Consider the following 144,179-nt stretch of genomic DNA (forward strand, 5'->3'; position numbering starts at 1 on the left):
AACTTCAGTGGGTGAGGTAGCTTTTGTGGCAGTCAAGGTGGTGGTGGATATGGTGGAAGTAGGGATGGCTATAATGGATTTGGTGACGATGGCAGCAACTTGGAAATGGCGGAACCTATAATAATTTTGGCAATTACAACAAACACACTTCAGATTTTGGACCCATGAAAGGAGGAAATTTTTGAAAGCTCTGGCCCCTAAGGTGGTGGAGCCCAAAACTTTGCCAAACCATGAAACTAAGGTTGGTATGGTGGTTCCAGCAGCATTGGTAGCAATGGTGGTGGCAGAAGGTTTTAATGACTGCCAGAAGACCAAACTTAGCAGGCGAGGAGAGCCAGAGAAGTGACAGGGAAGCTACAGGTTACAAAAGATTTGTGAACTCAGCCAAGCAGGGTTGGCTTTAGTTGTGGTGGCAGGGCCTAACTGCTACAAAGAAGACATGTTTTAGACAATTCTCATGTGTATGGGCAAAAAAACTCAAGGATTGTATTTGTAACTAATTGTATATTTTAGTTTCTGTTCTGTGGAAAGTATAAAGCATTCCAACAAGGGGTTTTAATGTAGATTTTTTTTTTTTTTGCACCCATGCTGTTGATTGCTAAATGTAATAGTCTGACACTGAATAAATGTCTTTTCTTAAATCAACTTGCATTTCTATATACCAGCAGTAAAAAATTAGAATCCAAAAGTTAAAAACAGTACCATTTATAACAGCTCTTCATAAATGAAATAATAGGTATAATAATAGTAGGATATGCAGGATCTATATTTTGAAAATTAAAAAATCCAAATGAAAGAAATTAGAGAAGACCTAAATAAATGGTGAGACATATCCTTTTCATGGACTGGAAGATTCAACATTGTTGAGATGTCACTTTTCCCTAAACTGATATAAAGACTTAATGCAATACCAATTAAAATTCTAGCAGAATTCTTTGCAGATATAGACAAGCTAATTCTGAAATTCTTTTTTTTTTTAAATTTTTTTTTTTCGGCGTTTATTTATTTTTGGGACAGAGAGAGACAGAGCATGAACGGGGGAGGGGCAGAGAGAGAGGGAGACACAGAATCGGAAACAGGCTCCAGGCTCTGAGCCATCAGCCCAGAGCCTGACGCGGGACTCGAACTCACGGACCGCGAGATCGTGACCTGGTTGAAGTCGGACGCTTAACCGACTGCGCCACCCAGGCGCCCCTAATTCTGAAATTCTTATGGAAATGCAAATAAACTAAAGTAGCCAAAACAACTTTGTAAAACAAGAACAAAGTTGAAGGAACACATTACATGCTTTTAAGACCTACCATCAAGCTACAGAAGAGAAGACCATGTGTTATCGGTGAAAGAAAAGACACTTGTATCAGTGGGACAGAACAGACTGCAGATATAGACCTTAATAAATTTAATCATTTTAAAAAATGAAAGTACAAGGGCAATTCAATGGAGAAAAGACAGTCTTTTTAACCAATGGCCCTAGAAAAAGTAGACATCTAGACACAAAAAGTGAACACTGACCTATATCTGACACCATACGCAAAATTAATTCAAAATGGACGGTAGACCTAAGTGTAAAATATAAAACCATAATACTCTTAGAAGAAAATATAGGAGAAAATCTTCATGACCTTGAGTAGGGCAAAGATTTCTTGGCTATAAAACCAAAAGCATGATCCATAAAAGAACAATTTAATAAATCCAACTTTGTCAAAATTTAAAGCTTCTCCTCAAAAAACATTAAGAGAATTAAAAGACAAGCTATGGGTCAGATAAAAAGTTTACTAATCATATATCTCACAAAGAACTTCTACCTAGAATATATAAAAAAACTCTTAAAATTGAAAAAAAAAACACCCCAATTTAAAAAAAAAGTAGGCAAAAGATTTGGACAGATATGTCACCAAAGAAGACATATGGATAGCAAAACCCACGAATGAACTCATTAGTCATTGGGGGAAATGAAAATTAAAACCAAATGGGAAACGATTACATGCCTATTAGAATGGCGAAAATGAAAAATACTGACAATATCCAGTGCAGGTAAGGATCTAGAACAACTGGATCTCTCATACATTGCTGGTGAGAATGCAAAATGGAGCAGTCATTCTGGGAATCAATTTGGTAGGTTTATATTATATAAAGTTAAACACCAACCACATGACCCAGAAATCCTGCTTCTACATACTTAGTCTAGAAAAATGAAAACAGGGCCATACAAAAACTTGTACATGAAGGTTCATAGTTGTATTACTCATAACTGCTCAAAACTAAAAATAACCCAAAATATTCTTTCACATTTGAATGGATAAACAGTGTGATGTATCCACACAAGGGAATGCTACTCAGCAGTAAGAATGAATGAACTATTAATACTTAAACAACACAGATGAACCTGAAATGCATTATACTAAGTGAAAGAAGCCAGGTTCAAAAGCCAGTATATTTCCATTTATGTGACATTCTGGAAAAGATAAAACTATAGGGATGATGAACAGATCAATTGTTTCTAAGGGTTAGAGATGGAGTGAGAGACTGACGAAGGAGTGTTAGAGTTGTTCTGTATCCTGTTTGTAGTGGTGGTTATAACAATCTATGCAGTAAGACTCATAGAACAGTAAACCAAAAAAAAAAAAAAAAAAACCAAACAAACAAACAAAAAAACCCAACCCACATGAATTTGCCATATGTAAATTTTAAAACAATAAATTAGTTGAAATATATTAGAGGTTGGACTCATCTTGGGTCAAACTGAAGGTCCACACAGCCCACAATTCTATGTCTCTTAGTGCCATAAAATAGGATGGTTGCTATTTATCCTTTCTGGTCTTATATATACAAGCATTTTTTAATGGTTATCTGTCATTCTATTAGGTATAATGGACTCATTCTTGCGCTGAAAACACATTTACCTTTTTAAACCACACACCAAAGGTCACAGTAACATTTAGTAACATTTTCTTATAAGGGGAAATTTCAAAAGTCCAAAAGAATCAACTGAGTAACTATTTGTACTAAAAACAGAGTTCAATAAAGAAGCAAAACATAAGATTAACATACACAAACAATGTCTTTCCTATATGCCAATTAAAAAAAGTAATAGAATACAGGAGCCCATTAACAATAGCAAGAAAAACTAAACATTTCCTAAATAAGAAAGTAATATGCAAGACTTATATGAGGAAAACAATAAAACCTGACTGAAAGACCTAAAATATGACTTGGATAAATACCTTGTTCCCAGATAGAGTACTTTAGTGTTGTAAAGATTATTAAGTTTCCCAGCCTTCCAACATTAATTGGTAATGTCAAGGCAATTTAAATAACTCCAGTTGCATTTTTTATGGACCTTGACAAGTTGATTCTCAAATTTATTTTCAATACTGGAAAAGAAAATGTATAAAAAATTAAAAGGAACACAAAAATTGAAAAGAAATAAAGCAAACTAAAACATTATAATGACTGAAATGGTGTGATATTGCTGTAGACAGAGATGGCCGCATATTATATAAAGGAATTTAGTTTGTAGTAAAGATGATATTTGAAATCCTTGGAGAAAAGGATGAATTATCAATTATTACCTATTTAGGGAAAAAGTTAAAGTTAGGTCCTGACTTTCTAACGTGTTGAAAAATAAATTCCAGAGATAAATGTAAAAACAAACTAGAGAAATACTAGGAGAAAATACAGGGAAATATAATCTGAGAGAAAAGGGAGGCCTTTTAACTAAGAACAGTAAGGGAAAAGTTTTACACATGGAAATTCAAAACTTCTGTACACAAATAATACTAAATAAGGGATACAGAAAAACTACAAGTAGGAAAACATATTGCAACGTTTTAAACAAAAGATTAAAATAAAAAAAATTTTTTTAATGTTTATTTTTGAGAGACAGAGCATGAGCGGGGGAGGGGCAGAGAGAGAAGGAGACGCGGAATCGGAAGCAGGCTCCAGGCTCCGAGCTGTCAGCACTAACTGTGAGATCATGACCTGAGCCGAAGTTGGACACTTAACCGACTGAGCCACCCAGGTGCCCCTTCAAAAGATTAAAATTTAAAATGTGGGAAGAGCTTCCACACAACTGTAAGAAAAAAAGGCCAGTGTGCCTGAGTGGCTCAGTGGTTAAGTGCCTGACTTCAGCTCAGGTCATGATCTCTCAGTTTGGGAGTTTGAACCCTGTGTCAGGCTCTTTCTGTCAGCACAGAGCCTGCTTCAGATACTCTGTCTCCCTGTCTCTGTCTCTCAAGAATAAATGTTTTTAAAAAAAGAAAAAGACAGGGGCGCCTGGGTGGCTCAGTCGGTTGAGCGTCTGACTTTGGCTCAGGTCATGATCTCACAGCTCGTGAGTTCGAGCTCAGCGTCAGGCTCTGTGCTTTTGCTTCTGTGTCTCCCTCTCTCCCTGCCCCTAACTCACTCGCATCCTGTCTCTGCCTGTCTCAAAAATAAATAAACATTAAAAAAAAAAAATGAAAGGAAAAAGACAATATAATAGAAAAATAAAGGATATAAATAAGCCATTCAAGAAAGAAGAGATTAAAAATGGCCAATTAGTTTATGAAATAATCTTCAATCAGATGTGTAACCAGAAATTTAGGCAATGAGATAGCTGTTTTCCTCATCAGGTTGGGAGCCAGTACATTTAAAGCTTTGGCTCATGTACTAGATTACCTCATATCCACTTGCATTGCAGTGGTCAAAGCAAATTATACAGACTCAGCCTATTGGCAGGCACTAACGTCAAATGGATAAGGACATAGATGTCTAATCATTTTATAGGATGTCGATAGTCACATATAGGGAGAAAGGAAACAGTTGGGAACAGTAGGAGAGTCTACCGAAGCTGGCTGTCCACGTCCGCACCATTGAGTAGAGAGGCCACACTGTGTGTATGTGTGTGTTCTGTTTACTTTCAGAACCTGTATCTGTGGGCCACACTAATGAGAAAAACACAATGGAACATTTTTTGGTGGATTCCTCAAGCAAATGAGGTTATGATGGGACCTCAACAATGAGGGACAATTCCCAATTTCTTTGATTCTCCATTGGTGAGATGTAGATACTTCAGCGATCACCAGGCTAATTCCTAACTTAAGTTTTTTGGTCCTTCACAATACCCTGGAGATTCAAATTTGTGTTTAGTTCCTTGTAAAAATTATTTCGTTTACTTTTCACAACATCATGGGGTAGTTGTTATTATCCTCATTATAAATTATTCTGTATCATAGACCTTGCAGAAGCACTCTCTGTTAAAACTGTGATTATGAAGTTTTTTTTACATGCCAATTTTGAGCAGTTTTGGGGGCTAGAAGTGGGAGAACTCCCTTGCATCAAAGTTCTAACAGTGCTTCAGGAATACAGATAGGTGTGCTCATTTTTTAAACCTGAGACCCAGGCTTTATGTAGTCAGGGTGAGAAGAAAAGCTAGTAAAAACAAGATAAAAGGGTCCAGCCAGATGCCAGAGGCTGGATACTTCCCTGCCTACTTTTGGCTTCTGTAATCTTGTTTGCCTCCTGTCCACCAACTGCCCGGATAGCACCATTGATAAGGGCCCCTCCCCTTTTTCTTTTATCTCTCAACCCCCTATAGTCCCAGCCATAAAAGGAGGCTGAGGCCAAGGTTCCAGGCTCAGCCTTTGGAGATGATTCCGCTGGGCCGACACCAGTACGCACAATAAACAGTCTTTTCTGGTTCCCCGAGTGCATGTGGCTTGTCTCTTCCTGGGCACCAAGTATTTGCTGTAACAAGGGCATAGGATAGCTTTGGGCTCTGGTCAACCAGAGCAGGAGAGAATTCTTAGGATTGTAGCCTCTGGTAGCAAGATTACACCATTGAAAGATATTTTAATTGTAGGCCGAGTCATGAGTAACATTTTGGCTTCACAGTTATTATGGAGACTTCTTTTCCTTCTGTGGAAATATGTCAACCAGTTAAATTCCAGAGTTGGGAAACTCAAAAGCTTTCTGTGATTAGCTGTGTGGATTGTAGAATTCTACTGATGGATGAGGAACACTGTGAAACTCCATGTGATTAATTTAAAAAAATGTTGTTACATTTTTATTATTTTTTTTATTTTAGAGAGAGAGAGAGAGAAAGAAAGAGAGAGAGCATATATGAGTGGGGGAGGGGGCAGAGGGAGAGAGAGATCCCATGACCCTGGGTTCAGGAGAGACACTCAATCTACTGAGTCACACAAGTGCCCTGCATGTAATTAATTTGATGGCGAGGCTTGGCAGTCAAAAGGCATTAAAATAAAAAGGGGAAAAAGAACCCCACAGCACTGTAAACCAAAATACCCGTGGACAAATTTTGACCTGGGGCCAGTTTACAACCTCTGTACTTTGTCTTCAGAGATTTACCTGATAATATTCCAGTGCTTTGCTAATACTGTATTCTTAATATGCTAACCACGTTTATTTCCTTTGTAACCGTTGAGATTAAAGAGCAGTCAATTTTCTAAAGTGGCTGGGCAAGAGTCCTGTAAACCAGATTTACCTAGTTGATATACTTAAATGTGTACTCTCTCTAGTACCTTTCCTCTGATTTTCTGGGTTTTAAATTTATTATATGTTATTTGATGCAAAAGATGTATAATAATATCAGGAATCTCCTTTCTTGGGAAAAAGAAAACTCTTCCCTTTCATCCCAGTAGAATGATTTTTCCACTTGAGGGCCATCACCTAAGCCTAACGTGAACCCAAAGATCTAAGTCCGTATACTTAAGAAGAGGTCTGTATGAATTTTCCTCCACGTGACAGCTTTTATTCAGGCTCCATGACTGATTCACTGGATGCTGCCAGTGGGTATCCTGCTGTTACCCAACAGGGACATAGGGACAACAAACAACTTGTTTGCTAACCTGTGCTTGATCCTGCTTGTTTTTGTAGAGGGAGCAGATACTAAGGCCTATCACAGGCATGATCTGGTTACCACTAATCTCCCTGAGTTGCTATTGCAAGAGGATTTATCATCTCTGTGGAATAATAAAACAAAGAATTAATATGAAACCATGATTATGTAACCTGAGCAATAAAGGAGTTGAGTTGGATTTTATTATGGCAGTTAGCATTGTCTTACTAAAAGATATTGGACCAAGTTGCCTAAACTTTTCTGTGCCTTAGTTTGCCCATCTGGGAAATGTCTTCTGTGTGCCTCGTGTTTATAACAATCATGGGTCCTGAACTTTAGAACTGTTCTATAGGCAACCCATTTAAACATTCAGCAATACTTGCTGAGTGCATACATGTGCCAGGCACTGTTCTAGGTACAAATTCAACATATCCTTTCTTTTTAGGGAGAGAGACAGAGAGTGCATGTGGGTGAGCAAGGGAGGGGCAGAGGGAGAAGGAAAGAGAATCTTAAGCAGGATCCATGTCCAACATGGAGCCCGACACGGGGCTCCATCTCACAACTGCGAAATCACAACCTGAGCTGAAATCAAGAGTCAGACACTTAACAGACTGAGCCACCCAAGCACCCCCAAATTCAACATATCCTAAAAGTGAAATCGTTATCATCCCTTCCTCAAATTAGCTGCTATTTCCTGTGTTCTCTGTCTCAGTGCTGGCATCAACATCCATCCAGTTTTCCAAGGCAGAAGCCCCCAGAGTCAATGTCAACATTTCTTTCTTCCTCAGTGCTATATCCAATCAAGGACCGAGTCCCCTCAAGTGTACCCTCATCAATCTAAAGAATCTTTAGATTCTTTGCTAATCCTGCCTCCGTGCCTTTTCCTTGTGGTTTCTGTCTTGAACACTCTTCTTCCTGACTCAGACAGCTGGCTTCTCATCATTCAGATCTTAGCTCAAATGCCATCCGCTTGGTGACCTGCTCTTTAATCCACCCTATTCACAGCTGCTTCTCAGCCCTATTCTTAATCTCATTACCGTTTTGCTATCTTGTTAGCACCAATACTACCTGATAACTTACTTATACCCTCCCCCCTTTTTGTCTTTCTCCATCATTAGAATTTAGGCTCCATGTGTACAGAGACTTTTTTCCGCCTTGTTCACCCCTGTTACAGACACTGCAGATATGGCCAGTATAATCATTGTCTATTCTCATTTAGCAAAAATCCAACCTTGGTAAAATCCAGTTCTCTAACTATTCCCCACCTGCACTCAACACACACTGGTTGACCACACCATGCTGGCTGGTCTCAGGACCATCAGCCTTGCTGCTGCTTGGCAATGCTCCATATTTCTGCAGTCAATTCACTATCCCACTTCCCAGACAACTATTTCACACATTTTCCTCTTGAAACCTCCCAAATCTCCTTCCCCTTCTTTAAGCTTGTCTGATGACCTTGTTTCTTATTGCACTTAAATAACAGAAACAATCACAAGAGACCTTGCACATACTTTTCCCCACCAGACCTGTGTACTGTGCCTTTGTGTGTTCCGGCACACGAACTGTCTGTGCTAATCCAGGTCGGCGCCTCCACTGTGCACTGGTTCCCACCTCCTCTCCCTCAAGGACATCACTCCTGCAAGATCAGTTTTTCTCTCTACTGGATCATTCCCATCAGTATTCGACATGTTCTAATATCACCCATCTGAAAACAAAACAACCCTCCCCTGGGCCCCATATCTCCTTTCAGTTACTGCTCCCGTTTTTCTGGGAAAACCCTCTTACAGCAAAACTAGTTGAAAGAGATGTGTGACATTCTGTCTCCGTTTTCCTTCCTCGTCTTCTCTTTTCGAAACCCACTCCAATCAGGCTTTTGGCTTCATAATATATAGAAATCATTCCTGGCAGGGCATCTGGGTGGCTCAGTCAGTTGGGTGTCCTTCTTTGGCTCAGGTCATGATCTGACGGTTCATGAGTTTGGGCCCCGCGTCGGGCTCTGCACTGACAGTGAGGAGCCCGCCTGGGATTCTCTCTCTCTCCCTCTGTCTGCCCCTTCTGTACTCTCTTTCAAAATAAAAAAATACAGGGGCGCCTGGGTGGCGCAGTCGGTTAAGCGTCCGACTTCAGCCAGGTCACGATCTCGCGGTCCGTGAGTTCGAGCCCCGCGTCGGGCTCTGGGCTGATGGCTCAGAGCCTGGAGCTTGTTTCCGATTCTGTGTCTCCCTCTCTTTCTGCCCCTCGCCCGTTCATGCTCTGTCTCTCTCTGTCCCAAAAATAAATAAAAACGTTGAAAAATAAATAAATAAATAAATACAAAAACTTAAAAAAAAAAAAATCATTCTTGGCAAGGTCATTGATGACCACCATCTTGCCCAACCCAGTGTTTCTTTCTCTATGCTATCTTTATCCTACCTCTCAGCTGCATTTGACACAGATAATCACTTCCTTTTTCTTGAAATTCCTCTTTATTTGACCTCAGGGATACCATGCTTTTAGTTCTCCCATTATCTCATGGGCTGCTGCTTTCAGGCTCCTCTGCTGGTTCCTGCTCCTCTTCTCAACTTCTCAATATTAGTTATCCAAGGCTAAGTTTCTTTTATAATTCCAATCATCCTCTAAGAGGTCCCAACTATACCAAGGTTTAAGATCCATCTGAAGGGGCGCCTGGGTGGCTCAGTCGGTTGAGCGTCAGGCTTCGGCTCAGGTCATGATCTCACGGTCTGGGAGTTCAAGCTCCGCATCGGGCTCTGTGCTGACAGCTCAGAGCCTGGAGCCTGTTTCAGATTCTGTGTCTTCCTCTCTCTCTGCTCCTCCCCTGTTCGTGCTCAGTCTCTGTCTCTCAGAAATAAATAAATAAACATTAAAAAAAAAAAAGATCCATCTGAAAATGATGACTTCTGTATTAACACATTCAGTTCTATCCTCTCCTGTGAACTCCAGACTAATCTACCTGATTATTCAAAATCTCTACTTGGATATATCTCAGAGAAGTTCCATGCTACTGTGTCCAAAAATGAATTATTTTTTTTAAATCGAAGTATAGTTGACATTAAAAAATGAATTCTTCTTGTTGCTCAAAGCTCCTCACTCTGTCTTACTCCCTCCATAAGTGGAAACTCCATTCTACCATTTGCTCAGGCCAAATTCCTGAAATCATCCTTTATTCCTGGACTTTTCTCAGATGCTCAATCTGTGTACTTATGGACTCTACCTTTTCAATATATCTAGTATCTGACCATTACTCACCACTCCATTGCCACCACGCTGGTCCAACAGTTATTATCTCTTGTCTCGAAATGGTCTCCTAACTGGTCTCCCTACTTCCACTCTGCCCCCTTCTATAGACCCCCTTTCATAGACCATCTAGAGTAAAACTTTTATAGGTGTCATCTTACTAGCTGACGTGGAGTTTCTCAGCTACCTTTCTTAGCTGTATTTTAGATGTCAGACTCAATCTACCAACAGAAATTTTAGCTTATAGCTAGGACCCTATTGCTGGTACTATGCTAAAACAAATGTATTTTAAGTTAAGAATAATAAATCTCTTTTGTTTGAGTGGCAGGTGGTTGATATTGCTGCTTTAGTGGATAAGTCTCCCCACAGAACCTGGAGCAGAGGAAAAAAGTCAAACATAGAGATTAGAATGTGAAAAATCACTCATAAGCAACCACAAGGGGGCAGAAGCCCCTCCAGAGAAGCCAGGAAAGGATACAAATCTAAGTATGGTTTTGAGAAAACATCAAGTAGGAAATCAGTGTAGCACCATTATGTGACTCTCTTTCATCTTAACATTGATAACTACCTGATTTTTATTTGCTTATTGTCTGTCTCTTCCTTTTAAAATATACACTTAATTTAAAATATAAGTTTAAAATGTTTTACTTAAACGTTCTGCAGGTGAGATTAGTGACCTCTATCTCCAGTGCCAAGAGTGCTTGACACATGGTAGGTGCTCAATCAGTATTAGAGAATGACTCCACACAAAAGTTGCTACACATAACAGTGCTTTGGGTTTTTATGAATAAATCAACCCGAAGTCATCTCTTTTGTGGCTCAGAACTAATTTCTCCCTTTTATTTTAAGGGTGGGTGATATGGGGGAGGGAGCGCAACTTTGATCTGAGTTTACAGAAGATAGAAGCACCAAGGTTAGCCTAAATGGGACTAATTTGGGACTAATGGTAGCCTAATGACATTACCCAGAGAATAATGTGGTTCCTATTTAAGATTTCCTCATCTAAAGTGGGAACAATTCTAGTGCCTATTTATAGGGTTACCGAAAGGGTTAAATGAGAAACTAAATACTTGTAAAACCTTGAGGGCAGCACCTCTAACTGCATCATTAACTGCAGTTATTTGGTTATTATACTTTTGTATCGAGGGTACACTTTTTTTTTAAAACACAGATGAAGACTTAGTTTTATTTTTTTAATGTTTATTTATTTTTGGGAGAGACAGCATGCTAGTGGGTTAGGGTCAGAGAGAGAGGGAGACACAGAATCCGAAGGAGGCTTCAGGCTCTGTCAGCACAGAGACCGAGGAGGGGTTCGAACTCATGAACTGTGAGATCATGACCTGAGCCGAAGTCGGATGCTCAACCGACTGAGCCACCCAGGCGCCCTTAGGGGGTACACTTTTAATTATAAATTACGACATCACAAATCCACTCAAAGCTGATGTTGTCATGGTGACCCCTAATCTAACACGTTGCTTCAATTTGCTTCCCATAATTCACTTGAGAAATGGTAATGGTAATGACAATTTTCATGATTTTAATTTCCTACAGAGTTTCCTAACTTTGATCGACAGCCAACATGGAAGATTAAAAGGATTTCAGGGCTCAAACTAATTTATCCCTGGTGCAAACTGAAATGAGCACATTATCCTTTACATTCTTGCTGTGAGTCGCTGGAGGGCGAGGACCATGTAGTATTGAATTCTGTAATCCCAGAGCCCAGCAGTTATGCATGTACCTGGCGCAGAGTCAATGTTGATAATAAAAGAATGCTGAGGGGCGCCTGGGTGGCTCAGTCGGTTAAGGGTCCGACTTCAGCTCAGGTCACGATCTCGCAGTCCGTGAGTTCGAGCCCCACGTGGGGCTCTGGGCTGATGGCTCAGAGCCTGGAGCCTGCTTCTGATTCTGTGTCTCCCTCTCTCTCTGCCCCTCCCCCGTTCATGCTCTGTCTCTCTCTGTCTCAAAAAAAAAAAAAAAGAAAAAGAAAAGAATGGTGAGCACTGTCTGAGCTTCCCACCAGTCAAGAGCATGCAGAGCACAACCGGAACAGGCAGAACTGAGCCTGAAGGTTAACTCCGAGCACTGCTCTGGCCACAACTCAGCGCAGGACGCGCCCTCTGGCGGCCGCTGCCCGCCGGGGTGGGGTGGTGAGCGTTGGGAAGGATGCGCGCGCGCCGTAGGGCGGAGCCTCTCTGGGCTGGATTGAGCGTGCGGGCGCGGGGCGCGGGGCGCGGGGCGGACCCTCTTGGGCGGGATGGAGCGTGCAGCAGCGGGGACGTGCAGTGGCCATATGCCCGGGTTCCTACTGGCCCTTCAGACCCGGAGCCGAGCTGAGGCGGCGCGGGCTCGGGTGCAGGAGCAGGACCTAAGGCAGTGGGGCCTGACAGGTCAGTGGCGCCGGGCCGACTTCCTCCGGGGCTTGCCAGCTCGTTGGGACTCGCCTCTGCCGGGCCGGGGACTCTGCGCCCGAGTGGACCTGCGGCTCCGCGGGTGGGCGGTCCTGTGGGTTCTTTACCTGCTTCCCTTCCCGCCTGAAGTGGGCTGGGCACAGAGGAACCCGGCCTGGGGCCAGGCGGCCATTGCCCCCGCCTGCGCAGCCGAGGGTCGGCGGGCGGGCTCGGCGAATGAATGGGATTCCGTGCGGGGAAGTGAGGCCTGCCTGCCGCCCTGAGGCACTGGCCCCGGGGAGGAGGAACTCGATGAGACCCCTGCCCCGAAGGTAAGACCTTTCTTTCTGAAGAAGCCGAGGCCGTCCTGGCGCACCAAGCATGTGGGTTTAAAGTTTCTGTTCTGGTGGGTTTGGAGGCCTGTCCTGATGAATTTCATTAGTTGCTCCTGTAAAACTCCCAGAATTGGTTTCCTTGCTACAGCTTTCTTTTTCGTTTACAGTGTCCCTGCAGTTCTTTGATAATTCTCCGTTGGCCAGTTCTCCCCCAATGCTCTGTTTTAAAATATGCAGCTCAACAAAGTTTAGCTCTTTACCTCAATAATTGTATTTTATTGATACTAATCCTTCCCTAGAATCTTTGAAGCTCGAAACTTGTCTACAGACAGCGAGGGTGACGCCATCTCCTGTGGATGGAAAGACCCAGTCCCTAATTTTCCAGCCTGGCTACGCTTGACTCAACACCTAACCTCTCCAGTCCTCATTTTTAAAAATTATAAAATGGGGAACACAGTGCCTGCTTTTTAACTGTATTATAGAAACTTGGATTAATAATAACAGTGGTGTAGTCGTTCAATCATTTATTGAGTGCTACTGAGAGCCACATACTGTGAAGTGTTAGGTACAGAGATGAGCAGAACAAATACAAGGGCCCTCCCCTTCTAGAGTTTCTACACTGGGGACTGTGAGTGCTTCCAAAAGTACAAAAGAGTATTTATTGAACTCTTATTATGTACTAAATGCCAAGGAAGTGTGAGGTTTTGTTCGTTCTCCGAGTGAAACAGAACATGGCAGTTCAATGTGCAGCTTAGAAGAGAGGTGGGTAGAAGATGAATGGGTAGGATACAGACAGGAAAGAGAAAAGACCCCTCCTTTCCTGAGTCTCTAAGAATGTGTATCTCTGTGTCTATAAGGAGTATGTATCCAACCTAAGTAGGAATTTATGGACTGGTGTTAACATGGGTATTCTGACTGAAATTTACATGTTTGTGTATGTCTGTTTCCATGTTTTTTTAAGGTAGGATGCTTTGATAACATTTGTGGGAGAAAGCTAGATTAAGTATGCACATTGATACTGAAGAAATGTCTACATGGATGTGTACTATTTTAGTAAAAACGAGAAGATAAGTGGTTGCACCTTTGCTTAGATGAGTTGGTGAATGAGGAAGGAAATAGGTGGAAACTTAGTGGTGGCAATGGATAAATTGGTAGTGGAGGGGAAGAAAATGATAGAAAACAGGTATAGTCACAAGAATAATCATTAAATATTTTAACTTGAATTTCCCATTTTCTTTTTTTTTAAAGTGTGTATGTGTGTGTGTTTAAAGTTGATTTATTTTGAGAGAAAGCAAAGACATGAACGAGGGCTGGGCAGAGAATCCCAAGCAGGCTGTGCCGCTGTCACCACAGGGGCTTGATCCCACCATCGGTGAGATCCCGTGAGATACCGTGAGATCGTCACCTGAGCCGAGATCAAGAGTTGGACACCTAACCCGCTGAGCCATCCAGGCGCCCCTTAAAACTCCTATTTCTATTTACTAGAATTTTTATTCTACGAAATGATTTTTTGTGAGTTGGTTAAAAATCCTTAGTGATTTTTTCTTCTGATTACAGAAGTAGTACATATTCTCTATAAAACATTTAGAGTAATATTCTTTGCATAAAGAAAAAAAATTAATTGCCATAGCCTCATTACTGTTGATATGTTACTGATTTTCCTGCCAGTCCCTTGATCTGTGTATGTATGTATTTTTTCTCCTTTTCTGAGTCAGGGTGTGGAGCAAGGGAGAGGAGCAAAAATGGGGTTTCATGTGCATGTTTTTTGGAAACAACTTTTTTATTATCATTTAGTGTTTTTAGTCATTTGTCTTCTTCAATATCATATTTAGTGGGTACAGATCTTCCAGTGAATGGATGGATGTGCCATAGTTTAGCCAGATAATATGTAGGTATTTAGGTTCTTACTTTTTTTGCTGTTATAAATACTAATAAATGTCTTTGTAACCAAGTATTTATTATGCTCCAATATTTTTAATTCTTCTGAGGCAGCATTTCTAGGCCAAAGAGTATGCAAAATTATTGCTCATTTTCCCACATTCTTACCAACACTGATATTTTCTGATTTGAGAAGTTAAAAATGGTGTTTTGTTGTTTAATGTTTGTTTCCTAATATTGATGGATACTTGGATATTTGTCTTCTTTTTGTTCCTTGTCTGTTTATGCTCCTTGCCCATTTTTTAACTGTTTGTCTTTTGCTTTGTTGGATCTTTCTTGCATTAATATTAAATATTTGCCATATGTATTGGAAATATGTTTTCTAGCTTGTTATTTGTCCTTTGATTTTGAAGTGTGTGTGTGTGTATATGTGTGTGTGTTTCATTGGTGAAGTTTACAAATTCTTTGTAGTCAAATCTTTCGGCTTTTTTCTTTTTTTTTTTTTTAATTTTTTTTCAACGTTTTTATTTTTATTTTTGAGACAGAGAGAGACGGAGCATGAACGGGGGAGGGGCAGAGAGAGAGGGAGACACAGAATCGGAAACAGGCTCCAGGCTCTGAGCCATCCGCCCAGAGCCCGACGCGGGGCTCGAACTCACGGACCGCGAGATCGTGACCTGGCTGAAGTCGGACGCTTAACCGACTGCGCCACCCAGGCGCCCCTCGGCCTTTTTCTAAATGATTTTTGTCTTTAGTGTTTTGCTTAGACGGGGCTTTACTACTATGAATTTATCGTTGTTGGCTTAATATTTTTATTCTAGTACAGTTGTGATTTCTTTATATTTAAATTTTTATTTCCCCAGAAATTTATTAGGAAGGAACTTGACTATCTTTTTTTTTTCCTTAAAATACAGAATTAATCACCCACTTTGTGAAAACTGATGAAACAAATATTTTGTTCAGCAGCATTCTTCCCAGTGAGACATTTTTAGTTTATCTTCTTCCCCTGAATAGTGTGACAGATGTATCCCATACATTTCAGTGAATTTTGGAAACCCGAAATACATTGGATCATGAATGTTAGGACAACTTTGTTTTTGGAATATGCAGACCTATTCTTGCTTTTTTTCCCCCTGCTTTTCCACTACAGACACACCTGAGAGATACTGCAGGTTCATTTGGTTCCAGACCACTGCAATAAAGTGAATATTGCAATAAAACCAATCAAGTGAATTTTTTTGTTTCCTAGTGCATATACATGTTATGTTTATACTACACTGTAGTCTATTAAGTGTGTAATGACATGTAAAAAAAAAAATCCCCAAATGTACATACCTTAATTAAAAAATACTTTATTGCTGAAAAATGCTAACCATCATCTGAGCTTTCAAGTAAGTTGTAATCACTGATCACCTCACCATAACCAATACAATAATAACGAGAAAGTTTGAAATATTGTCAAATTACCAAAATGTGACACAGAGACACAAAGTGAGCAAATCCTGTTGGAACAATGGTGCTTATAGACTTGCTTGACTCAGGGTTGCCACAGACCTTTAATTTATAAAAAATAAACAAACCAACTATAGCATCTGTGAAGGGCAGTAAAGTGAAGCACAATAAAACAAGGTATGCCTCCTGAGAGGTGGGAAGAGAATTCAAACAACTCTGTGATGGATATAGCTGATGGGCATTTCTTCAATCCGAAGCCTGCCTTACCACGTCCTGGAGGCTATAAAGCAAAAGACTACATTTCTCAGACTTTGTAGTTCTATTGTGCATGATGACTGTGGAGAGATTTGGAAAGGGGATAGGAGAGAAGCCACGGCCTGGGAGGGATTTGGGTTTTCAACATTTCTCTTGGAGCCTCGTCCTAACTTTAGGATAGATTGTGGCCGAGGTGGGTAGGGTCCTGGAGCTGACAGTTGGAGTAATGGTCTTGTGAGATAATGGAAAATACATTTTTGTCTCTGCCCCCTGATTCCCAGAAGAGGGCTCCTGAAACTCTTGGGTGATAGGATTATCTTTTTTTCTAATGAAGTGACTCTGTATAGGTTTCTGGATGGCTCTTGGGTGGGGACTGGTCACAAGAAAGGCCAAGCCATAATTAGAAGCTTGGAATTGCCAGCTCCATCCCCCATTCTCTTGGGAAGGGAAAACGGCTGAAAATGAAGTTAATGATTGATGATGCATGCATGATGAAGCTTCCATTAAAAATCCCAAAAGTACAGGCTGGGAGTGGATAAAATAGAATTGTTTTTTTAATTTCTCCGATAGTTTGTTATAAGTGTATAGAAATGCAACAGATTTCTGTGTGTTGATTTTGTATCCTACAACTGTACTGAATTAATTTATTTTAATAGTTTTTTGGTGGCATCTTTAGGGTTTTCCGTCTAGAATATCATGTTATCTGCAAATAGTGACACTTCTACTTCTTCCTTTCTGATTTGGATGCCTTTTTTTTCTTGCCTAATTATTGTGGCTAGGGCTTCCAATACTGTGTTGAATAAAAGTGACAAGAGTCACTTTGTCTTTGTCTTGTTCCTGATCTTAGAGGAAAAGCTTTTAGCTTTTCACCATTGAATATGTTTGCTGTGGGCTTGTCATATATGGCCTTTCTTATGTTGAGGTATATTCCCTCTATACCCACTTTGTGTAGGGTTTTTATCATAATTGGGTGTTGATTTTTGCCAAATGTTTTTCTGCCTCTAGGAGATGATCCTTCATTTATCCTTCATTTTTTTTAACGTTTATTTATTTTTTTATCCTTCATTTTTTAAAATGTTTATTTATTTTGAGAGAGCGAGAGAGAGCGAGAGAGCGAGCAATCATGAGCAGGGGAGGGGCAGAGAGAGAGAGAGGGAGACAGAATCTGAAGCAGGCTCCAGGCTCTGAGCTGTCAGCACAGAGCCTGAGGCGGGGCTCGAACTCACGAGCCGTGAGATCATGACTTGAACCAAAGTCAGATGCTCAACTGACTGAGCCACCCAGGCACCCCTATCCTTCATTTTCTTAATGTGGTGTATCAAATTGATTAATTTGTGGGTGTTTATCCTTTTATCCCTGGAATAAATCCCACTTGATCATGGTGTATGATCCTTTTAATACATTGTTGAATTCAGTTTTCTAATACTTTGTTGAGGTTTTTGCAGCTACGCTCGTCAGGGACATTGACCTATAATTTTCTTGTGGTGTGCTTGTCTGGTTTTGGTATCAGGGTAATATTGAACTGGTAAAAACAGTTTGAGAGTGTTACCCCCTTTTCTTTTTTTTGGAGACTTTGAAAAGAATTGGTATTAATTCTTCTTTGAAAGTTTAGTAAAATTTACCAGTGAAGCCATTTGGTCCTGGACTTTTTTTTGGGAGGGACAGGTTTTTGATTACTGATTCAGTCTCCTCATTAGTAATTGCTTACTCGTCTATTCAGATTTTCTGTTTCTTCATGATTCATTCTTGGAGGGTCATTTCTAAAAATGTTGATTTCTTTTAGTTTGTCCAGTTTATTGGTGTATAATTGTTGACAGTAGTCTCTTATGCTCATTTGTGTTTCTGGGGAATCAGTTGTAATGTCTCCTCTTTTCATTTCTGATTGTATTTATTTGAATCCCTTTTTTCCCTTGGTGGGTCTAGCTTAAGGGTTGCCAATATTGTTTATCTCTTCAGAGAACCAGCTCTTAGTTTCATTGATCTGTTTCTATTGTCTTTTTAGTCTGTATTTCATTTATTTCTGCTCTGATCTTTGTTACTTCCTTCCTTCTACTAACTTGAGCTTCATTTGTTCCTGTTTTTCTTGTTCCTTGAGGTGAGATGTTAGGTTGTGTGAGATTTTTCTTGTTTCTTGAATTAGACATTTATCTCTATGAACTTCCCTCTTAGAACCACTCTTGCTGAATCTCGTAAGTTTTTATATGTTGTATTTTTACATTTTCATCTGTCTAAAGGTGTTTCTTCACTTTGCTTTTGATTTTTTTTCATTGACTCGTTATTCAGTAGCATGTTGTTTAATCACATTTGTGAATTTTCCAATTTTCTTCTTGTAATTGATTTCTAGTTTCATACCATTGTCATCAGAAGAGATGATATGGGGCGCCTGGGTGGCTCAGTTGGGTAAGCGTCCGACTTCAGCTCAGGTCATGATCTCACAGTCCGTGAGTTCGAGCCCCGCGTCGGGCTCTGTGCTGACAGTTCAGAGCCTGGAGCCTGTTTCGGATTCTGTGTCTCCCTCTCTCTCTGACCCTCCCCCATTCATGCTCTGTCTCTCTCTCTCTCTCTCTCTCTCTCTCTCTCTCTCAAAAATAAACGTTACAAAACAAAATCCACTTTAAAAAAAAGAAAAGATGATATGACTTCAATCTTAATTTGAGACTTGTATTGTGGCCTAACATTTGATTTATAATGGAGAATGTTCCATGTGCACTTGAGAAGACTGTGCATTCTGTTGCTTTTGGATGGACTGTTCTATATACATCTGTTAAGTCCATCTGATATAATGTGTCATTTAAAGCTTACTAATTTTTTGTCTGGATGACCTAACCATTAATGTAAATAGGGTTATTAGAATCTCTTACTGATACTGTATTAGTGTCTTTTACTGTTATTGTATTTCTAACTACTATTACATTCTCCTTTTAGGCCTGTTAACATTTACTTTATATATGTAGGTATTCCTATTATGGGTACATAAATATTTACAAATGGCCTATCTTGTTGGATTGACCCCTTTATCATTAGGTAATACCCTTCTCTGTCTATTATTACAGATTTTGTTTCAAAGTCTATTTTGTCTGATATAAGTATAGCTGCCCTCCATTTCTTTTGATTTCCATTTGCATGGAATATCTTTTTCCATCCCTTTACTTTCAGTTTGTTTATATCCTTCGGTCTGATGTGAGTCTCTTGTAGGCAGAATATAGATTGGTCTTGTTTTTTAAATCCATTTAGCCACTCTGTCTTTTGAGTGGAGAATTTAGTCTTTTAACATCTAAAGTGATTATTGGGGCTCCAGGGTGGCTCAGTTGGTTAAGTGTCCTGACTTTGGCTCAGGTCGTGATCTCATGGTTTGTGGGTCTGAGCCCCACATCAGGCTCTGTGCTGACAATGGGGAGCCTGCTCTGGCTCCTCTGTCTCCCTGTCTCTCTGCCTGTCCTCTACGTGTGCACATGTGCACTCTCTCTCAAAAATAAACGTTAAAAAATGTTTATTAATTATTGATAGGTATGTGCTTATCTCAATTTTGTTAATTGTCTTCTGGTGGTTTTGTAGTTCCTTTGTTCCCTCCTCTCTCTTGTTCTTCCTTTGTGGTTTGATGACTTTCTGTAGCAGTATGCTTGGGTTCCTTTTTTATTATCTGCTGTGTATCTATTACAGGTTTTTGTTTTGTGGTTACCATGAGGCTTACATATAACAATATATATTTATAACTGTGTTTTAAGCTGATAACAACTTAATTTTGAACTCATTGTAAAACTCTACATATTTATTCTTCCTGCACCAGTGTGTTTTATGCTTTTCATGTCACATTTTACAACTTTTTATCTTTTGGGTAACTTAATTGTAGTTACATTTATTTTTACTATTTTTGTCTTTTAACCTTCCTACTATTGTTATAAGTGATTAATCCTCTCCCTTTAGCATATATTTACCTTTACCAGTGAGATTTATACATTTATATGTTTTCTTGTTACTAATTAGTGCCTTTCTTTTCAACCCAAAGAAGGCCCTTTAACATTTCTTGTAAGGCTGGTTTAGAGGTGATGAACTCCTTTGGCTTTGGTTGCCTGGAAAATTCTGTTTTTCTTCAATTCTGAGTGATAACCTTGCTGGGTAGAGTACTCTTGTTTGGAAATTTTTTTTCTTTCAGCACTTTGAATATATTGTGCTACTCCCTTCTGGCCTGCAAAGTTTCTACTGATAAATCTGCTGATTGTCTTATGAGAGTTCCTGCATACATACCAAATTTTTTTCTCTTGCTGTCTTTAATATTTTCTTTTTGTCTTTAGCTCTTGACATTTTAATTATAACGTATTTGTTGTGGGTCTCTTTGGATTCATATTATTTGGAACAATTTGGACTTCCATATTGGAAGTTTGTTTTGGATGTTTGTTTGTTTGTTTTTTTCCTTCCCTAGGTTAGGGAAGTTTCCGGCCATTATCCCTTCAAATGAGTTTTCTCCCTCCTTTTCTCATCTCCTTCGGGGACTTCTATCATGTGAATGTTAGTGTGCTTTATGTTGTCCCAGAGGTCCCTTTAAGCTATCTTCATTTTTAAAACATTTTTTGTGCTATTCTGTTTGGGTCAGTTCCTCTATTCTGTCTTTAGGTTCACAGATCTTTTCTTTGCTTCATCTAGTCTGCCGTTGAACTCTGTTGTTGGGTTTGTTTTGTTTTCTGTGGTTTTTTTTTTTTTTTTCTTTCAGTTATTGTGTTCTTCAGCTCTCTGAGTTTTGTTTGGAACTCGTATTTTCTGTTTCTTTGTTGAAGTTCTCATGTAGTTCATCCACTCTTCTCCTGAATTTGATGAGTGCCTTTATGGTGGTTACTTTGAACTCTTTGTCAGGTAAATTACTTAACTCAATTTCCTTGAAATTTTTCCCCAAGGTTTATCTGTTGTTTGTTTGGAACATATTCATCCTCATTGTGCTTTTGACTCTCACTCTGTATTGGTTTCTTTTTTTGTTGTTTATTTACTTTTTAGAGAGAGAGAGCACGAGAGCACGCAAGTGTACCCACACAAGCGGGAGAGGGGCTTAGAGAGGGAGACACAGAATCCAAAGCAGCCCCAGGCTCAGAGCTGTCGGCACAGAGCCTGATGTGGTGCTCGAATTCACGAACCATGAGATCATGACCTGAGCCGATCGGATGCTTAACCCACTGAGCCACCCAGGAACCCAGGTTTCTATGTGTATGATGAAACAAACACCTCTCCCAGTCTTGAAGGGTTGGTTTTGTGTAGGTGATAACGTAGGTGATAAAACTGACTTTCAACCCTGTTAAGCTCTTGGTTATCTCTTAGATCTTTGTGATTACCCAAGCAGCCTATTTTATTTTTAATAGTTCCCATTAGTGGAGGGTGTGCCGAGACCAGTCAGTTTCCCAAAGGTGAGGATCTTAAGCATTTAGATTCAGGCTGATCGGAAGCCAGGCCCTTACAGCTTTTAAAGGATGCAAATAAATATATATAGTCGCATGGGACTGCAAGCAAAAGCCTCACTGCCTCTAAAGCCAGGCAATTGTAAGGTGACCCCTTAAAAAGTTGGTCAGTAGTGACAAAATTGGGGTTCCAGACAAGTGTATAAGCACCTTTCTGGGAGACACGGGCAAGCTGTGAGAGTGAGGCAGAGTGAGAGTGCAAAGCTGGCACCCTCTGGCCTACGTTCCCTGAGAACACCTCCGTAGCCTCTAGATCGTGAGAAAGCTGAAGCCTGCCTTAAGGCTGACGTTCCCAGACAGGTGTTTCAGTCTGGAGTCTGTTTGGTTCTCTGAGGGTGGCAGCATGCCGAGAACCATCTCTCTGGTTGTTACAGACCTGTGGGACCCAGGAACGCAGGCCCCCCTAGCCACCAGAGCCAGGCAGTCACGGGTATCAATCACAAAAACCAGGGCACCAGATGTAACAAGCGGGCACCAGACATGGAAGAGCTCCCCTGCAGAGATTCTGGCACTCTGGAGTGTGGCAGAGGGACAGTGTGAAGATGGTGCCCTCCCTCCAAGGTCTCAGGAAAGGCTTATAATTAGCTCTTAGATGTGTGTTTAATTAGAAGCTAATAAGCCTCATTTATAGAAAGATTGAGCTCTTGGGTCTCTTGGCTCTTGCTGTGCCCTGGGGGTGGTAGCTGTTTAAGAACTCTTTCTTCATTTGTTAACGTCCTGTAAAGCCATGACTATAAGCCCTGCTGGTCACCAGAGCTAGGCAGTGTAGAGGTGTGCCCTGGCAGCAGCTGCAAAACTCAGGGCTCACCAGGGAAGGGTGTAATCTCCTTTCTGGAAGATACTGGTGAATTGGAATGAGGCTGAGGGAAAGTGCAAAGATGGCGTCCACCATCTTCCATTCCCGGAGAGTACCTCCGTAGGCCCCTGTGCGTGTACCAAACCAGAAGTTTGCCATTCAGGCCAAAGCTCATGGAGAAGCAAATAGGCCTCTTTCTCAGAAAGACTGGGGGTGTGTTTTGTCTGCTATCTGTTCAGTGCCCTGGGTGTGGTAGTCTGCCAAGAACAGAATTTCCCAATTGCTACTGTCTCATGGGACCCAGCAACACAAGCCCTCCTCACCTCCAGAGGCAGCAATCAAGGAGCATCCCCTGGGTAGCATTTATAGAAACCAGGGCACCAGAGGTTAAAAACTAGGGCATCAAGTGTTTGTAGAAGCTCCCATCTGGGAGATACCGGTGTTCTGGAGCACACAGAGGGATAGTGTGAAGATGACACCCACTGAAGAAAGAAAAAAAGGGGGGGGGGTGGGAGGGGAAAAGGAAAAAGGGAAATGAAAAGAGAAAAAGAGATGGCATAGCAAGGCAGAGAGAGCGCAAGAAGATGGCGCCACCGGCTTCCACCCCTGGAGAGTGCCCAGCAGGCCCCAGCCCCCACACCAGTGCTTTACAGTTTGGAAGGGAGTCTTTTTCACATAAAGTCCGCACTTTTCAGAGGGTTGCTTCTGTGTAGGTGAGTCTGTGTGTGGGTCCTTTTAGAGTTGTTCCTCAGTTTACTACAACCCTATGGATTTTTGTGGATGCCAGCCCCATTGGTTTTCAAAGCTACATGTTTTGGGTGCTTGTCTCTCAGGTGCTGGTATTGAGAGTTGGGTGCCCACTGTGGGCACCCCTTGGCCCTCTCCCGATTGTGGGTCCTGTCTTGGGGTGGGGTTTATGGTGAGATTGTGTCTCAGTTTTTCCTGCCCTCTGCAGTGTGGTTTCCCTCTCTTGCCCAAGGTGGAGAGGTCACTGCCAGTTTTTAAGTTTTTTTTAGAGGAAATGGTTCCATATATGGCTGTAGATTTGGTATATCCATGGGAGGAAGTGAGTTCAGGATCTTCCTACATTGCTGTATTTTTAAAACTTTTATTTTATTTTATTTTATCTTATTTTATTTTATCTTGTCTCTAATTTTGTTTATTTTTAATTTGAGTATAGTTGACATGCAATGTTACGTTAGTTTCAGGTGTACGACATAGCAATTCAGCATCTATATGTTATGCTATGCTCACCACAAATGTAGCCACTGTCTGTTACCACTTAATGCTATTAAAATATCATTGACTGTATTCCTATATTGTCTACAGCTGGAAGCCTGTATATCCCACTCCCCTTCACCCATTTTGCCCATCCCTTCACCACCACCCCCACATTGCCATCTTGAACTGGAACCTCAGTTATCTGAATTTGCTAGCCTACAAATGGGGATAATACCTAGTGCATGACATTGTGGTAGATATTAAATGAGACAGTTTATGTAAAGTGTTCACTGCTCTTCCTGGTATTTAGGAAGTGCTTAATAAAAATAGCTTGTTCATTTTTTTTTAATGTTCTGCAATTATTATGTACCATCTACTTTATTTTTAGAGGTTATTAGTTCAAACCAGAAAGTTATGTTCTTGTTAATAGTATGTTTGGGGTCTTCCCTTTCCCCTAGATATGGTTATTGTCTGAAATTGGATTTTTTTTTTCTTAAAGGAGAGAGAAATGTGGCTCCATGTGCATTTCAGATATCTTCTGCTGTCCTTGTGCACTGTTAAACATTCTGTATGCAACATCATTTCAGTTCTTAAGTGCTCCTCCTCTGTTGAAACAAAATTTAATCCTGTCCTGTCTTGAGTTTTCCCTTTAGCACAGATAGCAAATTTAAATGGTTGCAATTAAGCAGACAGACACATGTACCCTCCATGTGTTGTTGTTTGTAGTTATGTTGCATTAGTAATGCCTCTTTCCTAGAATGGACACTGGCATGAGAGCTAGGCACCATACAGGCCAGCTCCCAGGTTGACTTCCTCATCTGTCAAGTGCATCCCGTGACAGTGACAGGCTGTTTAGGTCTTCAAATGGAACAGTGACTGAGTCTGCTCAAAAAGCCATTTGGGGGGAAAGAAAGTCATTTGGAAGTCAGCAAATGTTTATATTTCTATGACTTCTGAGCAAAGGATATAGCTATGGTGTTGTTTAGTTGAAGTCTTTAGGAGATAGCTTAGCTTGTGTGTGTGCTGAAATGTCTGCTCTTCAGACTTGCTGTATTTTTTATTTCTAGGGATTCATCTACGTTCTTATCAACTGGAGGGGGTCAACTGGCTAGCCCAGTGCTTCCATTGTCAGAATGGCTGCATCCTGGGAGATGAGATGGGCCTGGGTAAGACCTGCCAGGTATGTTACTGTGAGCGACCAGTGTTCATCTCCACTAAGATACCTCCTCACATCATTATTGGTAGCTGGTAGCTGCTAGCTACCAGTAAGTGTTTTTATATTAGGAGGTGAAATGCCTGAACCTTTGTTAAGAGATCATGTCCTTGGTATTGACTTTTCTAGTTACGAGGATGGTTTTGAACTGTCACTATGCTTATCTAAACTTGACATTGGATTGCAATTAATGGGCAAGGTTTTTTCTATGTAAATCAAATATACCTGTCCCAGGTATCAAATTGACTCTGCCCTCCTTTGTAGTAAATACTTCTGTCTAGTTAACGGGATTACTTCTAACATTTCTCTCTTTTCCTTAACGGGTGGTAGAGCTACTTCTCATTTCTGTGCCATGCTAGGGAAGTTCAGAGGAAGTATCCTGTCTTCCAGAATGCCTGGGCTATCTAGTGGTAGGACCTAGTTTAGAGACCTGGAGAATGAGATGTGGCCTCCTTGTGCATTGATAAGCAGACGGTGTGTTGAGATGAATTATTCTGGTAGGGTGATCACCAGCACAGCCCTGTGTTGACAGATGTCAGTGGTAGGGTTGGATTGATTGAAAGTTCAGATACGGACATCCCTTCGGTTAGTCACACAAGGTTTACTCATCTATAGAATACCAAAGAAAGTCAGTGCAGTCAGGATATACAGCAGAGGCCACTTGATCAGAAACTATGGAAGTGTAAGTTTCCCCATACCAAAAAGGTTTTTGCCAGTAAACACACAGAATGAGTGAAGGTCTCATTGTCCTTTTAGAAGCTCAACTGGCCCCTGCAAGCCTGACCCTCCATACATAAACAGTCCAGTTGGAGCAGTTCGGCACATAGCCCTGCGCATTGTGTGTGACTGTGTGTGGGAGACTACTTTATCTAAGCCAGGTGTAGCTCATTGATCTTGGCGCTCTTCAGAATACAAAATGACCTGTGAGTATGATACCCTCAAGGACGTCATTTGTCACTCTCAGGTTTCTCAGGCAAATAAATTGGGTTCTAGGGCATTCCTGAACTGAGAGCTGTAGAACTAGAACAAAGGTAAGTTTTCTGGATGTCTCTGGGAGCCAGTCTTCTGAAGAGACACTTGGGTCATGGGGCGTCTGGGTGGAATAGTCAGGCGGCAGACTTTGGCTCAGGTCATGATCTCATGGTCTGTGGGTTCAAGCCCCGCGTTGGGCTCTGTCATCTCAGCCTGGAGCCTGCTTCTGATTCTGTGTCTCCCTCTCTCTCTGCCCCTTCCCTGCTTGCTCTCTGTCTCTCTGTCTCTCTCTCAAATAATAAACATTAAAAAAAAAATAAAAAAAAAAAAGAGAGACACTTGGGTCATGTACAGAGCCCCCCACCTGCAGTCTCCTTTGCTTCCCGCACTGAACCCCCTGACTTCATTCAGAGCCAGCAAATTCCACTTGTCCTTTGCCTTTCTCCAGAGTGTTCATATAGCTGTACTTGAAGTGCCCTAAAAACATTCTATCATCTTGCTAAAATTTTGTTTAGAATTTTCACATTTATGTTCATGAAGGATATTTGTCTCTAGTTTCCTTTTCTTATGACGTCTTTGGTTTTAGCGTTGTGGTAAAAAAGATGGGCTCATAGAATGAACTGAGAAATATTCTGTCCTCTTGAGTTTTCTAAAAGAATTTGTGTAGAATTGGTATTGTTTCTTCTTTAAATGTTTGGTAGAATTCACTAATGAATCCAAATTTTGTAGATATATCTGGTTTATGGTAACAAAAGATAAGTTTTCTCTCAATAGTAACCTCCGTGAAAGCTGAACAGAATGATTTTCTTCTAGTAAGTACTTAATTTGGTGATTGCTCTGGCACAGTCTGGGCTGCGAAGCAATGGATAGTTAAAAAAGGAAATGATTTCCATTGTAAAATTAATGTTACTTAAGTTAAAAAGTAATTGCCACCCTCTAACCACAACACTCTAACCATAACCGTGGGCAGCAAGGTATCTGAAATGGCTGACATTATAGTGAGCATATCATTTGTTTGCTTGTTTGTTTTAAGTAGGCTCCACGCTGGTCATGGAGCCCAGTGCAGGGCCTGAAGTCATGACCCTGAGATCAAGACCTGAGCTGAGATCAAGAGTCTGACACTTAACTGACTGAGCCACCCAGCAGCCCCTATAGTTTGTATTTTATTAATCTAACATTGTCATTGTAGTTACCCATTTGATTATATTCTTCACAGTCATTTTCTGCTGGCTACATAATACTTCATCAAGAGAATTCATAATTTACTTAAATATTCTGCAGATGAGGAATGACCAGTTCCCCTCCTTTTGTGCTACTTAAATTAACCTTACTGTGAACATCCTTGGGCATATAACCTTTTCAGGATTTTGGATTGTATCTTTAGGATAGATTTTCACAGAAATGGTTCAGCATTTGGGAATGGGCTCCTTAAACATTTTGCTTTATAAAAGCAAAAATGTATTTTCTCTGTATATCACAGCAGACATTTATTTATTTATTTATTTATTTATTTATTTATTTATTGATTTATTATTTTTTTTAATAAACTTTTTTTTTAATTTTATTTTTTATTTTTTAAAATTTACATCCAAATTAGTTAGCATATAGTGCAACAATGATTTCAGGAGTGGATTCCTTAGTGCCCCTTACCCATTCAACCCATCCCCTCTCCCACAAACCCTCCAGTAACCCTCAGTTTGTTCTCCATATTCATGAGTCTCTTATGTTTTGTCCCCCTCCATTTTTATACTATTTTTGCTTCCCTTCCCTTATGTTCACCTGTTTTGTATCTTAAAGTCCTCATATGAGTGAAGTCATATGATTTTTGTCTTTCTCTGACTAATTTCACTTAGCATAATACCCTCCACATAGTTGCAAATGGCAAGATTTCATTCTTTTTGATTGCCAAGTAATACTCAATTGTATATATATACCACATCTTCTTTATCCATTCATCCATCGATGGACATTTGGGCTCTTTCCATACTTTGGCTATTGTTAGTGCTGCTGTGTCCCTTCGAAACAGCACACCTGTATCCCATGGATTAATGCCTAGTAGTGCAATTGCTGGGTTGTAGGGTAGTTCTATTTTTAGTTTTTTGAGGAACCTCCATACCGTTTTCCAGAGTGGCTGCACCAGCTTGCATTCCCATAAAAGTTTTTTAAAAAATATTTATTTATTTTTGAGAGAGAGCGAGAGAGAGTGCAAGTTGGGGAGGGCCAGAGAGAGAGGGAGACACAGAATTTGAAGCAGGCTCCAGGCTTTGAGCTGTCAGCACAGAGCCCAACCCAGGGCTCAAACCCATGAACCTTGAGATCATGACCTGAGCCGAAGTTGGATGCTTAACCGACTAAGCCACCCAGGTGCCCCTATAGTAACCTTTTAAAGAAACTTTTAAAGGCTGTGTGTACAGCCTTATCCTAAAATGTGCCTATTTGGCTTTACAAAGATTTTTGTTTTTTAGGCCTACTTAAGCTTATGAATTATTTATTGTTTGTTTTCCTCAGTAGAACATATGTTCCAAGAGAGCTAGGAGTTTTGTCTGTTTGGTTCAGTGTTATATTCTAGAACTTAAAACAGTGCTAGCAAATAGAAGGTGCTCTATAAATGCACATGGAAGGACGGCAAACATTAGGGAAAGGAGGGAGGGAGTTAGGAAGGAAGGCATCCTCCCTCAGGAGAGTGTGGCAAGCAGCGGAGGCCACCTCGTGGTAGGCCATCTTTAGTCACATCTTGGAAGTCCTTGCCTTAGGTTTTTGGAGTGTTCTTGATCTTGTGCATTATTTGTATTTTTTCATTTATTTCTGTTTGTCTTTCCTGATTTTTTCCCTTTGCATTGCAGGGTTAATTACATAAATACTGAGCTTCATTGCTTGTTAACTATTGATGTAATTGAGTACCATGAATTTCTTTGGCAATTATATTTACGCTTAAAGGATTTCACTCTAGGATTGGATGACTCTCCCATTGTGTGGAAGATTGTACATTATTGTTTTGTACACCAAGTCTTCTGTAAGAGTTTGTGTTCCCTACAAGGTTGTGGGAACTTTGTGGTTGTTTCTCACGGAAAAGTAATAAATGTTATAAAAATTGCCTTCTTTTTGTGTATTCCAGACTATTGCTCTCTTCATTTACTTGGCAGGAAGATTAAATGATGAAGGACCATTTCTGATTCTTTGCCCCTTGTCTGTTTTGAGCAACTGGACAGAAGAGATGGAGAGGTACAGAGTAGATGTAGCTGAAATTTTGTTTTTTTACATTGAGTATGATTTTTTTTTTCTGGTGATAGTGAAATGTGATAAAGCAACATATTGTCCTAAGCAGTGATTTTATTTCTTCCAGAATACTCTGACCTGAGCAATAAAGGTAGAGACAGAATCTGATGGGGGGAGGATTAAGTGGGTGTTATTGTTACTCAGTAACAACACAGAACGGTACTCAGTAAATTTTGCTGAACTAAAGGAGAAACTATCTTTTTCACAGTGACATAGGAAGTAACCAACATGGAAAAAAATAGTTTTCTCTTTAGAATTAGCACAAGGCCCTTGTAGATGTTCATCTGATCCTTCCGTCTGTTCACACAGAAACTTACCTATAGGTTTACCTGTTACCATAGATGAGATTTCAGAGTTCAGGACTCTTTCTGGTTGCAGGACATCTTGAAGTCTGCATGTCAGTAATCCTTCCATGAAATGTAATTTTCTAGATATGCACACCCTTCCCTTTGGCTGTACATTGGTGTTCATCTACCTCTTTTCTTGGATCCAGATTTGCTCCAGGGCTTTCCTGTGTAACATATGCAGGTGACAAGGAGGAGAGAGCCCACCTACAGCAAGACCTGAAACAAGAGTCACGTTTTCATGTGCTGCTAACTACCTATGAGGTTTGAATTTATTTCTATCAAGAACTCTTAACCGTGGGACCGTAGAGGTTGGAGAATCTATTGGAATTAATTTTTTGGAGAGCATGCATTTTTCTGGGAGAGAAGTCTACTTTCATTAGATTGTCAGAGAGGGATTGTGACCAAAGGAAGTGAAGGACTACTGTGTTCCAAATTCGCTGAATGTCTCTTCTTTCCTGGTGCGGCAAGAGCAAAGGTGCCCCGGTGAAGGGGGTGGCATTTGAGCTGCCTGTTGGCCAGTGAATAGGAGGAAGGAGGAGGCAGGCAGGGGGGAGGGTTTTGTGGGCTGAGGGGTTGCCTGTTACTGCAGGACAAGAGTAGAGGGTACTCAGTTCCAGTCTCATTTGAAGTTTTAGTCTTAAAGTGAAGGCAAGACCTTCCACTTACTCCTGCCTAGGTTTTGTTTTTCTTCAAGATAGTGCTACTTAGAAGTTATGCTCACAACTTTTTTTTACTTAGTGAATGATTAAGACTTAACTCTCCTAAAGTATAAGATTTAGCTAACAAGAAACTAGTTTATTAATATCAGTTGTATTAATACTAGCCTTTATAATGTGTCTTTTTCCTTAATTTTTCAGATTTGCTTGAAAGATTCATCATTTCTAAAATCGTGAGTATGTTGCGGTACTTCAGAAACTGTTGAATATATCATGAGAGTCACGTCTTTCCTTTACGTTTTAGTACTTTATCTTTCATGTCATGTCTGGCACATCTTCCTGGTATGTCTTCCATGAGTGTTACTTACAGATTGGTGTGGCATAGAGTAGTCCTGCAGTCTAGCCCTTACTCATTAGCTGTGTGTCCCTGGGTTACTTAACCTTAGTGAACCTCAGCTTCTTTGTTGGTAAAAGGAGGATAATCTCTACTTTGGATGGCTGTTGTGAGGATTAAATAAGGTGTCTGTGATGGGTGGTTAATAAATACTAGATTCTTTGCAGATTGCGCAGATACCTTTTAGGACTGCTATTTAGAGATTTTACTGCAATATAGGAGGTGAATTATTTGAGCCTTTTCCTGGAAGTATCTTAAAGTAGCAGTCAGTGCTATGAAATTAACTTTTTAGGAAGGGAGTTTTAAATATACTTTTAATTAGTTCGCTTTCAGGCTTTCACATCAGCTCATGATGCATAGGAAGCTTAGATTTAATTCTTCCATACCACCTAATACCATGGGTGATATGTTGCAGTATAGGGTTGAGACTACAGTTACAATGTAAATTCAACACTAGCTAGACTTTAGGTACATAAGAAAAGGTACATTGACACGGTTTCATTCTCCAAAGCATGCGTAGTTTTGATGTGGTTAGGTGGGGAGAAACTTCTGTTTTCAAAGTGCTTCAATATTTTATTTTTATTTATTTATTTATTTTTTAACGTTTTATTTATTTTTGAGACAGAGAGAGACAAAGCATGAACGGGGGAGGGGCAGAGAGAGAGGGAGACACAGAATCTGAAGCAGGCTCCAGGCTCCGAGCCATCAGCACAGAGCCCGACGCGGGGCTCGAACTCACAGACTGTGAGATCGTGACCTGAGCCGAAGTCGGACGCTCAACCGACTGAGCCACCCAGGCGCCCCAAAGTGCTTCAATATTTTAAATGTTCTCATCTAGCTTCTTCTGAGTTGGATTTCTGTTTTCATCTTATTTTGAGATACTGAAGGCCCAGTCATAGATTTCATGACTTCCAACCCATAAGTTTCCTTTAAGTAAGCATGTTATCTTACTCTTCTTAAGAAGAAAATAGGCTTGGGGTGCCTGAGTGGCTTAGTCGGTTGAGCGTCCAACTCTTGATTTCAGCTCAGGTCATGATCTCAAGGTTCGTGATTTCGAGCTCCGCATCAGACTCTATGCTGACGGTGCGGAGTCTGCTTGGGATTCTCTCTCTCTCCCCTCCTCTCTCTCTCCTTCCCCTGCACGCTCTCTCTCTAAATAAATAAACTTTTTTTTCTTTTTTAAAGAAGAAAATAGGCTTCCCTCTCTTTTTCTTTTTTCTATAATTAGTATCTAACGTAATATTTGTTGAAGATCTCTTCTCTGGAAAGACACTGTTTGGGAGTTACCAGCAGTGCCAGGAAAGTAAACTGTAGAGCTCCCTAAGAGGACATAGACTCCAGTAGAGGGAGAGGCACTATACAGATATTCATAGTACAAGGCAGGATGTGGGAAGTCTCAAAAGGCGAGAAAATTGGGACATAAATGGTTTTTTTTTTTTTAAGTTCATTCATTTTTGAGAGAGAGACAGAGTGTGAGCAGGGGAGGGGCAGAGAGAGAAGGGAGACACAGAATCTGAAGCAGGCTCCAGGCTCTAAGCTGTCAGCACAGAGCCCGACGCGGGGTTTGAACTCATGAACTGAGATCATGACCTGAGCTGAAGTCAGACACTTAATCAACTGAACCACCCAGGTACCTTGTTACATATATGTTTTTGATTACTTAAAGTATCCTAGGTGACCTTCATGAAAAGCCTAGTAGGCAAGTATAGATCTTCTAAATGAAGAAAGCAAGAGATTAGGTAACTCAGCTGAGGCCACATTGCTAATAATGGCAAAGAGACATCCAAATGTACCACTTGGTGTTGTGGAGACTTTTTCTTTTAATTTTTTTTTTTTAATGTTTATTTTTGAGAGAGCGTGAGTGGAGGAGGGGCAGAGAGAAAGAGGGAGACACAGAATCCGAAGCAGGCTCCAGCCTTTGAGCTGTGAGCACAGAGCCCAATGCAGGACTCAAACCCACGATCCATGATACCATGATCTGAGCCGAAGTCCGATGCTTAACTGACTGAGCCACCCAGGCGCCCCTCTTTAAAAAATTTTATTTATTTTGAGACAGAGAGAGTGGGGGAGGGATAGAGAGAGAGAATCAGAAGTAGGCTCTGTGTGCTGTCAGCATGGAGCCTAATATTGAGTTCAGTTTCATGAACCATGAGATCATGACCTGAGCTGAAATCAGGAGTCCAACACTAAACCAACTGGGCCACTTAGGTGCCCCATGTGGAGACTTTTGAAGAGCATCTCAAAAAAAATAAACATCTTGGGGCGCCTGGGTGGCTCAGTCAGTTAATCCTCTGACTCTTGATTTTGGCTCAGGTCTTGAGAAATTGTTGTTGTAATTTACTATGCTACAAAATGTGCTTTGGAAGTAGCCACCAAAGACCTCCATACTAGTATATCCAACAGATGTATCTTCCTGGACGTCTGTAACATTTGATCTTATTCACTGCTTCCCCATTTTTTTAAATTACGCTTTTTAAGCTACTGTGACACCAATTTCTCATAATTTTTCTTCTGGGTTTAAATCTCAGCTCCACTGCATTCTAGCTTTATGACCTTGACCTAGTTACCTAATCTTTCTGAGCTTTAGTCTCCTTGTTGCTAAAATGAGCACAATAATGTCTACTCACCATATTCCTTTGGATTAAATAACAGACATAAAGCTCCAAGCACAGTGTCTGGCACATAGTTGGTGGTCATAAATGTTTCCTTTTGCTTTCTGTCTCCAGCTCCTTCTTTTCTGCCTTTATGCACAGGTCTTTCCTGTCTTGGGAAAAAAATTCCCTTAAATTTACTGCCTTATCCAGATGTTGTCTCATGTACATGGCAGGCTTTCAGATAAGAAAGAAACTTGAGTGTGTTTCTAATAGAATGGGCTTAATATTAGTCTTGCCAACAATAGTTATTTTTATGGTAAGACTTTTTGGCTACAAGATATATGTTGGAGTTTTTACACAAAACTGAAAGCTTGGATTTTTCTCTCACAGCTTCCCTTGGAGTGTTCTTGTTGTGGATGAAGCTCACAGGTTGAAAAACCAAAGCTCCTTGCTGCATAAGACACTTTCAGAGGTAAACTCACAGGATAGTCTTAGTTTTTGTATAATCTCCTTTTGAAAAATACTATTTTAGGCCTGTGTAGAGTTAGTTAAGCTGAAACATTTTTTTTTTCAGTCCCGATTTCTCTAGGGCTAAATAAACATTTCATGAGTGACAGAGGTAGTACTTATATGGCCTCACTGCTCCTTCCTCTCATCTTTTACACAGGAAATAACGTGTACTGAAATCTGGTTATCAGGTAATAAGATGCTATCCCAGTAAAATACATTGTAGTTTTAGAAATGTTTCAGCTCTCTTTTGATCTTCTTCAAAGGGGTAGTTCTTTAAAATTAATCTTATTATAACTCTTCTGTCTGCAATGGCAGTTATATCTGACATATTGTACCCTTCCCCCCATTTACCATCTTAAAAAATTTGACAGTTCACATGGAGTCATAAAGAGACCATTGCATGCCATTGACTATTAGCTGCAGTCTCTCTTGTCTTTGTCATACTTTTGAGTGTGACACCCTTGATCTCCTTCCCTTCTCTTGATCTTTGCCATCGTTCTGGCACAGTGAGAAACGAGAAATGTCAGTGTAGCTCTAGCCTTGCCCTCTTTTCTGAGGAGCCAGTGGAACAGCTTGTGAGTAAGAAGTGCCTTTCTGTTTGCTGACCTCATAAAGGCTTATTCATGAGACCACATGTGTGAATTCCTGTGACCATCACTGAAGTTTGGTCCCTGTCCTATAACCAATCAGATAATAAGATTAGAGGTGACTTAGAGGAAAGTCTTAGGTCTGAATTCTGTATTTAATGGCTAAAAGTTGGAGTTTTTGATATTTTGATGAAGATATGGTCACTGTTATTGGTCCAGTCTCAGAGATTGCTATCCCCTGGTGGGGCTGACTCTGCTCTGTGTTTGCCTTCATTTTGGGACTCTTAACAGTATCTTTTTCCCAAAGGATTGTCATATTCTGGCACCTCACTCTATAAGACACTGCGTCATAAACTACCATGCCAGTTTACTAAAATATAATGGGAGAGGAGAAGCAGGTGTAGTAAAGGAACCCCAGGTTTGGAGTGGGGAAACTAAGTTCTATTGCTGGCCCCAGAGCCTTTCCTTGTTCATAAGGAAACTAAGGCTCAGAGATTATGTGAGGAAATTTTGTGTGTCATCTAAGCATTCCTTTTTAGGTGAGGTTTGAATCGCAGACGACTTGTTGGTTGGAGAGAAATGCATTTATTGATAGGGCTGAGAGGTGGGCTAATACTGTTTTCAGCTTGTTTGTGAAAGTTGGAAGCAGTTTGTATTGAAACATAGGGAGTTGGTTCTACAATTTATGCTACGCCTCGTTTACGTTTACAAAGTACATTCACAAAGTAAGTACGGTACCTTGACAGAGTAAGGCTGCTGTGGAAGATTATGTAGAAAAGTTTATAAAATACTGTATACATCGAGATCAGCTCCGGATTTTTTTCACCCAGTGATAAAATGGACACTACTTTGAATAAGTACGTGAGCTCATGTGACAGTCTAAGTTGACTGTAGTGACCGGCAGCCCTCATCTTTTTCAGTCACCCCAGCTCTTTGCTTGGTGAACACATATAAAAATTTGAGTTGGTTATTGGAAGCATTTATTTCTGACCAGTTCCCATACTTGAAGTACTATGAAAACATTGTCCTACAAGCAGAGCAGGCATGAGTGGATGGACATTGATTAGACAATTTAAAAAGAAAAAAAATAAAAGAGATTGCAAAAAAAAAATAGTAATGACATTCTCAAATCAGTTTTAATTGCATTTCATTTGTTACCTTACTACAAAGCTGTATCATCTTATGACGCTTTCCCAAATCTAAATACAGAAACACAAGAATAAAAATAAAAGCCATTAGGGGCGCCTGGGTGGCTCAGTCAGTTGGGTGTGCTTATAGCTCAGAGCCTGGAGCCTGCTTCAGATTCTGTGTCTCCCTCTCTCTCTGCCCCTCCCCTGCTCATGCTCTGTCTCTCTCTATCTCAAAAATAAATAAAAAAACATTAAAAAATAAATAAAAGCCACTAATAATTTACTCCCCTGCATACATTAACATTTGACATATCTGCTTCCATATCCTTTGCTGTGCATATGAACACCTAAACGTATAAGTATGCATATTGTTATTCTAGAAATCAAAATATACTGTATTTTTGTATTTAATAAGTATGTCTATATACATAAGGGTATGTATGTACATATACATACACTGTATTTCATTTTTTTAAATGAAATATATAAGATATGGCTTTTCAGTTTTGCTTCATTATTTAACTCAAATGGTATAAGTTCTTATAAATGTGAATTTAGAGCTTGTCTTTTGCTTAACCTAGTATCTGTTACTGTTTTTCCTAACCTTTTATTTCATTATTCTCTTACTCTTGGTGTTCTCATCACCTGCTCAAAATTTAAAGACTTTCTTTCATTTATGCTGTATGAGGCTCAGAAACATCCAGAAGTCTTGATGTTTTGGATGTGATACACTTACGTTTTATAAAAGGACATTCTTTTAGTCTAGATCTTTTTGCTTCCTGCTTGTAGTGGTGGGCCTGATGCTATAGCTTTTTCAAACTCTTGAGTATATACCATGTGCTTCTGAAGTCTCAATAGACTCACCATGTGGGTAGTAACATACTGCTTGAATTCTCACAAAGATTGAACAATAATAATCATATTGAATATTCATGTAGTACTTCAGAGTTCACATAGTGATTTTACTCACCTCCTTGTAACAGTTTCTCCTTCCCAGGATTATTATCCCCTTCTTACAGTTGAAACTGAAGAAGTATTATTCCTACCATCAAACAGCTGGCATACAACTTGAACCTGAGTCCTCTGATTTCATGTCTTCATTGTCACCCCATTAAATCATGCCTCTCTCTGTAAAGGTTTTCATGGGTAACTCAGTCTTGCTTTCCGAGGTTATGGATTTTTAATTTTTATTTTATGTATTTGAGTTCTCAGTAGTCTTCAGTCTCCTGTTGACCGGAACTCCCATCCAGAATAGCCTCCAAGAGCTCTACTCCCTCCTCAGTTTTGTGGAGCCTGATGTCTTTCCCAAGGAGCAGGTGGGAGATTTTGTTCAGCGTTACCAGGATATCGAGAAAGAGTCCAAGTCAGGCAAGTTCCCTTCCTACAAATCATGCCAAGAGGTCTGGGCCCAGAAATTGGCCTGGTGCATAATAGACACTGGTTATAGATAGAAAAGAAAGAGAATTGATAACCAGACGACACCTTCTAGGGAGAAAGAGCCACCCAAAACTAAGGTGGTGCTAGATCCCCTCATGTCGTTCCCAGTTGTCTGCTATTCATGATTCTTATTTGCTTGTTACGTGATTCTACAGCGGGGCTTCATGGGTCATTTTTGGAAGAAATGGAAAGTGTCTGCTGGTTTGCAGACTTTTTTTTCCCCTCACCTGTCATTTCTATAATTTTGTAATCTGTTAACTTTCTATGCTATTTCCTGAGGCAGAAAAGTATATGGGGTGCCAGAGTCCCGAACTACTCTTCAGCATTCCACAGCACTGGTGTTTCTGTTCGCTGTGCACCAAAATCAGAAGTCTGGGATGGATGCATGGTGGGAGTGAAGCAGGAAGCATCCTCGTTTGTACAGCTGCCAGTTGAGGTCTTCCTCTTGCACCCTTGCCCCTCTGCCTCGTAGAATTCTCTGTCCCTGTAGTATTATCCCGGGACGAGTGTTCAACACCAATGCTAGGCAAGCCTGCCAGTGGGTGTGCATGTCCTGGGTGAGTAGGAGTTGGAAGGGCTTCTCACACCTTGCCCATCCTGCAAGCTGAAGATTGCCCATCCTGCAAGCCTGCTCTCATTGCCCCCATGTTTAGGGTCCAGATAAAACACACGACAGCCCGTCAAATATTACATGGGACATACTCCTATTAAAAAAGTGTCTGCTGTTTATGTGGAGTTTATATTTCACTGCATTCTTGTATCTTGTTTGCTGAACCTGGCAACCCAACATGGAGCAGAATGCCAGCTCAGGCCAGTTTTTGAAGTTCATGACCCCTGGGGAAGGAGCAGGGGCGTTGAAGTGAAAGGAACTAAGTTTGAATGCAACATTAACATCCAGCTGTGTGACTTTGGATAAGTGTGCTTAATTTCGCAGAGCCTTGCTTAACGTAGCTATAAAAATGGGGACAATAGTTCTTGTCCTACACTTACTTCTAAACCCTTATGCTAGTCAATCAAATTAAGTGCAGAAGTATCCTGGAAACAGTACAACTCCATGCAAATGAGATTATTAATAAAAATCAAGTTCTTTGCGTGTTCCTAGTTCTTGAGTTGAGAGCCAGGAATAGTTTCAGAAGGAAATGGGAAAAGGAACCCGGTGAAGAAAGAAACACAGTTGATCCTTCAGTACAGGGATAGGGTGCTGACTGCCCTCTCCCACGGTTGAAAATCTGCTATAACTTTTTGACTTCCCAAATTTAACTGCCAATAGCCTGCCATTGACTGGATGCCTTACCGATAATGTAAACAGTTAAGACATATTTTGTGCATTACATGTATTGTATGTTGTATTCGTACAATCAAGTGAGCCAGAGGAAAGAAATGTTAAGAAAATCTTAAGGAAGAGAAAATACATTTACAGTACCATAGTGTATTTGTTGGGGGAAAAAAAAAATCTGCACTTAAGTCAACCTGTGTAGTTCAAACCCACGTTGTTCAAGGCTCACCTATATTATGAAAAATGACAAGACTGGTCTAGCATGTGGAATTGGTATGAAAATTTTGTCCTACACTTCTTGTGTTGTTGGTTTCTTTCCTTACACAGCAAATGAACTACACAAGCTCTTGCAGCCATTTCTGCTGAGGCGAGTGAAAGCCGAGGTAGCTACAGAGCTTCCCAAGAAGACAGAGGTGGTGATATACCATGGCCTGTCAGCATTGCAGAAAAAATACTACAAGGCCATTCTGATGAAAGACCTAGGTAATCAGAGGGCACTTGACTGCTCAGAAACTCAGGATGTGATTTTCATGGAGGGGAATATTTTATTATCACGCATGCTTCGTATAGCAATATGGGATGGGATTTTGTATTCTGAATATCGTTCAGTCAGCTGCAGTGAAACTGTGCAGGGTATCTTTACTGGAACGCAGACTTTACTGGTTGTTGCACTGGTGAAATTTCCTTTTCTTCCCCCACCCAGTTGTCCATACTGTGTAGCAGTTAGTTAAGCAAACATTCTAGGTAGGCCGGTCACACCTTTCATCTTTCCACCCTGTCACATATTTAACATATTGCACACCTTTTTTGTTGAATAAGACTCACTGGGAGGAGTTGGGAGTGGAAACGGAGTCTGTCGCTTTGCATTTTTTTTAGAGAGAGCATGCACGCGTTGGGGAGAGGGACAGAGGGGGAGGGAGAGAAAATCTTAAGCAGGCCCCATGGTCAGTGTACAGCCTGATGTAGGCTCGAGCCAATGACCCTGGGATCATGACATGAGCTGAAATCAAGAGTTGGATATTCAACTGACTGAGCCACTCAGGTGCCCCAATATGCTGCTAATTCTTAATGCAATTCAGTGAAATTTAGGAGGTTATTATAGGTTTGAGAGATATATACCGAAATAAATGAGGTTATATATGGAAACGTAGAGTTTTTGAGTTTTTTGTTTTTGTTCAAAAGTCCATTTCTCCCTGTGTCTCTGTTTACAGCTGCATTTGAAAATGAGACCGCAAAGAAAGTTAAACTTCAGAATGTCTTGTCCCAGCTTCGGAAGTGTGTGGATCACCCGTATTTGTTTGATGGTGAGACAGTGCCCTTTTTTCTCACATTGCTTTTCATGAATATTTCTGTGGCCAACATCATAGCAAAATTCTTGAAAAGAATTTTCCATATTTACTGTCTAGTGTTCTCCCCATTTTCTTTCTAATTTTTCTATGTTGATGTAATTTAGTATACTGTTCATATTCAACTTTCTTCATTTGTCCCCTTAATGTCTTCCCCATGGCTTTGATTTTTCTTTTCAAATTCAAGATCCAGCCACAGATCCTGAATTATATTTGGCTGTCTCCTTTGCTTTTTTTTTTTTTTTTTTTTTTTTTTGCCTTTTTTGGTCTTTCATGAAATTACAGTTTTGAAGAATCAAGGCCAGTTGTTTTATGGGTTGTCTCATCTGGATTTAGGGATCATGTCTTCGTGTTTAGATGTCCCATTGTCTTAAACCCACTCCATGGCCAGCCTTTCATCATCGCCATTGAACTTTGCAAGTTTACCAGTGATACCTTCAATGGTTGTCCGTTCACATTTTAATTAACCTCTTAAAACCTTTGACACAGTTGATCACTTCTTTCTTGAAACACTTTCTTCCTTTGGCTTTTGGAATGCTTTCTATTACTTCTCCATTTGCCTGTATCCACTTCTTCTCAGCCTCCTTCGCTGCTTTCTCTGTACCTTAGAGATGTCTGCAAATTTCCCTGTAAATGCTGTTTTAGCTGCACACCGCACATCTCAATATGTAGTGTTTTCATTTTCATTCAGACTAGGGCTTTTTTGAGTCATTCTGACAGGTAGCCTTTGGGACGCTTCCAGGACTTTTGCGGCCTTGGGAGGACTAGAATGGGTAGGACCAATGTGGAGGGTTTGCTGCAGTTCTTTTAAGGGAGTGTTTGCCAGGTAGTACTATGAATTGTAGAGTCTTAATCAGGTGCATTTCAGAATCTTTTTTTAAGGAAGGGGGGGATTGGGAACTTGTAGATTTTGAAAGAAGCTCTCTAGGTTATTCTGACTGCCATCCCCCAGCTTAAGAGTTACTAGTTTATACATCTAAGCTGTATTTCTTGATTTGTTTTCTCAAGCGAGAGTCTCAAATTTTCAATTCTCTGGACTTTAGCATGTCCCTGTGCCTCCTTTTCCTAAAGAGTGGGCTTGTTCCTTGAATGGACATTTTTTGTCATATTGGGGGTATTGGCTCTGTGACTGATGTTAAGCAGCACTGAGATTATCATGCAAACACATAATTATAAATGCCTCAAAGAGAGATGAGACTTGGGCCCATTATCAGAAGGAGCTTGGCTTCTTGCTGTGGCCTTGCCTTTGGCTTCTTCTACTCAAGGAGTCTGCCCTGACTGGGGACACATTTTTCAGGTGTGGAACCAGAGCCTTTTGAAATTGGAGACCACCTGATCGAGGCCAGTGGGAAACTTCATCTACTGGATAAGCTCCTGGCATTCCTGTATTCCAGGTAGGTGGTTGGTTCACATTTTCTGCTCTGAGCTGGTGATTTTTGAAACCAGAATAATGAACAACTCATTGATTTCTTGAGACTAATTCCAGTTTCCCTTTTTTTTAAGACCCCGATTCTGGTTCCATCTTCTTGCCAACTACACCCACAGCCATCCCCATCCCACCCCATCCCCTCCATAATCATCCTTCCTTTTCCCGAATTCCTATAGCACCTAGGATCCTAATCTAGCACTTGGCAATGCACTGCCTTAATCTGTTGTCTGGTTAATTGGTATTAATCTTATCACTCCAGCTGTATTGTTTAGTTCCACAAAGAGATAACATCAAGCATTTCTTTTTTAATTACTTGCTGGTACCTTGCATTAATTGGCACCTAATGAAGGCTTTGTAAATCTTCACTTTGGTTAACCTGTGGCATTTGGTTCAGGGCGAACTTGGGGGATTCTTTCCCAGAGACATGAATTGGGTAGCAGAAGACTAAGTCACTTCTGGAGCTTTAAAATGTTCAGCTAAGTGTTCAGTAGGCTGGTGGCCAGCCTTTACCTGATCCTTCTGGTCCCCAGTAGGACAGAGGAGTCTAGAAAAAGCCCAGCTTCCCAAGGGTTTCTAAGTTGTCCCTATGGGACAACTGCCCCAAGTGGGCCTGAACTAACCTCAAAACCTCAGATTTGGCGAAATCACCCAACATTAGGAATGTGCAAATCAAATAATTGCATGTCTTACTGTATTTTATTGGCTGTGATATATCTACTATAAGTGTGTTTGAGGTACAGGAGGACCCATAAACATCTTCTGTCCAACCTTTTCATTTCACAGGTGATAAAACAGGCCCAGAGTGGTCATGACTTGTCTAAAGTCACACAGCCAGCAAATGACAGAGATGGGATTAGAATTGAGGCCCTTGGCTTCAAGTTCAATGTCCTTTCCAAGTATTTGAGGCTACAGTCTTGAAAGGGTTCTTCATAATTGTTCCTTTATGTGCATCGCAAGCTCAGATTAAATTAGTTTTCCTAATGAGACTCTTGTTTTGATAGTGCCGTATTTCTTTATGAAAACTTAAATAATACCTGATAACATAGGACTGTAGGCTCATCTTCATTCTTGACTTAATTCATTTTTCCTTTTCCTTTCCTCTCTTCTCCCTGTACATAAATAAGTTTTTTTAATGTATTGTAGGGGATATGAGATGCCACCTGCCCCTTGCTTCTCTAAAGTGATACTTTGCAGACTTTTCAACTAATATAGCTGGAGATGAGAGGCTAGTGATTTTATACTCCCCAAGTAGAGAATGGCTATGGATGGCTGACCCCAAGTTCTTTGGGGTTTCTGACTTGGGCTTTTGTGCATTTGAATTTTGCATTTTATTCTTCCTATATCTTTCTTTATTTTTCTGTTAAAAAGAAAGTGTATTTTTCTCTCCGTTAGTAAATTGACATTCTAGAAAGAGGTTTCTTGGTTGTACTAGGACTTTCTATAGCCTCTAGTGCATTGACATTTGCTCCTGGGAATATCCCCACTCCAGTTTGAGAACTTGTGCTCTGCAGGATATGACTACATGTGGAGCTATTTATGTGGAACATTTAGCATGTCTGAGGAAGTCTCTGTAAATGATTATGATATTTATATTTCCCCTTTGGTAATTTTATTCTTTGGTAGGTTTCACCTGAGGGAAACTCACCTTAAATACCTAGAGTTGGCAGCCTTTCCTTTTCTCTTTCTTGCCAGGGGCCATCGAGTTTTACTTTTCTCCCAAATGACCCAGATGTTGGATATTCTCCAAGACTACATGGACTACAGAGGTGACATCCCTTGGCCATTATGTTGCTTAAGCCTTTTTAGCAGTCCATCAGGTCCATAAAGAGTAATCTGGGGTGTGGGGATATTACAGAGGAAAGTAGTGAAAGAACATTAGCCTGAACCAAAGGAAGATTGAAAGTAAGGAGAGATGTGTGTCACACAAGGATTGACAGCTGGGTAGAGACACATGGGCAGAAATAAACACACACATTCCCACTGGCGATGTGATTTAAAATTATGGGTACTGGAAGAAATGTGAGTTGCAGAAATGTTGAGTGATTTGAAAATGCTTGCTAAAAAAGAACTTTCAGTGTCTTGTAACATTCAACTCAACATTTGAGCATTTGTTCAGGAGCAGTAGAGAAGATGATATTATAGAGATACCACATATCAGCTAAGCGAAAGGAATTTTTTTTTTGTATAAACAATAGGGAATTGTTGCGACCAGCGCAACAAACACCGAGATCAGGGTCCTGAGGGTAGGGGAATGTAAGAAAGAAAAGAGAAGCCAGTTTGGGAACAGGAGGGTCCCCTGGGCTGATGGCCCAAGTGACGGCTTTATTGTTGCTGTACACAATCTTTTATATCAAGACTCTTATGGGTCAGGCCATTCTAAGAATAAACAGGTTTCGCGTGATCACTGCCAGCCAAAACATTTAGTTTCGTGTATATTGTGAACTTTCTAAACGGGTCATGGCAAGGTCCTGTTGATAAATTGCTAGCAAAACACAGTTCCCATGTTTGTTTCTATTTGACCCGGGGTAGAAAGGGGGGTAACATTACTCCCAACACCCACAGACCACAGGCTTCAGGAATTAGCTTTCTCAGCCTTGACAAGGCTTTCGTATGCCTTTGCAAGTGGGGGAATGGGAGGGGGAACCACCGGGTTGGCTGAGTCAACAGGGAGCCGTTGCTCAACCCGGTCTCAGCCTGGCACCGGGGTCCAGCCTCCCACAGGGAATGTAAGTTATTACCTGGGTATCTTGTTTAACATATAATAAAATTATTGTGGAGGGCTTCTGAATGACTTAGTTAAGTGTCTGGCTCTTGATCTTGACTTAGGTCATTATCTCACAGTTTGTGTGTTCAAGCCCTGTGTCCGACTCTGCACTGATAGAGCCTGCTTGGGATTCTCTCTCTTCCTCTCTCTCTGCCCCTCCCCCACTTGCATGCTTGTGCTCACTCCAGCATTCTCTCTCTCTCTCTCTCTCTCTCTCTCTCTCTCTCTCTCAGGATAAATAAACTTTGAAAGAAATGTGGGATGATGGGAAAAGGCTGTAACATTGATTGTTCATGAGATCAGTGGTGAAAGAGTATCAGCTTCAGACCGTACGAATTTAAAACATGAATTTAGAGTAGGTCTCTCAGAGCCACTTGATGCCCTCCAAGTACTGTAGTATACCTGGTCCATTGGACACTTGGCAGGAAATGCCATAGGCATGTTGAGGAATCTCTAGATTCACAAACAGCGCTTGAGAGTAGGATTCCCCTTCTTGACAGGGTTCTGTGGTGATGGGTGGAGAATCTGTAGCTTCATTGAAGGGTAGCTGCTGGGCCATTGGGCAGGCTCACTGACCAGCTCCCAAGTGCTTGTCTTACTGCTTGCATAAGTTAAGAACTCTGTCGAGGCACAATTGGAAACTGCCATGCAGCATGGTTCACAGTGTGCTTCAGGGTTGGTTGGGATAGTCAGAATTGACTGTTAACTCCACAACTATCAGATACATCAACTGCATGTATTTCAAAAACCCAGAGAGCTATGTTATGTTGAGTTCTTTTGTTTTTAAATGTTTTATTTTTTTGAGAGAGAGACAGAGCATGAGCAGGAGAGGGGCAGAGAAAGAGTGAGACACAGAATCCGAAGCAGGCTCCAGGCTCTGAGCTGGCAGCACAGAGCCCACCGCGGGGCTCGAACTCACCGACTGTGAGATCATGACCTGAGCCAAAGTCAGATGCTTAACCGACTGAGCCATCCAGGCACCCCTATGTTGAATTCTTTTGTAAAACAATGAAATGTCCCCTAAATTTAGATTTTTCCCATGGGATTTGCTTGAAGTAGAGGTATACCTGTATACAGAAAGGGATAAAATTAGCATTTGCTTCTGAGCTGACAATGTTTTATTCCCCAAAGAATATGTGAAAAGGGTTTATATTTCTGTTTTCTTTTTCTCTGTGAAGGGTACAGCTATGAGCGCGTGGATGGTTCTGTGAGAGGAGAAGAGAGACACCTGGCCATTAAGAACTTTGGACGGCAGCCTATTTTTATTTTTCTCCTGAGTACCAGGGCAGGTAGGCCACATAACCATTGACAAAAGCAGACAAATAAGGGGAGATATAGTACTTTTACATCCTGGCCATTAGCATGTTTTTCCTTAATTCTCTGAAAGGTGAGGTCATTAAGGAGGAGCGTAAAACAGGGGAATTGAGGGATTTGTTGTAAGTGTATCGAAGTACTGGGCTCCTAGCATGGGGTTCTTTTCCTGTCCAAGTTTTCTAAGCTGCCAAGTAAGGCTGAAACCAGGGGTTGTTGGAAAGTAATTTTAACCTGCTTTGACCACTGAGCTGGGTTGTCCTGTAAGATGTCTGTAATTCACATTCAGTAGAGACCACTCTCTTTCCCAGCTATGAATTTGGGAAGTGAGATAACAACCTGTCTGCTAGTTATCCCTCCTCCTTACGTAGTCTGGAATAGTGCTGTCAAAGCTTAATCAAGTCTAGCTTTTTAAAAAGTTGTGATCCTAATGAAATTGCCACCTCTTTGGAATTATTATTTTTTTTTTTTTTAATTTTTTTTTTTTTCAACGTTTATTTATTTTTGGGACAGAGAGAGACAGAGCATGAACGGGGGAGGGGCAGAGAGAGAGGGAGACACAGAATCGGAAACAGGCTCCAGGCTCTGAGCCATCAGCCCAGAGCCTGACGCGGGGCTTGAACTCACGGACCACGAGATCGTGACCTGGCTGAAGTCGGACGCTTAACCGACTGCGCCACCCAGGCGCCCCGTCTTTGGAATTATTATTTTTTTTTAATTTAATTTTTTTTTTCAACGTTTATTTATTTGTGGGACAGAGAGAGACAGAGCGTGAACGGGGGAGGGGCAGAGAGAGAAGGAGACACAGAATTGGAAACAGGCTCCAGGCTCTGAGCCATCAGCCCAGAGCCCGACGCGGGGCTCGAACTCACGGACCGCGAGATCGTGACCTGGCTGAAGTCGGACGCTTAACCGACTGCGCCACCCAGGCTCCCCTGGAATTATTTTTAATGTGACTTAAGTCATAAATATTTTTATATGACATTTGTAGTGCTTTTATACACTCTTCAGTTGTTTGAAATCTGTTCATGGAGATGAAATTATTATTATGTCATGGAGCAAGCAGACCTTAGTGTTGAACTTCTAGAATCTTAGTTTCATTATCTTAGTTTTTGTAGACCTGAATCTTAATGGAATGGATGCAAGAACATTAGGGGGATGTGTGTCCTCTATTAAAGAGAGATCAACATCTTTCTAAAGAGAGAGTTCTATCTTAAAAAGTATTTAAGTGTCTAGTACGGTGAGGGTGCATAAAAGACGTGTTAAATAGAATCCCTGACCATAAGGAGATTTTCTCACCTGTGTGTGTCTCATCTCTGTCCTACAAAGATATAATCTGATTCGTTTGGCTTCACTTGCTTCCAGTGTCATAGACTGCACCCTGCATCAGCCATTTATTCATGTCCTCAGTTGTCTCTAAGGTGGTCTTAGGAGAAGCTGGAAGGATCAGGGCAAATGCATCTTCAGTGTTGGGAAAACAGCTCTCCTTCTGCTTTAATGATTTTGTCATCTTCATATTGCGAGAGTGGCATCACGTTTGAAGGTCTAAAATTAGGAAGAAAGAGTAAGCTCCTGGGAGTACTAGAATGAGTCAAAACAGAGTAATCTTTTAAGAACGGAAGCAATCCTGGACATGAGCCTTTTCCAAACAATGATGATCACATTTGCTATCACTTTTTAGCTGTAAATTAGCAGGGTTATTTATTTAACAGGTTTCCCTCCAACTTTCAAATAGTTCTGTGATTGAATCATGTTGCCACCGGGTGGCAGTGGTAGCTCGTGAGATGTTCCAAACAAGAATGGAGAATAGCTTATTTGTAAAACATCACCCCTTAATTTAATGAGGAAGCGCTGAACTCAGATGTTAACCCAAGAAGAAGAAAACTTTTATGTCTCATGCTGTGATGAAATAAGTGCCAGGGAGATTCTCTGGCATAGTGGGTGAAAGCGAAGGCTCTGGAGCCAGACTGTGTGGGACTGACTCCTGCCTCTCTCACTTCCTGGCTGTGTGATCTCTGCTGAGTCCCTGGACTTCTCTGCTCTTCTGTCTATAAAATGAGGGTAATAATAGTAAACTACTCATAGGGGTGTTGTGAGGATTGAAGGAGTCAGTATACATAAAGCGCTTAGAACATTGCTTGGCACGTAGTAAGCACAGCACAAACGTAGCTGGCATTATTATAAGGTCTAATTTAGCATCTCTCAGTAATCAGTCTTTATTATGTCTTTATTCCAGCTTTAATTTTATATGAAGGCTTTAATTAGAATGTTCCTGCCTGACTTGTCTTGAGAGCCAGCTTACAGTCGGTAGCCCATCTCAAAAGTTAGTCCTTAATTCAAGCTGTTGGAACAAGCCCTTTCAGGCTTGCTTGTCTCCGCAATGAGCTGTAACGACCCTGGCAAGAGGGAGTCCCTTTTGTACTTGTTTCCACATTAATCAAAGACAAAGCTGTAATTTGCTTTCATGGTTCTCTTAATTAATTCTCATCATCCAAGAAGCCTCCTCAGCCCTTTTCCTACAATGCTGAAGAAAGATCAGAAAGTTGTCCCGTGGAGTGTCCTTATCCTGTGACTGGTTTTGTTACCCACTCTTTGATTAATGTGGAAACAAATACAGAAAAGACTTTCTAAAGTTTTCTCCAGTCAGAGGGAGGTAGTTTCCTGCTCTGCTGAGGAGTGTAATAAATAAATGTCATCCCCTGCTCTCATTAGCTTGCATCAGGGATCTTGCTACCTTAGCTATAACCTACAGTGGATATTAACTCCTCTCTTAGCAGTGTCCACAGCAGAAGACCCCTTGCATATTTAAAACTGTTTTCTTTTGAAAGAGTGTGTGTCCTCTTTCACAGACTAAACAGACCAAGATTTTTAAACGGAAGAGATGTAAATTGGCTTCCTGGGACTAACTTCACTATGCACTTTTACTGTTTGCCCCTGCTCCCCTCATTCTGTTACTTTCAATACTTAAGGTTTCCCAAGTCAGGCAATAGGCAGCAGTGTTAACCACTGCAAGGTCCTGGAGTTAGGGATGGGTGTTAGTTTGAAAGGTGAGGCCAATTGTTTTGTCTGATCTTAATTTACCATTCGTCCCCGTAGCCTTGCACCTTTATGGTCTAGCCCGTAGCCAGCTTGCTGCTGATCACATTCCTTTTGCATTGTTTTCAGGTGGAGTGGGCATGAACTTAACAGCTGCAGATACTGTTATTTTTGTTGACAGTGATTTCAATCCGCAGAACGACTTACAGGCAGCTGCCAGAGCTCACCGGATCGGCCAGAACAAGTGAGAGATTTCAGCATCAGTGTTTTTCCACATCCCTGGCTCCTCAGCTGTTCTCGGTTGGGGAGGGAGGTGAACGACCTGGTGGGCCCAGTGACATCCCAACTGGAGGGTGAGAGAGCACTGGGTTTTAGCCCAGCTTTGCTGCTGACTCGTTGAAGACTGCTGGCCAGCACACATTCTTCTTGCACACATGATTTGTTAAAAACCACAGTCAAGCCATGAAATAGAAGCCATGAACTTCTAAAGACGAGAAGGAACCTTTAGAAGTTATTTAACTCTTTTTTACCTGAGTTAAGGTCTGATTCAGTTTAAAAATGAAGTTCTGGTGTTGTAGAGTTAGGCTACAAAGATCATGGAGATCTGCCTGAGGTTTTCCTTCACTGTTCCCATCAGGAACCTCAGTTATGGCCTCTCCTCATCCCTTGACTCTCTTGGAAATCTTCAGTGAGTACCTCTGGGAGGCCAGATCTCTCTAACAGATGCTCATGTCCACAGTACAGTCTCCCTTTAGCTGTACCCTGAGCATGGCATTTGGGGTTTGTTTCCCTTTAGGTGTATTGACCTTGCATGCTGTGTTCATCTGTGCGGACCCTCACGGCACATTTGTCTCCTTTGACCCTGTACAGGTCTGTTAAAGTTATTCGGCTGATCAGCCGAGACACTGTGGAGGAAATAGTCTGTAGGAAAGCGGCCTCCAAACTCCAGCTCACCAGCACAGTCATAGAGGGAGGCCATTTTACTTTGGGGGCCCGGAAACCTGCAGCCGATGCTGACCTCCAGGTATAAGATCTTATTCTTCCTTTAAGAATGTGTCCTGTTGTCAGTATTTTCTTGTGGGTGAGAAAGCAGATGCAAAGAACTAGCTTTAAAACCCATTGTCCCCAGCTACACATTTGTTCCCAGGTCTGTTCCACATGTACCTGCCATACTGTCTACTGCATGCAAGCAAGGAGCTAAAAATGATTGTGATGAATAAAGGTAGCAGAATATGGAGTGACAGGGATGGGTTTTAGACCCCTGACTTGGATTCACATCCAAGCCTTGACACTTACTGGCTGTGTGGCTTTGAGCAGATAGCTTGACCTCTCAGATCTACTTCTATTTGCATTTTCAAAAAATGAGAATATTGCAAGTTACCTCAGAGGAGTGTTCAAAAAAAAAAATTAGATAAAATAGAGAACTCGGCATAATAAATGATGGTTAATCTCATACCTTGTCTTAACCCCAGAGCTTTTGATCAGTGAGTGATCTTCATAGTCAGAGGATGGTAAATGAGATCAGGAATTCAGAATTGTTCCATAGGAAAAAATGGATGAAAGATGAGAGTTAATTGCTTGAGGAAGGGAATATTGGATAGGAAACAAATGCTGACTTACAGATTTTCTCTTCTGGAATGGGGCTTCGAGTTACTCTACAGCAGCCCCTGGGTTAAAATTAGAACTCATGATATATCCTAGATTCTTCCATTTTGCCCAAAGGGATCATATTCACTGAAACAGTTGGAGAGACGCACTTCCGATAGTACTTAGCACAAAGTAAGCATTCAGTAAATGTTCACTGCATCTGTCTCACTGTAGAATAATGAAACTGCTTTCCCTCTTTCAGGACTTCAGAACTCTATACATTTTAGATTTAATAAACCACAACCACATCTTTTATTACTAGGTTCTTTGTATTTTAAAACAAACAACGAAGAAACTGCTTTCATCTGAGACCAGGTCACTGGGTTGTTACCTTCGTTTTTGGCAACCAAAGAGATAACTAGTAGAGTCTGAATGAGAAAGAGAGAAATCAGACATTAGAACCCGAATGTAACCTTCTGGTTTCCTGGAGCTGAGCAAGAATCCCAACAGAGCCCTGTCAAACAGCCAGTGTTGGGAACAGTTTACATTCCTACCAGTATTTGGCCTAATATTTACTAGACTGACCCAGTCTAAAAGGATAAGATACGAACTAGAAGTCAAGATGTGAATCTACGTTGATTTGGAATCTAAGAGTGCTTAAGGAGGTGCAAAGTTGGAAGTAGGTATTTAAAGCCAGGGAAGTGATCTGAACTGTTTGGATGGTTCTTGTGACCCTAGGGAATGGGTAGGCTCAATAGGTACCTTTGAGATAAGGGAAGAGAGGCAGAATAATGCAATTGTCAGAGGAGTATTGAAGAAGATTAGAATTGAGAAATGGCCTTCAGGTCTAGCCATCAGTTGTTACTGGTCTTCGTGAAGGTGAGTCCCATGGAGCGCTGTGGTAGGAAACCAGATTGCCAGAGGAGAGAAGTCAGTTGATGGTGGAGGGAAGGTACCCAGCATAGCCTTCTTCCAAGTTTGTCAGTGGGAGAGAAGCTCACTGGGCCTCTGACTTCTCGCGTGGCTGCTGGAAGTGCCTGTGGCCTGTGAGAAAGACTCCTGAGAACTGCCATAGATAACGCAGGATATTACTGTTCTTGAGAAAAAAAGAGGCTAATTTTTTTTTTGTCCTCGAGAGTTGTCAGAGTCATCGTCACTGATCAGTATTTATCACCTCTCTGCTTGGCCATCATCCAACCACTAAATGGCCCTGTTGGTATCATCGTCGTGGGGAGAGTAGAACAGCCGGCCAGCAGGGAAGGAGCCTGCCCTGTGTCAGCAAGCCATTTAGCAAAACACTGACGTCCCAATGCCTGTTTTCATGAGAACCAACTGGACTTTTTCATTTTCTCCATTCAAGTTGAGTGAGATACTCAAATTTGGTTTGGATAAACTGCTGTCATCTGAGGGGAGTACTGTGGATGAGATAGACCTGGAGATGATCCTGGGAGAAACAAAGAATGGCCAGTGGATCTCTGACACCTTGCCTACAGCAGAAGAAGGAATCCAGGAGCAGGAGGAAGGCAGTAAGTGGGGGGTGAAAGTAGAGCAAATGGCACAGCTGCCTGATTTAGACGTGAGTGAGATAGGTCCTGATAGGAAGTCCTGGAGAGTGCTCCCTGGGGCATCTTTTCCTACCCAGCCCTATTCTCATTGTGGGCACACAGTTGAAGTCTTCCTTGGTCTAAGAATTCTTCCTAGACTGACTAGCAATTGCCTGTTCCCTTGTAGCTGAACTTTGAACCCACTCAATGATATTAATGCTCGTGGTAGTATCTCAAGGATTTTAATTTGTACTTTTTCCTGCCTTCGTTGCAAGCGTCTTCTCTTTTATTAATAAATCCCACTGTCCTTATTATGGTTGCCCTCTCATGGTGAGTCCTCTTCTGAATAGTAGAATGATTTGGTTTTTACATGGTCGTTAATACTGGTTGAGCATTTATTCTGTGCTCAATCAGAAGTGTGTACCGTGTCCTGTGCTTAATACCTGTTTTCTCGTTTAATCTTCACCATACTTTAAGGTGTAGGTACTGCTATTTTTTTACTGAAACAGTACATGTAAATCATGAGATAATTTTTGTCTTTCCTGAATTTGGTCAACATTTGTCTTTTTTGTCCATTTCGGTTCTGAGTATTTGAAATTCTGACTTGAAGCGTTTTTTTACATAGGAGCTTTGTAAAGATATTCCCCGCTGTCTTACAGTCATTTTATTGTCTTGTACCAGTGGCAGCAAGAATTCAGTGTGGACGGGGGTGAGGTTTGAGAGTCTTACTCTAGACTTAATTCAAGAATACCTTAATTCAAGAGAGCTGTAGTTTCTTTACTAGATGATGCCTCCCTTTTTGGTAGGGAGTGAGATTGGCAGGGACTTTGGTAGGGACTTCTGGCTTTGTGATTCTCTTGTTTCTGTAGGATCCCCACTTTTCATCACTTGCTTCCTTTCTTTGCCATAGAACTGCCAGGGGATGTCTCTCTCTCCCCTAGAAGCAGTGCCTTCCCAGATTGCTGACTGCATGCACTTTCTAGTCCCTTCCTTTTAGTTTCTTGGTAGCCAGTGCTCTGACCTGAGTCTGAGACGTGTTCTTACTGTTTTTCTATTTAGGTTGTGGCACTGTGTTCAGGGGGCTGTGTCTGACACTGCCTGTCTTCTGCGTCACTCTCAAGTCTGGTGTGGGCTCTGGAACTGGCTCCATTGGCGTTTGAATGTTCATTTCTCTACTTATCTGCAGATTGAAGTTTGTAATATTCTCAGACTCCCTAGTTTTATAGAAGCCATGGATTAGTGGTGGTTTTACAGGGTATACGGAGAGATTGGGATTTAGGCAACTAGCTTCATTCTACCGGATACAGCTCTTTGACTTTTCTCATTTTGTCTTTTAAATTTCTTAATATTAGTATCCCATTTTTATTCTTCAGATACTCTTTCTTGTTCTCTGTTTTACTTGTATCTTGTTCTCATTTCACAGATGTAATGTCCTCTCTTGAGATGTTTATCATAGCTTTTGAAAAGTATTCTTTTTCTTTCTTTCCTCTCATTGCTGCCATTGCTGTTTTCAAAATTTGTTTTGGAACATCTTGTTTTTGTTTTGAGTTTTCCTGAAATAGCTGGTGTCCTCTGGCTGTCTGAAAAACATGTGCCGGTGAAGGGCCGAAGCTGACAGGCAGCCCCAAGCCGAGCAGGTGTATCTTGATCCTTATTCCATCATTACTGGTTGGTGACCTGGCTTCTGTATTTGAAGTCTTTTCATTGGGCAACTTAGTTTCCCCAGATGAATCCTTTAGTATCTTTCTTGGGTTGGAATAAACCTGTTTGCTCAAATTGAAGAGACCACGGGAGTCCAAGGTTAACGGTGCTCCTGTTACTTGGTATACAGAACTTCTCTCAGATCCCGTACTGTCCAGCACTCTGTCCTTATACATCCTAACCTTCGGAGGATTGACAGGGTCTCTAGTCTCATAATCACCTCTTGACTAGGCACCTGTGTTTGGCTTTCACGGTTTTTCTTAATCCGATCTGATTGCTTCAGCCACTTTCCGTTTTCCAAGAATTACTGAACTTTTCATTCACTGTTGTCTCCTGGCTTTTCAAAATCCCTTCACTGCTATTTAGTGGTTTTAGGTGGGAGGCAAAATGGATGCATGTGACCTGATTTTGAAGTTCTGTTTGGATTACATTAGTGAAGCTTGCACCCATTTCTGCGCTCATTCTAGATTAATTTGAGATTACTTTCCTCATGTTACTAGGACAAAATAAAATTTTGTTGTTTTCCAGGAAGACTTCTATTCTTTAGTCAGTCCAGCTGCCAGAAAAGATTTTCCACTTGTATTAAAATTTGGAATCTTCTCTTTGATCAGTGAGTACAGTTTCTGTGGTAGATGGTGCCACTGACAGGACACAGATGAGGGCCTAGGCCTGTGGTCTCCAACCCCCTCTTGGCTGAAGAGTGAAGACAGGGAGCACGATTAAAAATAATATAAATGAATATGAAAGACCAGTAGTTAAAGCAGCTCCAATCAAAAATAAATAAAAAATAGGGTTGCTTTATCTGGAATGCTAGGGTTTTTTTAAAAAACATATTTATAGGTTGAGAATTGCATGCAATATGAAGCTACATATGTTGATCATATTTGACACTTCTCAGCTCTTTATTTTTTTCCCACTTGTTGATAGAGCACCTCATTGAAAGCACCCTGCTGATTTAATTAGCAAATGCCAATTAGAATTACAGCTGGTTGGATTTGGGTACAAGTGTGAAGCAGTTGATCTCTTGAGAATGAAAATGTTTTGCTTTCATACTCTCTAGAGAAAACATACTTCTAGCTGATTTCATAATGCTGTGAAAATACATTCTTTGGTAATATGTGCTATTAAATACGTTTCACTTTAGAATCATTATCTCATCTCTCTGTGGTTTACTGGTCTTGGCTGGTCATGACCTCTCTTTATCACTGATTCATGATCTTGGCATATCACCCAACCTCTTTCAGCCTTTGTGTCCTCATCTGTAAAATGGTGCTGTTAGTGTCTGCTTTACCCTTTTAAATAGTTGAAGAATCAAATGTGATAATAGATGTGAAAGTGCTCTGACAGTACAAAATGCTATTCAAGATTACACTGTTGTCATTATTGTTATTACTGTAACCAGTATTTGCTGACTTGTTCACTCCATCCTTCCGCAGACACAGTAATGCACTGAAAAGAGCATGTTGGCTCTTGAGTCAAAATCCTGCCTTCATTTATTAACAGTGAGAACTGGAGTCCCATGATCCCTGTCTGAGCCTCATTTTTCCCTTTCTTCAGCAGGGTTAGTTATACCAAGATTGTGGGGAGGCTTCATAAAGATACTTTATGCGATATGAAAAGAATATTGTAAATCTAAGGGATTATTTTTGTGATTCTCCATTTTCTCATAATTTGCCACTTTTCTCCTCCTTTTCTGTAATATTAAAGGAACAAGTGGAGTATTAAATAGGTGTCCAATAAAAAAAAAGCATGTTTTCAGTTACCTTTTATTAAGTGATCTTAGTGAGATCTATGCTGAAGAATAGTGTGGAATGAGTGACAGGGGATCCAAGACTCAACAGGGTGGAGGTATCCAGCAGAGAGAGACTTGCAGACCAACCAGAGATGGACCAGAAGGGCAACAGCCATATCCTCTCCTTTATTTTTTATTTTTTATTTTTTTTTAATTTTTTTTTTCAACGTTTTTTTATTTATTTTTGGGACAGAGAGAGACACAGCATGAATGGGGGAGGGGCAGAGAGAGAGGGAGACACAGAATCGGAAACAGGCTCCAGGCTCCGAGCCATCAGCCCAGAGCCTGACGCGGGGCTCGAACTCACGGACCGCGAGATCGTGACCTGGCTGAAGTCGGACGCTTAACCGACTGCGCCACCCAGGCGCCCCATATCCTCTCCTTTAAAGAGTAAATGTGTGAGATCCCCACCCGTCAGTGTCCGTGGGATCCCAAATCACAAGCTAGTCTTAGCCCATTTAGAACACAGGTTGTTCTCTTGTTTGCCTTACTTATTGCTTTGAATGGGATTAATCCATTTTTCTTTAGTCTCTAACATTTCTGTTTTGTGTTTTATGTTCTTAGAAAACCATATGTACTTATTTGAAGGTAAAGATTATTCCAAGGAACCTAGTAAAGAAGACAGAAAATCTTTTGAGCAACTGGTGAACCTTCAGAAAACCCTTTTGGAGAAAACTACGCAAGAGGGCCGATTACTCCGAAATAAAGGCAGTGTAAGAACTGTTGATTTATGTAAAAGAATAAATTCTTCCAATTTCTAAGAGAACCAAAAATGATGCTGGGAGTGGTTTATTGAGAAATAAGTATATAAATATTTGTTGAAATGTAAGTATAATTAGGGGCCCCTGGGTGGCTCAGTCAGTTAAGTGTCTGATTTCAGCTCAGGTCATGATCTCGTGGTTCACGAGTTCGAGCCTCACATCGGGTTCTCTGCTGCCAGCACAGAGCCTGTTTTAGATCCTGTATCCCCCGCTCTTGCTGCTCCTTTCCCCCCTCAAAAATAAACATTAAAAAAAAAAGTTGGCATAAATAACATCAACAGGAACAGTGTGTTTTACCATTTAATGCAGGCAAAAGCAGCCCCGTGCATCTAAGCCACCCCAGAAGGGATACACTGTATCACACCAAAATACCGCACTCTACTCCTGATAATTTGACTGTGTCACTAAGAGAGGGTGGCAATCAAGAATGATACATGTTATGTCCGTGGTATTTGACACTTTGTATGTGCTCATTAAATGCTACCCACCATTAAGATAATCATAATGTTGAAAGACTGTTTAAGAAAGAATTCTATAATACATTGTAGGAGGATTTCCTTTAACAGTGGTTAAACCTAAAATGGCCTCCTGCAGGATATGCTTTGTATAAAAAAAAAGTAACTTTTCTGAAGCACCTTATTCCTGTTGAAATTAATCAAAATGATGTACTGTTGTAACAGCCATGCCAGTGCTTTGGTTGAGTTTAGATCACAATATCCTGGTCACCAGGCCAAGTGAGTGAGATGTGTAATATGAACAGTAAATTGAAGTGTCTTGCCACGACCTCCCACCACACAAGGGGCACAGAGACGCAGCTTTATGAAATATTAGTAAGCGTGTTGCTTTCACACAGAATGTGTGTTAGGGATGAATGAAACTCAAGAAGGAATAGGCAGCCCCCAACCTTCCTGGTTATGGATCTTGTTCGTCCTACAGGTTCTCCTCCCAGGCCTTACAGAGGGGTCTGCCAAAAGGAAGCGGATTCTGAGCCCAGAGGAAGTGGAGGACAGAAGGAAGAAGAGACAAGAGGCAGCAGCCAAGAGAAAGAGACTAGTGGAAGAGAAGAAGAGGAAAAAGGAAGAAGCAGAACATGAAAAAAAGTACATGTATATTATTTGACTATATTCTAATAAAGCTGAGGGTCACATTTGATAAAGGAATCACTGTTGTATAGAGTCCACAGTTGAATACTTTAAACTTGCAGAAAACTTCTATAGAACTGGTAGTTTCTATGGGTAATAGAATATTTTTTTTAAACATCAAATGTTAACCCTAACAGTTAGTATGCTTTTGTGAAAAGTCCTGAGTGCCGAAGGCAGAGAAGATTCATTTAGTTGAAGCAAGAAAAGATTTTATTGTAGCTGCCTGACAAAGAGTAGTTCCCTTGAATGGTACCTTATTCTTAAAAACAGGGACATGCGGTGGCTGCTCGTTACTGAAGCATAGTCAGGAGGCAGCTAGGTAATCAGTAAGACTTCTTGTTGACTTACAAATAGGCAGAAAACTGCCATCATGGTGAGTGTCTAATTGCATTTCCACTGGGCACTTACTGTTTGTGAATAGCAGGATGAATTGCGCTCTAAGGGAAATTGTGAGAGGCCAGGTTAATTTCCTTTTCTCTCTGGCCTGTTGAAGGATGGCCTGGTGGGAGTCCAGCAATTACCAGTCCTTCTGCCTGCCTTCTGAGGACAGTGAACCGGAGGACCTAGAGGGCAGGGAAGATGAGGAGAGCTCTGCCCAGCTGGATTATGAAGATCCAGAGTCAACGGCCATCAAGTATGTGAGCGGTGATGTCACCCACCCGCAGGCTGGGGCGGAGGACGCGGTCATCGTTCACTGCGTCGGTAGGTAAATGTAGTACGGGCCCAGGATGGGTGCCTTAATCTTTGTGGTGCTAAGAACTGGGGAGGAGGAGGCAGAAGCCTGACCTAGGAGTGATTGATGGGCATGGTGCAGTCGTGTGGTTAAGAAAGGGCAGAATTTCAAATCCAGAGACTTAAATTTGAGTCTTGGTGGTGCTCTTATTTACCTGGTTGCATAGCCTAATCATCCTGGGCCTCAGGTTCCTTATCTGTGTAATTGGATAATATCTTTCCTATTCTTTGCACAAGGTTTTTAAGAGGGTAGAAGGAGGCAACATATACAGGACAACTCTAAGCGTGTCCTCTGCCCCCACCCCCATGACCTTGGCACATTTTACTCCTCTGCCTGGAAGGAACCCTCTTTCCACAGGTAGCCACAGCAAGCATTGGTCAAACGTCTGCATCTCAGAGGTCTCCTGAATGCCTCATATAAAACAGATCCCACTTCCAGGCCTCTATTGTTCTCTACTCCTTTTTCCTACCTTATTTTACTTTATCACATGTGTCACCACCACATATTACGTATTTGTTTATATGATTATCTCATTGCACTAGAAAATAAAATTCATGGGAACAGTGATTCTTTTTTTTTTTTTTTTTTTTGGTCTTGTCCACTGCTATAACCCTAGTGCCTGGAACAGTGTCTAACGTGTAATACGTGCTAACAATGATTGAATGACTGTAAATGGAAAATAGTAACCAGCTATGGTAGCAGTTACTCAAAGAAGTCATTTAACCTTTCTCCTTCCTTACCTGTAAAATGGGAGTTGTATGCTGTTGTGTCCCCAGTGCTTCAGCTGTTTGTTATGTTACATCTCCTCTCCATCTTTCCTATTAGGATGGCCAGGGATCTTCCATAAAACCTAATATATTTGAGAAGTCCCACCTCTGATATTCCTGGGAGACTAGGTAGTTGTCTCTTCCCTTTGAAAAATCATTCTTTTACAAATCTAGTGGGTGTACCTTTGTTTTTAAATTGTGGATTGGACTCTGCCTTCTATAAATGAAAATTTTTTCTTCTGATAGATGACTCTGGCCGCTGGGGCAGAGGTGGTTTATTCACGGCTTTGGAAACACGATCCGCTGAGCCAAGAAAAATATACGAGCTGGCTGGGAAAATGAAAGGTAAGAAGCAAAACAGAGAGAAGGGGAAGGGATGGAATGAGAGTGGAGAGGACACTTAGGACAGGTATCACATGGGTTATGAAGCACTGGTTAAGGAGTTGGAAGAGCTGGTTGGAGTCTCATTAGCTAGTTTTTTTTATCATGCAAGCAGTTATGGGACTTTGAGGCGGTCCCTACTCTCCCTGTGCCTGTTTTCTCATTTGTAATTTTGAATAATACTTATTCCACCAGCCTCATGGAAATGCAATGAGAATAGTGGGTGTGGAAGTATTCCGATACGTCAGTCCCTGTGTGCATGTTATAGTATTGGCACGAAGAGCATTCCATTGCTTACCTCCACTGTGGCCAACTCACCCCATGTTCATAAGGGAATTTTGCCCCAAAATGTCAGAGATCTGTGGGAGAGAAATCAGACACACCATTAAAGTGCTAACAGGAGCTTGGGTTGGCTGTTGAAGAGGAGGAGGCTGTATTAGGAAGTTAGCATAGGCTGAGATCCAACATTCCCTAGAGACAGAAGGAAAGCTGCTTGTGGCCAGAGGAACTTGGGAGTGTCAGTATTCTCCCTTGGCATGGACAAGGAGAAAGGGCATCTTTTATGTGCAGAAATCATAAAGTAGTATGAGGAGTAAATTTATTATTGTCATTATTTCCTGGGGACTTGAGTGGCCAAGCGACCTTACCTTACCTTCAGATTCCTCAGAGATTGGCTTTTCCTAATTCTTCTGCCTGGTTCTCTAGGATGGAAAGGGATATAAGGACTTAGAGGCAACACTCTTTCTACTCAAACAGATCACTGGCAGAGGGTTTGATAGGTTAAAATAACTGAGCTCTAGATAGTGATTGGGCAGTTGGAAAAGCAGAGAATTCAGGAGAGGGCAGAGATAGAAATGAAGATTGAGGACTGCCTGTTTGGATTCTTGTTTGAAACTGTGAGGAAGGCAGGACAGGAAGATGAGAGGACAGGGAACAGAACGTGGAAAACACCTCCACTTAGGAACTGTAGCAACAAGGGGAGACAGAAGGAAGTGTCAACTAAGAGAACCTTGAGAATGGAATATTTTGAAGTATAAGGGAGGAGAGGGTGTCAAGAAGTGGTCTGCATGGTCAGGCGCTGAAGTGAGGGTGAAAACTGGGGAAAGGCCATCGGATTTGCCCCAAGCGTAGTCGCGGACCTTGGCCTACTTTGAGGAGAGTCTGAAGGCTGAACCTTGGTTACACAGAGTTGAAGTGTAAGTGGTCAGTAAGGGAACAGGGTTGAGAGTGTGCATTCTTTTCTGAAGACGGACTAAAACAGGGTAGAGCAGGGTAAAGGAAAGTGTGAGCTAGAATTATCAGGCAGGGCTGTGTAGAGGTAGTGAAAGTTACCTTGGGCCTGGAAAAATGGGTTGAATTTTAGTGGGTGGAGGGAAATGGAAAAGGATCCCTGTGTCTCATGCTGTGTGGTATTTCCACAATTCCTGTCATTCCCAGTACGGGGTGTTGAATGACCCAGACAGTTACACAGTGAATGTTTTTAGGGCATGGTGTGTGGGCCAGGCAGGCAAGAGTAGCGGGTTGAGGCTGAGGAATAGAGGAGAGTTTGATTTTCAACGTTTATTTATTTTTGGGACAGAGAGAGACAGAGCATGAACGGGGGAGGGTCAGAGAGAGAGGGAGACACAGAATCGGAAACAGGCTCCAGGCTCTGAGCCATCAGCCCAGAGCCTGATGCGGGGCTCGAACTCACGGACCGCGAGATCGTGACCTGGCTGAAGTCGGACGCTTAACCGACTGCGCCACCCAGGCGCCCCGAGGAGAGTTTGATTTTAAAGAGAGCGATCTGGACCACAGCAGGGAGACTGCACATGGCTTGTCCAGGAAGATGCCATTCTAAGCCGGACCTTATCCAGTGGGTAACGGTTAGTCATTTGGGAGTTTTGTAGAGAAGAATGGCATAACACAGCCAGTATTTTAGAACAACTTAAAAGATTCGGGTGTGCGTGAAGTGTATAAAGCCATAGAATTATTTTAGCTCATTTTTTTAGAGCATTAGTTTGCTTTGATTTGGATGAGGTAGGAAAATGTACAGATAGATATAGTAGAGTGCAGTGTTGGAATGGTTTAAAACAAACAAGCCTTCTGAAGGAATTTCAAGTTCATAATGCTCTCCCCTTTCCATCCCCAGATGCCTCTGGGTTTGCATTCAGTTTCCGATGCCTGCAGGAGTACTTTGTAGGTAATACGTGAGGGACATTGACTTGGGAGATCATTTAGAAGTGAAGGCGATGACGTCAGCAACATTGGCGGTATAAAACATTCCTCCTTTTTATCCCCCCCCACACACACACACCTTTTAATCAGTGAATTAGACATCCATACACAAACAAAAACATGTGTTGGGTCTTGTGGGACCTAGCACCTTCCTTCGAAGGACCCAAGCGGAGTCTTGCCCACCACCACCACCAGTAAGAGACAGACAAACCTCCATACAGGCTGTGGAGCCAGCACAACTGCCTAGATGCCTTTTGCCACTGTCAGGCAAAAATCAGATGAGTGCTGACCCGGGCAGGTACTCACGCATGAGACAGAACTTGCAGGAATCCAGCCTTCCTGCAGGAAGACTCCAGCACACCATTGGAGAAGGGAAAAAAAGAGAAAAAAACATGAGTTGATCACAGTGGAGGTGGTAAGAGAAATACTTCTGCTGCTGCTTCTCCCTCAAGGAAACCCTGAATGGGCTGATTTATCTGTGAAGGTGACCTGTCCTGTGGGGGGAAAGGAGAGCAGGGAGAATGCCCCTGGCTGTCCCAGCCAAATGGAACACTGCTGGAGAAACCCATTTCTCTCCACCAGCACCCAGAGTACTAAGGTGGGAGCTCTGTGACTGGGAGGAAGCAGATCAGAACTTCAAACGGTGTCAGAGGGATTGGCTCAGGAGGAAGTTCACCCACAAATCTTGGAGTACCACACCCAAGGTTCTCCCTGCTGGGTCTGCAGCTTCCCCAAGACACTGAGTGCTAAACTCCACTTCCTCTCATTCTGCTGCTAGCTTTCTGTGCAAGCTCCCGAATGTGTCTGGTAGATTGGGAGCGCACTCAGAGCAGGCTCTGGTCGTTGGGCAAGGAAAAACCATAAACTCTAGCTATTGCTTTTCTAGAATGCTGTTTCCAATAGCCAGCCTGGTGAACTGTAACAACCAAAGGTAACACAAGGGCTTAAAAATTTGGCCCCAGGAGAGAGCAAGAAGAGTGGCAGGTATACCTCACAAACACAAGGAATATCTCAGATAGTAACAATACCACAGAACATAAAACCATCTGCTGAAAGCAGCGAGCACAGAATTAAGGATGTATCTGCTACTTCAAATGCAAAAGCAGCAATGCATAACTCTGGGGAATGTAAAAAGTCTGGGAAATACGGCATCACAGCAAGAAAATGACAATTCTCCAGCAAGTGAGCTCAAAGGCACAGAATATTGCAATCTAACTGACAGAGAATTTAGAATAGCAGTTATGAATAAACTCAGTTACAAGAAAACTCAAAGGCAATTCATTAAAGTCAGGAGCAAAACATACGAACAAAATGAATTCTGTTACAAAGAGATTGAGAATGTAAAAGAGAACCAGACAAATTCTGGAGCTGAAGAATTTGATGAATGAGGTATAGAATAACAATAGAGAGCAGCTGTGGAGGGCTGACCAGATGGAAGAAAGAATAAGTGACTTAGAGGATAGCAATTTAGAAATAACACAGAAGAGGTTAAAAAAAAAAAAAAGTGAAAAAAGTACATGAGTTATGGGATTGGATCAAAAAGACAACTATCAGGGGCGCCTGGGTGGCGCAGTCGGTTAAGCGTCCGACTTCAGCCAGGTCACGATCTCGCGGTCTGGGAGTTCGAGCCCTGCGTCAGGCTCTGGGCTGATGGCTCAGAGCCTGGAGCCTGTTTCTGATTCTGTGTCTCCCTCTCTCTCTGCCCCTCCCCCGTTCATGCTCTGTCTCTCTCTGTCCCAAAAATAAATAAACGTTGGAAAAAAAAAATTTAAAAAAGACAACTATCAGAGGAAGGCAAATATCAGGATAAGTGGGCTTCCAGAAAGAGAAGACAGGGAGAAGGGGGCAGAGAGTTTGTTTGTTTGTTTGTTTGTTTATTTCTTTATTTTTTCAATATATGAAGTTTATTGTCAAATTGGTTTCCATAGAGAGTTTATTTTTTAAAAATGGTACCTCAGGCACCTGGGTGGCTCCACTGGTTGAGTGTCCGACTCTTGATTTTGGCTCAGGTCATGATCCTGGGGTTGTGGGATTGAGCCCTGCATCGGGCTCTGTGCTGGGCATGGAGTCTGCTTAAGATTTTCTCGCTCCTTCTGCCCCTCTCCCCTGCTTGCTCTCTCTCTCTCTCAAATAAAATCAGTCAGTCAAACCTGAGAACTTTCCAAACCTGGGGAAAAACTTGGACATAGAAGTCCACTAAGCTAATAGATCACCCCATTATCTCAATGCAGAAAGACCTTCCCCAAGACACATTATAATGAAACTGAAAAATCAATGATAAAGGATCTAAAAGAAGCCGGGGAGAAAGAAGGTATATAGCCTACAAAGGACCCTCATTAGGCTGTCAGCAGATTTCTCAGCAGAAACTACAGGCCAGGAGAGAGTGGACTGACATGTTCAGTGTGGAAAGATAAAGACTGCCAACCAAGGAAATTGTATTTGGCCACATTATCTTGCAGATAAGATAGCCCAGACAAAAGCTAAGGGGAGTTTACCACCACCAGCCTTGCCTTGCAAGATGCTGAAAGGAGTTCTTCAAGCAGAAATGAAAAGATAGTGATCTGTAACATGAAAACATATGGAAGTACACAATATACTAGAAGAGGTGAAAAATAGAGTTAGATCACTAATCTATATTAGGATGGTGCTTTAACCACTCAATTCTAGTATAAAGGTTAAAGGAAAAGAGTAGTACAAATAAGTATAGCTGCTATAAATTGTTAACAGATATACCACATAAAAAGAGGTAAATTGCGACATCAGTAATAGAACAAGAAGGAGTAGAAGGGAGAGCCTCAATAGGTGATTGAGCACAAGTTACTGTCAGCTTAAGATGGATTGTTTTATCTGTAAGATGTTTTATGGTAACAACATTGCAAAAGCATAGAACAGATCCACAAGAGACAAAGAAAGGGGAAATAGCATACCACCACAGAAAATAACCAGTTTACAAAGGTAGGCGGAAACAGGGGAAAAGAAACAATGGAAATACCTAGCAACTAGAAAGCAGTTAGTAACATGGCATTAGTAAGTACTTAACATAAGTTAGTTACTCTAAATGTAAGTGGATTGAATTCACCAAGCAAAAGGCACAGAGTGGCTAGATGGAAGAAACAAATAAAAAACAGGGTACAGGTGTTTTCTGCCTACAAAAGACCAACTTGAACCTTAAAAACACACATAGACTCAAAGTGAAGGGATGGAAAAAGATACTCCATGCAAGTGGGAACCAAAGACAATGTGGGTAGTTGTTACTTACATCAGACGAAGTAGACTTTAAACCAAAATGGTAATAAGAGATAAGCAAGGACATTGTATAATGATAAAGGGCTCAATCCATCAAGAAGATATAACAGTATATGCACCCAACATCAGAGCACCTAAATATATTAAGCAAATATTAATAGATATGAAAGAAGAAATCGACAACAATGCAATAATAGTAGGGGATTTTAATATATCACTTTCAGCAATGCACAGGTTATCCAGACAGAAAAGCAACAAGGAAATGATAGACTTGGACCAAATATTACATCAAATTGGCTTAATAGACATCTATAGAAAAATTCATCGAACAGCAGCACAATACACATTTTTCTCAAGTACACATGGAACACTTTTAAAAATAGATCATATGATAGAACACAAAACGAGTCATAGCAAAAGAAGACTGAATTTATACCAAGTGTCTTTCCAACCACAATGGTATGAAACTAGAAATCTTTCATTGAGGAAAGCTAGAAAATCTCCAGAGATGTGGAAACTGAATAGCACATAGCATACTCTTGAACAACCAATGGGTCAAAGAAATCAAAAGGCAGACCAAAGAATATCTCAAAATAAATGGAAACAACATCCCAAAAATGGATGCTGCAAAAGCAGTTCTGAGAGAAGTTTGTGGCAATAAATGCATATATTAAAAAATGAGATTTCAAATACCTCAAGAGACTAGAAAAAGAGCAAATTAAGCCCAAAGTTAGCAGAAAGAAGGAAATAATATCAGATCTGAAATAAAATTAGAGACTAGAAAATCTATAGAAAAGATTAGTAACCCTTAAGAGCTGATTTTTTGAAAAATAAAATTGATAAACCTTTAGCAAGACTAAGAAAAGAAGACTGAAAGAAATGAGAAAATAACAACTGACACTGCAAAAAAACATTAAGATCATAAGTGACTACTATGAATGATTTTACACCAACAAATTAGATAATCCAGAAGAAGTGGATAAATTCATAGTCCCTACAACCTACTAAAACTGAACCAGGAAGAGATATAAAGACTGAACAGACTAATAATGAGTGAGGAGATTGACTCAGGTTTTAAAAACCTCCCAGGATCAGATGACTTCATGGACAAATTCTGTCAAATATTTTAAGGAGAATTAATGCCAATCCTTCTCAAACTCTTCCAGAAAAATTGAAGAGGAGGGAACACTTCAAACCCCTTCTGTGTGGGCCCAGTATTACCTTGACACCAAAGCCAGATAAGGACACTAAAAGAAAACTGTAGGCCAATATCCCTGATGAATATTAATGCAAAAATTCTCAAAAAAATATTAGCAAACCAAACTTAAGAACTCATTAAAAGGATTACACACCATGACCAAGTGGGATTTCTTCCTGGGATGCAGGGATGGTTCATCATAGGCAAATCAACAAATATGACACACTACGTTAATAGAATGAATCAACAAATATGACACACCACATTTAATAGAATGAAAGACAAAAATCATTGAACCTCTCAATAGATGAAGTAAAAGCATTTGGCAAAATACAACATCCTTTCATGATAAAAACCCTCAATAGAATAAGTACAGGACATAATAAAAGCCATATAATGCTACCTACAGTTAACTGTATTCAACTGAGAACAATTAGAAGCTTTTCTTTTAAAATCAGGAGCAAGACAGGTGTGCGTGTTTCTCCTCCCTCTGATCCAACATAATACTGGCAGTTCTAGCTAGAGCGAATCAGGCAAGGCAAATTAATAGACATCCAGATCAGAAAGGAAGAAGTAAAATTGTCATTTGCAGATGGTGTGGTCTTATATATTGAAAACCCCAAATTCTCAATATAATAGATTTAATCAGTTGGAAAAAAGAACTGTTGGATGTAATCCATGAATTCAGTAAAGTTGCAGGGTCTAAAAGCACACAGAAATCAGTTACTTCTTTATGTATTAGCAATGAAACATGAAAAAGAAATTAAAAAATTGTCCCATTCACCGTAACATCAAACACAGTAAAAGACCTAGGAATAAATTTAACCAAGGAAGTAAAAGATCTAGCCAATGAAAAATACAAGACTTTGTTTAAAGAAATTGAAGAAGACACAAACAATTGGAAAGATATTCCACATTCACTGATCAGAAGAGTTAATATCATTAAAATGTCATGCTACCCAAAACCATCTCTAGATTTAATACAGTCCCTACCAAAATTCCAATGGCATTTTCTACAGAAATAGAAATAGAAATAAATCCTGAAATTTGAGTGAAACCACAAAAGAGCTTGAATAGCCAAAGCAATCATCAGAAGAACAAAGCAGGAGGCATTATACCTCCTGATTTCAAACTGTACTACAAAGTGATACTAATTAAAACAGTATGGTAGCAGCATAAAAATAGATACCTAGACCAATGGAACAGAATACAGAGCCCAGAAATAAACCTCTACATATATGGCCAACTCATATTTAATAAGGGAGTCAAGAATATCCAGTAAGGAAAATGTAGTCTCTTCAGCAAATGATGTTGGGAAAACTAGACAACCAGATGCAGGAAAGTAAAATTGGACCCTACCTTACTCAAAAAAATTACCTTAAAATGGCTCAAAGACAAGCATAAAACCTGATACCATAAAACCCTGGAAGAAAACCTAGGAAAGAAGCTCCTTGAGATTGGAGAGGACACCAAAAGAACAAACAACAAAGGAAAAATCAACAGGTGAGATTACATCAAACTTAAAAGCTTCTGCACTTTCGAAGAGCCAACAGAATGGAAGGGCAACTTACAGAATGAGAGAGAATATTTGAAAATCATATATTGGATAAGGGGTTACTATTCAACATTTATAAAGAACTCAGACAACTCAACAGAAAAAATAGTCAATCTGATTGAAAAGTGAACGGAGGAACTAAATAGACATTTTTCCAAAGAAGATGTACACATGGCCAACTGGGAATGGAAAAGATGCTCAACATGAGTAATCATCAGGGAAATGCAGATCAAAACTACAATGAGATATCACCTCACACCTGTTAGAATGACTGTCATCGAGAGACAGATAATGAGTATTGAGGATGTAGACAAAAGGAACCCTCATGCACAATTGGTGGGAATGCAAACTGGTGCAGCCACTATGGAAAACAGTATAGAGTTTCCTCAAAAAATTACAATTAGAGCTATCATATGATCCAGCAATACCACTTTTGGGTATATAGTCAAAGGAAATGAAAACATATAACCCCATGTTTAATTTCAGCATTATTCAAAATAACCAAGATACAGAAACAGCTTAAGTGTCTATTTCCCTTATAGGTGGAATCTAAAACAAACTTATAAAAAAAAAAAAACTAGAGTGAAATGGTGGTTTACCAGGGGTTGGTGGAAACAGGAGAGATCATGTTTAAGGATATATACTTGCATTTAGTAGATAAATAAGTCCTGGAGATCTAATACACAGTACAGGGACTACAGACAGACAGACAGACAGACAACAAAACTCTATTACAAACTTTAAGATTGCTAAGAGAGTAGGTCTTAATTGTTCCCACCACTAGATGGAATGACGATTATGTGATGTGATTGAGGTGTTAACTAATGCAGCAGTGGCAATCGTATTGCAGTATAAATGTGTAAAATCAGTATGTTGTACACCTTAAGCTTACATGATGTTCTGCCAGTTACATCTCCATAGAAAAAGTAGAAAGTAAGTGTGGGTGAGGATGTGGAGAAGTTAGAACACTTGTGCGCTGTTAGTGGGAATGTAAAATGATGCAGCCATTATGGAAAACAGTATGGTGTTTCTTGAAAAAATTAAGAATAAAATTACCATCGGGCACCTGGGTGGCTCAATCGGTTAAGCATCCAACTTTGGCTCAGGTCATGATCTCATGGGTCGTGACTTCGAGCCCTGTGTCAGGCTCTTTGCTGACAGTTCAAAGCCTAGAGCTTGCTTCAGATTCTGTGTGTCTCTCTCTTTCTCTCTCTGCCCCTTCCTGCTCGCAGTCTCTGTCTCTCTCAAAAATAAATAAACATTAAAAAAAAATTTTTTTAAAGAAATAAAATTACCATAAAATCTAGCAACGCCTCTTATAAAGAAGTCAGGCAATAACTCAAATAGGTATCTGTATGCCCATGTTTATATCAGCATTATTCACTGTGACCTAGAGGTAGAAGTAACCCAAGTGTCTGATGGATGAATGGATAAACAGTGTGGTATATACATACAGTGGGGTATTATTTAGCCTTGGAAACCAGGAAATTCTGACACATGCTTTACAGCATGGATGAATCCTGGGGACGTTATGCTAAATGAAGTAAGCCAGTCACAAAAGGAGTATAGGGGTACCTGGCTGGCTCAAGTTGGTTGAGTGTTTGACTTTGGCTCATGATCTCCTGGTTCGTGAGTTTGAGCCCCGCATCTGGCTCTGTGCTGACAGCTCAGAGCCTGGAGCCTTCTTTGGATTCTGTGTCTCCCTCTCTCTCTGCCTCTTCCTCACTCGTGCTCTCTCAGTCTCCCAAAACTAAACATTAAAAAAACAAAAACCTAAAAGAATGAGTATTGGGTGGTTCTGCTTAGATGCTGTAACTATAGTAGTCAGATTGACAAAGTAAGAGTGATGGTTGTAGGGGAAAGGGAGAAATGAGGTTTCATGAGTACAGTGTCAGTTTTGCAAGGTGAAGAGAGCTGTGGAGATTGACAGCATAGCACTACTGAGCTGCTTGCTTAAAAATGGTTAAGATGGTAAATTTTACATGAGGTATATTTTACCATAATTAAACATTAAAAAAATAAAAGTTTTTGAGCAAAAAGGAAAAAATTCAGGAGTGCATCATGTGAGTACCTGGCTGAGGCAGTCACTGAGGCCAGGAGTGTGAGAAAAGGTGAGATTGCAGCCTGATTGGCTGTGGGAAAGGAAGGAACCAGGGGCATTCACAAGAGCCCCTCTTCAGAGGTCTCAGTCTAGAGTGAACCTCATATTCTGTCTGTTGCTCTTTTATTTTACCTCAGACTTGAATTTGGGAGGTGTCCTTTTATTTCCTATTGATGATAAAGAGTCAAGAAACAAAGGGCAAGATTTGGTAAGTAAAAAAACCACTTCTTTTATGAGAACTAAATTTTGGCTCACATCACCTCCTCTTTAAACCTCTCCTGTCCGCTGGCCTGTCAGTGTATTAGTTTGTAAGGGCTGCCATGACAAAATCCCACCAATAGGTGGCTTAGAAAACATAAATTAATTTCTTTACAATTCTGGAGGCTACCAGCAGGGCTGATTTCCTCTGAGGCCTTCTCCTTGGCTTAGGGACGGCTGCCTCTCTCTGTGTCCTCACATGGTCTTTCTTCTCTGCACGTGCATCCCTGGTGTCTCAGCATGTGTCCAGATTTCCTGTGAGCACAGCAGTGAGGCTGGATTAGGTACCACCCTAAAGGCCTCACTTTAACTTACTTGCTTCTTTAGAGGCCCTGTCTCCATGTACAATCACATTCTAAAGTACTGAGGGTTGGGGCTTCAACAAAGGAATTCGAGAGGGCACAGTTCAGCCCATAACAAGCAGGTTGGGCCTCTGACTCCACCGCACCCACTCCGTCCCCCCTTGCTTCTGTCCATCACAGCCCCTGGAACACTGTTCTCTAACTTGCTTGTTTCCTGCACTGACCTCAGGTGGGCTCCTTCCAAGGGTGTCGACCCATTTTCTTTTTATCCTCAATACACGCAGTACCAGCTCATAGGAAGTGCTCAGGAAACTCTTACTGAATAAGAAAACCTGACTGAGAACTCTGAGCATTTCATCGTTTATTGTGTGAAAAGTTGTGTAAAACACCGTGTTTAGTAGCCAGCTATGAGCAGAGGAGAGGAGCTGAGGCAGATTTCCTCTGCCTGCATTAAAATTCTCCTTTTGCATCTTAAGTGTCTCTCCTACTTGCCAGTCCTTTAGAATTCCTGTAAGAGATTTCATTTCCTGCACTTAACCTAGCTTTCTCAAGGGCCTGAATTCATATTCAAATTTAGAGCCAAATCTTACTGACTTAGAAAAGAAATTTAGAAACTGAGCTGAAAGAGAGGTGTATTTGCTTGAGGTTGGTTGCCCCTGTGGCTGACAACAGTCATTCGTTCAGTCATTTCTAAAATGCTAAAGAATGTGAACAACACCGTGGTTGTGCATAAATGCTCAGAATCCAGTGACTCAAGAAAACTGTTTACAACTGGTTATGATGTGACTGTAGTGATGTCAGTCCCAGATATGCTCTCTTGGCCCTGTCTCCAGTCCTGTCCCGTCCCGTCCTCCCCCCCTTCCCCCCCGCCTTAGGTTAGGACACGGTGGGAGTTACTTGAACAGAGATGGAAGACACAGGAACCTGTAAAGTCCTTTCTGCTCCTGAGACTCTGAAAAATTCTCTTTGCCGCTGAGAAAACTTAGGAAAGACAGCATGTTTTGGACCCTGGTTTTAACATACCTTTTAAAAGAAGAGGTGCTTGTGTATTAAGTTACCACAAAATAAAACAATTATGATGGAAGATTAAGTCATGAATTTGGTAGGACAGGGTTGTTCAGCAGAGCATCCAGAACAGATGGAGACAAAGCCTGTCAGGGGAATGCTTGTGCCCCCTCCACGGCAGGGCACTTAGTTGACAATGCAGCCGTCTCGTGTCATGTCAACCATGTGATGGCTGTTCCTCCTAGTTGGCCTTGATTGTGGCTCAGCACCGTGATCGCTCCAATGTCCTGTCTGGCATTAAGATGGCAGCCCTGGAAGAGGGCCTGAAGAAGATCTATTTAGCAGCAAAGAAAAAGAAAGGTAAGCTTTTCATCTGTGTTCAGGAGTAGGTGAATTTCTGTTTCCAGGCATGTGATAGGATTTTTTAAAAGGAGGTGAGAAATGTCAAGACCTCATTCACTATACATGGTAAAGGTGAAGCCCCCCATAGGAGACCATGCAAGTAACCACCACATCATCTTGTATTTGAATAGCCTCCCTTCCTTTCCCAGGTCACATTTGTATCCGTTAGCTCTGTGGACCATCTCCCTCCACTGGGTATTTGTATCATGATTTTGCTGATGAGGAAGCTGAGGACCAAAGATGTAGTGATCTGGTCAGATAGGATGTTGTTTATCCTAGCTTTTGGAGAGCTACACACAGTCCACATTAGCAGACCATTCTCTGCCAAAAGTCTGAGTCGAGTTTTGTTTCCAAACCCAGTCTGTCTCAGAGTTTGTTGAAATGATTGACTCTTAAAGAATCTGTTTATCTCCAACATTGATCATGATTCTATTTCCATCGTACCTACTTATTTCCAGGTCCTGTACGTCTTTGTGTTCAATAGAATTATTTAAGTTTTCCCATTACAGTCCCTCCCCAGAATATCTTTGACATTGTACTTGTAGGCTTTGTGTGGGATACCACATGATTACACGTGTTTTGTCCATTGGAAACCACCAAGTGACTCTGCGAGTAGTTTTCTCTTAATGTGTATTTTATACTGATTCAAATTTTGATGAATGAAGACATCATAATCTGTGTTCTTTCTTTTTAACAGCAAGTGTTCATCTTCCACGCATTGGACATGCCACAAAAGATTTTAACTGGTATGGTACCGAGCGACTTATTCGGAAACACTTGGCCGCAAAAGGCATCCCAACTTACATGTATCCTTTTGACATCTTAGTAGTGTGTTCCCTCAGCTGAGAGGAAAAAGTCTCGCATTTTCTGTTATCACTATTTAATCTAAGGCCAAGCCTTCTGCTGCTACGTTATTACTCTGCGCCTCACCAATGAGACAAGAATAAAGTACTTTGTAACTTGGGTATGGACGCTTGTATTCAAGCGTTTCTGGGTGCTGGCCACTAGATTAAAGGTTTATGAAGGGGGGAATTTATTGAATAATTGCCATTTGATAACAGTGAATCTTTTCACATCAGTTCTCTAGTTCATCAGTTCTTTAGGCCTGTAGACCAAGGCCTAATTTTAAGAAGTTAACTCTGATCACTAAAACGAACAATTAACTAAGCAAACAAATGAGTGAACTATTTTAGTTTTGAACCTATTCATTGTATTCTTAGGGCACAGTGTGGAATTCTTTCTGACCATTAGACTAGTATTTTCTTCTCATGATCTCCCTGCTGTATCAGTTCGCATTGTTTGAGTCCAAAAATCACTAGAAGCTGGATTGACCCCCAAGTGCTATCATCATACAGAAACTCCATCTTTTTACTTATTTACTGGAATTAATTCACTTCAGTGTTATTTTTCAAGACACTTATTAAATCACTATAAAAACTTAGCAGAAAAGATCAGTTTTATATGCTTGTGTAACTCAAGCAGTATCAAGAGTTTTAATAACCAGATCACAATAGCAGTAGTAAGTACTAACAGTTTTGCAGGAATTTATGATATGGTGAGAGGAAATTAAGGAATGCTACTTCTGGAGTGATTATTTCAATAATTATTAAACTAGAGGGGCACCTGGGTGGCTCAGTCAGTTGAGTGTCCAACTTCGGCTCAGGTCATGATCTTGGTCAGTGAGTTCGAGCCCCGCGTCGGGCTCTGTGCTGACAGCTCGGAGCCTGGAGCCTGCTTTTGGATTCTGTGTCTCCCTCTCTCTCTGACCCTCCCCCGTTTATGCTCTCTCTCTGTCTCAAAAATAAATAAGCTTAAAAAAAAATGATTAGAGAATTTGTAGTTTTAGTAAAATTGATTTTAAAGTGATAAAATACATCTTCCTTGACTATCCTTATCAGATATTACTTTCCTAGAAGCAAAGCTGCAGTTTTTCATTCACAGTCCTCTTCTTCCTCAGGACAGCCAGTGCCTTAACAGTTGGCCAGCGTCAGGTCCAGCTATTTAGCAAGCAGTTGAGATCTTTGCCCAGAGCTACTGATTTAGAGCATTTCAAAAAAGGAGTCCAGACCTGGTGGGTCTCTGAGATACTGTGTGTTCTGATACCTTGTTTTGTTCTCCAGGATGTTACTCTGATTTGGTACCTGTAATACAGGGAGGCACAACTTAATCTGGAAAGTTCCCTGGCAGTTTGCCAGGGCTCCAGTGTGCATAGCTGTTTGCATAATAATAAATTTTCTATCTCTAATTATTCATTGCTTTCATTGTTTCATTGCTTTCTTTCTCCTCAGTCTAGTTTTCTTCCCTCCGACAGACTGATTTCTTTACAGAGGGCTAGGCTATGTGGATGAAGGAGAAATGACAAGCAATAGAACAGATTGGTCTGGGAGAAGGAAGTACCTTCAGCCAGTTCATGTTTTCGGAAGACAGGACTCAAGGGGCAGACATTTGAGAAGTGAGACTCCTGGTGCAGATGAGTGGAGTCCCCCTGCCCTTCTTTTCCACAGCTCAGTATCAAGATCGGGAGACAAAACATTGGCCTTAGAGGCCTGTCACTTGTGACTTGAGAGAAACCAGAGGATCACCGTTCCCTTTCCCACCAAATTGAGCTCAGCGAAATCAGGGAATTGTGGAAATGCACAAAGCTAGCACAGAATGAGTAGTGGTAATGGGGAGGGCAGGGCGCTGAGAACCACAAGAGTGTCTTGCGGGGAGACACTATATAAACTGTGGCTTTTTATGCTTTTGTATGTGAAATCTTGGTCTTGGCTGACTATCTTCAACAAGCCTGACTTCTGCTTTTAGGACCTCAATATCCTGAGGCCTGCAGAGACCTCTCCTGAAGCTTTAGCCCTAGGCCACTGATTCGGGGAACCCTGGCTAGTGGGGCATTCAGAGTCAGGACCATGACCTTCTAAGGAAGGTGGCGTCTTTAGCACCTGGGTTGTGTGGTTCTGTTGGACTGACTCCCTGGCACCTTCACCCTTCAACAATTCAGCATCTGTGTTGAAGACCTATTAGACCCTAAATTCATGAGTCCTTCATTTTTTTTCTCCTAAAACTTCTTTCATTTTTACTGCCTCTTAACTCCCACTCTTCCTGCTAGGCCTTGACACATAGGTTATTATAATAACTTGAACCTCTTGACTGGGATCTTAAGTCTCTCCTATAATAGACATAGAGTTGGAACTCTTTAAAAAGGGAAAATAGTGAAACCTAAGCTAATGCACAGGTAAGTTGTCATGCCTTCAGAAGCAGCCTAGGTGCAAATCGGTGGGTATTAGCAAATGCAAAGAAAACTTGATTTGCGGAAGCTGTATGCTGTCCTGGTCATTTCTCATGGCAGAGTGCACCGGGCCAGGTGTGAATGTTTCTGAACGTCTGAGAGAAGCATTAGAGCAGGGAACTCCCCGTCAAAGAGAACACAGCTGACCTTTCAGGGACACAGTTGTTCTGGGGGGGAGAGGTGCTTCATTTGCACCCTGCACTCTGTCCCCCAAGCTCCAGTCATATGAGCTTTTTCCTCTGGTTGCAGGCCCTGGACCGTGAACCTCTGTCTCATGAGAAGTTGGGCAAAACACTACTTAAGATTAGAAAACCCACATACTACATTCTCCTGTAAATAGGGGGTCACCTGTTCGTGGTCACCCCCTGCTTTGTCCACCTCAGCAATTCAGAGTCCTCACCGCTGCCCTATATCTCCATATGGCCTTCCTACCTTTTCTGTCATTGGGGCAGAGAAAAGCTACCTACTCTGTTCATCCCAAGGATTTTGTTCTCTTTCTTCCATAGCTTATGTGGTGTCTCTCCCGAGCAGATGGGAGTCCCCAAATGTGGGGTGACCATCTGGCAGAACCTGATGGCACGGGCAGTGAATTCACCAGAGGCAGAACAAAGGAGATGGAAATTCATTGAATACACCACAAGGGGGTGGCAGGCAGGAGAACAAAGGAGAGGCTGTCTCCAGGAAGGCAGTGGGTGAGCTGTTTTTAAAGAGGGAAGGTGAGGAGGTATGGGGATGTATGGAATTTTTTGGTAACTGTACCTGGTTCCGGGTAAGTAGCTCATTGGTTGGTTAGGGCCTGTGGCTATATTGAGGTGGGTTGCCCAGTGGGCCTGTTTGTATTCAGCCAAGTGGTCGATGTGGGCCCTTTCTACATTCCATTGTTCAAGCCTGTTTGCCTAAAAGCAGCCTCTACACTTAACTTTGATGCCATCTAGCCTGCCTGTTTGAGGATGCTAAGACAGAGCTATGAGGACAATACAAGATTTTATTCACTGATGAGCTTTTGTCGAAAAGTTTGTACCCTCAACATAAGTATAAAAACCCTGCTTATTGAGATAGCAAGGATCTTAAGTCTACTGAAATTTCCCGTATGTACAACCTGATATTTTCTTGATTTTTTTTAATTTTTAATTTTTAAAAATTTACATCCAAATTAGCATATAGTGAAACAATGATTTCAGGGGTAGATTCCTTAGTGCCCCTTCCCCATTTAGCCCATCCCCCCTCCCACAGCTCCTCCAGCAACCCTCAGTTTGTTCTCCATATTTATGAGTCTCTTCTGTTTTGTCCCCCTCCCTGTTTTTATTTTTGTCTCCCTTCTCTTATGTTCATCTGTTTTGTCTCTTAAAGTCCTCATATGAGTGAAGTCATATGATTTTTGTCTTTCTCTAATTTCACTTAGCATAATACCCTCCAGTTCCATCCACGTAGTTGCAAATGGCAAGATTTCATTCTTTTTGATTGCCGAGTAATACTCCATTGTGTGTGTGTGTGTGTATATGTATATATATATATATATATATATATATATATATATACCACATTTTCTTTATCCACTCATCCATCAATGCACATTTGGGCTCTTTCCATACTTTGGCTATTGTTGATAGTGCTGCTATAAACATGGGGGTGCATGTGTTCCTTCGAAACAGCACATCTGTATCCCATGGATAAATGCCTAGTAGTGCAATTGCTGGGTCATAGGGTAGTTCTATTTTTAGTTTTTTGAGGAACCTCCATACTGTTTTCCAATATTTTCTTGATTTTTAATAAATTGTCCTTTACTTTTTTAAACAAGCCTATGACTTGTTTAATTTTTTGGCCATCAATCTAAAGTATATATGAAGTTAATTAACCTTCATCAAGTATAACTTGAAACAGCCATTTTATAGCCCCAAACCATCTCTAGGCCAGTGGGGTTTTCTTTGCTGTCTACTAACTGCAGTATGAATTTTAGCACTTCTAACCTTCCACCATAATGTAACTTACTTCCCAAAGACATGGTGCAGTTTCCTACTTGAGGTTTTGCTCATCATTCTGGTTCCTCTCCCTGAACTGCCTTAAATCCCTTCCCCTATCCAACTCTCCACTGTCCCCTATCAGATCTGGTTTTAAGAATCCAGAAAAAGGCATTCCCTATAATTGTACAAAAAGGTAATCTCTGTGTTTGCTAATAATTGTGTTTACAGCACTTTGTTGTACCTCATACTGTATTCGTTGGTCTTGCTGAAATACTAAGGTCTTTGAGAAAGATGATTTCGCCTATCGCACAAAGCAATTAGTAGGCACTTAAATACGTTTGACTTGAAATGGTATTGGGATAACTGACTAGCAATTTGGGAAAAGTATCAGACTTCCCCCATATATTATAAACTCCAGATGGCTTAAGTATTTAAATATAAAACTTGAGAAGACAGAAACTTGTCATTTTTTTGGGTATCTGACTAGCAGCTGCCCTTTGAAGCTTCTCAGAACTTCTCACTAAAATATCAGTGGCATTAAGGTGAAGACTCACAACCACACTTTAAATAGACCACCAACCAAATGCCAGAATATGAGAGGAAATGACACTAGTTATAAGGCGAAGTTGAACAGAACAGAGATTTCATTTTAGGAAGCAAAGATAGCTTAAAAACCAGAGGCCTTCATCAACCAGAAAATAGCCATTCCTCTGTCCCCCGAGTTCTACTCTGAAGGTGTCTCATTTCTGCTTCCAGCCTTTGTTAACAAAAGTTCAGCCATCCCCTATCTCAGCTATAAACTGTCCCCTCCACTCTTCTCAATGTTATTCTACCAATTACTCTTTTGCTTTTATATTTAACTACTTTTAAATGGGAAACTTACATTAACAAAAAACAAGGTCAAATTTCTCCCATTTCAAAAGAACTCCATTCCTCATTCCCTCCCCTATCACAAACCTCAAGAGCTGTCCATAGTCACTTATCATTTCTTCACTCCCGCCCTCCCCCACTTTAACCCATACCATTCTGCCCTTCTACACTGTGTTAGAATACCAACAAACTCCAACTTACTAAATCCAGAGAACAATTAGTTCTCACCTTGACCCGTCAGCCAACCTTAACACTTTTGACTTCTTCCCACTTGTTGAAAAACTTTGGCCTTTGCTTCTGTGTCAAAATAACCTCCAGGAGTTATATTTTATCATCTTCGCACAATTTTTCTGCCACACTGTTTTTTTAACCTAGTATATTATTTTGCTAGGGCTGCCATAACAAAACCACAGGCCTGAGCGGCTGTTCAACAACAGAAGTTAATTTTCTCTTAGTTTTGGAGACTTGACGTACAAAATCCAGGTGTCAGCAGATTTAGTTCCTCCTGAGGCCTCTCTCCTTGGTTTGCAGATGGCTGCCTGTTATGTCCTCACATGGTCTTTCTTCTGTGTACACATCCTCCTGGTGTTTCTCTAAATTTCTTAAAAGGACATCAGCCAGATTAGATTAGGCCCTACTCTAAAGGCCTTATTTTAATTTAATCACCTCTTCAAAAGGCACACTATCTGCAAATACAGTCACAATCCAAGGTACTGGGGCTGAGCGCTTCAAATGCAAATTTTGGAGAACAGTGCAACCAGTAACAGCCATTAACTGTTGGAGTTCCTGAAGGCTCATTTTCAGGTCCCCTTCTGTTCTGAACTCTCAAGGTTATTTCATCCATTTATAAATGTGTGAGTCATCATAGCTATCTCAACTGTCTCCTCTGAGCTCTCAGCTATTTGACACGTCTTCTGAATATTTCAAGGGGATCATAAATTTATACACCCCACATTGAGTTAACTGAATCCCTTCTTGTTCTCCCAAATTAAGTATATCCATTTAGTTATGCAAGCCCACTGTGTAAGAGTTACCTTTCATACATCTCTCACCTCCCTGAAATTCAATCGGTAATTAAAATCTAGCAATTTAACTTACTAAGTTATCTCTTCAATTCATCCCCTCCCCTCCATCTCCATCACACCTTAGTGTCAGCCATCATTACGATCTCACCAGGACAACTGCACGCCCTTGTAACTCTGTCCTCATATTGACTCTCACTCCCTTCCAATCTGATTGCCAAATTGCAGCCAAAGTAGCCTTCTCAAAATAAAGTCAGATCCTGTCATCACTCAGCTTGAAACCTTCAGTGGCTTCTCATTTTTCTTAAAGTAAAAACCAAGATCCTTAGTATGACTAATTTTCTGCATCCATCGACTGCATATATTCTAAACAACTTGGAGAGAGAACATTCTGGTTCCTGCCAAAATGTCAAATTAACATGGGCTCTTTCCTCCAAGATCAATCCTGGAGGAACTAAAAATGGAAGCCTGGGATCTAAGAAATAACACAAATCTAAAAAATCCCAGGGTGGATGGAAAGTGTTTTTAACTGGTATATAGGGCTAGTTGGTGGCTGGTGTGGCTCTGGGAGGCCGTTCAAGAAGAACTGTTCTAATCAGACCACCATGACACCCCCCACCCCCTGACTTTCCCTTGGATCCATTGTTGTCTGCCACCTCCCTATGGAAATTCAAGACAAGAGCCCAGATACCCACAAGGGTAAAATCAGGGCAGGACAAACCTCCCTGGGGCCAATAGATTGAACAGTCTCAAACATCTACTCCTCTACCCTTGACCTTCAAATCCCCAGAACTGGTAGGTAACAGTCTATGGAGTGCCTCTCCGCCCAATATTGTTTCTTTCCATTTGAGAGTTAAAAGGTGAAACTCTGATCTAAGGAACTGCTAGATAAGAGTAATGAGCCCTAGGGCTCATTCCCCTCCACTGTTCTGAAGCTCACAGCTGAAGATCTGAATGTCTAGACTGGATTTGGACATCTGTGCTTCTCCAATGTACATTAACAGAGTAGTCAAATATTCCTAGGGTAATATAGCTTATAACAAGACCTTAGGATTAAAACTGCCTCAATAGAAAAAGTTAACATAAAATATTAGGACAGAAAAACTAAGAATTTAGAATATATAACTATATTTCATTTCATGAAAAATGAAAAAAATAACCTCAAAAGATGGGATAAACAGTGGACTAGATCTTTCAGAAGAATGAAATTAGAGTTAAAAATTAGAGGCACCTGGGTGGCTCAGTCGGTTAAGCAACTGTTTATTTCAACTCACAATTCGTGAGGCTGAGCCCCTGGCTTGGGATTCTCTCTCCCTCTGCCCTCCCACTTCCACGTGTGTGCTCTCTCTCTCTCAAACTTAAAAAAGAGTTAAAATTTAAACAAATTCAGGACCTTCCAAAAGGAAATGGAAAATAAATAGAAAAGATAAAGCTACACTATATATATATACATATGTATGTATGTATGACAAATTTCTCATAATTAAATTGAACTACTTGGGACTGATAGTGTTCATAGGATACTAATAAGAGAAAAAGAAGAATGCACACCTTCAAAGAGATAAGAACTCCCACAGCTAGATACATTATGGTATCTCAAAAGCCTCAAAGTTTACAAGAATTTTTTTTTTTTTTTTTTTTTTTTTGAGAGAGAGTGCTGTGGAGAGGGGTAGAGGGAGAGAGAATCTTAAGCAGGCTGCACACTCAGTATGGACCCCAATGCAGGGCTCAATCCCACAACCCTGATATGACCTGAGGTTGAGGTCAAGAGTCAGATGCTCAACCAACTGAGCCACCCAGGTGCCCCTAAAAATTATTTTAAAAACACTTGGTGACTGAGTAGCTCAATCAGTTAAGCATCCGACTCTTGATTCCAGCTCAGGTCATGATCTCATGGTTTGTGAGATCAAGCCCTGCATCAGGCTCAGTGCTGACAGGGCGGAGACTTTTGAGATTCTCCCTCTCCTCTGCTCCACCTCTGCTGTGCTCTTGCACACTCTCTCTCAAAATAAATAAATTTAAAAACATTTTTGGTAGAATTATTCAAATAAGAGGAATAAAATTAGGAGAGGCTGTTTTGGACAATGTACCACCTTGTTAACATGTTTCCTTCATCCCACTTGAAGAACTTAATGTGTCCAAGGATCTTTTTATTATTCATACACATTTGGAGGACTTAGGCTAGACATGAAATCTTTCAAAGTTCTTTCTTTGCATATGCTGTTGCAGATGAGAATTGGACAGTATGGTGGGGATAAAACCAAAAAGTGGTCTCTATTTAGAGGGAAGATACAAGTACCAATTAAACAACTTAACCCCCCCAAAAAAAAACAAAACAACAAAACAAAAACCTGACACAGATTGACATAAAAAAGTAAACTAGTACAAGCAAATCAGTATATAGTTAATCAGTAAATGCAAATTGAGTAAAATTGCCAATTAAGAAATCAAGCTTCTCTGTAACAACCTCTTTCTAGATATGTCTCCTGAAGCAAGAAAAACAAAAGCAAAAACATTGGGGTTTCATCAAAATAAAAATCTGCACAGCAAAGGAAACACTCAACAAAACTAAAAGGTAATCTGTTGAATGGGAGAAAATATTTGCAAATGACATATCCCATAAAGGGATATCTAAACTATATTAAAAAATGTATACAACTCAACACCAAAAAACCAAGCAATACAATTTGAAAGAAGGGCAGAAGACATGAACAGACATTTCTCCAAAGAAAACCTACAGAAAAAACTGTTAGAATAAATAAATTCAGTAGAGTTGCAGAATATAAAGTCAATAAACAAAAATCATCTGTTTCTATACACTTAGAAGGAACGATCAGAAAGAAGAAAACCATTCCATTTTAAATTGCATTAAAAAAATACCTAGAAGTTAAAAAAAATATATTAGAAGTGAATTTAACCAAAGACACCTGTACACTGAAAACTATAGGATAGTGATTAAAAAAACAAAACAAAACACCTGGAAATGACACAAATAAATGGAAATTTTCTGTGTTCATGGATTGGAATAATGAATAATGTATACTGTCCATAATAACCAACAGATTCGATTCCATCACTATCAAAATTCCAACGGCATTTTTCACAGAAACAGAGCAAACCATTTTTGGTTACTTTTGGTTATAGTAACCAAAACAGTATGACATTGGCATAAAAACAGACATGTAGATCAAAGGGACTGAGGAGAAAGCCCAGAAATAAACCCATACCTATATAGCCAATTAATTTACAACAAAGGAACCAAGAATATGCAATGATCACAAGACGGTCTCTCCAGTAAATGGTTTTGGGAAAACTGGACAGTCATACAAAAGAATGAAATTGGACCCCTAAGGAAATGTAGTTACCATACACTAAAACCAACTTAACTGGATTAAAGACTGAATGTGAGACCTGAAAGCATAAAACTCCCAGAAGAAAACATTGGGCAAACTTATTGACATTAATCTGAGCCATGATATTTTGGATTTGACACCAAAAGTAAAGGCCACAAAAGCAAAAATAAGCAAGTGGGATTACAGGAAATTAAAAAGCTTCTCCACATTATGGAAACTATCAACAAAATGAAAGAAAATCTATGGATTGGGAGGAAGATTTTTGCAAATCACCTGATAAGGGGTTACTATCTAAAAAGCATTAAACGGGGCGCCTGGGTGGCGCAGTCGGTTAAGCGTCCGACTTCAGCCAGGTCACGATCTCGCAGTCCGTGAGTTCGAGCCCCGCGTCAGGCTCTGGGCTGATGGCTCGGAGCCTGGACCCTGTTTCCGATTCTGTGTCTCCCTCTCTCTCTGCCCCTTCCCCGTTCATGCTCTGTCTCTCTCTGTCCCAAAAAAATAAATAAACGTTGAAAAAAAAAATTAAAAAAAAAAAATAAAAAGCATTAAAAACTCATGCAATTCAATAGCACAAAATCTGAACAATTTGATTTAAAAATGCAGATTATCTGAATAGACATTTATTCCAAAGATGACATACCAATAGGCAACTGGCACATAAAAAGGTGCTCAACATCAGTAACCCTAAGTGATCTTCAGAGAATTGCAAATCAAAGCCATGATGAGATATTGCATCACATCTGTTGGAATGACTATCATTAAAAAAAGAGCTAAGTATTGGTGAGGGTGGAGAACAGGGGACTATTGTGCACTGTTAGTGGGAATGTGCATTGGTACAGCCATTATGTTAAACAATATACAATGTATCTCAAAAAATTAAAAACGGGGCACCTGGGTGGCTCAGTCAGTTGAGCGGCCAACTTTGGCTCAGGTCGTGATCTCACAGCTCATGGGTTCAGGCCCTGCGTTGGGCTTTGCTGGTGGCTTGGAGCCTGGAGCCTGCTTCGGATTCTGTGTCTCCCTCTCTCTCTGCCCCTAACCCACTCGCATTCTGTCTCTGTCTCTCTCAAAAATAAATAAACATTAAAAAAATTATAAAAGAATTAAAAATAAAACTAACATAAAAATCCAGCAATCCCGCTTCTAGGTATATATCCAAAGGAAATGAAAACATGATATCAAAAAGATATATGCAGGAGCACCTGGGTAACCCAGTTGGTTGTGTCCGACTTTTGGTTTTGGCTCAGGTCATGCATGATCTCACGGTTCATGAGATCAGGCCCCAGAGCAGGCTCTATGCTGACAGCACGGAGCTTGCTTGGGATTCTCTCTCCTCTCTCTGCCCCACCCCTGCTTGCATGCTCTCTTTCTCTCAAAATAAATAAACTTTAAGAAAACTACAAAAAAAAAGATGCATCCCCATGTTCATTTCAGTATTACACACAATAGGCAAGATTGCAAACAATCTAAGTGTATATCAATGGATGAATGGATATAGCAGACATGACATATATACAGTGGAATATTACTTGGCCATGCGAAAAAAGGAAATTCCACCATTTGCCAACAACATGGTTGGTCCTTGAGGACATTATGCTAAGTGAAATAAGCCAAAGAGAGGAAGATTAACACTGCATGGTATCACTTACATGTGGAATCCTAAAAGAAAAAAGTCAAACTCACAGAAATAGAAAAGTATTCCCCAGGTGGGAGAAATAAGAATTTGGGTTACAAACTTTCAACTATAAAATGAATAAGTTCTGAGGGATACCTGGGTGGCTCAGTCGGTTAAGCATCCAACTCTTGTGGTTCAAGGGTTCGAGCTCGTCGGGCTCTGTGCTGACAGTGCAGATCCTGCTTGGGATTCTGTCTCCCCCTCTTTCTAGCCCTCCCCCACTGGCTCTCTTGCTCTCAAAATAAATTTAAAACCTTAAAATGAATAAGGTCTGAGCATCTAATGTACAACCAGGTGATTATAGTTAATAACACCATTGTATAATTGAATTTTGTTAAGAGAGAACTTAAATGTGAGGTATTGAATGTGTCAATTAACTAGATGTGGGGAATCCTTTAATGATGTATACATATTACAAATCACTACAATGTACACTTTAAATATCTTATGATTTTATAAATCAACTGTATCTCCACAAGGCCAGCTTTTTTTTTTTTTTAAAGAGGATAAACTTAAATCACCTGGGATATGATTAAATAGATCAGCTATCTCAGATGGGAATGGAGAGTTAAACAGAATATAAAAATTTTTTTTTAACATTTATTTATTATTGAGAGACAGAGAGACATAGAGCATGAGCAGGGGAGGGGCAGAGAGAGAGGGAGACACAGAATCCGAAGCAGTCTCCAGGCTCTGAGCTGTCAACACAGAGCCCGATGCAGGCTTGAACTCACAAACTGCGAGATCATGATCCGAGCCGAAGTCGGTTGCCTGACCAACTTAGCCATCCAGGTACCCTGAGAGTTAAACAGAATATAAAATCTCCATATAGCACAACAAAAATAAATATGTGGATTTAACAAAGAAAAAAATCCTTGACAGAAAAACAAAACTATAGGTACAAGGTCATTGTAGTGGTTAAATTGTCATCAACATTTGAGGATACCTGGGTGGTTCAGTTGGTTGAGCGTCAGACTCTTGATTTTGGCTCAGGTCATGATCCCAGGGTCGTGGAATCAAGTCCTGTACTGGGCTCCATGCTGAACATGGACCCTGCTTGAGATTCTCTCTCTGCCCCTCTCCCCTACTCTCTCTTGCTCTCTAAAATAAATTAAAATAATTCTCATCAACCTTTATCTTTCCCTGCATCCATGTCTTGCCTCTGGCCTCATCATGGGGAGAATATACATCAACACTCCTAGCCATGCTTGGATCGATGTAGTGTGCATAAAAGTGATAGTCTGCAGTTGTAACCTTCAGTCTTAAGGCCTCAATTAAGGCCTCAATTGCTCTCTTTCCCTGTGCTGTCACGATGTGATGTTCCATTGAGTAGCTGCTGTCTGATTAGCCTATATCTTTGAGCAACACATCTGAAGCACAGCTCTCCCCAGCTGACCTGCAGAACTGTACTGAGAGGTAGGTATCCCTCATCCTAAAGCAGAGAGCTTCTAGAAGAAATAAATGCTTGTTGCTATATCCCACTTAGAGTTTGTGGTTGTTTGTTATGCAGTAAAAGCTTACTAATACAGACCACAAGAAAGTGGCCATTTCATCCTCATTTAGATACTAGGTACAATAAAAATGGAATTTCTGACCCTCCCATTAATTTGAAACCAGAAGCATAATATAGTTTGCACACGCTTGGAAGGATGTCAATATTTGGGTTGCTACCAAAGAATTGCACAATGTATTAGATGTGATATTACTTCCCTTATTATAATAAAATAACGTAAGGAAAATATGTGCCAAGGAAATACTAACAGCAAGAAATTAAGATTGGCAAATGTTCATTTCAGTCAAAATATAATTCAAAACAACATGTATAAAATGTATAAGAGAAGTATATCATTAATATATAATATATATTACATATTAATTAAATATCATTAGTAAATAATATAACTATCATTACACTATGTCTTGTGTGTGTGTGTGTGTGTGTGTGTGTGTGTGTGAGAGAGAGAGAGAGAGAGAGATAGAGAGAAATTGAGGCAACTTTCTCTAACATAAGGGAGAAATCATAAAATTACCATCACAGACGCTGAAAAAATCTTTAACTCCAATAATCATTGTGATTTAGAAAAATATTCAAGTAGGAGTTGATGGACACAGACTAAGCATGGTAAGATATGACAGCAGAGGGAGATGGTAGAACAGGAGGATCCTGGGTTCATCTCCCACAGACACGACAAAGCAATAACTGTATGTAACACACCTCATTCTAAAAACAACCTGTAGAATGGAAGAATAGATCTTTCAATGCTAAAGAGATAAAGAAAAGGCCACACTGAGAAGGATAGGAAGGACAGAGACATGGTTAGGAACCAAATCCCTAGAGCAACAACCCACAAGCAGGAGGGATATCACAAGAATGGAGTAGGGAAGGGATCAAGCCCCACACTGGGCACCCTCAGCCCTGGGGACCTTCATGGGGAAGACAAGCCACTATAATATCTGGATTTGGAAACTGGGGAGATTTAGCTCTGGGAGAGCCACAGGACTGTAGGAAACTGAGTCTCCACTCTAAAAGGTCCAGTGCATTGTATCACTCAGCATGAGACATAGCACATAAGCAGCATTTTAAAGAGTGCCTGGGTATACATGAAGATTTACTGACTAACTTTAGGATGTGTGCCTGAGAGGCAGGGACCTGCAGGAGCTTTCTCCAGGAACAGAAGTGCTGGTGGGTACCATTTTTCTTGCCCTCCTTCAGCCTAGTGATCTGGAGGCATGTGAGAGCCAGTTCTGACACTCCATCTACCTTGCTACATTGCCTGCCCTGCCTGGTGTTCCCCCGCAGACCCTTGCCACCTAACACACCTGCAAAAGGAAGCAACTGTCCAAAGCAGCTCCCACCCCACCACATCCAACGGGCAGCCTCAGTCAGGAACAGCATTCCCCTCAAAAGAACTGCTGCCTTGGGAGTGGAGCGAGTAACTTCACCCACTACTGTGCTGGTAAGTAGCTACAGCTGACTCAGGTGGGTCAGGAACTACCCCAACTGTCAGTATGCTGGCAGTGCTCATGGCCCAGCCACAACAGAAGATAGCATAAGCCTACACACAGGATGTCCCTGGAGCACCTGGTTTTGATAACCAGGGCATATTGTGCTACTGAGCATCATGCGATGTCTTCTACATAAGGCCACCACTTTCAAGACTAGGAGACATAACTTACCTACCGTAAATATAGTGACAAACATAGAAAGCTAGACAAAAGGAAACATAGAAATATGTCCAAATGAAATAACAAGCCAAAACTCCAGAAAAAAGAGCTAAACAAAACAGGACAAGGAATCTACACCTGATGAAGAGTTCAAAGTAATGGTCATAAAGATACTTAACAGACTTAAAAGAAGAATCAGTGAACTCTGTGAAAACCTCAACAAAGAGAAAGTATAAAAAAGAATAAGTTAGAACTGAAGAATACAATAATGTAAATGGAAAATACACTATATGGAATCAGCAGATCAGAGGATGCAAAAGAAGAGACAGGGTAGTAGAAAGCAACCAAGCTGAACAACAAAAACAAACAATTTTAAATGAGAATAGGTTAAGCAACCTTTGATAACATCAAGTACGCTAACATTCTCATTACAAACATCCCAGAAGATAGAGAGAAATGGGGCAGAATATTTACTTGAAGAAGTAATAGCTAAACATTTCCTTAACCTAGAGAGGGAAACAAACATCCAGGTCCAGGAAGCACAGAAAGCCCCAAATAAGATGAACCCAAAGATGTCCACACCAAGAAACATAATAAATAAAATGGCAAAAATTAAAGATAAAGATAGAATCTTAAAAGGAGCAAGAGAAAAGCAAACTGTTATGTACAAAGTAAACCCCATTATGCTATCAGGTGATTTTTCAGCAGAAGCTTTGCAGGCCAGAAGGCAGTGGTATAATACATTCCAAGTGCTCAAAGGAAAAAAATCTACAAGTAAGAATACTTTAACCAGCAAGATTATCATTCAGAATTAGAGAAATAAAGAGTTTTCAAGACAATACCAAATTAAAGGAGTTCATCACTAAACTGGCTTTACAAGAAATGTGAAAGGGACTTCTTCAAGTGAAAAAGAAAAGGCCACAACTAGAAGTAAGAAAATTATGAAAGGAAAAAATTTCACTGGTAAAAGCAAACATACAGGAAAAATAGTAGCTCAATCACTTATAAAGCCAGTATGGAGATTAAAACACAAAAGTTGTAAAATCAATTATATCAACAAAAACCAGTCAAGGGATACACAAAGTAAAATTATGTAAAATGTGATATCTTATAAAACATGGAGGAAAGGAGAAATATGCAGTGTTTTTAGAATGTGTTTGAACCTAAGTGACCATGAACTTAATATAGACTGCTATATATATATATATATATATATATATATATATATATATATATATATAGGATGTTTTAGCTGAACCTCTTGGTAACCAGAAATCAAAGACCTATAAGAGATACACAAAAAATAAAGGGAAAGGAATCCAAGCAGAACACTAAAGAAAGTCATAAAATTCAAATGGAAGAAAGCAAATGAAGAAGAAAGGAACAGAAGAACTATAATAACCAGAAAACAATGAATAAAATGGCAAGAAGTGCATACCTATCAATAATTATTGTAAATGTAAATAAACAAAAACAAGACCCATATATATCTATATCTGTCTATAAGAGACTCCCTTCAGACCAAAATACTCAAAGACTAAAAGTGAAGGGATGAAAAACTTCATAATATATATATATATATATATATATATATATATATATATATATATATAAACATATTATATATATATGTTATATATATATATATACACACACATACATATATATATACATACATATATATGAAATACATATATATATGGAGTATATATATATTATACTGCATATAAATGGAAGTTAAAAAACTGGAGTAGCAATACTTACATCAGACAAAAGACACTTTAAACAAGGACTGTAACAAGAGACAAAGAAGGGCATTGCATAATGATAAAGGGGTCAGTCCAACAAGAGGACATAAAAATTGTCAATATCTATTTACCCAATTCAGGAGTACCTAAATATACGAGCAAATATTTACAGACATAAAGGGAGGAACTGACAGTAAGACAATAATAGTAGGAACTTTAACACCTCAGGGCACCTGGGTGGTTCAGTTTACATCAATGGATAAATCATCTAGACAGAAAATCAATCAGGAAACAGTGGCTTTGAATGACACATTAGACCAGATGGACTTAATAGATATCTACAGAACCATCCATTCAACAACCACAGAATATACATTCTTTTTAGGTGCACGTGAAAAAGATTCTCCGGGATAGGTCACATGTTTGGCCACAGAACTAGCCTCAATAAATTTTGAAAGACTGAAGTCATATCATGTTTTCTGATGACAATAGTATGAAACTAGAAATCAATTACAAGAAAAAAAAATGGAAAAAACACAAACGCAAAAGCTAAAAACCAACCAATGGGGTAACAAAAAATGAAAGAAAAATCAAAGATACCTAGAGGGAAATGAAAATGAAAATACAATGATTCAAAATCTTTGAGACATAGCAAAAACAGTTCTAAGAGGGAAGTTTATAGTGATAACAGGCCTACCTCAAGAAAAAAGAAAAATCTCTTAACAAGCTAACTTTACAACTAAAGGAATTTTAAAAAGAATAGAGCCAAAAGGAGGAAGAGGAGAAGAACAAAACCCAAAGTTAATAGAACAAAGGAAATAAAGATCATAGTGAAAATAAATGAAATAGAGACTAAAAATAAAAACTAAGAGCTGGTTCTTTGAAAAGATAAACAAAATTTATAAACCTTTAGCCAATGCATCAAGAGAATAGAATTCAAATAAAATAAGAGAAGTTACAACTGACACAACAGAAATAAAAAGAATTATGAAATGACAATGAAAAACTATAACTCAACAAATTGGACAACCTAGACCAAAATTAAGAAATTCCTTGGAAAAAAAAAAAATTAAAAAAAAAAAAGGGGGGGCACCTGGGTGGCGCAGTCGGTTGAGCGTCCGACTTCAGCCAGGTCACGATCTCGCGATCTGTGAGTTCCAGCCCCGCGTCAGGCTCTGGGCTGATGGCTCGGAGCCTGGAGCCTGTTTCCGATTCTGTGTCTCCCTCTCTCTCTGCCCCTCCCCCGTTCATGCTCTGTCTCTCTCTGTCCCAAAAATAAATAACGTTGAAAAAAAAATTTTTTTTTTAAAAATAAAAAAGAAATTCCTAGAAACACAGTCTTCCAAGACTGAATCAGTGAGAAATAGAAAATCTGAACAGACTTGATTACTAGTGACAAAATTGAATCAGTAATAACAAAATAAAATCACAACAAACAACAGTTCAAGACCATGTGATCTCACAGGTGAGTTTAAGCAAACATTGAAAGAAGAGTTAATACCACTTCTCTAAAACTATTCTTTAAAAATGGAAGATAAAGCAATGCTTCCAAGTTCATCCTATGAGACCAGTATTATGCTGATATCAAAACCAGACAAAGACACCACAAAAAATAAATTACAGACCAATATCCCTGATGAACATGGATGCAAAACTTCCCCCAAATATTAGTAAATCAAATTCTACAACACATTAAATGGGTCATTCACCATGATCAACTGGGATTTATTCCAGGGATGTAAGAATGGTTCAACATCCACAGATCAATCAAAGTGATAGACCACATTAACAAAATAAAGGATAAAAACCATGATCATCTCAATAGATGGAAAAAAGCATTTGATAAAATTTACCATTTGTGATAAAAACTCAACAAAGTGGGTTTAGAGGGAACAAAATTCAACATAATAAAGGCCATACATGACAAATTCACAGCTAACATCATACTCAATGATGAAAAACTGAGATCTTTTCCTTTAAGATTAGGAATAAGGAAAGAATGTCCACTCTCGCCACTTATTCATCATAGTACTGCAAGTCCTTGCCATAGCAATCAGACAAGAAAAAGAAATGGGGCATTGATATTGGTAAGGAAGAAGTTAAACTGTTACTATTTGCAGATGACATGATACTAGAAAACCCTTAAGACTCCACCAAAAACTTAGACTAATAAATAAATTCAGTAAAGTTGCATAGAATACAAAATACCCAGAAATTTGTATAGCATTTCTTTTTTTTTTTTTTTTTTTTTTTAAATTTTTTTTTTTTCAACATTTATTTATTTTTGGGACAGAGAGAGACAGAGCATGAACGGGGGAGGGGCAGAGAGAGAGGGAGACACAGAATCGGAAACAGGCTCCAGGCTCCGAGCCATCAGCCCAGAGCCCGACGCGGGGCTCGAACTCACGGACCGCAAGATCGTGACCTGGCTGAAGTCGGACGCTTAACCGACTGCGCCACACAGGCGCCCCTGTATAGCATTTCTATACACTGATAACAAAGTGACAGAAAAAAAAAAAATCAAGAAAACAATTTCCTTTATGATTGCACCAAAAAGAACATCTAGGAATAAACTTAACCAATGAGGTGAAAGGTCTGTACTCTGAAAACTATAAAATACCGATGAAAGAAATTGAAGGTGACAAGCAAATGGAAAGATATCCCATGCTTATGGATTGGAAGAATTAATATTATTAAAATTTCTACAGTACCCAAAGCAATCTGCAAATTCAATGAAATCCCCATCAAAATACCAATAGCATTTTTTCACAGCACAATTACAAATAATACTAAAGTTGTATGGAACCATAAAAGACCCCAAATAGCAAAAGCAATATTGAGAAAGAAGAACAAGCTGGAAGTATCATAAATACAGATTTCAAGATATACTACAAAGTTGTAATAATGAAAAAAGGTATGGTACTAGCACAAAAACAGACACGTAGATTAATGGAATAGAATAAAAAGCCCAGAAATAAGTTCACATTTATATGAACAATTAATCTATGACAAAGGAGCCAAGAATATATGATGGAGAAAAAACAGTCTCTTCAATAAATAGTTCTCGGAAAACTAGACCATTACATCAAAAGAATGAAATTTGAGCACTTTATTACACCATACACAAAAATAAACTCCAAATGGATTAAAGACCTAAACTGAGACCTGAAACCATAAAATTCCTAGGAGAGAACTTAGGCAGTAACTTCTTTGATACTGGATGTAGCAATATTTTTTCTAGATATGTCTCCTAAGTCAAGGGAAACAAAAGCAAAAATAAACTACTGTGACTACATCAAAATAAAGAGCTTTTTTGGGGCACCTGGGTGGCTCAGTCAGTTGAGCATCCGACTTCGGCTCAGGTCAGGATCTCACAGTTCGTGAGTTCAAGCCCTGTGTTGGGCTCTGTGTTGACAGCTCAGAGCCTGGAGCCTGTTTCAGATTCTGTGTATTCCTCTCTTTGCCCCTTCCCTGCTCATGCTCTGTTTCTCTCTGTCTCTCAAAAATGAATAAACGTTAAAAAAAAATTTAAAAATATTTGTCACAACAAAGGAAAAAAATCAACAAAACAAAGAGGTAGCCTACTGAATGTGAGAAGATATTTGTGAATGATATATCTGATAAGGGGTTAATATCCAAAATATATAAAGAACTTATACAACTCAACACCAAAATAACCCCCAAAGAATTGGATTAAAAAATGGGCAGAGGACCTGAGTCGACATTTTTTCAAAGAAGACATACTGATGGCCAACAGACACTTGAGAAGATGCTCAACATCTCTAATCATCAGGGAAATGAAAATCAAAATCACAGTGAGATATCACACCTATCAGAATGGCTAGAATTGAAAAAACAAGAAAAAAGCGTTGGCAAGAATATAGAGAAAAAGCAACCTTTGTGCACTATTGGTGGGAATGCAAATTGGTACATCCATTGAGGAGAACAGTATGGAGATTCCTTAAAAAGTTAAATATAGAATTGCCATATTATTCAATAATTGAGGGAAGCATTTTGTAATGTGTATAATTGTCAAATTACTATGTTGTACACCTAAAGCTAATGTTATATATCAACTACATTTCAATTACATATGTGTGTGTGAGTGTGCATATACACCCCTCATTCCTACAGCCAATGTTTTCACTAAATGAGAAAACACTAAAGCCAAGCCATTTCTACTAAGGTCAAGAACAAAATAAACATACCTATTACCATCTCTACTATTTAATATTGTCCTGGGGGTTTTAGCCAGTGCAAGTGGAAAGAGAAAACAATTAGAGACAAGAACTGGGAAGGATGATGCAAAAGTATCTATGTTAGTGGGTAATATGACAGCATACCTAGAAAACCCTAGACAGTTGATGATAAAACAAACTCAAGCAATAAAAAAACTCTCAGAGTATCAGGATATAAAATTAAATGTACAAAAATCAAATATTCATATATACAAACTATAACTGATTAGAATATACCAAAGGATACATTTAAAATAACAAAGAAGATAAAATACTCAATAAAATCAACATGGGTTGGGGGGAGCTAAGAGGGCAGCATAGTAGGAGGACCAACTTGACTCATCTCTTGAACACAGCTAGATAAATGTCAAATCATTCTGAATACTCAAGAAATCAACCTGAGAACTGATAGAACAAACTGCACTACTAGAGAGAGAGAGAAGAGGCCACGTTGAGGAAGGTAGGAAGTGTGGAGACATGGTTTGGGGGAGAAACAGATAATGGGAGCTGTGGAGGGGAGGGAGCCCTGGTCACGGAAGAAAGTAACAGAGAGTGGAAAGCACAGGGATACGCACAAGGCGAACACTTCCCCAAAGCCATTGCCTGGGAAAATGAGAGGGGCTGAATTTCATGAATTTTTCCAACAGGTAGGGCTCAAAGACTGGAGTTTTAGAAGTCTCCAGGCTTGGTTGGGATAGAGACCTAAGGATGCTGCCCTACTCCTGGAGAGGATGCAGGGAAACAAACCTAAGACAGACTGCAATCTGAGGATCACCTATGGGGGCCAGGGAGAGAATATTCGTACTTTTTGGATCCCATCTGAGAGAGATGGCATTGCCTCTCTGGGGACAAAAGAACCACCATTTCCCTCCCCCACCCCTCAGCATAGGTGCAGAGACACCTGTTGAGGGCAGCTAACTGGGACACTGGCTGTTGAGACTGCTTGCTCTAAATCCCATGCCTTTGCACTCTGGCATGACTGCCCTTCTAGTTCATCAGTCCCAGTGCAGTGAGATCCTTTTCCAAAGGATGAATGCAGGTCCCTGCCACACCAGATCCCTGAAATTTGGAATTTTAAAAATTGGCAGGCCTGGCTAGGGTAGAGCCAAAGGTGTGCTGTGCTGCTCCAGGAAGGCAAGCAACCCAGAGACAGTGTAAAATCAGTGATCTGAAAAACGCCTGTGATGCATGAGGGGAAATCATTCACTCCTCTGAAAATACTTCCATGAGAGCAGCAAGCACAGACTCCCCTCACCAAGTACAAAGGAGTGGGCTGGAGCCATTTTCCTACCCCACCCCTCAGCATGAACCAACTTCAGTGAATAACACTGGCCGCCTAACCTGCTTATACCAAGTCCCGCCTCCTGTGCTCTGCTGGTACTGCTTTGCCCAGACAAGTATGCAAAGGACCAATGTAGTAGGCCCCTCCCCCAAAAGACCAGCACAAACCCCTGCACACACCAGGTCTACTGACCATAGGGTTCTGTAAAGCTTCACTTCTAGTAGAAATAGCATGAGGTCTCTTTTAGCAAGCAGACCAGGTCACACCTAGTTAAAACTTGCTACACTCTGACCATGGTCCAAACACTCCCCAGGGCAAGCAAAGAGAAACCTTGCAGAGGACTGGCCTGAGGGATAGAGCAGCCAAAACAGCAGCAGTGTGCACATAGCACATGCCAGAGACACTTCCTGAAGTGCTAGACCCTGGACATCATAGAAGTCCTTCTTCATAAATCCATTACTCTCAGGAGCAGGAAACATAACAGGCTTTCCTAACACACAGAAGAAGATGGAGACCCAGGAAAATGCCAAGGTGGAGGAATGCATCCCAAAAGAAAGAATAAGAAAAGGTCATGGGGGTGCCTGGGTGGCTCAGTCAGTTAAGCTTCCGACTTAGCTCAGGTCATGATCTCACACTCCATGAGTTCGAGCCCCGCGTCAGGCTCTGTGCTGACAGCTCGGAGCCTGGAGCCTGCTTTGGATTCTGTATCTCCCTCTCTCTCCGCCCCTCCCCTGATCATGCTGTGTCTCTCTCTGTCTCAAAAATAAATAAAAACATTTAAAAATTAAAAAAAAAAAAGAAAAGGTCATGACCAGGTATCTAATCGAAACAGATAATATTAATATGCCTGATTGAAAACTTAAAGCAACAATCATAAAGATTATAGCTGGTCTTGAGAAAAGCATGGAAGATATCAGGAAGACTCTCACCACAGAGATAAATAGAGCTAAAAAAAAAACCAATCAGACCAAAATGAAAAGTGCAATAACCAAGATTCAAAATTGACTGAATGTAATGACCACAAGGATGGAAAAAGCAGAGGAACATATAAGTAAGAAAGAAGATAGAATAATGGAAAATAATAAAGCTCAGCAAAAAAGAGAAAGAAAAATTTTAGATCATGAAAGCACTCAGTAAACTCAGTGACTCCATAAAGCATAATAATACTCATATCATAGAAGTCCTAGAAGAAGAGAGAGAAAAGGGGGCAGAAGGTTTATTTGAGGAAATTATAGGTGAGAACTTCCTTAATCTGGGGAAGGAAACAGACATCTAAATCACTAGGCATAGAGAACTCCCATCAAAATCAACAAAAACAGGCCAACAATCAAGACATGCTGTATTTAAATTCACAAAATAAAGTGATAAAGACAAAAATACTAAAAGCAGCAAGACAAAGGAAGTGTCTAACTTAAAGGGAAGACTCATAAGGTTAGCAGCAGATCTCTCCACAGAAACTTGGCAAGCCAGAAGGGAGTGGCATGATATATTCAACTTGCTGAATGGGAAAAATCTGCAACCAAGAATACTCTAACCAGTAAGACTATCGTTCAGAATAGGAGAAAGAATTTCCCAGATAAAACTAACACAAACACAAACAAAAACAAAAACTAAAGGAGTTTGTGATCACTAAGCCAGCCCTGCAAGAAATAGTAGAGGGGACTCTAGGTGGGAAGGAGAGACCAAAAGAGACAAAGACTAGAAAGTAACAGAGAAAATCTCCAGAAACAATGACAAAATAAGTAATAAAATGGTACTAAATACGTATCTATCAATAATTACTTTACATGTAATTGGGCTAAATGCTCCATTCAAAAGACACAGGGTGTCAGAATGGATAAAAAAAAAAAAGATCAATCTATATGCTGCCTACAAGAGACTCGTTTTAGACCTAAAGTCACCTGCAGATTGAAAGTCAGGAGATGGAGAATGATCCATCATGGTAATGGACATCAAATGAAAGTTGGAGTAACCATACTTATAGCAGACAAATTAGATTTTAAACCAATGACTATAACAAGAGATGAAGAAGGGACTGTGTCATAATTAAGGGGGTCTATCCAACAAGAAGATCTAACAATTATAAATATTTATGTTGCCAATTTGGAAGTACCCAAATATATAAATCTATTACTAGTAAACATAAAGGAGCTCATTGATAATAATACAATAATAGAAGGGAATTTTGACACCCCACTGAAATCAATGGACAGATCATCTAAGCAGAAAACCAACAAGGGAACAATGTCTTTGAATGACACATCAGACCAGATAGAACACAGATATATCCAGAATATTTCATCCTAAAGCAGAATACATATTCTTTTTGAGTGCACATGGAAATTCTCCAGAATAGATAACATACTGGGTCACAAATCAGGCCTCAATAAGTACAAAAGGATATTGATCATACTATGCATATTTTTTTAAGTTTATTTATTTTAGAGAGAGAGAGATGGGGGTGAGGGGCACAGAGGGAGAGAGAGAATCCTTAGCAGGCTCTGAGCCATCAGCACAGAACCTGATATGAGGCTCAAACCCACAAACCACAAGATCATGACCTGCTGAGATCAACAGTTGGATGCTTAAATGACTGAGTCCCCCAGGTGTCCCTACCATGCATATTTTCTGACCACAATGCTATGAAACTTGAAGTCAACCCCAATAAAAATTTTGGAAAGACCACAAATACATAGAGGTTAAAGAACATTCTACTAAAGAATGAATGGATCAACCAGGAAATTAAAGAAGATATAAAAAGAATACATGATAACAAGTGAAAATGAAAACATGATTGTCCAAAACCTTTGGGATGCAGCAAAAGTGGTCATAAGAAGGAAGGATATAGCATAAAAAACCTAACTTTACACCTAAAGAAAAAGACCAACAAAGCCTAAAGCCAGAAGAAGGGATATAATAAAGATTAGAGCAGAAATAAATGACAAAGAAAGAAAGAAACAAAAAACCAGTAGAACAATGAAACCAGGAGGTGGTTCTTTGAAAAAATTAATAAAATTGATAAATCCCTAGCTAGACTTATCAAAAAGAGAAAGAACCCAAATAAATAAGATCATAAATGAGAGAGGAGAAATAACCAATACCACAGAAATACAAACAACTACAAGAGAATATTATGAAAAATTATATGCCATGAAATCAATCTGGAATAAACTGATAAATTCCTAGAAATATATAAACTATCAAAACTGAAACAGGAAGAAATAGAAAACTTGAACAGACCAATAATCAGCAAAGAAATTGAATGAGTAATAAAAAATCTACCAAACATTTAAAGAAGAGTTAGGATCTATTCCAAAAAAATTCAAAAAAATAAAAATAAAAAGGGAGGAAACCTTCCAAACTCATTCTACAAGGCCAATGTAACCCTGATTACAAAACCAGACAAATGTTCCACTAGAAAAGAAAACTACAGGCCAATATCCCTGATGAGAATGGATGCAAAAAACTCTCAACAAAATACTAGCAAATCAAATCCATCAGTACATTAAAAGAATCATTCACCACTATCAAGTGGGATTTATTCCTAGGCTGCAAGTGTGGTTTAATATTCACAAATCAATCAATGTGATACACTATATTCATAAAAGAAAGGACAAGAACCCTATGATTCTCTTAATAGATGCAGAAAAAGCATTTGACAAAGTACAACATCCATTCGTGATAAAAATCCTCAACAAAGTAGGGATGGAGGGACCATAACTCCACATAATTAAGGCCATATACAAAAAACACACAACTAATATCATCCTCAATGGGCAAAAACAGAGCTTTTCCTCTATGGTCAGGAACAAGACAGAGATAACCACTCTCACCTCGTTATTTAACATGTACTGGAGTCCTAGCCTCAGCAATCATGCAACAAAAAGAATAAAAGGCATCTAAATCAGCAAGGAGGAAGTCAAACTTTCACTCTTTGCAGATGACATAATACTCTATGTAGAAAATATGAAAGACTCCATCAAAAAATTGCTAAAATTGACACACAAATTCAGTAAAGTCGCAGGATACAAAATCATTGTACAGAAATCTGTTGCATTTCTATACACTAATAATGAAACAGGAGAAAGACAAATCAAGGAATTGGCCCCATCTACCATTGCACCAAAAGTAATAAGACACCTAAGAAGAAACCTAACCAAAGAGGTAAAAGATCAGTACTCTGAAAACTATAAAACACTTATGAAAGAAAATGGAGATGACACAAATATCACTTCACACTTGTCAGAATGGCTAAAATTGACAATACAGGAAACAACAGGTGTTAGTGAGGATGCCTAGAAAGGGGAACCCTCTTATGCTGTTGGTAGGAATGCAAAGTGGTGTAGCCACTCTGGATAACAGTATGGAGTTTCCTCAAAAAGTTAAAAATAGAACTACCCTATGACCCAGCAATTGCACTACTAGGTATTTATCCAGCGGATACAGGTGTGCTGTTTCAAAGAGACACATGCACCCTGATGTTTATAGCAGCCAAAATATGGAAAGAGCCCAAATGTCCACCGATGGATGGATGGATGAAGAAGAGGTGGTATCTATGTACAATGGGATATTGCCCAGCCATAAAAAAGAATAAAATCTTGCCATTTACAAGAATGTGGATAAAGCTAGAGAGTATTATGCCAAGTGAAGTATGTCAGCTAGAGAAAGACAAATACCATATGTTTTCACTCCTATGTGGAATTTAAGAAACAAAGCAGATGAATATAGGGGGGAAAAAGAGAGGTAACAGCAAACAGATCCTTAACTATAGAAAACTGGAGGGTTTTCTGGAGGTTACTGGAGGGGAGGTATGGGTAAAGTTGTTTATAAGGTATAAACTTCCTGTTGTAAAATAAGTAAGTCCTAGGGATGTAATGTACAGTATGGTGACTATAGTTAACAATATTTAACAGTATAAATTTTATATATTTGAAGGTTGATAAGGGGTTAAATATTAAAATTTCTCATTACAGGGCAGAGGGTGGTCCAAATGGCAGCATAGAAAGACTCTGAACTCACCTCCTCCCATGGACACATGAAATGTACACCTACATATAAATCAATTCTTCTGAAGCAGAACTGAGGCTAAACAGATTCTGCACAACAAATGGTAGAGGGGCCACACAGAGAAGGGTGGGAGAGACAGAGAGAGTAACAATGGGAGCTCCACCCCTGATGCAGTGACCTGCTGTAAGGAGGGATATCGTTAAGGGCCCACACACAGACGTATGCAGCCCGAGGTACAGTGAAAAAATAGTGGCTTAAAGACAACTAACCTATAAATGAATAAAGTCTATTTATCAACCCTAGAGTGTTGGTCAAACAAGCAGGGATCTGCCGAAACTCTGAGACTGAAGGCACTTGTAAGCACCATTTATTATGTTCCCTCTCTACCTTGATAGCACAGGTAGGAATAGGGTTTAGTAGCTCTAGCAAGCCTGCTAGGGCTTCCCAAGCATGGCCCTGGTCCTTGGCCCATACCAGCTAAAGCCAACCCCCAAGGTGACCCTGGCATGGTATGCACAGGACTCCTTCCCCTATGCCTGCTCCATCTGTAGCCATCTTGCCAAGGCAATCTTGGAATGGCCACTCTGCCCCCACCACCCTGGTGACCTAGCTGCTTGCCAGGGTGGCCCTGGCATGGCACACCCTGATACCCCTTCCTGACAGGTGCCTTTTCCAGTTCCAGTTGGCCTCTCAAAGCTTCCATACAATGTAGTCTACATAGGGGCTGCTCCTACAAGGCTATTCCTTCAGGGGGAAGAGGTACCTGTTCCACCTAATTCATAGAAACAAACACAGAAAGTCAAACAAAAAGAGGAGAAATAGGAATGCATTCCAAATTAAAAAAAAAAAAAAGCCAGAAAATAAAAACCTCTGGTGGAATGGAGATAAGTAATTTACCTGAGAAAGAATTCAAAGTAATGGTCATAAAGATGTTCACCAAACTCAGTAAAAGAATGGACAAACACAGTGAAAAATTCAAGAAACAGAAAATAAAAGAACTAATCAGCGTTGAAAAATACAATAACATAAATGAAAAATATACTAGTGGGAATCAACAGCAGATTAGATGATAAAGAAAAAAAGATCATTAATCAGGAAGGTAGAATAGTGGAAATCACCCAATCGGAACAGCAAAAAGAAAAGAAAAAATAATTTTAAAGAGTGAGGATAGTATAAGGGACTACTGGGACAATATCAAGTGTACTGACATTTACTTTAGAAGGGTCTCAGAAGGAGGAGAGAGAGAGAAAAGGGAAAAAACTTATCCGAAGAAATAATGACTTAAAACTTCTCCAACCTGGGGAAGGAAACAGACATCCATGTCCAGGAAGCTCATCGAGCCCCAAACAATATGAACCCATTTGGACTTTAGCAGCCAACAGCTTGAAATAGACTATGTATATAAGTCAATGTATATGAACCCCATGGTAGCCATATCAAAAACCTACAATAGATACACAAAACAAAGAGGCAGGAGCTCCAACAAAACATGAAAGAAAACCATAAAACCACAGGGGAATAGACTATGAGAAGAACAGAACAGAGAAGAACCATAAGAACAAGAAAACAGTTAACAAAGTGGCAATAAATACCTATCTATCAATAATTACTTTAAATGTAAATGGACTAAATGCACCAATCAAAAGACATAAGATAGCTAAATGGATTTAAAATAAACCCTAAGACCCATCATATGCTACCTACAAAAGATTCACTTCAGACACACAAAGTCACACAGTCAGACACACAAAGACTGAAAATGAAGGAATGGAAAATTATATTCCATGCAAATGGAAACCCAAAGAAAGCTGTAATAGCAGTATTCATATCAGACAAAATATACTTTCAAACAAAGACTGCAACAAAAAGCAAAGAAGGGTATTACATAATGATAAAGGGGTCAATCTAAGAAGAGGATATAACATTTGTAAATGTTCATGCATCCATCATAGGAGTACAAAAATATATAAAGCAAATATTAGCAGACTTTTAAAGGGAGAGATTGAGAGCAATACCATAAGAGCAGGGGACTTTAACACCCCATTTACATCATATAAGATCATTCAGAAAGAAAAATCAAAGAAACATTGGCCTTAAGTGGCACCTTAGACCAGATGGAATTAGTAGATATATATAGTACATTTCATTCAGAAGCTGCAGAATACACTTTCGTTTCAAGTACAAATGGATCATTCTTGAGTATAGATCAAATATTAGGCCACAAAAGAAGTCTCAATAAATTTAAAAAAACAAATCATGTCAAGCATGTTTTATTTATTTTTTCTTTTATTTTCCCTTTTTCTATTCTCAAGTTAGTTAACATACAGTGTGGTCTTGGCTTCAGGAGTAGAATCCAGGGGTTCATCACTTACATATAATACTTGCTCATCCCAACCAGTGCCCTCCTTAATGCCCATCATTCACTTTCCCAACCCTCCCACTCCCACCAATCCTGTTTGTTCTCTGTATTTAAGAGTCTCTTATGGTTTGCCTCCCTCTCTGTTTTTATCTTATTTTTCCTTCCCTTCCCCTTCTCAAATTCCACATATGAGTGAAATCACGTGACATTTGCTTTTCTCTGACTTACTTCACTTAGGGTAATAATACAATCCAGTTTCATCCACGTTGTTGCAAATGACAAGATTTCATTCTTTTTCACTGCTGAGTAGTATTCCATCTCTCTTTCTCTCTCTCTCTCTCTCTCTCTCTCTCTCTCTCTCTCTCTCTCTCACACACACACACACACACACACACACACACACACACCCCACATCTTAATCCATTCATCAGTTGACGGACATTTGGGTTCTTTCCGTAATTTGGCTATTGATAGTGTTGCTATAAACATTGGGGTACATGTGCCCCCTTTGAATAAGCATTTTTGTATCCTTTGAATAAATTCCTAGTAGTGCAATTGCTGGATTGTAGGGTAGTTCTATTTTTAATCTTTAAAAAAAGTGTCTATTTTTGAGAGAGAGCATGGGAGAAACAGAGAGAGAGAGGGAGACAGAGGATCCAAAGCAGGCTCTGTGTTGACAGCAGAGAGCCTGACGGAGGGTTCAAACTCACAAATTATGAGATCATGACCTGAGCTGAAATTGGATGCTTAACTGAGTGAGCCACCCAGGCTCCCCCTAGTTTAATTTTTTGAGGAAACTCCATGTTGTTTTCCAGAGTGGCTGCACCAGTTTGCATTCCCACCAACAGTGTAAGAGGGTTTTCCTTTCTTCATATCCTTGCCAACATCTGTTCTTTCCTGAGTTGTTAATTTTAGCCACTCTGATGGGTGTGAGGTGGTATCTCATTATGGCTTTGATTTGTATTTCCCTGATGATGAGCAATGTTGAACATCTTTTCATGCGTCTGTTGGCCATCTGGATATCTTCTTTGGAGAAGTGTCTATTCATGTCTTCTACCCATTTCTTCTCTGGATTATTTGGGTTTTTTTTGGGTGTTGAGTTTGGTGAATTCTTTATAGAATTTGGATACTAACCCTTTACCCAATATGTCATTTGCAAATATCTTCTCCCATTCCATAAATTGCCTTTTATTTTTGTTGATTATTTCCTTCACTATGCAAAAGGTTTTTTTTTGTTTGTTTTTGTTTTATCTTGATGAGTTCTCAATAGTTCATTTTTGCTTTTATTTCCCTTACCTTTGGAGACATGTTAAGTAAGAAGTTGCTCTGGCCAAGATCAAAGAGGTTTCTGCTTGTTTTCTCCTATAGGATTTAATAGTTTCCTGTGTCACATTTAGGTCTTTCATCCATTTTGAATTTATTTTGTGGTATAAGAAAGTGGTCCAATTTTATTCTTATTCATGTTGCTGTCCAGTTGTCCCAGCACCATTTGCTAAAAAGACTGTATATGTTTCCATTGGATACTCTTTCCTGCTTTGTTGAAGATTAGTTGGCCATACATTTGTGGGTCCAATTCTGGGTTCTCTCTTCTATTTCATTGGCCTATGTGTCTGTTTTTGTGCCAATACCATAGTGTCTTGATGTTTACAGCTTTGTAGTTGAGGCTAAAGTCTGGGATTGTGATGCCTCCCGCTTTGGTTTTCTTTTTAACATTACTTTGGATATTCAGGGTCTTTGTGGTTCCATACAAATTTTAGGATTGTTTGTTCTAGCTCTGAGAAGAATGCCAGTGTGATTTTGATTGGGATTGCATTGAATGTGTAGATTGCTTTGGGTAATATTGAAATTTTAATGATATTTGTTCTTCCAATCCATGAGCATGGAATGTTTTCCCATTTCTTTGTGTGTTCTTCAATTTCTTTTGTAAGTTTTCTATAGTTTTCAGCATACAGATCTTTTACACCTTTGGTATTTTATGGCTCTTGGTGCAACCGTAAATGGAATTGGTTTCTTGATTTCTCTTTCTGTTGTTTCATTATTGGTGTATAGAAATGGAACTGATTTCTGTACATTGATTTTATATACTGATTTTATATCCTGAATTCAGCTTTGCTGAATTCATGGATCAGTTCTAGAAGCTGTTTGGTGGAGTCTTTCAGGTTCTCCATGTACATGTACATCTCCATGTACATCATGTCATCTGTGAAAAGTGAAAGTTTGACTTCTTTGCCAATTTGGATGCCTTTTATTTCATTTTGTTGTTTGATTGCTGAGGCTAGGACTTCCAACACTCTGTTAAACAACAGTGGTGAGAGTGGACACCCCTGTCATGTTCCTGATCTCAGGGGGGAAGCTCTCAGTTTTTCCCCCATTGAGGATATTAGCTGTGGGCTTTTCATATATGGTTTTCATAACGTTAAGGTATATTCCTTCTATCTCAACTTTCTTGAGGGTTTTTATTAGAAAGGATGCTTTATTTTGTCAAATGCTTTTTCTGTATCTATTGACAGGACCATATGGTTCTTATCCTTTTTTATATCAATGTGATGTATCACATGGATTGATTTGTGGTTATTGAACCAGGCCTACAGCCCAGGAATGAACCCCACTTGATCATGTTGAATATTTCTTTTAATGTAATGTTGAATTCTATTTGATACTTGTTGAGAACTTTTGCATACAGCTTCATCAGGGATATTGGCCTGTAATTCTCCTTTTTTTTTAGTGGGGTCTTTGTCTGGTTTTGGAATCAAGGTAATGCAGGCTTCATAGAATGAATCTGGAAGCTTTCCTTCTATTTCTATTTTTTGGAACAGTTTATGAAGAATAGGTATTAACTATGCTTTAAATGTCTGGTAGAATTTCCCTGGGAAGCCATCTGGCCCAGGACTCTTATTTGTTGGGATATTTTAAATGACTGATTGAATTTCTTCTCTGGTTATGGTTCTGTTCAAAATTCGTATTTCTTTCCCTTTGAGTTTTGGTGGTATGTGAGTAATTAGAAATTTGTCCATTTCTTACAGATTGCCCAGTTTATTGGCATATAATTTTTCATAGTATTCTTTAATAATTGTATTTCTGTGGTGGTGTGATCTCTCCTCTTTCATTCGTGATTTTATCTATTTGGGTCCTCTCTCTTTTCTTTTGAGAAGTCTGGCTAGGGGTTTATCAATTTTGTTTGTTTTTTTTTTTTTTTAAATCAGCTCTTAGATTCATTGATCTGTTCTATTGTTTTTTTTTTTTAATTCTATATCATTTATTTCTGCCCTAATATTTATTATTTTTCTTCTTCTGTTGGCTTTGGGCTTTATTTGCTGCTGCTTTTCTAGTTCCTTTAGGTGTAAGGTTAGGCTGTGTATTTGGGACTTATCTTGCTTCTTGAGATAGGCCTGAATTGCAACGTATTTTCCTCTTAGGACTGCCTTTGCTATATCCCAAAGTATTTGGACTTCCATGTTTTTGTTTTCATTTTCTTCCATAGATTTTTAAATTTCTTATTTAATTTCCTGGTTGACCCAGTCATGCTTTAGTAGGATATTTTTTAATCTCTATGTATTTGAGGCCTTTCAATTTTTTTTCATGTGGTTGATTTCAAGTTTCATAGCATTGTGATCTGAAAATATGCATTGTATGATCTCAATCTTTTTATACTTGTTGAGGGCTGTTTTGTGACCCAGTATGTGATCTATTTTGGATAATGTTCCATGTGCCCTTGAGAAGAATGTGAATTCTACTGAAATGTTCTGAATATATCTGTTAAGTCCATCTGGTACAACGTGTCATTCAGAGCTGTTGTTTCCTTATTGATTTCCTACCATCTGTCCACTGTTGTAAGTGGAGTATTAACATCATCTGCAATTATGGTATTATTAGTACATTTGTTCATGTTTGTGATTAATTGATTTATATATTTGGGTGCTCTCATGGTGGGGGCATAAACATTTACAATTGTTAGCTCTTGACGAATGGACTCCTTAATTATCATATAATGTCCTTCTTCATCCTTTGTTATAGTCTTGTTTTAAAATGTAGTTTGTCTGATATAAGTATGGCCACTCCAGCTTTCTTTGGACTTCCAGTGGCATGATAAATTGCTCTCCATCCCCTCACTTTCAACCTGTAGGTATCCTCAGCTCTAAAATGAGTCTCTTGTAGGCAGCATATATCTGGATCCTGTTTTTTATCCATTCTGATAACCTATGTCTTTTGATTGGGCATTTAGTCCATTTACATTCAGAGTATGATTGAAAGATATGACTTTAGTGCCATTGTGTTATCTGTAGATTTTATGTTTGTGGTGATGTCTCTGGTCCTTTGTAGCCTTTGCTACTTGCCACTCACAGAGTCCCACTTAGGATCTCCTGCAGGGTTGGTTTAGTGGTCATGAACTCCTTTAGTTTTTGTTTGTCTGGGAAAGCCTTTATCTCTCTTTCTATTCTGAATGAAAGCCTTGATGGATAAAGGATTCTTGGCATATTTTTCCTATTCAGCACATTGAATATTTCCTGCCACTCCCTTCTGGCCTGTCAAATTTCAAGACCCTTATATGTCTACTCTTGTAGGGTAAGGACCATTTGTCCCTAGCTGTTTACAGATTTCTGTCTTTGTATTTTGCCAGTTTCACTATGATATGTTGTGATGTTGACCTGTTTTTGTTGATTTTGAAGGGAGTTCTCTGTGCCTTTTCAACTTGGATGCCTGTTTCCTTCCCCAGATTAGGGAAGTACTCAGCTATAATTTGTTCAAGTAAACCATCTGCCCCTTTCTCTCCTCTTCTTCTTCTGGAACTCTTATGATACGGATATTGTTTCATTTTATGGAATCACTTAGCTCTCAAATTCTCCCCTCATTATCAGGGAATGTCCTTTCCCTCTTTTTTTCAGCTTCATCATTTCCTATAATTTTATCTTTTATTTTACCTATTCTCTCCTCTGCTTCTTCCATCCTTACTGTCACTGTATCTAGTTGACTTTGCATCTCATTTATAGCATTTCTTAATTCATCATGACTAGTTCTTAGGTCTGATATCTGCAGCAATAGATTCTCTGCTGTCTTCTATGCTATTTTCAAGCCCAACTATTAGTCTTATGACTGTTATAAACAATATATATCTGAAGAATTTAGAATATCTATTTTGAGCAATTCTCTGGCTGTCATTTCTTCCTGAATTTTCTTTTGGGGAGAACTCTTCTGTTTTGTCATTTTGGCTAAGTTTCTGTGTTTGTGTGTTTTAATAGCTTGTTATGTGTTCTGCACCTGTGAGTACTAATAAATTAAAAGGGTCATACACTGTCCAGGGCCTGACACTTGAGTTTTGACTGCTTTTACTGGTCAGTCCTCTGCAGAGCTCCTCCTTGCTTGTAGTGGTGGAGTGTTTGGACCTTCAACCAGGTGTGCTTTGATTTCATTGAAATAACCGTGGAAAAAAAAAAGGGAAGTGGGGGGGAAGCTTGATCCTATACAAAGAGAAAAGTGAAAGGAGAAAAAGAAGACCAAGGAGAAAAAACAAAAAAACTACACAGTAAATCCAGAGAAAGAGAAAGGAAAATGAAGAAGATATAGAAAAGGTTTAAAAGGAATAGAGTAAAAATGCCTGATTAAACAAACAAAACAAAACACAACAAGAAAAACAAACAAAAAAAAATATATGTATATTACATATATATGTATATATATATGTATTGACCAAACACACACACACACACACACACACACACACACACACACACGCATTAACCAAAAACAAGTCAGAAACTATGAGCCTGATTCCAAAAGTAAAAAGAAGATGGTAGAAAGAAAAAGAATAGAGAAGAGAAGAACAAACTGACAAACAGACAAAATTAAAAAAAAAAAAACGGTTTTCTGTTGGTGCCTGGGATCAGTGGCTGTGCTGGTCTGGAGGAGAGAACCTCTGGTTCAACCAGTGTCAGTCCTGCTCCAGTAGATAAGCAGTTGCCAGGCACGGAGGTGGGGGGGTGTTTGGTGTAAGCAGTCCTACCTCTGAAGTCCCACCACGTTGGTGTTAGGGGAAAAAAATGGTGACACCCCAGTATCTCCTCCCCAGAGCTGGTGTCTCAAATCACACTGTTCAGGCAGCCCTCACAGAATAGCGCAGTCCATCAACTTGCCCGGCTCCAGTTCTCTAGTGCCTTCTAGGTGCTCTGCTGGGATTCAAAATCCATGTCTTAAAGGACCCTGTGGACTCTGTTCTGGTGTACGGCCACTCTGCTCTGCTGATAAAAGGCCCTTGGCTGGCATCTGCAGGGTCTTTGTTCTTGGGGAGGCAATAAACCCTCTTCTCACAGTACTTGAGGAAGGGGACTGTTCTCTCCCAGTGTGCCCCTGGGATTGTTACAACACCCTGGGTGGCTCCTTCCCCACCCTAGGCGTACACACAGCTGCAGCTTCAGTCAAGAGAAAGTCATGCACTTTTAAAACTAGTTTTGTTGCAGAGAAAGTCATGAACTTTTGAAACCTCCAAGTTTCAGCTTCTAAGGCTGTTTGCAACATAGACATTGGCACTCTCTGTATTTCTTGTTCCCCACTCCGTGGTCCAGAGAGGTTTTCCTCTTGTGCTAACTAGATACCAAACCCTTATCTCTTTCTCTCCCTTTTGGCCTCCCCTCCATGCCTATGCCATTTTATCTCCCTCAATTCACATATACACCTTGATCTTGCCAAGCTGTTTCTTTCCATCTGTGAAGATCCTTCTGCCACTCCATTGTGGGTGTTCCAAGTGATCTGACTTCAATACACCTGTGTTTGTGGGACGAGGAAAATTCTGGTCACCCTACTTCTCCACCATCTTAATTCCTTCCTCAAGCATGTTTTCTGACCACAATGCTATGAAACTAAATATGAGTTTTAAGAAAAAGATGAAAAAAACAAAACAAAATCACAGACACATGGAGGGTACACAACATGCTACTAAACAGCCAATGAGTCAATGAAGAAATAAAAGAAGCAAAAAAAAATACCTGAAGAGAAATGAAAATAGAAACACAACAATTCAAAATTTGGGGGACCCAGCAAAGACAGTTCTGCAAAGGAAGTTTACAATAATAAACTTTTGGCTTACCTCAAGAAATAAGAAAAAATCTCAATCTAACTTTACACCTAAAGGAACTAGAAAAAGAAGAAACAAAGCCCAAGTTAGTAGAAGAAAAGACATACTAAAGATCAGAGTGAAATAGAAACCAAGTGAAATAGAGACCAAGAAAAAAAATAGAAAAGATCAATAAAACAAAACCTATTTTTTTAATTAAAAATTTTTTTAATTTTAGAGAGAGAAAGAGTAGGGGAGAAGGCAGGAGGGGGAGAGAGGGGGGGGAGAAGGGGAGAGAGGGGGAGAGAGGGGGAGAGAGGGGGAGAGAGGGGGAGAGAGGGGGAGAGAGGGGGAGAGAGGGGGAGAGAGGGGGAGAGAGGGGGAGAGAGGGGGAGAGAGGGGGAGAGAGGGGGAGAGAGGGGAAGAATCCCAAGCAGGCTCCATGCTGAGTGCATAGTCCAATGCAGGGCTCAATCCCAAGACCCTGGGATCATGACACAAGCCAAAATCAAGAGTCGGACACTCAACCAACTGTACCACCCAGGTGCTCCTGGTTCTTTGATTTTTAAAAAAGTTTTTATTTAAATTCTAGTTAGTTAACATACAGTATAATACTAGTTTCAGGTGTATAATATGGTGATTCACACTTCCATAAAACACCTGATGCTTATCACAACAAGTGCACTCTTTAAAAAATAAAAAATAAAATAACAGCTGGTTCTTTTCTTTTGTGGGGTTTTTTTGAGAAAGAGAGAGAGAGAGAGAGAAAGAAAGAGAATGAGTACAAGTATGGGAGGGACAGAGGGACAGGGAGATAATCTTAAGCAGGCCCCATGTCCAGTGTGGAGACCAACACAGGGCTCAATCTCACAACCATGAGATCATGATCTGAGCTACAATCAAGAGTTGGATGCTTAACCAACTGAGCCACCCAGCTACCCCAAAAGCTGGTTCCTTGAAAAGAAGGAACCCCAAAAGCTGATTCCTTTAAAATTGATAAACGTCCAGCCAGACTCACCAAGAAAAAATAAGAGGGCCCAAATAAATGAAATCAGAAATGAAAGAGAAGTTAGAACTAACACAGCAGAATACAAACAATCATAGGACACTGCTACAATTATATGCCAACAAATTGGAAAACCTAGAAGAACTGGATAACTTCCTTAAAATGCACAGACTTCCAAGACTGAACAATGAATAGAATATCTGAATAGCTAGATTAGAAATAATTAGTTGAATCAGTAATTTTTAAACTCCCCAAAAGTCCAGGGCCATAAGCCTTCACAGGTGAATTCTACCAAACATTTAAAGAAGAGGTGATACTTAGTCTTCTCAAATTATTAAAAAGAAATTGAAGAGGAAGAACATCTCCAAAGAGGCCAGCATTACCCCAAACCAGATAGGGACACACACACACATACATGTTACATCCATGATGAACATAGATGCAAAAATCCTCAAGAAAATATTAGCAAACCAAATTCAAAAGCACATTAAAAAGCCTTTTATCCCATTGTCAGATGGAACTTATTTCAAGGATGCAAGGATGGTTCAACATCCATAAATCAACCAATGTGATATACCACATGCACACACAAAAGATAAAAATCATACGCTCATCTAAATAGATGCAGAAATAGCATTTGACAAAATTCAAATTCAAAATCCACTTATATACCCATTTTATTAAGAGTTTTTGCTATAAGTCATGTACCCCAACATAATAAAAGTCATATATGACAAACCCACAGCTAATATACTCAATGGAGAAAAGCCAAAAGCTTTTTCTCTAAGATCAGAAATAAGACAAGGAAGTCCTCTCCTCACTTTTATTCAACACAGTACTGGAAGTCTTAGCCACAGCAATTAGGTAAGAAAAAGATAAAAAACAAAAAACAAAAAATGAAAACAACTATCCTAACTGGAATTGGGAAAGTAAAACAGTCACTATTTGCACAGTAAATGAGACTATATAGAGAAAACCCTAAAGACTACACTAAAAAACCTATTAGAGCCTAATAAATGAACTCAACAAAGTTGCAGGATATGAAATTAACATGCAGAAATTGATTGCATTTCTAAACACTAATAATGAGTTATCAGAAAAAAAATTAAGAAAAAAGTCCATTTGTATGGAATTGTATGAAAAAGAATAAAATATGTGGGAATAAATTTAACAAAGGGGGTTAAGGACTTTTACTTGGAAAATATGACATTGATGAAAGAAACTGAAGTTGACACAAATAAATGGAAAGATATATCATGACCACAGATTGGAAGAATATTGTTAAAATGTCCAATTTACCCAGTGCAATTAAAGACTTAATCCAATCCTTATCAGGATACCAATATCATTTTTCACAGACATTGAACAAAGAATCCTAAAATTTGTATGGAAAAACAAAAAGATCCCAAATAGCCAAAGCAATCTTAAAAGAGAAGAATGAAGCTGGACGTCTCACACTCCCTGATTTTAAACTATACTACAAACCTATCATAATGAAAACAGGATAGTACTGACACAGAAATAGACATATAGATCAATGAAATAGAAAAGAGATCCCAGAAATAAATCCATGCATTTTAGTATCTATAACAAAGGAGGCAAAGATATATGATAGGGAGAAGACAGTCTCTTTAATAAATGGTGTTTGGAAAACTGGACAGCTGCATGTAAAAGAATGAAACTGGACGACTATCTTACACTATATACAAAAATAAATTCAAAATGGATTAAAAACTTGAATTTAAGACATAAAACCATTCAACTCCTAGAGGAAAGCACAGGCAGTAAACTTTTTGACATCAGTCTTAGCAATATTTTTTGAACCAGTCTTCTCAGGCAAGGACAAAAACGCTAAAACAAGCAGGATTACATTGAACTAAAAAGCTTTTGTATAGTGAAGGAAACCATCACCAAAACAAAAAGCAATTTACTAAATGGGAGAATATATTCGCAATTCATACATTTAATAAGGAGTTAATATAAAGAATTTATACAACTTAATATCAAAAAACCAAGTAATTAAAAATTGGGCAGAGGATTTGAATAAACAATTTCCCAAGAAGACACACAGATGGTCAACCAACACATGAAAAGGTGCTCAACATCACTAATCATCAGGGAAATGCAAATCAGTTATCACCTCACACCTGTCAGATTGGCTATTATCAAAAAGACAAAAAAAAACCCCAAGTGTTGGCAAGGATACGGAGAAAGGAACCCTTGTACACTGTTGATGGGAATGCAAATCGATAGTGTCACTATGGAAAACAGTTTGGAGGTTCCTCCAAATATTACAAAGAGAGCTACTATATGATCCAGCAATTCCACTTCTGGGCATTTATCTGAAGAATAAAAAAACACCAGTTCAAGAGATATATGCACCTCCTATATTCATTGAGGCACTATTTTACAATAGCCAAGATGTGGGAGCAACCTAAGTGTTCATCAATAGATGAGTGGATAAAGAAGATGTGAAATGTGTGTGTGTGTGTGTGTGTGTGTGTGCGCGCGTGCGCGCGCACGCTGGAATATTACTCGGCTATAAAAAAGAATGAAACATTGCAGCACCGTGGATGAATCTAGTGGGTATTATATTAAGTGAAATAAGTAAGACAGAAAAAGACAAATACCATATGCTTTCACTTCTATGTGAAATCTAAAACAAAAACAAAAACCACAAAAAACAAAAAACAAAAAGCAAAGAACAGAAATGCCTGCCTGGCTTGGTCAGTAGAGCATGCGACTCCTGATCTTGGGGTTGTTAAGTCTGAGCCTCATATTGGGTGTAGAGATTACTTAAAAATAGAATATATATATATATTTAAAAACAAAGAACAAAATAGAAAAAGACATATATACAGGAAACAGACTATCGGTTACCAAACTGTTTAGGGCAAGTAAAATAGGTGAGGGGGATTAAGAAGTACAAACTTCCTGTTATAGAATAAATATATCATGAAGATATAATGTACAGCATAGGGAATAGAGTCAATAATGTTGTAATCGCTTTTGTATGGTGATAGACGTAATAACTTTTGTATGGTAACTAGATTAGTCATGGGGATCATTTTGTAATGTATAAAAATATCAAATCACTATGATATACACTTGAAACTGATTTCATATATATATATATGTATATGAAAACATTATGCTGTACATCTAAAATGAATGCAATATTATGTCACTATATCTCAATTTACAAAATAAAGAGCATACAAATGAATAAATATGGTAATCAATTAAAACTTGTTAAATAAAATAAGAAATCTAAAGTTCATACTAGTGATAATAAACTAAGAAACAAACTTCCAGTAAAATGTAAAAGGAATAATAGAGATAAAAAATAACCATTTGTAAAAATCATAGAAATAATTGAATCAAACAAAAATCATCAATGGATGCTAGAACTAGTTGTTGAAAGTTTGAAAAGGATAGTCACTAAGTATCTACCCACAAATTACTAATTACAAATCAGGAAAATGGTAACTTTACAGTTGTGGAATCTGGCAGACATGACCAGTATCAGTCAGGGTTCAACCAGAAGAGCAGAGAAGGAGCTGAGTTTCTGAACCAAAGGGCTGAGTTCTCTCCACACCAAAACTGGGAAAGTTTAAGGGAAGAAAGAAAAGAGAATATTCCTCATAGGACCTTGACTGGAGCCAGACAACAAGCTGCTTCACTGATCCACAAGGGCAGAGACTCATGCCTTCCACTGCTTTTGAACCTTCCACCTTAAGGCAGATAAATATAAGCCAATTTACAGAGACAAGAGACAGAACTGCACACCTATGAGGGACCAGCATTCAGAGAGAAGAAAGAATGAGCAAACATTCAGAATAAATCCTTTACTAATTACAACAGCTAGAAAAGACAGACAACAGCTTGAGCCCAAGAATAATTAGGACATCCCCCAAAATATCTCCTGGGACTAACAATATGGTTTGTTGAGCTAAAAATTTACAATAAATGTACTTGAGGGTAGTGTAAGACTATAGGATGGGATGGCCTAGAAAATCAAGTCAAAGAGGTATCCCCAAACTTAGACATATTATAAGATGGCATACATTCCAGTAAAATTCTTGAACTCCAGGAACAAGATAAATCTTATAAACTCCCAAAGAGAAAGATCAAGTTATTCTCAAAGGGTAAATAATGAGACTTGTGTCAGACTTCTCACCCATAACACTGGAAGCTAGAGGGAAGGGTTAATAGAATTAGTAGCATTGACAGTCAACTACAAGGACTAGGGCCTAAGAACCTTAAACTCAGACAAGATAATGATTTGCTTGTCAGAGTGAAAGAACGATATTTTCAAATACGCAGGATTTCAAAGATCACACCGCACACATAATAGATTTAAGGATAATATTTGAGGAAATGTTCTAAACTAAACAACAAATGAATCAGAGATTTCATGGTAGAATATGATGAAGATAAAGCAGAAAGAAAAGAATGTACAATAAATTTTGATCTCTTTCCTTCTCTTTCTCCTTCTTTAACAATCCTCATCATATATGTATACATATATGATGTATATAATCATAATCTAAATAGATTATAATCATCTCTGGGAATATACTACTGGCAGTGACATAGAGACAGGATACTCTTGTACACTTTTTATGGCAGTATGCAGTATTGCAGCCTTTTCTGAATGCCGTCTGACTAATTTGTTAAAATTTAAAGAACACATATGCTTCTACTGCAGGTTTCCAAACCTTAGAATCTAGTACATAGATATAAAAGCACAAATATGTAAGGCTAGGTTTACATACATGTATGCACAACTGATTGTCATCACTGAACACTGTAATGACCATACTATTTGTGTACAGCTGGCAAATGTTCTATTTGAGCTAGTGAAACTTCTGGCTAGTTGGGTTCCATGTCATACTGATTTCTACTATTTCTAATATCACTCCAGGATATATACACACATACTGCCAGAAATTAAAGTGATTATTAGCAGCATGCCAGCAGTAGACATTATTACTCGGATTTCTGGAAGTATATAGAATGAGAACAGGGGAGGGGCAGAGAGAGAGGGAGACACAGAATCTGAAGCAGGCTCCAGGCTCTGAGCTGTCAACACAGAGCCCAACGCAGGGCTCAAACTCATGAGCCTTCGAGCTGTGAGATCATGACCCGAGCCGAAGTCAGCCACCCAACCAACTGAGCCACCCAGGTGCCCCTCCATTGATCTATTCTTACTTTAGCTTTCTATTTCTTTCTTTTTAGGTCAAATTTTTGGTAATTAATATTTTCATGAAATTTGTCTATTTTGTTACTACAAGTCTGGACCTTAATAACATGAATATATGAGGGGATATATGTATATATAGAGTTGTAGTCGCAAAAAAAAAACCCTGCAGGTAATTTGAGTGTCCATTAACAGAGGATGAATGGTCAAATAAATGATACATCCATGTTATAAAATATTTTGTAGCCATTTAAAAGTTTTATACTATTTATAAAAAACAAGGTAAGTAGTTGTAGCAGAAACTGCTAGTAGCCAACTCATTATATTCATTCTTCCCTTCCTCCACTTCCTCTATATAATAGAATTATACTATTATACTAGCATGTGTTTGAGAGTGAGTGTGAGGTGTGTGAGTGTCTGAGAGGGGGCAAGCGTCTGAGAGGGCCTATGTGAGTGCAAAATGGATCCAGTTAAACAATTATACATTTTAGATGCCTTGAGTGAGAAGTGGTCATGTCACTAGGTTCTACTTAATGATAATGTAGGAAGAAGTTGTTGGATAGACTTTATGAGAAATAGCTCCAAAAATTGTGAGGCATCTTCTGCTTCTGCCAGTTAATGAAATCTAGAATTATGCTCCCACCATAGACAATTAGAACACTGGAGAAAATCTTTTTTAGAAAAGTTTTTCAGACATTGGAAGCTCAGAACTGTAATCCCTGAGAGAAAAGAAATCATTGAAGTCATGGAACACCTGGGTGACTCAGTCAGTTAAGCATCCGACACTTGATTTTGGCTTAGGTCATGATCTCACAGTTCATGGGTCTGAACCCCACATCAGGCTCTCTGCTGACAGTGTGGAGCCTGCTTGGGATTCTCTCTCCCTGTCTCTCTGCCCCTACCCACTCACATGCTTTATCTCTCTCTCAAAAATAAAATAAACATTAAAAAAAATTTTTTTAAAGAATATATATATATAGCACAGGTAGGAAACCCAAGCAAAGCATGGAAAATTGTTGTGTTAAAGAAAAAAGAGACAACAGTTCAAAGAATCATGATTTTTTTTGCATAGAACACCTGAGAGGAGGGACACACACATAGAAAGAGTTAAGGAATCAATAGCTGAATAAAAATTTGTGTATTGTAGGGCAAACTTCCATGAGTCTGGGAAAAACTAGATTCTAAATAAACAACAGTGGCTAGGAAAGAGACAAACAATGTTGATAGGTAACTCTGGGTTGGAAATCATTGTAGCAAGTTGAAAGATGGAGAAACCTTACTGAGTACACAGGGCATTCAGTAGAGACCTCAAAAAAAAAAAAAAAAAAAAAAGCCATGCCTTAGAAGAGGGGTCAAGTTAATCCTAGAGCAAAACTACTGCAGACTTGCCCTGAAAGAACATTAAAACAAGTCCTAAAAGAACCAAATTGAACATGAATAATTTAACTACTGGTGAGAACCAAGTTCAATAATCTTTAAAAACAAAATAAAAAAAACCCAACAACCAACAATGTGTAATTTACAATGCTCAGCTCCTAATAAAAAGTATTATACATAGGAGAAGAAAATATTACCCATAACCAGGAGAAAAGTCAGACAAGAGTAACAAATTCAGAAATGAAAGAGATGATAGAACTAGCAGGCAAAGATGTTAAAAGAGATTATAAATATACGTTCAAAGAATGTGAAAGAAACAAGCATAATAAGGAGAGAAGCTGGAGATTTAAGTATGAATGGAACTCCTAGGGATGACAAAATGACAGAAATGGAAATTTTATTGGATATGGTCACTAGTAGGTCAGAGACTGCAGAAGAAAATATCATTAAACTTGAAGACATAAAAATTGAGTTTATCCAGAATGAATCAAAGAGAAAAAAAGACACCCTCTCCCAAAAAACTCTCAGTAATTTGTGGAACAATGTTGAAGTTACAGTGTCTCAAAAAGAGATAAGAGAGAGATCTTATCTGCCTCAGTCAGAAAGATATTTGAAGGCAGAAAAATATTTGAAGAAATAATGGCTTAACAGTTTCTTTTGGGAAAGCTATAAATACATAGAATGAAGAATCTCAATGAACTCTAAGACATAGACATAGACACACACACACACACCAAACAACCCCAAGGCATACCACAATCAAATTACCACAAATTAGCCAACTAGAAAAAGACACTACACATTTATAGGGACAACTAGAAAAAGACCTTGTTTATATAGGAAAAGATAAGAATTTTTACAGACTTTTCATCAGAAATGCTTTAAGTTAAAAAAACAATGGAACAGCAACTTCAAGTGCTAAAAGAATAAAACTCCTTTTCTACATAGAATTTTCTGTCCAGTGAAGTTATCCTTCAAAAATAAGACTAGGGGAAGAGGGGCTATGATGGCAGAACAGCATGAAAGTTATTTTTATGTTTCTTGTCCCTGAAATGCAGCCAGATCAACACTAAACCATCTTACACACCTAGAAAACTGATTTGAGGATTAACACAACAATCTACACAACCTGAACCACAGAACTCGGCAGATACATGGCATGGAGAGGTGAACTGGGGGAGAGAGAGAAGCCACGGAGGGCAGGGAGCTGTTTTTTCTTGCAGAGAGAGGACAGAAACCGGGGGAAAAGTATGGAAAAAGCACTCTCGCCACCCCCCACCCCCCCAGAAAAGCAGCTGGAGAGAAAGTGGAAAAGTGGAAACAGCTACAGGGACTGAACAAAAAAGGGAGAAAGGAGAAAGGAGAGGGTTTAAATTCCATTAAAATTCTATAAACACAGGGAGCAAAGAGTCTGAAACTCCACAGCTCAATACCTGGCAGTACTCTAGTGGGAAGGGCGATCCCCAGGAGCAGAGAGCGAGGTCCAGGGGTCCTCAGGCCACATGGGGAGAGGTAGTTCCCCTGCTGAGAGGACATTCAGTAGAGGCGGTGTGGCCTCCCCACAGGCAAAGGCCCCAGTGGACCCTGGAGAACAACTGTATTTGCTAGTGCTGGAACAAGGACGTTAAGGGGGAAGCCTGGTGTCAGACATGTGTTATGATTTTCCATAAACCCTGAAACACCGCTGCTAGATGATCACGAGAACTTTTTCTGGGGTGGGCTGGCACCCAGCTACAGTCTCTGGGCATCGGCAATAGCATGGCCCCATGAACGTGCCTGGGGGCTGGCTGGCACCCCACCATTGGTCAGCAAGACCCTCCCCCAGAGGGTCAGAATGGGTCAAAGCCACAGTCCCTCAGAAGTGAGGGGTCAGGAAACATAGCCTCATTTGAGATAATACTCAGGAGGGAGGTGCTCCCTGGCCAACTGATGGTTTGGTTACAGACAGTGTAGAAGCGGGGAGTGGACAGAAGCCAGAGACAAAGGACGGGTGCTTGATTGCTGGTAGGCAAGAGCACAGAGTTCTGATACCTGAGACTGGGTAGCTGGGTGATACCATTTTCACCCCTCCTGTGCATGCACATAAATGCCTACATGCGCCAAAGCAATCCACCCTAGCCAGCTGAGCAGCGCCATCTAGTGGAGAAAGGAACCATTACACTAAACCTTGCCCAACTGGGCCAACAGAGCTCCTGACAAACACAAATCTCTCCACTTGCTTTGTTTACAGACTGTAAAGTGCTACATAGCTTGACTTCTATGGGAAACCAGATGTAATTTCAATCATACTTCACTCTGTTCACCAGTCCTTTTATTCAATTTTTTTTCTTTTTCCTTATTCTTGACTACAGAAAGAGAAAAAACCTATTTTCCATTTTTGTTAACAATATTTTTCTTTAATTTTTTTCTACTATATTTTTACTTTTTAAAATAAATTTTTAAACTCTATTTTACTTTCATCATTTCATTTTACTGTATTCATTTTTTCAAAAATTTTAAACTTTCCCTTCTCCCCTTTTTCTTTTTCTTTTTGTTTCTTGTCTTTCCCTTTTTTCTCTAATTTATCAAGCTTCTTTTAACAACCAGACCAAAACATACCTAGGATCTAGCATCATTTATTTGATATCTTTGTGTTGATTTTTTAATTTTAATTTTTTTTACCTTATTAATTCCTTTTCTTCCTCCATAATGACAAAACAAATGAATTCACACCAAAAGAAAGAATAGGAAGAAATGACAGCCAGGGACTTAATCAACACAGATACAAGCAAGATGTCTGAACCAGAATTTAGAATCACAATGATAAGAATACTAGCTGGGATTGAAAATAGATTAGAATCCCTTTCTGAAGAGTTAAAAGAAGTAAAAGCTAGTCAGGATGAAATAAAAAATGCTATAACTGAGCTAAAATCTTAAATGGATGCCACGGTGACAAGGATGGATAGGGCAGAGCAGTGAATCAGCGGTATAGAGGACAAACTTATGGAGAATAATGAAGCAAATAAAAGAGGGAGACTAAGGCAAAAGAGCACAAAATAAAAATTAGAGAACTCAGTGACTCATTAAAAAGGAATAACATCAGAATCATAGGGGTCCCAGAAGATGGAGAGAAAAAGGGGTAGAAGGGTTATGTGAGCAAATCATAGTGGAAAACTTTCCTAACCTGGGGAAAGACACAGACATCAAAGTCCAGGAAGCACAGAGGACTCCCATTAGATTCAACAAAAATTAACCATCAACAAGGCATATCATAGTCAAATTCACAAAATACTCAGGCAAGGAAAGAATCATGAAAGCAGCAAGGGAAAAAAAGTCCTTAACCTACAAGGGAAGACAGATCAGGTTTTCAGCAGACCTATCCACAGACACTTGGCAGGCCAGAAAGGAGTGGCAGGATATATTCAATGTGCTGAATCAGAAAAATATGCAGCCAAGAATTCTTTATCCAGCAAGGCTGTCATTCAAAATAGAAGGAGAGATTAAAAAGTTTCCCAAACAGGGGCGCCTGGGTGGCTCAGTCAGTTAAGTGTCTGACTTTGGCTCAGGTCATGATCTCACGGTCTGTGAGTTTGAGCCCTGCGTCAGGCTCTGTGCTGACAGCTCAGAGCCTGGAGCCTGTTTCAGATTCTGTGTCTTCCTCTCTCTCTGACCCTCCCCCGTTCATTCTGTTTCTCTGTGTCTCAAAAATAAATAAAAATGTTAAAAAAAAATTAAAAATTTCCCAAACAAAAATTAAAAGGAGTTCATGACCACTAAATCCGCCCTGTAAGAAATTTTAAGGGGACTCTCTGAGGGGAGAAAATATGGGAAAAAAACCAAAAACCAAAAGACCAAAAGCAACAAAGACTAGAAAGGACCAGAGAACACTATCAGAAACTCCGACTCTACAGGTGACATAATGGCAAAAAATTCATATCTTTCAATACTCACTCTAAATGTCAATGGTCTAAACACTCCAATTAAAAGACATAGGCTAACAGAATGGATACGAAAACAAGATCCACCTATATGCTGTTTACAAGAGACCCGCTTTAGACCTAAAGACACCTTCAGATTGAAAATAAGGGGATGGTGGGGCGCCTGGGTGGCGCAGTCGGTTAAGCGTCCGACTTCAGCCAGGTCACGATCTCGCGGTGCGTGAGTTCGAGCCCCGCGTCAGGCTCTGGGCTGATGGCTCAGAGCCTGGAGCCTGTTTCCGATTCTGTGTCTCCCTCTCTCTCTGCCCCTCCCCCGTTCATGCTCTGTCTCTCTCTGTCCCAAAAATAAATAAACGTTGAAAAAAAAAATTTAAAAAAAAAAAAAAAAAAAGAAAATAAGGGGATGGAGAACCATCTATCATGCTAATGGTCGCCAAAAGAAAGCCAGAGTAGCCATACTTCTATCAGACAATCTAGATTTTAAGATAAAGACTGTAACAAGAGATGAAGAAGGGCATTATATCATAATTAAGGGGTCTATCCACCAAGAAGACCTAACAATTGTAAACATTTATGCTTCAAAAGCACCCAAATATATAAATCAATTAATCAGAAACAAAGAAATTCATTGATAATAATACCATAATAGTAGGGGACTTCAACACCCCAATTACAATAATGGATGATCATCTAAACAGAAAATCAACAAGGAAACAATGGTTTTGAATGACACACTGGACCAGATGGACTTAACAGATAGGTTCAGAACATTTCATCCTAACGCAGTGGAATACACATTCTTCTCCAGTGCACATGGAATGTTCTCAGAGAACAGATCACATACTGGGAACACAAATCAGCCCTCAACAAGTACAAAAAGATCGAGATCATACCGTGCATATTTTCAGACCACAATGCTATGAAACTTGAAATCAACTACAAGAAAAAATTAGGAAAGACAACAAATACTTGGAGACTAAAGAACATCCTACTAAAGAATGAATGGGCTAACCAAGAAATTAAAGAGGAACTTAAAAAATACATGGAAGCAATGAAAATGGTAACACCACAGCCCAAAACCTCTGGGACACAGCAAAGGCAGTCATAAGAGGGAAATATATAGCAATCCAGGCCTTCCTAAAGAAGGTAGAAAGGTCTCAGATAAAGAGCTGGAAAAAGAACAGGAAATAAAACCCCAATAAAACCTGTCTATTTCCAGAAGACAGGAAATAATAAAGATTAGAGCAGAAATCAACGCTATCAAAACCAACAAAACAAAACAAAAACAAAATACCAGTAGAACAGATCAATGAAACCAGGATCTGGTACTTTGAAAGAATTAACAAAATTGATAAAACACTAGCCAGACTGATCAAAAAGAAAAAGGAAAGGACCCAGATAAGTAAAATCACAAATGAAAGAGGAGAGATCACAACCAATACAGCAGAAATACAGACAATAATAGGAGAAAATTACAAGCAATTATACACCAATAAAATGGGCAATCGGGAAGAAATGGACAAATTCCTAGAAACATATAAACTACCAAAACTGAAACAGGAAGGAATAGAAAAATTGAACATACCCATAACCAGTAAAGAAATCGAATTAGTAATCAAAAATCTCCCAAAAACCAAGAGTCCAGGGTCAGATGGTTTTCCAGGGGAATTCTATCAAACATTTACAGAAGAGTTAACACCTATTCTTTTGAAGCTGTTCCAAAAAATAGAAATGGAAGGAAAACTTCCAAACTCTTTCTATGAAGCCAGCATTACCTTGATTCCAAAACCAGACAAAGACAAAAACAGACAAAAACAGACAAAACCAGACAAAAACAATATAAAACTAAAAAGGAGAACTATAGACCAATTTCCCTGATGAACATGGATGCAAAAATCCTCAAAAAGATACTGGCCAAACAGATCCAACAATACATTAAAAAAATTATTCACCACAACCAAGTGGGATTTATACCTGGGATGCAGGACTGGTTCAATATCTGCAAAAACAACTAACGTGATTCATCACATCAATAGAAGAAAGGACAAGAACCATGTGATCCTCTCAATAGATACAGAGAAAGCATTTGACAAAATGCAGCATGGTTTCTTGATAAAAAAAAAAACCCTCAAGAAAGTAGCGATAGAAGGATCATACCTCAAGATCATAAAAGCCACATATGAAAGACCCAATGCTAATATCATCCTTAATGGGGAAAAACTGAGAGCTTTCCCCCCTAAGGTCTGGAAGAAGATATAGCTGTTCACTCTCACTACTGTTAGTCAACATATTTTGGAAGTCTTAGCTTCAGCAATCAGATAACACAAAGAAATAAAAGGCATCCAAATCGGCCAGGAGGAGGTCAAACTTTCACTCTTTGCAGATGACATGATACTCTATATGGAAAACCCAAGATTCCACCAAAAAGCTGCTAGAACTGATCCACGAATTCAGCAAAGTCACAGAATATAAAACCAATGCACAGAAATTAGTTGCATTCCTATACACCAATGAAGCAACAGAAAGAGAAATCAAGGAATTGATCCCATTTACAGTTGCACCAAAAACCATAAAATACCTAGGAATAAACATAAACAAGGAGGTGAAAAATCTATACACTGAAAACTATAGAAAGCTGATGAAAGAAATTGAAGAAGACACACACACAAAAAGGAAAACTATTCCATGCTCCTGGATTGGAAAAACAAATGTTGTTAAAATGTCAATATTACCCAAAGCAATCTACATATTCAATGCAATCCCTATCAAAATAACACCAGCATTCTTCACAGAGCTACAATAAACAATCCTAAAATTTGTATGGAATGAGAAAAGACCCCGAATAGCCAAAGCAATCCTGAAAAAGAAAACCAAAGCTGAGGCATCACAATCCCAGACTTCAAGATGTATTACAAAGCTGTAATCATCAAGACAGTATGGTACTAGCACAAAACACACTCAGATCAATGGGACAGAATAGAGAACCCAGAAGTGGACCCACAAATGTATGGGTCCATCTTTGACAAAGCAGAAAAGAATATCTAATGGAATAAAGACAGTGTCTTCAGCAAATGGTGCTGGAAAAACTGGGCAGCAGCAGAAAAATTAACCCAGACCACTTTCTTACACCATATACAAAAATAAACTCAAAGTGGATGAAAATACCTAAATGTAAGACAGGAAACCATCAAAATCCTTGAGGAGAAAGCAGGCAAAAACCTTTCACTTTGGCTGCAGCAACTTCTTTCTGAACACATCTCCGGAGGCAAGAGAAACAAAAGCAAAAATGAACTATTGGGACCTCATCAAAATTAAAATCTTCTGCACATTGAAGAAAACAATCATCAAAACTAAAAGGCAACTGATGGAATGGGAGAAGATATTTGCAAACGACATATCAGATAAAGGGTTAGTATCAAAATCTATAAAGAATTTACCAAAGTCAACCCACCAAAAAACATATAATCCAGTGAAGAAATGGGCAAAAGACATGAATAGACACTTCTCCAAAGAAGACATCCAGATGGCAAACAGACACATGAAAAAATGTCCAACATCACTCATCATCAGGAAAATACAAATCAAAACCACAATGAGATACCACCTCATACCTGTCAGAATGGCTAACATTAACAACTCAGGCAACAACAGATGTTGGCGAGGATGCGGAGAAAGAGGATCTCTTTTGTACTGCTGGTGGGAATGCAAACTGGTGCAGCCACTCTGGAAAACAGTATGGAGGTTCCTCAAAAAATTAAAAATAGAACTACCCTATGACCCAGCAGTTGCACTACTAGGTATTTATCCAAGGGATACAGGTGGGTGTTTTTTTTAATTTTTTAACATTTATTTATTATTGAGACAGAGAGACACAGAGCATGAGCAGGGGAGGGGTAGAGAGAGGGGAGACACAGAATCTGAGGTAGGCTCTAGGCTCTGAGCTGTCAGCACAAAGCCCGACGCAGGGCTCAAACTCAGGAACTGTGAGATCATGACCTGAGCCAAAGTTGGTTGCCTAACCAACTGAGCCACCCAGGTGCCCCCAGGTGTGCTGTTTTAAAGCGACACATGCACCCCAATATTTATAGGAGTGCTTTCGACAATAGCCAACGTATGAAAAGAGCCCAAATGTCCATCGATGGATGAATGGATAAAGAAGATGTGGTATACACACACACACACACACACACACACACACACACACACACACACACACAATGGAGTATTACTCGGCAATCAAAAAGAATGAAATCTTGCCATTTGCAAGTACATGGATGGAACTGGAGGGTATTATGCTAAGCGAAATTAGGGAAAGACAAATATCATATGACTTCACTCATAAGATACAAAACAGATGAACAGAAGGGAAGGGAAGCAAAAATATAAAAACAGGGAGGGGGACAAAACGTAAGAGACTCTTAAGTAGGGGGAACAAACAGAGGGTTACTGGAGGGGTTGTGGGAGGGGGGGATGGGCTAAATGGGTAAGGGGCATTAAGGAATCTACTCCTGAAATCATTGTTGCACTATATGCTAACTAACTTGGATGTAAATTAAACAATAAATAAATTTAAAAAAATAAAAATAAAATGCCCCCAAAAATAAATAAAAAAAAAAAAGGCTAAAAAACTTTCTTTCCTAGATAAACAAAAGCTGAGAGAATTCGGCAGCAGACCTGTGCCACAAGAATGTTAAAGGAAGTTCTCCAGACTGAAGGAAAATGTTACTTGTAAACCTAAATCTACACAAAGAAATGAAAAAAGCTGTAAATAGTACCTATATGGGTATATAAAAAAGATTTTTTCCTTCATCTTTAATGTCTTTAATAGGTAATTGATGATTAAAAGGAAAACAATATAGTGTGGTTCATGATATGCAGAAATAAAATATATGAAAGTAAATAATACAAAGGACAAGAGAGGAAAATATTATTTATACTACTTTAAGGGTTTCAAATTATATATGCAGTGTTGTGTTATTTAAAGGTAGATTGTAACAAGTAAAAGATGTGTATTTTAACTTTTTTTTTAATTTTAGAGAGAGGGCATGAGTGGGGGAGAAGGGCAGGGGGCGGGGAAAGAGAGAGAGAGAGAGAGAGAGAGAGAGAGAGAATCTTAAGTAGGTTCCATGCTCAGTGCATGGCTTAGCCTCACACAGGGCTTGATCCCACAACCCTGGGATGATGACCAGAACCAAAATCAAGAGCTGGATGCTTAACCGACTGAGCCATTCAGGTCCCCACAAAGATGTGTATTTTAAATTATAGAGCAGTGCTGGCAAATGGAAGTATGTGAGCCACATATATGAAATTTTCTTTTAGCCACATTAGAGATGTAAAAAACAAATACAATTAGCTTTAATGATTTATTTAATTAAACCAATGCATTAAAAATATTATCATATTGTTAGGTAGAAGCTAGAAATGAGTAATGGAAGAAATGCCCTGAGAAAACTTCATCCCTTGACTTTCAAGGTTTCAGAGTCCTATTAGAAGCCTGGGGGCACAGCATCCTGGACCTCGTGGCTTCCAAAACCCTGGGACTAACAGACCAGGAGCCACAGGTGTGGAGCATGCACTCAGTCTTCCACCTCTGACCTCTAGTAACCCCTCGACTCATAATGTATTTGCATTGTGGGTATAGCCCACCTGATGGGGAAAGGCTGCCATGACTGTTCCGGTGTAAACCAAAAACTCCCCTTCCCAACCTGTGGAAGGAGTCCCCCAAATGATTGGAAGCAGCCGCCAGCAGAGACAACCCTGTCCATGATGCAAGACCACACTCACATAAGAGGAAAGGACCCATGTGGCCTCAGGGAAGATGCCATCTTTGGGCCTGCCTGCTCTCCCACCTTTAGAATGTACTGTTGTTTTAATAAAGTTGCTATCTGCTTTCACTTTGGGCACCGATCTCTAATTCTTTATTGCCTCGGTGCTAAGAGCCAAGACACAACGCTTTTTGTACTGACAATTTCAATATGCAATCGATACAAAGGATTATTAATGGGATAGTGTACATTCTTCTTTCATACTAAGACTTTGAAATCTGGGTTGTTGGGGGGTGGGAGGCAGGGGAGGGTGGGTGATGGGTATTGAGGAAGGCACCTTTCGGGATGAGCACTGGGTGTTGTAAGGAAACCAATTTGACAATAAATTTCATATATTGAAAAAAAAAGACTTTGAAATCTGGTTATGTATTCCGCTTTCAACACATCTCAATTCAAATGGTGAATCTCCATTGGAAACACACGATCTGTATTTGGGTTTAATAAAATGTACAGTTGAAAAATAGATTCCCATAGCTACATTATTCGAAACATACGTAAAGTTTTCCAATAACTGAATCGCTTTTTAAAACTTCATTAAAATGAAATACATTGGACTTGCAGTTTCAGCCCCCAAAAAGAAAGAAAAGTCGGAGCTTGGAAATGGTCACTCTCATTCTTGCAATAAAATAAAAGCTAAACAAATCAGTGAAAGTCAGTGACTTCTCTCGGATCCATTAGAGTTGGAGTGGCAGTGCAAAGTGCCACGCCGAGATGTGGAGAGAGGCAAATACAGACAATCACATTTAAGCTCTACTTACCTGGAGCACAAGTCTCTGCAGCCAAAAAATTACGAGTCAAAGCTCCATTCATTCCCTTTGGTGGGAATAGCTCCACGTCTTTGGGAATCAGGAGCCAGTCTTTCCCACTATGGGACGACCCCCCTCTACTCCTTCAGACTCACCCTTGGGCTGTGTTCTTAAACGCTGGAACAAACTTGACTCCTAGGCCTGAGGAAAAACATCTCATCTTGTTTCCTGGCCTCAGTGCAAACTCCCAGATCAAGAGGTGTGGCCCTTCAATGGAACTCTTTTGTTATAATACTATTTTCCAGCTTGACCTCCTTTGCCAGAACTCCTCCAAATCATTGGAAGTCCTACATGTACAAGCCTTCATGGCATTGTCTCCAAACCCTGACCTCCACAAAAACCGTAGCTTGTGTCTTGCTCAGTTTACTGGTCCTAAATCAGGACCCTGACCTAAGGGCCTCTTGCGGAATGTGTTTGGCCACTAACCAAGCTAATAGCCCCCCTCCCAACATATTAGATGACTCTCACTTTCCTCATCCTAATAGACCCAGGATACTCTTGTTGTATGTGGGGGCTACTCCCTCATTTATTTCCCAGGTTAATTGGGACCAACTGTTTCTGATTAGTCTACCTCAAGATGGGGACTTTAAGGAATATTCCAAGCAGCTGCCAAAGCTTCTTTTGTTTTGGGGAAGTTCCCGGTCTTCTCTGGCCTGACCTGGATTGCCTATTTTTACTTGTTGGTGAAAAAACACGGTGTCCGCTCATATGTCTAAGCCAACCAACTTTAGAACCAGGAATCCTCTTTCTCTTCCTTCTGGGTTTTTATTGGCCTTCAGCCTTGCTGCTAGCACCTCACCTCTTCTTCCCCCCGCCCCCCTCTCTTCCTGTTTCTGCACCACCTTGGATGCGGCCGGCATAACTGATTCCTATACCATCCTGGGTGCCCCCGGTGCCTTTGGCTCCTTCTTCTACCCTTGCTGTCAAGGAGTAAAGAGCACCCCCTAGACTTATACTACTTCAGATATCCCCACTGGTGCCCTAGGTAAAAATTGACAATGAGGAACAAATTGACCTTTAAGTGGACACAGGTGGAACATAATTCGGTATTTAAACTAATTTAAGTTTGTTGGTTTAAGTAAGATAGGCATGTCTCTAAAATTATCAGCATTATGGGGCTCCTGGGTCAGTTAAACATCTGATTTCAGATCAGGTCATGATCTCAAAATTCGTCAGATTGAGCCGCAATGGGCTCTGTACTGACAGCACAGAGCCTGCTTGGGATACTCTCTCTGCCCCTCCCCCACTTGCAGTCTCTCTCTCTCTTTCTCTCTCTCTCTCTCTCTCAAAATAAATAAACATTAAAAAAATAAAATTGTTAAAATGATTAGTATTAAGTATGAAATGTTTATTCTACCTAGGTTTACTGAAGGTCAAATAAGCTTGTGTTATCTCTGTTGCAATTTGTTAGCAAAACAATGACTAAAATGATGACTAATTTAGGGGCACCTGGGTGACTCAGTCAGTAAAGTGCCTGAGTCTTGATTTTGGCTCAGGTCATGATCTCACAGTTCATAAGTTCGAGTCTTGCATCAGGCTCTGTGCTGACAGCATGGATCCTGCTTGGGATTCTCTCTCTCTCCCTTTCTCTGCCCCTTCCCCACTTGTTTTTTCTCTCTCTCTTTCTCTCTCTCTCAAAAATAAATAGATAAACATAAAAAATGATGAATAATTTTGTCTGTTTTTTTTTTTTTTTTTTTTTTTTTTTTTGAGAAAGAGAGAGCGTAAGCAGGGGAGGGGCAGAGAGAGAGGGAGACACAGAATCTGAAGCAGGCTCCAGGCTCTGAGCTGTCAGCACAGAGCCCAACGCAGGGCTCAAACTCACAGACCCAGACTGTCAGTTCATGACCTGAGCCGAAGTTGGATGTTTAACTGACTGAACCACCCAGGCACCCCTCAAAGTCTTTGTTTGTTTTTTTGTTTTTTTTTTTTAATTTTTTTTCAACGTTTATTTATTTTTGGGACAGAGAGAGACAGAGCATGAACGGGAGAGGGGCAGAGAGAGAGGGAGACACAGAATCGGAAACAGGCTCCAGGCTCTGAGCCATCAGCCCAGAGCCTGACGCGGGGCTCGAACTCCCGGACCGCGAGATCGTGACCTGGCTGAAGTCGGACGCTTAACCAACTGCGCCACCCAGGCGCCCCCCTCAAAGTCTTTGTTAACCTGAAACTTGAAAGTGTTTTTGGATGATAAATTGGATTTAATTCATTGGATATTTAAGTCTTTTCCAAATAAGATAAAATACTGAAGGATTGATCACTAAACATAAGGTTTATCTGCTTTTGACTTCCTATAGCAGAAAAACTAAAGGTATTTAGGGTCTGTTGTGTTTAATTGATTCACAAATTTGCCCTTTGAAGAATTCTGATGTAACAGGTCATAATTGGTTACTACTTAGTTTCCACTGGAGACTAAGGTTTCTAAGAGCTAAAATTCTGCTAAATGCAACTAAGAGTGATGGAAATAAGGGAAGCAACTCTGTATGTAGGAAAGCAGGAGATGTGTAAAAAAGATCTAAGGAATGGGAATACGTTTTTGTTAAAGGAAAAAGAAAATAAGTTTGTCCTAAAATGAGACTAATTGTTGGGAGAAAAAATGGCTTGGGACAAAATCTGCATGCAAAAGAAAGTTGTGGAAGGTTTGTGAAGGGAAATCTTTGGAAAGGAATTTTTTGTGTGTGGTGAAGATGGGCTAAGATTGAAATGAATGGATTTTAAAAATACACTGGTATAAGATTGAAATTCTGCTTTTTCTCTGATGAACAGACCAAGTTTTCTTGGATTGTTGGTTTGCTCTTGATAAGAAAATGTAAACAAAGTTTTTTTTCCTTTTATCTGCCTAGAAAACCAAAGTTTCTACGTTTTGTCTTTATCAGCTCTTTGATGATCTGTAATCCTATTTAGGCATGTGCTTTTAGACTTTCTAGGGTTTTAGGAGTACCTGGGTGGCTCAGTTAATGGTCTGACTCTTGGTTTCAGCTCAGGTCATGATCTCACGGTTCATGGTTCATGGGATCGAGCCCTGTGTTGGGCTGTGTGCTGACAGTGCAGAGCCTGCTTGGGATTCTCTCTTTCCCTCTCTCTCTACCCCTCCCCCATGCCCTCTCTCTTTCTCTCAAAAGAAATAAATAAACTTAAAAAAAAAACTTTCTAGGGTTTTAACAAATTTGCCCAATATTTGAATTGTAAATGAAGTCTCTTGGACTAATTAGGCTTGTTTATTTGGTATGTTATGTTCTAGTATAAAGTCTTCACTTCATATTCTGATTATTGAGGTGTTGTGTGCAAAGAATTAACTGAATTTCCTTGTCAATTGCATCACAATGAACTCTTATATCAGATCTATAACAATGTCCATTTCTGAGGGTTTGTTTTGCCTTTTATAATTGTTTTGATGCTCTTGAGAAATGTGTTTTATCTTCGAGGAGATTCATAAGAAGGACTTTTGTTTGTGACAAATATGGTATTTGATATCTTTAAGATCATGAAACTGAGATGGGTAAGAATTTTCAGAAATAAAAAGCTACATTCAAACTAAATAAGAGTTAGTAAAATGGGACTAAATGAGTTGAGGAAGATGATTATAGTTTTGTGACTCTTGTTTGAAACATTGCTGCTTCTCTAGTGTTTGCTCTTTCAGATTAAGGAAACTTTCTCTTAAGATATCTAGGATTTCAAGAAATGTGATAAACTATTCATTTGTAATAAATTGAAGTATTGAACTTTTCTCTGTCACCTGAACTCTCTGAAATTCAAAAAATCTCAGTAAGTATTTTTTTCTTCCATGGTAAGTATAATCATTTGTGTGAGTTCAATAAGAATCTATTCTCCTTCAAACAATCCTAAAATTTGTATGGAACCACAAAAGACCCCGAATACACAAAGTGATGTTGAAAAAGAAAACCGAAGTGGGAGGCATCACAATCACAGACTTTAGCTTCTACTACAAAGCTGTAATCATCAAGACAGTATGGTATTGGCACAAAAACAGACACATAGACCAATGGAATAGAATAGAGAACCCAGAAATGGACCCATAAATGTGTGGCCAACTAATCTTTGACAAAGCAGGAAAGAATATCCAATGGAAAAAAGACAGTCTCTAACAAATGGTGCTGGGAGAACTGGACAGCAACAGGCAGAATAATGAAATTACACCATACACAAAAATAAACTCAAAATGGATGAAAGACCTAAATGTGAGCCAGGAAGCCATCAAAATCCTCAAGGAGAAAGCAGGCAACAACCTCTTTGACCTCCGCTGCAGCAATTTCTTGCTTGTCACATCTCCAAAGGCAAGGGAATTAAAAGTAAAAATGAACTATTGGGACCTCATCAAGATAAAAAGCTTCTGCACTGCAAAGGAAGCAATCAAGAACACTAAAAGGCAACTGAGAAATGGGAGAAGATATTTGCAAATGACATATTGGATAAAGGGTCAATATCCAAAATCTGTAAGGAACTCACCAAACTCAACACCTGAAAAACAAATAATCCAGTGAAGAAATGGGCAGAAGACATGTCTTTCCAAGAAGACATCCAGATGGCCAACCGACACATGAAAAAATGCTCAACCTCACTCATCATCAGGGAAATACAAATCAAAACCACACTGAAATACCACCTCACACCTGTCAGAGTGGCTAGAATTAATAATTCAGGAAACAACCGATGCTGGTGAGGATGTGGAGAAACAGGAACCCTCTTGCACTGTTGGTGGGAATTTAAACTGGTGCAACCACTCTGGAAAACAGTGTGGGGGGGTCCTCAAAAAATTAAAAATAGAACTACCCTACAATCCAGCAATTGCACTACTAGGTATTTATCCAAAGGATACAGGAGTGCTGTTTCGACAGGATACATGCACCCCAATTTTTCTTGCAGTGCTACTGACAATAGCCAAAGTATGGAAAGAGACCAAATGTCCATCAACTGGAATGGATAAAGAAGATGTGGTTTATATATACAATGGAATATTACTTGGTGATCAAAAAGAATGAAATCTTGCCATTTGCAACAATGTGGATGGAACTAGAGTATATTATGCTAAATGAAATAAGTCAGAGAAAGACAAATATCATGACTTCACTCATGTGTGGAATTTAAGATACAAAACAGATGAACATAAGGGAATGGAAGCAAAAGTAATATAAAAACAGAAAGGGAGATAAACCATAAGAGACTCTTAAATCTAGAGAACAAACTGAGGGCTCCTGGAGGGGCACTGGTTGGGGGGATGGGCTAAATGGGCAAAGGGCATTAAGGAGGACACTTGTTGGCATGAGCACTGGGTGTTATATGTAAGTGATGAATCACTAAATTCTATTCCTGAAATCATTATTACACTATAGAAACAAAAAAGGAATTGAGGTTGACTTTATGAAACATGAAGTCAATAAAGCTCTTTGGAAATGTTGGCCTGACATATTGCTTACAGAATTCCCAGCAGCCTCACCAGGTGAGTAAAGAAGGGCACTTCCTGGCAGGTGCAGGAACCTCAGGATATTTGGGGGCCTCGAGAAGAGGAATTCGCCCGATCTACAGATATAACAGGCATATCTGATGGCAAGTATTTGTTTGGATTCTGGTCTAGAAAGGCTACTAAAAGTTCAATCAAGGGGCACCCGGGTGGCTCAGTCAGTTAAGCATCTGATTCTTGATTTCAGCCCAGGTCATGATCTCAAGGTTCATGGGACTGAGCCCTGCATTGGGCTCTGTGTTGACAGGGAGGAGCCTGCTTTGGATTTTCTCTCTCTCTCTGCCCCTCCCTCACATGTGTTCATTCTCTCTCTCTCTTTCTCTCTCCAAATAAATAAATAAACATTAAAAAATAAAAGTTCCATCAATATTTCTTATAAAAGTTCCAGCAAAGCAGATTTTAAAAGGTCTATATGATCAATCACTATTCTTGCTAGCTTATGTAAATAATTAGGCCAAGTTTGTTAAATATTGAACTTGTTTTTCATAAGAATTTGTCTTGATTTGGCTATCTCTGGAAATAAAGGTGATTTTAGAGAGAAAAATTATGTTTCAATAACACACCTTTGTGGATGTTAAAGTCTAGTTCTGATTGTCTTTGAATGTTTATTGTGTGCCTACGCTACACAACTTGTGGTAAACTTCAGAAAAATTGCCACAATAGCTCATGTATAGACGGTTTTCATGTTTGTTATTCTGTGGAGATAGATAACATGACCTCTTGGGTATATGATTATTTGAACAGCTGGGAAATGAGATGGACTCCCCAACAATTGTATAATTCAACTAGCACTTGACCAATTCTGTGTGGCTGGAATGACACAATTGCTCTTTAAAAGCCAAAGTGTACCCCCCTCCATGGAGTTAACTATGTACTTATGAAGATAATGGATGGCCCCACTTTCCTTATGATTGGATTGGATGATGCACTTGGTGATACCCACATTCCCAGACAAGTCGTCTTCTGTTTGCCAGTGATTCCTCATAATTAGGATATTGTTAAGGCTAAACATCAAAAGGGGATTCTTTTGTTCCCCCAAATTTTATCTAAATTCTAGTTAGTTAACATATAGTCTAATATTGGTTTCAGGAGTAGAATTTAGTGATTCACCACTTACCTATAATACCCAGTGTTCATCATAACCAGTGCCCTCCTTAATACCCATCATCAATTTAGCCAACCCCCACCCACCTCCCTCCATTAAACCTCAGTTTGTTCTATATAGGTAAGAGTCTCTTACGGTTTGCTTCCCTTTTTTTTTTCCTCACTTCCCATATGTTCATCTATTTTGTTTCCTAAATTCCACACATGAATGAAATTACATGGTGTTTGTCATTCTCTGACTGACTTGTTATGCTTAGTATAATGTACTCTAGGTTCATCCATGTTGTAGCAAATGGCAAGATTTCATTCTTTTTGATGGCTGAGTAATATTCCATTGTGTATATATACCACATCTTCTTTATCTATTCATTAGTCAATGGACACTTGGGCTCAAAGAGGGCTTTTTGATGGTTTTATCCCTTAGCCATTACTTGTCCTAGAAGCCACCTCTATTGATGTAAAATTACAAATAGAATCTTTAGCAAGCATACAGGAGTCACCTTTAATCAAACCCAACTTGCAGTCACCCACAAATTTAAAAGGTAACCCTCTAAAATCAAATGGTCCTTGACTGCAGCTCAAGGAATAAAACTATGCTTTATTAAAACAGAATGTTATGTATATACTCCAGATTACCACAAAAATGTGACAGGGTTACTAAAAGACTTAAATACTCAAATTGGTGCTTTAAAGGATTCCTCCCTTTCCTTTAGTGATTGGTTAAACTCCGGGACTGGAGGAGGATTTTTGTCAACTATCAAGGGACTCTTATTTGGGCTTCTTTTTCTTTTTGTTATTCTGGTTATGTTTTCCTGTTTTCTCCCACGTATCTCCACCTGGTGGCGAGATTCCTTCACTGCCATATCTTCAAGCCGACGGATGATCCTTTCTACCCGGAAAATTCATACGTGTGGTCTACCTTGGATTCAGCTGCCTCTGCCTTTTCTAATTCCTCCATATAAGTTCCCCCACTGACCAATTTTGACCCATAGGGAGGGACATCCTACACCACTATTCAGCAAGAAGTTACAGAAGGACAGACCTTCTACTCTCAGCAACCTTCAAGATTTAAGGGTCAAAATTGTTCAGGCTTCTTTTAGGCAACAGGCTTGAACAGTGGAAACTTGAGCAAGGGGAAAGGGCCCACAGCAACCACTTGGCTGAATACAGACAGGCCCGTCAGGTGACTCACCTCAAAACATCCACAGGCCCTGACTGACCAATGGGTTACTTACAGCCAGGCACAGCTACCAAAAAGGGGAGAATTCCATACATCCCCATACTTCCTCACCTTCCCCTTCAAATACCTACTGCCTCATTGTAGACGGTCTCTCCTCTGCTATCCTGCCTGTGGCTCCTTTCCGGTGTATTCAATAAGCTTCTATCACCTTTGTTTTGTCTCAGGTGAATCCTTTCACTGCACCACATTTGGGGGGGGTCCCCATCTGATCTAAGGGACACACACTAAATGGTTATTTTGATGAATTGGTGGAGGCTGGGTGTGATTTAGTAGGAGAAGCAGAAACTCCTGGGGCCGCAGTCTTAAAGGTGCCTCTCCACTTTTCCGTGGGTCACAATCCTCCAAAAACTCCACCAGGTTTTCATAATGAAGAGCCTAAGAAAAAATGTCCTCAACGCTCTGGCAGGGGGAAGGGAGAAGTAGCCATTGGAATGTGCCCTGAGCATTTACTATAATAAAGGTCTAGGGGCACCTGGGTGGCTCAGTCAGCTGGGCGCCTGAACTTCGGCTCAGGTCATGATCTTGTGGTTTGTGAGTTCGAGTCCTGCGTCTGGCTCTGTACTGACTGCTCGGAGCCTGGAGCCTGCTTTGGATTCTGTGTCCCCCTCTTTCTCTGCTCCTCCCCTGCTCATGCTCTGCCTCTCTCTGTCTCTCAAAAATAAATAAATGTTTAAAAAAATTAAAAAAAAAAAGGTCTATTCTCCCAGGACATTTTATCAAAGGACAATTACCCAACTCCAGCCATCTTTAGCCTTCCTCCACCACCTATACAGAAGCTAAAAAGCAGTTGTTGGCATTACAGTCTAGAAACACTGGTCCACTAAAAGGCTGAGATTTAATCACAAGTTTATAGAATGTTTCTCCTCCTCTGTACTTTGCCATCACATTAATAGAGCTTCAGAATAATAACAGTAGATTATAGTTGAAAGAGCTACAAGGTAGAGTCAATATTTAAGAAGGAGACAAAAACAAGGACAGTGGAATCTGAACCTTCTGGCACCTGTAACTACAGCAAACATGAAGCAGCCCAAATCCTAGCTGGAATAACATAAAACGTCACACTAAGGGCCTTTTACTTCAGTTCCTATACCCATCCATAGGTCTGGCTTTCAACAAAAATTAGAAAGCACACTAAAACACACGCAAGCACACACATACACACACAATTAAAAACAGTCTGAAAAGACAAAGCATGTCTCATAACTAGACTCAGGTATGACACAGATTTTGGAATTGTCAAACAGGGAATTTATTTGTTTTAGGGAGAGATCAAGAGCGAGCAGGGGAGGGGCAGAGAGAGGCAGAGACAGAATCTCGAGCAGGACCCACAGGGTCAGCGCAGAGCCCGATGGGAGGCTTGAACTCACGAACTGTGAGATCAAGACCTGAGCGGAAATGAAGAGTCAGACGTTTAACCGACTGAGCCACCCAGGCACCCCTCCAATACTTCTAACTGTTTAACTACTCTCAGTTAACTATTCTTATCATCTTTGGGAAGCGGGGATTATTACTTGTATTTTACGTTTTGAGAAAACTGTTAAGATAAGGGCCTCCAGTACACCGTAGACAAGAAATCCAGCTCTCTCCCACATGGCCTGTACTTAGTCTATGAATCTCCACCACTCAGTCCCCATGCATTTGTTAGTACCCACTTCCTTGTCCTCTGCCAATCCCATGGTGGTTTTGTAGGAAAATGGAGCATCATTTCCCGAGGCTGTGAACTGTGCATCTTTCTTTGGCTTTAAAATATCAGGAAAAAAACCCCCAAAACACCAGGCATGTAACAATAGCGATCCAGCAAGCTACGGAAAGGAGATTGCACCTACAGAAATCTCGGGCGACTCTGTCTTTTCCTTCTTCTCTCTTGGTCCTGCTCAGAGTTGTCTCGTTGGCAGGCAGCCGCCTGTGAAATGTGCACATTTCAAAGCAAATGGCTCCAGGAGCTCATAATTGCTGCCAAACGTGTGTGGATTTTAATAGCCCATTTTCATTAGCCTTGTGTGAAATCACCTGTCTCTGTGTTGTTACCCAACTTAATTGTCAATTATGGTGATTAAGCTTGGCTTTCACTACCATCGCTGGTAATCATTAGTATTATCTCTGAGGCTGAACGGAGGGGAAAAAAAAAATCATGCCAGAAAAAGTAATTTTGTAGGTGAAGGCGAGTATTTTGGTGTCAGTGCAAGAGGTAGCGTTTTTCTTCATTCAGGCCGAACCAAACCTGAACCTAGCTGTCATTTCCAATCTGCCTTTAGATGTCTTGGGACAAATCACCTCTCATCTGTCACTTGGTTTCCTGTCATCAAGGAGGGGTTCCTGATACCCACCTCCTTCCAGTTCTCCAGAGGTGTGCCCCATGGCTAATTAGGAAACTAGCTAAGATAATACCTTTAAGATGCTTTCAGCAATGTTGATGATTCTAAGTAGAACAGGTGGAGAACTGAAACATTTTGGGTGTGGCCCAGAAAGTGGGGCCAGTGAGAGGCATGAGATTTTGATTGCTGATTTTTTCTACTTTCCTCAGCCCCGTTAAGTTTCGAACACCTTGCCTTGGCTTCCTATATTAGAATCACCTAATTGTCTTAACTAATCATTTACTTTTTCCTGGAGTTTGGAATGAACAATAACGAAAATCAAGTAAATCGTCATTTTTTTTCTCCTCCTCCCTTACACATTTCAATTTAGTAAAATACCCAAACCCATCTCTGTTATGCTTTTATGAGATTTCAGGACATGATAAAATAATGAAAGACATTAACAAAATGATATTAGATGTCATCTCTAGTATTTGAATGCCATGTGTGTCCCCAAGCTTTCTAAGACTCTTTAAGATTTGATGGTTTCCTTGATCTTTCCAACACACTTTGAGAAAATGAAGAGATTTTTTATTCTAATTTAATGGGAAGAAAGAAATTAAGTCATGCAAGCTTAAGGGATATAGAGAGTGAATTAGTAACTGCTGCCTTGTGGGATAGAGAGGGAACAATCCCACACCGTCCTTAATAAAAACACCCAAGTCCATAACATAGCAAAGACCCTCTGGCAAGTCAAAACTGAGGCTGTGAAGAATTATAATGGAACCAGTTTTCTGAATAGTTTGCCTTCTCTTCCAATTTTCCCATTCTCATTTACTGTTGTTTTGAGTTTTTTTAAAGCTCTGATTACAACAAATACTTATGATTATCACTTTTTAAACCCTCTGTACTCAAAATTACTGTCTGAGTGTCTTCTTAAGCTTCATGGCCACCTTCCCATACACAGTAGAGGACTGGAATCTGAACTGTTATGGGATTTTCTAATTTCTATGAATATGTGTTTCTCTTGGGATATGAAGTGATATATATATGTATATGTTTTTAAATTGATATATTGGGATATATCAATTATATCAATATATAAATTGATATATTGGGATATGAAGTGATATATATATGTATATGTTTTTAAATCTTGGGATATGAAGTGATATATATATGTATATGTTTTTAAATTTTATTTTAGTTTTGAGAGAAAGAGAGACAGCACGGGTGGGGGAGGGGCAGAGAGAGAGGGAGACACAGAATCTGAAGCAGGCTCCAGGCTCTGGGCTGTCAGCACAGAGCCTGACACAGGGCTCGAGCTCACAAACCACGAGGTCATGACCTGAGCTGAAGCCGGACACTTAACCGACTAGCCACCCAGGCGCCCCTGAAGTGATATTTTTATTTTCCCAAAAAGGAGACTATAATGTAAAATATCTAGGAGGGGCATCTGGGTGGCTCAGTCAGTTGAGTGTCTGACTTCGTCTCGGGTCATGATCTTGCAGTTCGTTGGTTCGAGCCCCGTGTCAGGCTCTGTGATGACAGCTCAGAGCCTGGACCCTGCTGCGGATTCAGTGTCTCCCTCTCTCTTTCTGCCCCTCCCCTGTTCACGCACACACACTCTCTCAAAAATAAATAAATTAAAAGAAAAAGGAAAGCAATACCACCTAGGAATAAAGGAGGAGGACAAAGTACAGCTCAAATATTTTCTCTTCTATGAAGCTTTGCCAGCCTTTCCTCTCCCAAGTATCCAGGACAAAATACATCACCCCCTTTCCTATGTTCCCATGTTTCCTATGTTTCCTACTTTGTCCAAATGGGTTAAAGTATGACCACATCTTATTACAGTTTTTTGTTGTTTGACCCAAACTTGATGTCTTCAAGTTTTGGTCAAGAGAGAGCTTCTTTTTCAGCTATTCTGTAAGTAAGGATAAGGGTGATGAAGGAGAGAGAAAATTCAAACACCCAAGAACTGTGAAGGATCCGTCCCTGATAGGGAACTTACAGGGTGCCTCACAGTGAACTGATTCAAAAGAGAATAAACTGCTTTGATAACCTGGTTGTGCTGTGAAGGCTGAGTGATTTCTTTATTGGACAGCATTCCCCGCATTCATGGAGATCCCATGTAGGCTTGTGAATGCTTGTGCTTTGTGATAGAAATGCCTCTGGAGGAGAGTAAGTCTAATTCAATACTTTCTTGTTTTCCCTTACAGTGTATGTATCTCCTGTTAGGATAAATTATGTATTGAACTCATTCTTCCCCATCACCTAGCACAGTGACTGGCCCAAAGAAGACAGTAACAAATGTTTGCTAAATAGGCTCAAAGTGTTGTATTCCATCCCTATAACTCTATAAGTCAATTGTGAAATTATAAGTAAGGGAGAAACAATGTAAGATACTAATTTTCTTCCTTCAAAGTTTGCAACCTTACTGGATATTCAAGGCAATGAATGAAACAAGGCATAATGATACTTGATATTAGGATCTCAAATTCCAGCTGACCTCTCTCTACCTCTATTTTTTTCATAGAACCTATAACTTCTCTCAAGAGGCTGGCAGGGCAAGAGATTGCTGTTTCTAGACCTCCTTTCACTTCTCTTTTGTGCCATGGAATCTGTTTCTTTCTGGTTATTTAAATTTAGAGCTGCCTTTAAGATTTCAGCCCCCAGTACCAAGTGCTCCCAGTGTATCCCTGCAGAAGTTCCCTGATTCAGCCATCTCTGCCAGTTGGGGTTTCTGAGGAAATGAACCAAAGCCGACAGTGGTTGCCATGGTGATCAAGTCTCTATGGCATGAAGTCAGGGGAGCATCCATTTGAAGGAATGGGGGAGCCATATTCTAGTAGAATGGCCACCCACTAAGAATGAAGTGGTCCTGAAAAAGGAGTGGGGTTGGGGTTGGGGTTGGGGGTCTCTTAAGGAACGTGGAGAAAATTGGAATGGGTACAAGGAGGGGTGTATCAGGGAGTCAAAAAGCAGTGAGTAAAGTAATTGTCTGAAAAGCAGTGAGAGTCCAACCCATGTGAGATTGGATGTATCAGAGTGGACCCTGGGATTATGGCTTTGTGGTTACTCACAGAAACTTTGAGCAGCCTGGGCATGGCAGACATAAGGAATAAACAGACATAAGGAGTAACCCAGAGTTGGGTATTGGCAAAAAAAGATACACAAAATATGTGTAGATCAAACACACCTGTGAAACATAAACACACTTCAGATTACTAAGAGCTACACTGTCAGAAGTTTTTGCTTGAATAGTTTGCCACAGAATGAAAAGACTTAAGTGTGATAGAAAGCAAAACCTTTTATTATTGTAGTAATAATCCCTAAACCACAGGGTTATTATGAAATAAACTTTAAAATTTATTAGTAGGTGCTAACAGATCACCCATTATATACCTTATGTTCTGTAAATTCTTGTCTAGATATTTAAAAAGTTATTCTCTCATTCCAGTTTATGTCCAATCTTAAGCCATACACTGGCAACATTTCTTCAAAGAGATCATAGCCCTTAAAAAGATGTGATGAACTCACCAAATAGTCCCACAAGGTAACTGAGAAACAGGCCTTATTAACCTCGTGATATAAAATAGCAATGTTGACCTCTGGGAGACAGTCAAAGCCCCTCTTGGCTTCTCTGTGATTTGGGATCCAGGAAAACTCTCCCCTCTAACAAGGAGTCGAGATTTGGATTGGCCAGTTGCCAGCAGGTGAAGCTCTTGAAGAGAGCAGACTCAGCATACATACATGTGGTATTTCCTCTTCTCTCCTTTCGCTTCCTTCCTGGGTAGCGCCCGCCATCTTTCTTCCTCTTCTCCCACACCAATGCCGGATCTAGTGCTCAGGATTGAGAACCCAAGGCAGGCAGCATCAGAGGCCAAGTCCGTGAGTCTATGTGGAAACTACAGCAGAGACTTGTCTTTTCCCTGTTGTCCATTATGGGTGCCAGATCTGGGATTGAGGATTGGGTTTGTGGAAGGTCCAAAGAACAGGCCCCACAGATTACTTTCTTTCCAGGCCATTCAAGTCAACAACATAGAGAAAGGACTTCTCTCAGCCCAGGCCACTGGAACTTGGGAATGAATCTATAGATATTGCACAGTGTTTCTTTACCTTTACTTGGTTTACTTTGTCCTTTGTCTATAAATATTAGAATCTTTTCAATGGAGGGGTCGTGGGGGCAGGAGCGGGGTTTGATCATCCCTGAAACTCCTGAATAAAATACCATTTTAATACAATATCAATGTCACTCTTTAAGAGGATCTCCATTCTATCATGTGCCAACACCTGGTCCATTATTCATCCTATGTCTTGAATCTCAATTCTTTCATCAATAAATGAAGCGGCAAAGATGTAAATTGACTTTAATCTCAGCTATGGAAGGGAGTACTTATCTTCTTGTCTGTCTTTTTGTCTCCAGGTTGGTAAGTAATTTGAAGGCAAGAATCACATTCTGTTTATTTTTTATGCTTCAAAGCTCTGGTTTAGTGCCTTTTGCACAGTAGCTTTCTAATACCTAGTTTGTTGTACCTGAATAAGAACTTCTCTAAGTTGGAAGGTATCTGAGAGGTCACAGGACTCAATCCCACAGCCAGGGATGAATCTCCTCTCAAACCTCCAGGGCAAGAGGTATTCAGCCTCTCCATGGATGCTGCCAGGGATGGGGAGCCTGCGGTCTCACTCATTGGCCCATCCTGTTGTTGGACAGCTCTCACTGCTGGAAAGTGCTTCCTTCTCTTGTGTTGAAATTTATCTCGCTGTGAGGTTCACCCATTGCGCCTTTTGCTCGACTCAGAAGCACGCATAGTCTGTTCCCAGATTCATCTCATAGCTCTTCAAGTATTCAAAGCAGCTTCCAGGTCATCTGGGTTTGAATATCCTCCATTCTTTTATATGTTCTTCAGAGGAAAGGTCTTTCGAGATCCTGTATTTCTCCTTTGGGCCTGGTTGGTCAAAATTTCTCATAAATTGTAGAGCCTGGAATGAACCCCACATAACAGTGAGGTAAAAGCAGCAGAGAATCCAGTGGACAAGTCTTCCACTCATGTAGGTATGAACACTTAGCTTTGCTGGCAGTGGTTCCCTGGGCTCCTGTTTAACTTACAGCCAGTGAAAACACATGCTTCATCTCATACAAACTGCTGTGGAGTCCACTCTTACCTATTCTAAAATCGTGTAGCTGGGCTTGGAGTCTGGGTAAATGGCTTTATATTAATCCCTATTAATTGACTGTCCCTATGGATCAAGCCTATTGAGATGTTTTTAAACCCTGGTTCCATTAGGACTATTGTTCCCTTCCTCAAGTGTTGATGTGAAGATTATCTGAAATAATGCATGCAAAGCACTTAGAATACCCTGCACATAGTAGGTCATATTACGAACTACTTCATGTAATATGAAGTAGGTCATATTATGAACTACTTAATTGTAGTTCATATTATTGAAACCAACTTACTGATAGGTTGAACCGGATAAATTCTAAGTTTTCCACCAGTTGTGGCAATTCTGGGATTTTATTTATTTATTTTTTAGGATAAACATGTAATTTGGAACTCAGTTTAATACTCAGTGTAACATTTTTGTTTCATGTTTTTGTACCCTGCCTCTAACCTAAAAAGAGGAGAAGTAACAGTTCAAAGGCAAACCACTCCTTTTCCACCTCCACAAATGGCTGAGCCAAATGAAGTAAACAGTAAGGTCATCAGATGAATAAGTGTTACCAGCAGTAAATTCTTTACTAAGGGAAAAGACAGAAAATACACAGAAGCATTCATCAAGAATGATTAAGAAGCAGCAAGTTCAATGCTGGGAGTGAAATTGGACAATATAAATAAAACATGATGCCAAAAGAGACATATTTGTATTTAATGCAAATTTGAGTCAAAAACGAAATAAGTGGATATATGTAAGTATATAAAATGAGTTAAGTATAGCTTTCGTGAGTGAAACTCAACTTTGAGCTGGTTGCATTACTAGGGCCCTGAAAGTTGCCCTCCGGTCAGTAGTGCCAAATTTCTCAAAATGTGACTCTAGGCCATTGTATATATAAGAGAATCACCTGAGATGCTTGTTTAAAATGAAGATTTCTAGATACCGTCCCAAACCACTGAACTGAAATTGCTAGAGACTGGCCTGGGAATTTGAATTTTAACAGATTTTCCAGTTGATTATGGTATGCACAAAAGACTGAAAACCTCTGCAGTATAGCAAGTGCTCAGAGGCCAAAAGACTACCCCTGCAAGGAGGATAGAGAGGGAACTTGACCACACCTACCTTCACACACATCTACTATAGGCCTTAACTCACCCCCTTGGAGGATATATACTTTGAGAGTCCCATTCATTCTGGACCATACAGGACACCATACAGAGAAACTGGGGTCTTTACAATCGTCAGACCTCTGAAATGCCTCAGCAAGATAACCTACCCAGGAGTCAGCTAATTCCTGGGAGGCCAGAAAGTCCCCCACCATTGCTGACCCTGTGTATCCAAAAAACACTTGTAAGAATTAATTATCTTGAGTGCATTGGAATTAATTTCCTGGATCACAATTTGGGACTGTGCTCCTGACCCACTGGAGTTCAGAGTTAGTTGTCATGTTTGTCCCACGTGACTCTGCTGTTCTGGCTAGTAGGAACAGGGATGGACACCTGCCCAGGCTGTGACAATCAGATCTTTTCTGGGATTTTGGAGTTGGGTCTGCAGTTGGTTACAATTTGCTAACTCATTTGGTTAGAAGCAACATGTAAATTTAAGATCTGTGTCCGCTCTGTGTACAAAGGCACAGAGAAAACTAATTGTAGAGAAGATAGAGATATGATGTAGAGATGAGATGTGTATATAGATAGAGATAAGAAGAAAGCAAATGGGCAGGGAGAAACAAAGACAGTAGTTCTTGCTTCCAGCATCTTCCTCAGGTCCCACTGCTTTTCTTACCTTTGGTTTCAGGAGAGACCTCTGAATCCTTCTACCAAATCGTCCAGCACTCCTTTTTTTTATAACGTATGGATTCAAGGAACTTTCTATTACTTTCAACTAAAAAGATCCTAATTAGCTAAGCCCATTTTGCCACAAATCCATTTATCCTTTCTCAGCACCCAATATGAAACCTTGTCCTGTTATCTGTCCCTCCGCTTACATCTCTGTGTTCTGTGTTTTTGACTTAATTTCCCACTTTTGCTCTCCCACCCAGAGTTTCTGTGGCATCTGTCATATGATAAACTCTCCTCCATCTTTAACTGATTATTCTGCTTCCTTTAGGCTTTCAGTGAAGTTCAGTTCTCTCCAGAGTCTAACAATTCTCTGTGGTCTTCTGGAGAGGAGGCTACTCTTTTCATATGCCTGTCAAGAGAAGAATGAGATCACTAAGAATGGTTTCGGCCAATCATGATTTATCCTGTAGGCTGGGGTGGAGGCCTATTTCCCTGTGATTAAGGAATGTCCTCTGGAAGTTTACCTGGGAAGCAGTAGGAGATTGGCCCCAGGGTAAGCAATGGTGTGTGTTTGAGATGTCCCCCACTGTCCCCTACCCACCTCATGTGCACACACACACATACACACACACACACACACACACACACACACACACACACACACACACTCCGTTCTCTAGCCACACTAGCATTCTTTTACCTTTGGGCTTTTCCACATGTTCCTACTGCTTGATAATCTCTTTACCTTCTTCTTCACCAGATTAACTCCTACTCATGCTTTAGGTCTCACAAAAATGTCCCTCACCCTGGGAGGTTTTCCCTGACAACTTCAAAAGGCACTTTTCCAGTGCCTTTCCCTGTACACACACTTTCCCACCTTAAAACACTGCTGGTTTAGTTGTCAGTCTTTGCTAAAGATTCTAAGTTCCACAAAAGCAGGGGCTTTGTAATTCTTGTTCACTCTTTCCCAGGACACACGATAGAGAGAGGGAAGGGTGGCTTACTTTGTATTCTCTGTAGCTAGAACAGTATTAGGGCCATCATGGCAAGAATTCCATAAACAGGGGCACCTGGGTGGCTCAGTCAGTCAAGCACCTGACTCTTGATTTCGGTTCAGGTCATGATCTTATGGTTGTGAGATTGAGCCCCGCATTGGGCTCTGTGCTCGGCATGGA

General features: G+C 39.9%; 1 protein-coding gene across 1 annotated transcript; it reads left to right on the forward strand.

Annotated features, from left to right (window-relative positions):
* The first annotated feature begins 12,289 nt into the window (after positions 1-12,289).
* CHD1L (chromodomain helicase DNA binding protein 1 like) lies at positions 12,290-73,055 on the forward strand. Its single transcript, XM_025933106.2, has 23 exons — positions 12,290-12,459; positions 24,905-25,017; positions 29,138-29,244; positions 29,792-29,906; positions 30,503-30,534; positions 33,680-33,761; positions 36,722-36,884; positions 38,557-38,712; positions 39,441-39,533; positions 40,873-40,969; positions 42,697-42,770; positions 44,947-45,057; positions 48,245-48,359; positions 48,986-49,139; positions 51,063-51,228; positions 55,304-55,452; positions 56,437-56,600; positions 57,136-57,344; positions 58,389-58,487; positions 68,978-69,048; positions 70,651-70,765; positions 71,505-71,613; positions 72,706-73,055. Exons 1-23 carry the CDS (start codon positions 12,327-12,329, stop codon positions 72,779-72,781), a joined length of 2,703 nt encoding a protein of 900 aa, XP_025788891.1. The 5' UTR covers positions 12,290-12,326; the 3' UTR covers positions 72,782-73,055.
* Positions 73,056-144,179: the final 71,124 nt, after the last annotated feature.

This window comes from Puma concolor, chromosome C1 (genome assembly GCF_028749965.1).
Source record: "Puma concolor isolate L17-30 chromosome C1, mPumCon1.1.hap2, whole genome shotgun sequence".
NCBI classification, from domain to species: Eukaryota; Metazoa; Chordata; class Mammalia; order Carnivora; family Felidae; genus Puma; species Puma concolor.

What these genes read in the sequence shown, in the direction of transcription:
- CHD1L (XM_025933106.2), top strand. Translation starts at nt 12,327, where the DNA reads ATGGAGCGTGCAGCAGCGGGGACGTGCAGTGGCCATATGCCCGGGTTC. An exon ending in GATTCATCATTTCTAAAATC is followed by an intron (nt 30,535 to 33,679) that starts GTGAGTATGTTG and finishes TTTCTCTCACAG; the next exon opens with CTTCCCTTGGAGTGTTCTTG. An exon ending in CGAGAAAGAGTCCAAGTCAG is followed by an intron (nt 36,885 to 38,556) that starts GCAAGTTCCCTT and finishes TTCCTTACACAG; the next exon opens with CAAATGAACTACACAAGCTC.